The following is a 139,664-nucleotide window of genomic DNA, read 5'->3' as shown; positions in this document are numbered from 1 at the left end:
GTCTGGCTTTAGTCCTTTCTACCCACCATCAGGGTCCAGTTCAGTCCCACATTCCGTCCCTAACGTTGGCCCGGTTCCAATATTCACAACTTGATTCACCGGGTCCCCTGTCTCCACCCCTCAACCCGTGACCCTCCCTCATCTCGCTCCACACCCATTTCCACCCCTAACTTTAGTCCTGTCCCCCAAACACCCCTCGGTTCTGCCTCGTTATGGCCCTGCTCACATCTCCAAAGCGCTCTTCCAGCCCCCAAGACCCCAAGTATCAAATCCTCGCCCCCATTCCCAGGCCCCGCCCAGATGAAGCCCCGCCCACCCCAGCGCTCCACTACCGCCGGGTCTCTAACGTCCCAAGCCACGCCCCGGTGGCTCCGCCCCAGCACCACCCGCCCCAGCACCACCCGCCCCACCGCCACCCGCCTCACCGCATCCCAGTGGTCGTATTCGTATCTGCGGCGGCGCAGCTCGGGTTCCAGCTCGCGGCTCAGTGTCTCCTCCTCGGCCGCGCTCAGGAAGCCGGGCCGCACCACGGCCGCGTCTTGTAGGCGGCTCAGAACGGCTGGGCCCGAGCCCCGCACCCAGCCCTGCTGGGAAAGCGTCCGCAGTACCATCTGCCCACCTCCGGCCATAGCCCCGGAGCCGGGTCATGGAAGAGGGTGGGGCCAGGGCCACGCCCCCTCCCCAGGGTTATTGGCTGTGGCTGCACCGAGTCCCTCCAGCAATTGGCTTTCCTCAGAGTCCCGCCTCTCGCTCAAGGTTACTGGTTGTTACTCGGCTCGTCCTCTCAAGCTATTGGCTCTTCCCAGAACCTGCCTCCTCTCCGGCGCTATTGGGCCCTTTCGACCATAGAGACTCAGACTACTAGTTGTGCCTCGGGTCCGTCTTCCAGAGGGCGGTGGTGTCAAAGGCTAGCTATGCTCTGGGGTCAGAGGTCAAAGGTCAGAGAAGGATTGGGCCAAGGCTATCAAGTTAAGGTTACAGTCCAGTCAGGCTGAGCTGTAGGAGTTACGGGAGTGACATCAAGGCTATGATTATGGTGTGGGACCAGGTTTGTGGACTTAGGGGTTTCAGTCAAAGGTCAAGGCGAGGCGCCTCCCATTCCGACCCCCCTCTCCCCCATCCGCATACAAACAGGCTGGCTTCCAGTTTAAAACAGTATATAAACTGTTTATATACTTTGTTTAAAAACAGTATATAAACAAAAACTCCTCTCCCTTTAATGGTAGAATTGGAAGGTCACCATTTTTCAGCCCATAGACAACTGGTTTTAAAATATCTTCTGCTAGAAGCCACCCTCACGCCGAGGTAATCGGCGGAAAAGCGGAACCTGAATCCGATCAAACTTGTGTAGAGTCAGACACCAGGTACCGAAAGTACCAAGGACAGACTCGCATCCTCAAAATTCAGAGGGAAAGTTCGTAAGACACACGACCCTGTTTCTCCAACAAGTTAAGTTCAAGAAAAGAGAAGAAAAAGAGGGAGAGAGAGATTTGAGAGACTAAAGGGAAAAACCGCAATAACAAGACACTTATAGATTTATCAACCAGTGGCAATGCCTGCACCTTATTTGGATCCTGATTGGAAAAATTAAAAAAAAAAAATAGTGATCACCAGGGAAATTTGGACGCGGTTGAATATTCGACCACGGTAAGTGTTATTTTTTTCTGGTTGAAAATGATATTGTGGTTGTCTTTTTCAGGACAAAGATTCCTTGTCCTTTATTATGTTTTGAAAATTCTATAAATTCTGTAGCACTTTACAGTTTTTAAAAGTTTCACACACGCATGATTTCATAGACTTTCATAATAATAACCTTTTAAAAAAAATTCCCTACAGCTATATTGCCCCTCCTCCTTCCCTCTCCCCACTGGTAACCACTGGTTTGTTCTGTGTGAGTCTGTTTTTTTTGTTTGTTTTGTTGACTAGTTTATTTTTTAGATTCTACATAATAGTGATATGATACAGAATGTCTGTCTGATTAACTCACTTAGCATAATACCCTCCAAGTCCATACATGTTGCTGCAAATGGCATTATTTCATTATTTTTTATGGCTGAGTAATATTCCATTGTGTATATGTGCTGTATCTTCTTTATCCATTCATCTGTTGATGGCCACTTAGATTGCTTCTATGTCTTGGCAGTTGTAAATAATGCCATGAACATTGGCATGCATGTTATCTTTTCTAAATAGTGTTTTGTGTTTTTTTTTGGATATATACCAAAAGGAGTGGAATTGCTGGGTCATGTGGTTATTCTTAGTATTTTTGAGAAATAAAATTTCTTATCCTTTTAGAAATACATACTGAAATATTACAGATGAAATGAAAAGCTGGGATTTGCTTCAAAGTACTACAAAGCCATGGTAGAGGCTCTGTAGAGGCAGGGGAGGGACGAGACATAATCAGCCATGAATTGGTGTGGTGGGTACATGAGACCTCATTATTCTAGTTTCTCTACTTTTTTTCCTATTTAAAAAAAAATTAACTACAGGTGATTTTTTTTTTTTTTTTTTTGCAGCACCAGGCTTCATTGCTGTGTGGGCTTTTCTCTAGTTGTGGAGAGCAGGGGCTACTCTCTAGTGTTGGCGCACAGGCTTCTCACTGTGGTGGTGACTCTTGTGGAGCATGGGTTCTAGGGCATGTTGACTTCAGTAGTTGTGGCACACAGGCTTAGTTACTCCGAAGCATGTGGAATCTTCCCGGACCAGGGATTAAACCTGTGTCCTCTGCATTGGCAGGCCATTCTTAACCAATGGACCATGAGGGTCTTCTCCACTTTTGTATATATTTTAAATTGCACAGAATGAAAAAGTTCAACCAAATGTAATCGACGAATGAAGCCAAATTAAAAAGTCCTCTATATTAAAAAAAACCAAAAAACAAAAATTGTTCTTTGCTCTGACAGCAAAATTCCTTGAAAAACTTGTCTAGCTCCCAGTATTTTCCAGCCCCTTCTCTCTGGGTCCACTCCAACCTGGCTTTTGGCCCCCTAGTACTAAAAGTGGTCTTACTGAAGGCCATTCCCAGGTGGCGCTAGTGGTAAAGAACCTGCCTCTTACTGCAAGAGATGTGGGTTCGATCCCTGGGTCAGGAAGATCCCCTGGCGAAGGAAATGGCAACCCACTCCAGTACTCTTGCCTGGAGAATCCCAAGGACAGAGGAGCCTGGTAGGCTACGGTCCAAAGGGTCACAAAGAGTCGGACATGACTGAAGTAACTTAGGGATTTCTGTGGGGCGAAGTGCCATAGCTAGTTCTTAGCCTCACTGCTAACTCATGGACACACTGAGGTTTCCTACATTTTTATTCCCGATCCTGACTCCAGATTTAACCATGTGCTGGGATGTCTGCGGGGGTGGGGTGGGGGGGATGAGGGGGGGCTGGGGAGTGGGGGAGGCACGCTAGACTTACAGACATCCAAAATCAACTCCTGATCCTGACCCCTGCTCCTCCCCCCAGCTCTCCTGGAAACATCTCATCTTTCTTTCCATCTTTCTGGCTGCTTTGGGCTAACACCTAGGAGTTTTGGGAGATTTCATTCTCTCTCAAATCTCACATCCTACCTGTAAGCCCTGCCTTTAAAACCTGGCTGGACACTGACCTCTCTCACCATGTGGCTGGGGCCAGGTCACTCCTCCTCTGGGTGATACCAAGTCTCCTCACTCCAGGTTTCTGTGCTTGCCGCCCTCCACCCACCACTCTGTGGTTCCTTTTTGTTCCTCTTCTTTTTCTTTTGGCTGCGCTGGGTCTTTGTTGTGGTGCAGCCTCAGGAGTTCCAGCACTCGGGCTTAGTTGCACTATGTGGGATCTTAGTTCCCTGACCAGGGATCGAACCCAGACCCCCTGCACTGGGAGTGAAGAGTCTTAGCTACTGGACCACCAGGGAAGTCCCCTGTTCCTCCTTTTTTTTTTTTAGTTCTACCATTTTATTGCTACCAACCCATCTCCCTCCACCCACGTGCACACGTGCTCAGTCAGGTAACCCCATGGACTGCAGCCCGCCAGGCTCCTCTGTCCACGGACTTTTCCAGGCAAGAATACTGGACTGGGTTGCCATTTCCTTCTCCAGCCCCTGTTCCTCTTCTTGAAACCCTCCATGGGGCATCTCCCTCCTATCTCAGACCTGCTGCTGTTTAATCACTAAGTCGTGTCTGACTCTTTGCGACTCCATGGACTGTAGCCTGCCAGGCTCCTCTGTCCATGGGATTGTCCTGGCAAGAATACTGGAGTGCATTGCCATTTCCTCCTCCAGGGGATCTTCCTGACCCAGGGATCAAATCTTGGCAGGTGGATTCTTTACCACTGAGCCATCTGGGAAGCCCTACCAGACTTTTTATGATCTGTACTCTTCCTCTTCCTGCTCTTATCTCTACTTTTCCCCTCACTCCCTCCCTCCCTTCTTCCAGCCACCCCAGCTGCCTCATGGTTCCCCTCATGTGCCAGGCATAGTCCTGCCACAAGATCTTTGCACTTGCCATGCCTTCTGCCAGGCCTGCTGTGTCCCAAGATAGCAATCTGGCTCCCCCCACCCTCACCTCCTCCAGGTCTTTGCTCTAATGTTACCTTCTCAGCAAGGCCTCTGCAGGCCTCGTCATCTCACTCTCGTCACACACACACACAACACTGCATACTTCTTGCCCTGATTTAAAAAAAAAAACAACTGTCTACTTTCCCAAGAATGTAAGTTTCTTCAGGACAGGGACTTCTGTGTCTTCTTCACAGTAAGTTGTGGCCTCTGGAGCAGTGTCTGGAGTGTCATGCTGGCTCTTAGCTCTGCTCAAGATGAAGGTCAGGGTGAAGGCACACGTGAGCCAGGGTAGACACCAGAGGGAAGGCGCCGGAGCCAGGAGCAAAGGCTACAAAGATTTAATTTAAAATCACAGTGTCTCAGTTGGGCTACCCACCGACAGGGGCAGCCCCATATCCACAGTTCCTCAAGGGGCCCCTCCAGGCTCAGTGTGGAGGGGCTCGCAGGCCAGGCGCCTCCGCTCTCCCTGGGAGGGCGAGAGGGAGGCCAGTTCTCAGGCGCTGGCTGGGGTGGGTTCTACCACTGTTGGCTCCCCCGGCTCCTTCTGTACCAGCTCTGGCTCGTCCTCCCCATCCTGTGGGGGGTGGACCAGAACCTTGTCCAAGATGCCGAACTCCTGGGCCTCCATGGGGCTCATGTAGCGGTCCCTCTCCATGGCCGACTCTGCAGGGGGCGTACAGGCAGGATGCGGGTGGTGAAGAATGGACACCCAAAGGCCACATTCCAGTCTTCAATCAGCCCAAGTCCACCCTGTGTGACCCTGGCCTCCCCATCCCTGTGCCTTGAGTTTCCCCACCAGTAAAATACCTGTTTATTGTTTTTTTAGCTTGTTGATATGTAAATACACATCTAGGAAAGGGCACAGACTGTGGAAGTGGACAGTGTGGTAATTTTCAGACTGAACCCACCCATGCGGCCAGCTCTCAGATCAGACCTCCCAAACCCCACTGGGGACACATCCAGTTGCTAAGTCCCACCCCCCCTGCCCCACCCTGCTGCTGCTGCTAAGTCACTTCAGTCGTGTCTGACTCTGTGTGATCCCATACACGGCAGCCCACCGGGCTCCCCTGTCCCTGGGATTCTCCAGGCAAGAACACCGGAGTGGGCTGCCACCTCCCTCTCCAATGTGTGAAAGTGAAAAGTGAAAAGTGAAAGTGAAGTCGCTCAGTCGTGTCCGACTCTTAGCGACCCCATGGACCGCAGCCTACCAGGCTCCTCCATCCATGGGATTTTCCAGGCAAGAGTACTGGAGTGGGGTGCCATTGCCTTCTCCCTGCCCCGCCCTAACAGTGGCCTAATGGCACAGAGGTTATGCCAGTTTTTTGCTCTTTAAATACATAATCACAGGGACTTCCCTGGCGGACTAGTGGTTAAGACTCCACACTCTCAATGCAGGGGTCCTGGGTTCCATCCCTCATCAGGGAACTAGGTCTTATGTGCTGTAGCTAAGACCTGGTGCAGCCAAATTTAAAAAAAAAAAAAAAAAAAAGACTCTACACTTCACTGCCAGGGACATGGGTTGGACCCCTGATTGGGGAACTAAGATTTTGCATGCCGAGCAATGTGGCCAAAAATATTAAAGTTAATTAATTAAAAAAGTAAATAAACATATAACCAGAGCATTTACTCCTTTTCCCACTCAGCACTGTTTTGGAGATTTATCTCAGTCCTTCTGGCTGTGTAGCGTCCCACCTCATGAATATACCACCACTGGCCACTCATTCTCCTGCTGTCAGGCACTTGGGTCTTTCCCCATTTGGGACTGTAGGAACAGGACTACATTCCCGTCTGCATCTTCAAACAGAAGCACTTGATTCCCTTGGCTACAGGCCGAGCAGAGGAACCAGGTATCTTTCTGGGTGTTCACCCTCAGTGCCCCAGCTTCCTGAAGTGGTTGTAGTTATCACTGTTGCCTGCAGTGAATAAACGTTCCAGTGGCTCCACGCTCCCCTCAGCATTCAGTGGTGTCCGTATTTTCTATTTGAGCTGCTCCAGTGGATTGAAATGGAGCAGGAAACGGCAACCCACTCCAGTATTCTTGCCTGGAGAATCCCATGGACAGAGGAGCCTGGAGGGCTACAGTCCATGGAGTCTCAAAGAATTGGATCCGACTGAGCACACACAGCACAGTGGGCTGAAATGGTATCTCATCAGGGCATTGATCTGCCTTTCCCGAATAACTGATGATGTCATTATTATCATTTTTTCTTTTTTATTGGCCACACCACATGCGGCATGTGGGATCTTGGTTCCCCAACCAGGGATGGAACCTGTGCCCCTTGCAGTGGAAACACAGAGTCCTAAGTACTGGATCTCCAGGGAAGTCCCACTGATGACACTTCATTATTAAACATCATCAATAAAGGTGATGAGAACCTTGGCTTCTGTTTCTTGGCCATTTGGATCTTCTTTGTGGGAGACCCTTGGAGAAGGCAATGACAACCAACTCCGGTACTCTTGCCTGGAAAATCTCATGGACAGAAGAGCCTGGTAGGCTGCAGTCCATGGAGTTGGAAAGAGTCGGACACGACTGAGCAACTTCACTTTCACTTTTCACTTTCATGCATTGGAGAAGGAAATGGCAACCCACTCGTGTTCTTGCTTGGAGAATCCCAGGGACGGGGGAGCCTAGTGGCCTGCTGTCTATGGGGTCGCACAGAGTCAGACATGACTGAAGTGACTTAGCAGCAGCAGCAGCAGCAGCAGTTCAAAACCTTTGGACCTCTTTCAGTCAAGTTTTTTTTGTCTTTTAATTTTTACATTTTTATTATTATTTTTTCTTGGCCACACTGTGCGGTATATGGGATCTTAATTCTCTGACCAGAGATCAGACCCGCATCCCCTGCAGTGGAAGTGTGGAGTCTTAACGACTAGACCACCAGGGAAGTCCCTGGGTCTCTAAAAAAAGTGCTCAGAACAGGGGTTCTCAACTGGGGGTGGGGTGGGGATTCTGATCCCCAGGGGACACTGGGCGATGGCTGGAGATGGTTCTGGCTGTCACCCCTGGAGGGGTTGCTGACAGCTGGTGGGCAGAGCGTGGGGATGTGCCACACATCCTGTAGGGCCCTGGAGGGCCCCCACCACAGGACGATCCAGCCTGGTATCAGCTACACCAGGTCCAGAGGCCTGACCGGTATGCCTGTGTTGGTTCCAATAAAAGAGCAGCCGAGGGCCTTGTAGGGGACGCTCACCGATCACCTGCAGGGTCTGTTTGGTGTGCTTGGCATAGATGCTGTAGAGCTGCTTCTTGAGCTTCATGATCTCCTCCGCCTGGATGGCGATATCTGTGGCTTGGCCCTAGGGGGCCATCCCAAGAGGGAGAAGGTTGGGATCAGGGTCTGCCACTTGCACGGAGAGGGACTCAGGAGACCACCCTGGGTTTCTGGTGCCAGCATTCAGGTGGGTGGGACAGGCCTCTGTGAATGCCTCCATAGTCTGTTTCATCCTTACCACCTCCAGGAAGGCTCTCTGTATTAACTCTATGTTCTTATTTCTGGCAGCTGGTACCTCCCTGACCAGAAGGGAGGGAGCTAATTTCCTAGAGACATCAGAAAGCTGCCCAGAACACACTTTTCACATGCAAAGCTGCCAATCCAAGCCCACACACCCGCCACCTTCTCTGCAGAGCTCTCACACCCTGGGTCACCATCCTCCTGCCCCATCACCCCAGGGTACCAGACAACTAGGGACAATCCCTACGCCCTAGAGCCCACCAACACTATTCATGCTAGCCCATCCTAATCTCACACGTTCTTTCCAGCAGAAACCTCGAAGAAGGCTCCTGCTCACATTCTCCTCTCGACCAACCCTTGTGCCTACGTGTGTGGTCCCCAAGGCCTGGCACACTCCCTCCTCTTGGGATCTGTGAGTCACAAACTGTCTTTTTAATGGCAACCCTCTCCTGGTCAGTTGGCCTCACCATATCTGCATACCAACAAAATCTACATTTTAAACCCACCCCGTCACGTGACTCCTGCCTGTCTGGCTGGTTCACCTGTCTAGACCCCCATCCCCACCCCCAAAGCAGCTCTCAGGGCACACTCACCCGGGCACCCCCAGAGGGCTGGTGGATCATGATGCGGGAGTTGGGGAGCGAGTGGCGCATGCCTGGGGTGCCAGCGGCCAGAAGTAGGGAGCCCATGCTGGCCGCCTGGCCCACACACCACGTGCAGATGGGGTTCAGGATGTATTGCATCGTGTCGTAGATGGCCAGGCCTGAGGTCACCACGCCACCTGTGGATGGGGCCGAGAGTGAGGGGCTGTGCCAGCTACCCCCCACCATCCTTTCTCCTAAGGTCCTGGAGAGGGTTGGGGTCTCAAACAGAAATACTCCCAGGGGTAGGAAGGTGACACAGGCCAGGTGGGGGCAGCAAATGAGGGCTGGCTCCAAAGTGAGCTGACAGTTGCCACACTTGCATGTGAACCCAGTGGAGGATGAGATTGGCCACATTCTCAAGAATTGGGAGAATGCAGTAACTATGAGCGAAGACTCTGGAGCCAGTCTGCCTGGGTATGACCCCTGGCTGGGCAGGTCATCACATGTGACCTTGGGTAAGTCACCCAGCCTCTTGGAGACATGGTGCCTCCTTGTAGGTTGGAGATAACTAGACACTACCCATCACGTGAGAGGCTGCATGAAGAAAATGAGTTAAATGCTTATAAAGTGCTTATAAAAGTGCCCGGCACAGTAAACGATCTATTAAGATTGGCTATTCAGGGAATTCCCCATGTGTCCAGTGGTTAGGGCTTTCACTGCCATGGGCCTGAGTTTGATCCCTGCTCAGGGAACTAAGATCCCACAGGAGGAACAACTCGACCAAACATAAAATAAATTGGCTGTTGGCTATTCTACCTTTTTGGGGGGATAGAGTGGAATCTACTAGTTTAAAAAATTTTGACAACCGAGTCAGGTTGGTAAAACATTATGTATGGGATCAGAGGCAGGTTCAGATGCCTCTTTAAAAAAGCAAGGGAAGAGGCAGATTTTGGAGGTTTCCAGACCCTCTGGAGATTCCGAAGGAAGCTCTGCCCCCTTTCTTGCTCCAGAGACAGAACCTCCCTAATTAGGGGCCTCAGTCCCTGGAGTCACCAGGTGTGTCCCCAGGAGTGCCCCTGGCACCCGGGGAAGGCACTGCTCACCGGGGCTGTTGATGTACATGTGGATGGGTTTCTTGTTGCTTTCCGACTGCAGGAACAGCAGTTGCGCGATGACCAGGCTGGCGACACTGTCATCGATCTGCAAGTGAGGAGGGCAGGGGTGTCCTCAGATGGGCGTGAAAGCTAAGGGCGGCAGTTATGGGGTGGCTGGGGTTGAGTCAGGGCACCAGAATGGTGGTCAGGGCCCAAGTAAGACAGATCGGGAAGCGTTCAGGACCAGGAGTGGATGTGGTGGGGGGTGATCCGGAACCAGGGGGTTGGGGACACAGGAAGGGGGGACTCAGGCAACAGGAAGGAAAGGGGTGAGGAGGTTGGGGAGGAGAGACTGGAGCCCAGGAATGGGGAGGAGGATCATTGGTGAGGGAGCGAGTCAGAGATTAGGGAGGGAGACGCAGAGGATTTAAAGGAGTAGAAGAGGGACTCCAGGCCAGGAGGGAGCATCAGGGGGCTTATATGCCCAGGAAGCAGGGGGTGTCAGATTGGGACAAGAGCGTCAGCCTAGGGAGGAAAGTCATGGGGGAGAAGTCAGGTTTGCGGAGATCTGGGCAGGCGAAGGGGAGGATCGCGGCGGGAGGCACTCACAGGGCCCATGACGCACACAATACGCTCCCGAAGCAGTCGCGAGTAGATGTCATAGGCGCGCTCGCCGCGACCCTGGGGAAGAAAGACGCGGGTGAGGGTCAGACGCCCTCCGTGCCCCAAGCCCTTGCACCCACGGGCCGTGTCCCCGCCCGGCCACTGTACCGTCTGCTCCACCACGATGGGAATGAGCGGGAGAGCCCGGGCCGCCGTCGCGTGCAGGCTCCGCTGCGGGGCCAGGCGATTCTCGGGCGTCCGCTGCGGGGGAAAGCGGGCGGCGAGGCGAGGCCCCAGCGCTGGGCACAAGCCGGCCGCCACCCGGCCCCCCCTAAGCAATATTTTGGGCCACATCGCGTCGCACGTCCCTCCCGGCTTCCGTACGATGCCGGAACTACAACTCTCAGCGTGCTTTGCGCCCGCGGCGCTGGCTCACGAGACCGCCCACTTCCGGGAAGCACAGGGCACGCTTCGGGGCGGGGCGATGGAGGGGGGGAGCCAGAGACGTGGTGCTCGAGTGGAGCCGGAGAGCTTCCAAGATAACTGAGTCTTTCTGAAGAATCGTCATAGTTTTCTGCTTTTCACTGCTAATTTAAAAAAATCAGCTCCGTTCGCCCGCTGGGCCTGGGCCTCAACGATCATCCAGCCTGGTGGGGCCGACTCCCGAGACCTTCCCATCCGTCTATGGTTATGCATGCGGTAGTGGGAAGGCCCCAAGATGTGCAAGCCCAAGGGTGGAAGTTGCGAACTTGGCCCGGGAGGTCGGTCTGGAAAGGCTTCCTAGGAGGAGCGGGTGTTGGAGCTGGGCTCTGAAGGATGTATAGGAGTTTGTTACGTAGGGAAAGGCATTCCTGGCAAAAGGAGGACAATGGACAAAGGTGTAGGGGGGTGAAGGAAGGCTCCTGGTAACGTTTGGAACCTCTTTTTGCCTCTAGATGGTCTCAGGGTGGACTCTCTTTCATCTTTCAGTTCTAATGTCACCTGGGAATTGTTCCTTATTTTGTCTCCAGAGCCTAGAACAGTTGCCTGGCACACAGTAGGTGCTCATTAAGTACACGTTGAACCCAGAGATGAAGTGGTAAAGGAGGTAGCTTAAGAGCTTAGGGCTTTGAATTCAACTATACTTCAATAAAAAATAAAAAAAAATACTTAATGTAACTTTTAGGAGTAAATTAAATAACATATTTCAAAACTTTAAAAAAAAGAAGAGCCGAGGGCTTTGAAGGCAGCTTTCCCATATGCCAAGCCTGGTTTAGCCACTGACATGCTGTGTGATCTTCAGGTACATTGTTTAACTCCTCTGAGCCTGAAGTTTCTTGTTTGGAAGATGGTGATGATCAAACCGGTTTTACAGGGAAGGATTTGAGGATTCCTGCTGCTGAGGCAGCAGAGTAACATTCTCTGTGTTTAAATCTTGGCCCCACTGTCATGGTCCATGCCCGGGTTGGAAAAGAATTTCCAGACATGAAGCAGAATGAGAGGAGAATAGAGTTTATTAGAGTGGGAGACACTGTTAGAACAGTGGGCCAGCTCAAGGGAGATCCAACGTTGAATAGGGGTCCTTAGTCCACTTTTATACCCAGAGTACAAGGAGTGGGATGGGGGTCTTGCAGGTCATTTGCTGATTGGATGACGCAGGTATACTGGGTGGGGGAAGAGTAAGACAAATACCCTCTCCCTGTGTGGGGTAGGAGAGGAGACAGGAGGACCTGAAATCTGTTAATAGTTACAACATGGGGGAGAGAAGGATGATAAGGGTCTGGTTTTTCCATTCCTGCATTCCAAGACCCTCCTTGGTTTTATCTGCTCTTTAGTCCTTGGGTCATCACACCCATTACTCAACTAGTTTGTGTGTCCCTGTGCCTTACTTTCCTCTCTATAGAATGGACATAATAGTAATAAACTACATCCTGGGGTCATTGTCAGGTCCTCAGAATTGGACCTGGAATGTAGCAAGGACTCAATTTGTATTAGCTATTGACGTGTGTTTGGTGGGACAGATTTCTCTCTCTCTCTCTCTCTCTATATATATATATATATACACACACATATTTACTATTTATATATTATATATATTATTCTATATATATTTTATTTATTTATTTTTAACTGGAGGACAGTTGCTTTACGACATTGTGTTGGTTGCTGCCGTACAGCGACATGAATCGTCTGTAGGTCTACATATGTCCTCTCCCTCTTGAACCTCCCTCCCACCTCCCACCCCATCCCACCCCTCTGGTTTGTCACAGAGCACCGGATTTAAGCTTCTTGTGTCATACAGCACATTTCCACTGGCTGTCTAATTTTACATATGGTGATTGATGTGTATTAGTTATTGTAGGTGCCCAATATGCTACTGGAGATCAGTGGAGAAATAACTCCAGAAAGAAAGAAGGGATGGAGCCAAAACAAAAACAATGCCCAGTTGTGGATGTGACTGGTGATAGAAGCAAGGTCCGATGCTGTAAAGAGCAATATTGCATAGGAACCTGGAATGTTAGGTCCATGAATCAAGGCAAATTGGAAGTAGTCAAACAGGAGATGGCAAGAGTGAATGTCGACATTCTAGGAATCACCGAACTAAAATGGACTGGAATGGGTGACCATTCCAGAAAAACATTTATTTCTGCTTTATTGACTATGCCAAAGCCTTTGACTCTGTGGATCACAATAAACTGTGGAAAATTCTGAAAGAGATGGGAATACCAGACCACCTGACCTGCCTCTTGAGAAACCTATATGCAGGTCAGGAATCAACAGTTAGAACTGGACATGGAACAACGGACTGGTTTCAAATAGGAAAAGGAGTACATCAAGGTTGTATATTGTCACCCTGCTTATTTAACTTCTATGCAGAGTACATTATGAGAAATGCTGGGCTGGAAGAATCACAAGCTGGAATCAAGATTGCTGGGAGAAATATCAATAACCTCAGATATGCAGATGACACCACCCTTATGGCAGAGAGTGAAGAGGAACTAAAAAGCCTCTTGAGGAAAGTGAAAGAGGAGAGTGAAAAAGTTGGCTTAAAGCTCAACATTCAGAAAACTAAGATCATGGCATCTGGTCCCATCACTTCATGGCAAATAGATGGGGAAACAGTGGAAACAGTGTCAGACTTTATTTTGGGGGCTCCAAAATCACTGCAGATGGTGATTGCAGCCATGAAATTAAAAGACGCTTACTCCTTGGAAGGAAAGTTATGACCAACCTAGATAGCGTATTAAAAAGCAGAGACATTACTTTGCCAACAAAGGTCCATCTAGTCAAGGCTATCGTTTTTCCAGTGGTCATGTATGGATGTGAGAGTTGGACTGTGAAGAAAGCTGAGCGCTAAAGAATTGATGCTTTTGAACTGTGGTGTTGGAGAAAACTCTCGAGAGTCCCTTGGACTGCAAGGAGATCCAAGGATCTGTCCATTCTAGAGGAGATCAGTCCTGGGTGTTCATTGGAAGGACTGATGCTGAAGCTGAAACTCCAATTACTTTGGCCACCTCATGTGAAGAGTTGACTTACTGGAAAAGACCCTGATGCTGGGAGGGATTGGGGGCAGGAGGAGAAGGGGACGACAGAGGCTGAGATGGTTGGATGGCATCACCGACTTGATGGACGTGAGTTTGAGTAAACTCCAGAAGTTGGTGATGGACAGGGAGGCCTGGCGTGCTGCGATTCATGGAGTCACAAAGAGTTGGACACGACTGAGCAACTGAACTGAACTGAACTATTGTGTTAGATCTGTAACCATGGGCATCCAAGAAGCCCTCCCAAATAAGGGTCCATTTGGCATGGGTTTTCCTGGAGAAGGAAATGGCAACCCATTCCAGTATTCTTGCCTGGAAAATCCCATGGATGGAGGAACCTGGTAGGCTATGGTCCATGGGGTCGCAAAGAGTCGGACACCACTGAGCGACTTCACTTTCTTTCTTTCTTTGATGCATATGTAGGAGTTCACAGGCAGACCATTGCTAATTGCTGGACTCTGAACTCGAAGTGTAGTTTTGTGCCTGGTCTGATGAAGAGATAGAGAAGGACACAGACACTTTTCACTTTATGGAATCAGGGGCAGGAAAGAGGAAAGAATGTGAAAGTGGAAGAGTATAGAGGAGACCTTGGAGGCACCTGGGCTTCCCTATGGCTCAGCTGGTAAAGAATCCACCTGGAATGCGGGAAACCTGGGTTTGGTCCCTGGGTTGAGAAGATCCCCTGGAGAAGGGAATCATTCCAGTATTCTGGTCTGGAGAATTCCATGGACTGTATAGTCCACGGGCTCGCAAAGAGTCGGACACGACAGAGCAACTTTCAGTCACTCACTGGAGGCACCCTGGTGCCAGGAGAGATGTTTCCACCGCAGTGACTGAAGAAGTGGGTGAGCAGCATTGGCTCTTCCAGTTTCTGCGATGAGTCAGGTGGGTGACCCTGCCCAGCCGGTTTCCCTGAGGCCGGAGCTCCCACCCTGCCTCTGGGGAGAAGGGCTGTCCCATCAGTTGCCACCACCCCCGCAGTGCTCCGCTCAAGCACTGTCCCACACTCCTGCCCTCACTGCCTGTGTTATACCTGCTCTATCCAGGTAGGCACAGTTCAACTACTTTTCACCTCCTGCGTCCTTGTCATTACCCTTAATAACACCCTTGTCAGTGTTGCAGCTTCTCCCCTGCTCTGGACTCCTTGCTGTTATTTCATTCAGCAGCCTGAGTGATCCTTGTAAAGGCTTTTTTTTTGGTGGGAGAGGGCAGCCCCTGGGCCTCATGGCTTGCGGGATCTTAGTTCCCTGACCAGGGATTGAATCTGGGCAAATCCTATCCACTAGACTATCAGGATACTCCCCAGAAGCTAAGCCACATCCCTCCCTTACCTAAAATCCTCCCCTTGGCTTCCCATCACCCCTGCTGACCTCTACCCTCCTCTTCTTCCACCCTTTCTTCTCCACTTGGCTTCAGGGGCCACGCTGGCCCACTTCTGCTCTCCAGACATGCCAAGTGCCTTCCAGCCACTTGGCCTCTGCCTGAATCTTGCTCAACACAAAAATCTCTATTCAAACACCACCTCCTTAGGACTTTCCTGGTAGTCCAGGGGCTAAGACTCTGCTCCCAAAGAAGAGGGCCCGGGTTTAATCCCTGGTCAGGGACCTAGATCCCACATCCTGCAGCTAAGAGTTTTCATGCAGCAACTGAAGATCCCATATGCCCCAACCAAGACCTAGAACAGCCAAATAAGTAAATATTAAAAAAACAAAGCCAAAAAACCATTACCTCTTTAGAGAAGCCTTGTGAAATGATGTTTATTTGTTTTTTGAGCAACCCCTTCTGATATATTCTATTTTATTGTCTTCTATTCCACTTCATTTAAACTGGGGTTTTCCAACCTCAGGACTATTAACATTCTGTGTTGGATGATTCTTTGTCCGGGAAGGGGTGCTGTCCTGGGTACTGTAGGGTGTGGAGCAGCATCCCTGGTCCCACCCACTAGATACCAGTAATCCTCTCTCCATCATAACAACCCAAACTCTCCAAAGTTTCCAGGTGCTGAAGTGCCCCCTGCCCAGGATAGACCTGCTTCTGGTTGAAAGTCACCAATCTAAAGTGGGCAGTGACCCGAAATGAAAAAAACAAAGCAACTTTTGAACAGCACATGGCACATTATAGGCACTCAGATATTTATGAATCTCTTGTTTTTCCAGAATTTGCTCTGAATATTCCCAATGAATGAATGAATCAGGGGAGGAAGAATCAGTTTGAACACTTGGCTGCAAATCAGTCCATCCTACCGGTTGTTGGGTTTCCCTGGTGGCGCTAGTGGTAAAGAATCCTCCTGCCAGTGCAGGAGATGTAAGAGACACGGGTTCAATCCCTCGGTTGGGAAGATCCCCTGGAAGAGGAAATGGCAATTCACTCCAATATTCTGGCTTGGGAAATCTCATGAACAGAGGAGCCTGGTGGGCTACAGTCTATGGGGTCGCAAAGAGTCTGACACGACTGAGCCTCTGAGCATCAGTTTTCAGTCCAGGATCCGAGAAAACTCTGATCACTGTTTGCTTTTCTTAGATGAATGCAAAACAGGCCTGTTGAATTGATAGAGATTGAAAATTTAAAAAAAAAAAAAAGGAAAGAAAGAAGCAGAAACCTTGAGGGCTGAATAGGCTATGGGTAAATGGATTCCCCCAGGTAAAGGCTCGCCGAGGGTATTACTACTGGAATTGAAGCTGACACCAAATTTTAAATTCTCACAATCTACTTCTAGAGATTCATTTTTAGGAAATGGCTCAAGGCGAGATTTAGCCACAGGGCTGTTTATGATAGAACAGATCTTCCTTGACTAATGATGAGGTTACATCTCATAAACCCATCATACATGAACATATCATAAGTTGAAAATGCATTATGGGAAATTCCCTGGTGGTCCAGTGGTTAGGACTCCCAAGTTCTTACTGATGGGACCCAGGTACTATCCCTGGTTGGGAAATGAAAATCCCACAAGCCATGCTACTGCTACTGCTAAGGCACTTCAGTCGTGTCCAACTCTGTGCGACCCCATCCCTGGGATTCTCCAGCCATAAGGTGAGGTCAAAGAAGAAGAAGAATAAAATAAAACACAAATGCTCAACTAATTGAAGAATTCACATCCAAGATGGCTTACTCACGTAGCTAGCAAGTTGGATAGTTGACTACTGTTGGGAGGCTTCAGTTCTTTCCCAAGTAGACCTTTTGATTAATTGAGTGTCCTCACAACATGGCGGCCAACTTCCCCTTAGAATAAGTGATCCAAGAGAGCATGGTGGAAGCTGTAATATGTTATATGGCTCAGCTTTGAAACTCACACATGGTTATTTCTAGTGGTCACACAGGCTAACCACGATTCAGTGTGGGACTAGAGACTATGCTGGGGCTGACTGCCAGGAGGTGGGCATCATTGGAGATCATCTCAGAGAGTGGTCACCACACCCTTGCATCCTAGGGCTACGTTTCTCAGCATCTCTTGCATCCCAGGAGCCATGTGATATGTTCATTCACCAAGGGACCCTGCAAGGAGATGCTGTGTGACCCTTACAAGTCCAGGAGCTTGAGGAGCAGGCATGACTTCTCCCCTCTCTTTTGACTCCCATCAGCTCTCGCAGCTGAATCCAGTGGCCTGATAAACAAGGAGGAGCCTGGGAGGGGAACCACCTGCCAATCAGAAGCACAGTTTTAAAAAGTTATTTATTTGGCTGCATGCAGGATCTCTCTCTCTCTTTTTTTTTTTTTTTTTGCAGCACATGGGATCTTTAGTTGTGGCTTTTGAACTTTTAGTTGCGATATGCAGGAGCTAGTTCCCCAAGCAGGGATTGAACCTGGGCTCCCAGCTTGGGGAGCTTGGAGTCTTAGCCACGGGACCACCAGAGAAGTCCCAGGAACACACATTTTGGATTTTTTTCTTTCTTCTTACATTTTGGGTTTTAGATGGCTAAGCAACAAATTTCCTGAATAAATCAACAAAAAATTGTAAAGCAATTATCCTCCAATTAAAAATACATTTAAAAATCATAACCCCCCAAAAAAAGAAATTAAAAAATGAACAAACAAGCTTCCATCATATCTGAGTCATTAAACATTTTGGGTTGTTTGTTGCAGCATCTAATATTACCTAATTAATTCAGGAGTGGATTGAATTCCTCAGGAAGGGGAGGGAAGCTTCAAACCTGCCTGGCTGGAGTCACTGGGGGCATGGAGGTGATTTTTACTGAGATGGGGATGTCAGTTTTGGGTAAGATTAGGGCAGAGTCTCTCAACTTTGACACTTATGACATTTGGGGTTGAATTAGTCAGCCTTTTGGCTAAGATCAAGTGTACTATGGGGACTTCCCAGGTGGCACAGTGGTAAAGAATCTGCCTGCCAGTGCAGGAGATGTAAGAGACACAGCTTTGATCCGCAGGTCAGGAAGATCCCCTGGAGGAGGAACCTGATGGGCTATAGTCCATAGGGTCACAAAGAGTAGGACATGACTGAATGACTAAGCACACAGCACAGGGGTCCCCAACCTCCGGGGCACAGACTGGTACCCTCCTGTCAGATCAGCAGAAGCATTAGATTAGAAATAAAGTGCACATAAATGTAATGCACTTGAGTCATTCTGAAATCATCCCTCCCCACTCTTCTCTGCACTGCCTCCCCCCCACCTCCAACCCCAACCCGGTCCATGGGAAAATTGTCTTCCATGAGACCGGTCCCTGGTGCCAAAAATGTTGGGAACTGCCAGCCTGAAGTTCTTTGTTGTGGGGGTTCATCCTGCACACCTAGCCTCCATTCACTAGATGTCAGTAGCGTCCTCCCAGTCATGTCCACCAAGAAGGTCTCTAGACATTGCACAATGGCCCCTGCTCAGAACCACTGGGTTGGGATCTGGGGAGCTAGGGCAGCCTGTGGATACTGGAGTGGAGACTTCCAGGAAGCGGGTGGTTCTGTAATTCTGGCACTCAGGTAGCATGGGAGAGGGTGAGCTCTCCCTTCCCTACCCTGTCCCAGGAACAATGGGTTGAAGTTAGAGGAGGGAGCCGGGACTGGGATGGGGGCAGTCACAGGCCCAAGGAAGAGAATGGTCCAGCAGAAGAACAAACGTGGCAGGTGGACAGGCTGTTGAGATCAGCCGTCAGTTTCAGAAGCATCAGATGCTTTGGGGAGCCATTGAGCTGGGAGAGGGAGCTTGTGGGGGTGGGGTGGGGTGGAGTGGAGGGGAATGTTAGTCACTCAGTCATGTCTGACTCTTTGCGACCTCATGAACTGTAGCCCACCAGGCTCCTCTGCCCATGGAATTCTCCAGGCAAGAATACTGGAGCGGGTTGTCATTCCTTCTCCAGGGGAATCTTCCCATTCTAGGGATTGATCCTGGGTCTCCTGCAATTGAGCGAGGGGGGGGGGGCATTTAAATGGGCTGTCAGCAATGACAAATATATTGTGCATTCACTTTTTTTTACCCCTCTTTCTGGCCTCGCTGCATAGCAGGTGGGATCCTAGTTCCCCAACCAGGAATCTAACCTGGGTCCCCTGCAGTGGGAGCTGAGTCTTAACCACTGAACCACCAGGGAAGTCTCTGTGTATTCAGTTTTATTGATTGACATGGAAAGAGTCCCATGGTGTAACTTTTAAAAAATATTTCATTTATTTATTTTTGGTTGTGCTGGGTCTTTGGTGCTGCATGTGGGCTTTCTCCAGTTGCATCGAGTGGGGGCTGCTTTCTAGTTGGGATAGGCAGGCTTCTCATCGAGATGGCTTCTCTTGTTGCAGAGCACAGGTTTTAGAGTACAGGCTTCAGTAGTTGTGCACGGGCTTGGTTGCTCTGCAGCATGTGGGATCTTCCCAGACCAGGGATCGAACTGGTGTGTCTCCAGCATTGCAGGCAGTTTCTTAACCACTGGACCACCAGGGAAGCCCCCCATGGTGTAATTTTAAAAGTTATTGGAATATATGAAAATTCCAGTAGTTAGGACACTGAGCTTCTGCTGCAGAGGGCATGGGTTTGATCCCTGGTTCAGAAATGAAGACTCCATATGCCTGTGCCATTTTCTGTTTCTGTGAATCTATTTCTGTTTTGTAAATAAGTTCATTTTTATCGGTTTTTTTTAGATTCCGCATGTAAGTGATATGATATGGTACGTGTCTTTATCTGTTTGGTTTACTTCATTTAGGATGATAATCTCTAATTCCATCCTTGTTGCTACACATGGCATTATTTCATATAATACATTATTATATATATATATACCACATCTTTATCCATTCATTTGTTGTGGGCACTTAAGTTGCTTCCATGTCTTGGCTATTGTAAAAGTGCTGCTGTGAACATTGAGGCATGTGTATCTTTTCGAATTAAGTTTTTCTAGATGGCTTCAATTTTTAAATTGGAAAGTATTCAGTTATTATTATTATTTTTGGCCTGTGACATGTGGGATCTTAGTTCCCCAACCAGGGATTGAACTCGTACACCCTGCATTGGCAGTGTGGAGTCTGAACACTGGACCACCAGAGAAGCCTCCAATCATTGTTCAGTGATAATTATCAACAGGTAAGGGGTGGTGGAGTAGGGGAGAGAGTCCTGGGTTCAGTCTCTACCCCACTACTTATTTCCCGAGACCTTGAATGAGGTTCTGAAAGTTTTGTAAGTGTATTCTCCTTACCTGACGAATGGGGAGAATCTTCTTCTGGGCAAGTAATTAGGTATTAATACTTCATAAAAGTCTGTCTGTTACTTCACTGCCCACACACACACACACACACATATATACACACATGCACACACACACACACACACACAAACCCTCAAGAAATGCAATCCATCTGGTAGACCAAGCCTATAAATTTCAATATTCATGAAAAGAACACAACAAAAAGTGGTGGGAAACCATGAGGTTTTCTAAACTTAAGTCATTCAAATGTGTGCCGGCTATACAATCATGAATAATTTTGCTGTAAATCCCCTCGTTTAAGACATTCAAATATACATTTAGTTTAAAATAGAAACTTTAAATGACTGCCATACGTGGAAAAATGGAATGACATACCAGAAATAGATGGAAACTGAATTAAAAAAAACACAGTGAAAGCAAAACACTGTTTTTAAGTGGAGAGAGAGGAGCCTGTCTTCTCCATATGTTCCTGGTAAGCTGTCCTGGAAATTCACAATGTGAATGCCTCAGACTACCAGTGGAACCATGAGCTAAGCCCATTATACCCTGACCCATTTTTAAAGAAATATTTATTTATTTGGCTGTGCTGGGTCTTAGTAGTGGTATGCAGGATCTGTTAGTTGTGGCATGTGAACTCTTAGTTGTGGCATGTGGGAGTCTAGTTCCCTGACCAGGGATCAAACTCAGACCCCCTGCATTGGGAGTGTGGGAATGCAGGGTCTTAGCCACTGGACCACCAGGGAAGTCCCACCTGACCCATTTCTGCTATGAACCCAGGACTCCATCACCCAAAGACCACAACCCTGTACACCCCTATTTTTTTTTTACCTTCTTTCTTCCTTGTTCAACTTGGTTTAATATCAACTCTATTGACATGTAATGTCCAGTTCATAAAATGTATCCATTTTAAGGCTTTGTGCTTAGTCCTCTCTGACTCTTTGAGACCCCATGAACTGTAGCCCACCAGGCTCCTCTGTCCATGGGATTTTTTTCCAGTCAAGAACACGGGAGCACATTGCCATTTCCTCCTCCAGGGGATTTTCACCGCCCAGGGCTCGAACCAGTGTCTCCTGTCTCCTGCATCTCAGGCGGATTCTTTACCGCTGAGCTATCCGGGAGGCCCCAGGTGGCTCAGTGGTAAAGAAGCCGCCTGCCAATGCAGGAGATGCAAGAGACATGGGTCAGATGCCTGGGTTGGAAAGATCCCCTGGAATAGGAAGTGGTAACATGGTCCAGTATCTTGCCTGGGAAAAAATCCCATGGATGGAGGAGCCTGGCCAACTACAGTCCATGGAGTCGCAGAGAATCAGACGCGACTGAGCACAGTTTAAGTGTATAGTTTGATGAGTTTTGACAAACCCACAGTGTCTCCACTTCCCCAGTCAACACAGAGAACCTTTACATCACCCAAGAAAGATTGCCCTGGGTCACTTTGCATTAACCCTATCCCATCCTCATCTACAAATGACCATTTATCTGATTTTCTGTCACTCAAGATTAGATTTCCCTTTATTAGAATTTCATGTAGATGGAACCATATAGTAAGCAGTCTTTTGTGACTGGCTTCTTTCATTAACATAGTGTTTTTGAGAGTGACTGGTGCTGTTGTGTATATTCATTGATTCATTCGTTCCTTTCAAGGCTGAATAATATTCCATTGTGTGGATGTACCAGAGTTGATCTGTTAATCCCAACCTCCTAATGTATCCCTCTCCCAGCCACCCCCTCACCCCTGCTTTCCCATAGTTTTTTTCTATGTCAGTAAGTCTGTTTTTGTTTTGTAAATAAGTTAACTTTGTATCTTTTTTTTTTTAGATTCCACATATAAGTGATATCGTAGGCTGTTTGTCTTTGATCATCTCTAGTTCCATCCATGTTGCTGCAGCAGGTGGCAATATTTCCACTCCTTCCCTTTTTAATGTCTCTTGAACCCACTCTAACCGGACTTTCTCCCAACAACTCCACTGAGACACAAATGGGTGAGGTCACCAGTGACTTTCAAACGGCCAGATCTGACGGTCAGTTTCTTTTGACGGGTCTCAGCTGTGGTCCCTGGGATCTTCAGTGACATTTGGAATCTTTGGTTGTGGTGTACGGATTCTCTAGTTCTGGTATGACGGCTCAGTTGCCCTGAGGCTTGTGGGATCTTAGTTCTCCAACCAGGGATTGAACCCAGGCCTCCAGCAGTGGAAGAGCGGTGTCCTAACCACCAGACCACCAAGGAGTGCCCCTAATTTGTCAACTTAAAATACTTTTCATGTTGAAACATTTCTATTGCAACAGGAAAGTTGCAAGACAATGCCATGAACTGCCATGTATCTTTTACCCAAATTTACCAATCACTACTATTTTGTCATATCGCCTGCCAGTGTCCAACTCTGGGTGACCTCACGGACTGCAGCCTGTCAGGCTCCTTTGTCCATGGGAATTCTCCAGGCAAGAGTACTAGAGTGGGTTGCTGTGCCTTCTTCCCTTCCTGACCCAGGGATGGAACCCGCGTCTCTTTTTTTTTTTTTTTAAGTTGGAGGCTAATTACTTCACAACATTTCAGTGGGTTTTGTCATACATTGATATGAATCAGCCATAGAGTTACACGCATTCCCCATCCTGATCCCCCCTCCCACCTCCCTCTCCACCCGATTCCTCTGGGTCTTCCCAGTGCACCAGGCCCGAGCACTTGTCTCATGAATCCCACCTGGGCTGGTGATCTGTTTCACCATAGATAGTATACATGCTGTTCTTTTGAAAACATCCCACCCTTCACCTTCTCCCATAGAGTTCAAAAGTCTGTTCTGTATTTCTGTGTCTCTTTTTCTGTTTTGCATATAGGGTTATCGTTACCATCTTTCTAAATTCCATATATATGTGTTAGTATGCTGTAATGTTCTTTATCTTTCTGGCTTACTTCACTCTGTATAATGGGCTCCAGTTTCATCCATCTCATTAGAACTGATTCAAATGAATTCTTTTTAACAGCTGAGTAATATTCCATGGTGTATATGTACCAGAGCTTCCTTATCCATTCATCTGCTGATGGACATCTAGGTTGCTTCCATGTCCTGGCTATTCTAAACAGTGCCGCTATGAACATTGTGAACCCGAGTCTCTTGTGTCTCCTGCATTGGCATGCAGATTCTTTACCACTAGTGTCACCTAGGAAGCCCAGGATACTCTCTTGCTGCTGCTGCTAAATCGCTTCAGTCATGTCTGACTCTGTGCGACCCCATAGACAGCAGCCCACCAGGCTCCCCCGTCCCTGGGATTCTCCAGGCAAGAACACTGGAGTGGGTTGCCATTTCCCTCTCCAATGCATGAAAGTGAAGTTGCTCAGTCGTGTCCAACTCTTAGCGACCCCATGAATTGCAGCCTACCAGGCTCCTCCATCCTTGGGATTTTCCAGGCAAGAGTACTGGAGTGGGTTGCCATTGCCTTCTCCGGAATACTCTCTTAGGTAACCATGATTCATTTATCAAATTCTGAAAATTCCTGCCTATTTAATACTATTATCTAATAAACAGTCCATATTCAAAGACCTGGGAAATCTGGGAAAGATTGAGGGCAGGAGGAGAAGAGTGTGACAGAGGATGAGATGGTTGGATAGCATCACTAACTCAATGTACATGAGTTTGAGCAAATTCCAGGAGACAGTGAATGACAGGGAAGCCTGGCGGGCTACAGTCCATGGGGTTGCAAAGAGTTGGACATGACAGAGTGACTGAACAACAACAATTTAAAGTTCACCAATTGCCTGATCATGTCTTTCAGAGCCTTGGATATTTTCAGATTTAAAATTTTTGCCCTTCTGTGCCTGTAACCATGATTTACTTAAGCATCATCTTTAAATTAAACTCACTTTTCAAAAACATGATCCCATACATTTATTTCAGGAGGCAATTGTACATTGCACCCCTAAATGGAAAGTCAGAAAAGTAAGCAAGTAGAAAGCAGCTCTGGGACTTCCCTGGCGGTCCTGTAGTTAAGTCTCTACCTGCCGTTACTGTGTCCTTCTGCTTCTCCGTGTATTCATTCTATCCATTTTCGAGTGTTTGATATTGGAACTCCAACCAAAAATCTTAATTTATCTACTTAAAAAAGTTGTAAGATATAGTGGAACTATATGTAACCTTGTTCTGTATTTTCCAAGTCTCCTGTAAATGGGTTATTGTGCTTTCATAATTAAAAAAAAAAAAAAGAATCCACCTGCCACTGCAGGGGTTCCACCCCTGGTCTGGGAAGATCCCACAAACCATGGGACAACTAAGTCTGTGTGCCGCAAGTACTGAGCCCAACAAGAGAAACCACCACAGTGAGGAGCCTGTGCACCACAACTGGAGAAAGCCCACTTGCCACAACTAGAGAAAGCCCATGAGGCCACGAAGACCCAGCATGGCCAAAAAGAAAGAAAGAAAGAAAAGAAAACAACTCCAAAAGCTCCTACTGGTGTATATGCACGTATACATCAGATGTACACACACAAACACATACACACAAATATACACAGACACACACACACCAGAGACACAAATACCTCAAGAAAGGGAAGTTAAAGGTCAAAATACTAATAATACTGAGAGTATATCTGGGTGGAAGATTCCCCAAACTTTCTTCTATTTTTAAATGTTTAATAGGAAGTGGTTTTCTTTTAAAAATCTGTGCTGTTGAAATCTGTCTTAGCAATTTAAAATGCACCGATTTCCACTAGTTATTAGAGAAATGCAAGTCAAAACTACAATATCACCTCATACCAACCAGAATGGCTATCATCATAAAGTTCACAAACAGTAAATGCCGGAGAGGGTATAGAGAAAAGGGCAGACCCCTACACTGTTGGTGGGAATGTAAGTAGGTGCAGCCACTAGAGAATGGTGTGATGCTCCTCAAGAAACTAAAAATAGAGCTCCCACATTCCCACTCCTGGTTATATATCTGGAGAAAACCATAATTTGAAAGATACATGCACTGCAGTGTTCATCGCAGCACTGTTTACAATAGCCAGGACAGGGAAGCAACCTAAATGTCCATCTATAGATGAATACATAAGGAAGATATGGTACATACAGTGGAATATTACTCAGCCATTAAAAAGAATGAAATGATGCCATTTGTAGCAACATGGGGTGCACTGAGAGATTGTCATACTGAGTGAAGTAAGTCAGAAAAGGAGAAATATCACATGACATCCCTTATATGTGGAATCTAAAGAGAAATGATACAAGTGAACTTACTTACAAAACATAAACAGACTCATAGACTTAGAGAAAGAACTTACGGTTGCGGGGGTGGTGGGGGAAGGATGGTGGGAAGGGATAGTTAGGGAGTTTGGGATGGACATGTGCACACTGCTGGTATTTAAAATGGATAACCAACAAGGACTTGCTGTAGCAAGGGAACTCTGCTCAATGTTATAGGGCAGCCTGGATGGGAGAGGAGTCTGGGGGGATGGATACGTGTATACATGTGGCTGAGTCCCTCTGCTGTTTACCTGAAACCGTCACAGCATTGTTAATCAGCTACACCACAGTACAAAATAAAAAGGTTTTATAAAACACACAATAAAAATAAATGTGTACAGCTGTTGTTTAAACTATGAAACAAAGTAACACCCTTGTTCAGAAAATGGACACCTGAAACTTAGTTTTCATTAAATGAAGTCATTAGTGGAAATCAGAAAACCAAAATAAACCGCACTGATTTCAGTTTTCCTCATTGTGAGCTCTTGGTCAAGCCTTGTATGTGCCATGTTTTTAAAAAGAAACTAATGATTAAATGAAGGACCTCAAAACAAAACAAAAAAAAGCTTACACTAAGATAGGCATGTTAATTATCTGAGTGATGGTGTTGGTTTCACAAATGTGTACATATGTCAAGACAATATCCAGTGATGTATTTTAAATGCGTGCAGTTTATCAAATTCACTTGTACTTCAATCAAGCAGTTTTTCAAAAACGAAATATAGTTGATTTAAAATGTGTTAATTTTAGATGTATAGCACAATGACTCAGATATATATGTATATAAAGAATCTGAAAAAATTCAAAATACTACAAAATATTGAGTAGAGTTCTTGTGCTATAGAGTAGGACCTTATTGTTTATTTATTTTCTATGTAGTAATGTCTATCTGTTAATCCCGGCCTCCTAGTTTATCCTTCCTCCCATCTTCCCCTGGAGATGGATGGTGGGGATGGTTGTCCAACAGTGTGAATGTATTTAATGCCACTGAACTCTGCACCTGAAAATGGTTAAGATGGCAAGTTTTATGTTCTGTGTATTTTCCCATAGTTAAAAGTAAAACTACGGACTTCCCTGGTGGTCCAGTGGCTGAGACTCGAAGCTCCCAATGCAGGGGGCCAGGATTCGATCCCTGATCAGGGAGCTGGATCCCACATGCCACAAGTAAAACCCAGCACAGCCAAATAAATAAATAATTTTAAAAAGTAAAAATAAAACTTAAGATAATTATAGTGAAGAAGGCTTCAAAATATCACAGGCTGTTAATGGCATTTTAAGTGAAAAAATTAGGAACAAGCATACAATAGCACCAACATCTTTATAAAAAATAAATAATATGAATGATCGTTTCAGGTAAAAATAGCCTAACAGTTAATTCTGGACTGTAAGATTATCAGCCAGTTTCATTTTCTCTTGGCCACTTGTGTTTTTCTATAACATACATCAGACCTTTGCCTGGGTGAGCAGAGATGGTTAAGAGTCATGGCTCATCGTCAGCCTTCTTGATGGACACACCTCTGGCGTCTACCTCCCACCCTTACAAACCCCACAGGAGCTGACATGAGGTGGGATGCCAATGTCCGTCATGGGCAGAGTCCCATCCACAGCTTCATGAGGTCCCTATGATGGTGAATGAGAGATGAGTGAGGTCCCCATTCCGACCCCCCACCATGATCTCAAGTCCACCCTCATCCCCAAACCTATCCCAACATTGTCCTCAAACTCACCCGCCAACACTGTCCCTGTCCTCACCTTTATTTCCATTCCCAGTGCCTTCCATCTCCAGCACTACCTTTAGCCTTGTCTCCAATCCCAACTCAGCCTTCAGCCTCACTCCATAGTTATCCCCAGGCCAGTTCCCCACCCTACATCCTTTCTCACCCCCGATTCCATCCTCACATCCATCTCAACCCCAATTTAGTTCAACCCCAGGTTCCCAGTCCTGAGATCCCTCTGCGGTGAGTAGATGACTTGTCATTTAGTTGCTCAGTCCTGTCTGACTCTCTTGTGACCCCATGGACTGTCGCCCACCTGTAGGACTGTAGGGTCCTCTGTCTGTGGGATTTCCCAGGTAAGAATACCAGACTGGGTTGCCATTTCTTTCTCCGGGGGTTCTTCTCAACCCAGAGATGGAACCTGAGTCTCTTGCAGTGCAAGTGGATTCTTTACCCCTGAGCCACCCGGGAAGTCCATGTAGATGATTAGTTCCCTCCAAATGTCCACATCCTTGTTACTGAAACTTGGCAATATGTTACCTTCCATGGCAAAGCCCCATGGACTGTAGCCCGCCAGCCTCCTCTGTCCATGGGATTATCCAGGCAAGAGTACTGGAGCGTGTTGCCATGCCCTCCTCCAAGGAATCTTCCCATCCCTGGAATTGAACCTGCATTGCAGGCAGATTCTTTACCTTCTGAGCCACCAAGGAAGGCCTTCCATGGCAAAAGTGTCATTGAATTAAGGATCCTGAGAGAAGATTGTCTTACACAGTGGATCCAGTCTTCACAAGAGTCTTTACAAGAAAGTTCAGATCAGAGAAAAGGGGGTAAGGTGGAGTAAAATGATGACATCCAAAGAGGGGATGATGTACTTTGAAGACGGAGGAAGGGGCCATGAGCCAGGGATGCAGGTGGCCCCTAGAAACTAGGAAAATCTAGAGTTTGGACTCTCCCATGGAGCCTCCGGAAGGAGACAGCCCTGCCCACAGCTGGATTTCCATCCCATAAGACTCCTTTCAAATTCCTCATCTCTAGCACCGTAGGATAGGAAAGGTGTGTTGTCTCAAGTTGCCGTCTGTGCTAGTTTATTGCATGCCCACGGAGACCTGTCACCTCTCCACCCAGGCTCTGGCACTTCCCACACCTGCCATCTGGCAGAAGGTGAGCACCACCCCTTCAGCACCCACACACCTGTCTCACCATCCTGTTGCCCCAGTCCACGTGTGCAGGCAATTTCCCAAACTCCACACTGGGCTGGGCGTAGGCATCTCATCATCTTGCTTCCAGCTGTTAAACCTTGACCGAGATCCAGGAGAACCAGATCCTGACAACTATTCCTGGCCCAGATTTGACTAGGGAGGGACATGGGAGACTATCTGCTTCCAACTGGGCTCAGAGAGGCAGGGGTGATGGTGACGGTCGTGGGCTATGGCCACAGGTCAGGTTGTTGCTGATCTAGAGGAGTATAGAGCCAAGCCGAGCTTTTAGTCCAGGCTCTGGAAACTTTTGTCACCTCTAAATGTGACATCTTTTCCATCCCTTCAGAGGATCTTGAAGGTGACGGCGTACCTGGCAGAGTGTGAACATCAAAGTATTTGACATCTTGTAGAAGATGGTGATGATGGAGATGGTGATGATAATGGTGATAATGGTGATGTGTGGAAAATTCTTAAAGAGATGGGACTATCAGACCACCTTATCTATCTCCTGAGAAACCTGTATGCAGGACATGAAGCAACAGTTAGAACCTTGCATGAAACAACTGACTGGTTCAAAATTGGGAAAGAAATACGGCAAGGCTGCATATTGTCACCCTGTTTAACTTATATGCAGAGTACATCATGTGGAATGCTGGGCTAGATCACTCACAAGCTGGACGAAATATCAACAACCTCCAATATGTAGATGATGCCACTCTAATGACAGAAAGTGAAGAGGAACTAAAGAGCCTCTTTTTTTTTTTTCCCTTTTAAAATTTATTTGGCCATGCTGGGTCTTTGCTTATGTGAAGTGTGAGTGTGAAAGTCGCTCAGTTGTGTTTGACTCTTTGTGACCCCATAGACTATAGCCAGCCAGGCTCCTCTGTCCCTGGAATTGTCCAGATAAGAATACTGGAGTGGGTAGCTGGCCCCTTCTCCAGAGGATCTTCCCAAGCCAGGGATCAAATCCAGGTCTCCCACATTGCAGTCGGATTCTTTACCATCTGAGCTACCAGGGAAGCCCTTAGTTGTAGCACATGGGATAAAGTTCCCTGACCAGGGATTGAACCTGGGCCCCCTGTGTTAAGAGAATGGAGTCTTAACCACTGGACCACCAGGGAAGTCCCTAAAGAGCCTCTTGATGAGGGTGAAAGAGGGGAGTGAAAAAGCTGGCTTAAAACTCGGCATTCAAAAATAAGATTATGGTATCCGGTCCCATCACTTCATGGCAAATAGATAGGGAAAAACTGGAAACAGTGACAGATTTTATTTTCTTGGGCTCCAGAATCACTGTGGATGGTGACTGCAGCCATGAAATTGAAAGATGCTTGCTCCTTGGACGAAAAACTATGACAAACCTAGACAGCATATTAAAAAGCAGAGATGTCACTTTGCTGACAAAGGTCCATATGGTCAAGACTGGTTTTTCCAGTATTCATGTACAGATGTGAGAGTTGGATCATAAAGAAGGCTGAGTGCCAAAGAATTGATGCTTTTGAACTGTGATGCTGGAGAGGCCTCTTGAGAGTCCCTTGGAAAGCAACGAGATCAAACCAGGCAATCCTAAAGGAAATCAACCCTGAATATTCACTGGAAGGACTGATGATGAAGCTGAAGCTCCAATCCTTTGGCCACCTGGTGCAAAGAGCTGACTCATTGGGAGAGACCCTGATGCTGGGAAAGACTGAAGGCAAGAGGAGAAGGGGATGACAGAGGATGAGATGGTTGGATGGTGTCACTGACTCAATGGACATGAGTTTGAGCAAACTCTGGGAGATGGTGAAGGACAGGGAAGCCTGGCGTGCTGCAGTCCATGGGGTCGCAAAGAGTCGGACACAACCCTGAGTGAGTGAACCGCAAAAACAGGTGATGATGGTGGTAATGGTGGTATAATAGCCTCTTTTAGTTCAGTGCCAGCTCTGGGCTAAGCCATCAGCATACATACACAACTCAGTAGGTCCCAAGTTTCTGACTTTACCGATGACCCTCAAGATTTTCCTATATCCACTCCCTCCCTAAACTCTTATCTACTTAAGGTATTTTGTCAAATAACACCCCCTTTAAAAACCTAGATCAATTACTTTAAAATTGGGGTAAAATATACATAACATGGAATGTACCATCTTCATTTTTTTAAGCCACACCCTGCAGCATGCAGGGTCTTAGCTCCCCAACCAGGGATGGAAACCGTACCCTCTGTATTGGGAGTGCAGACTCTTAACCGCTGGATCACAAGGAAAGTCCCTGTCTTAACCGATTTTGATCCTGAGGTCAGTGGCATTAGGTAGCTTCACATGTTGTGCAACCATCCCCACCATTCATCTCCAGAACTTTCTTATCTTCCCAAGCTGAAATTCCGTGCTCATTAAATACCCACTCCCCACCCCCCGCCCCTAGCCCCTGGCCCCCACTTCCTGTCTCTGTGGTTTGAGGTCCTCTAGGGACCTCCTGTGAGTAGGATCAAGCAGTATTTGTCCTTTTGTGACAGGTTTCTCTCCTGCTGAGCATCATATCCTCAGAGTTCATCCATATTGCAGCAGGTATCAGAATCTTCTTCCTTTTTAACATTGAATAATATCCCTTTGCTTGGATGGAGCATGTTTTGTTGAGCTATTCATCCACCAATGAAAACCCCAAACCAGTTGCTTAAAAAACTCTTTATATTGGAATAATTGTACACGCACAAGAAGTTGCAAAAAGTGTACAGACAGATCTGTATCCTTCTATCATATTTCTCCAATTTCTCTTACCTGGGTTACATATTATATAATGATACAATTTCAAAACCAATTAACTTATGTTAGTGTGATTTATAGACCTTATTCAGATTTCAACAGTTTGTCATTATTCATGTCTGTGCATTTATCCTATCTGTCTATGCAGTTTTTTTCACCTGTATAGATTTTTGTAACCACTGCAAGAATTATAAGGCTTCAGTCAGTTTATTCTTAAGAAGAAACTTGTAAGAACTCTGCCATGAATGGAAAGTGGCCATGAGCAGCTAGAAGACAAACTTACTTTAAAATAAGTACAGTATAAGTAAATAATGTCTAGATGGTCCAGCTGGATACTGTTGCCTGCTGAAGGGCTTTTTATCAAACAAAGGGATGAAATGTTGAGGCATAAACATATATTAGCACCAACTGAGCCCCTCTTCTGTAACTATTGAGAATTGAAAAGAGTAAATAGATTTCTCACCACATAGCTAAGTGATTCTGAATGCAGGTCCACCTCACCAAAAAATGTTCTCCCTAGGGAAATGCTATATCAGCTTATTAAATCTTCACAGAATCCCTAAGAGGGAAGTACTATTATTTCTCATCTTACAGGTGAGAAAACTGAGGCTCAAAGAAGTAAATTCACTTGCCCGTGGTCACACAGCTTAGGAATGGGAGGAACTCAGAATTCAAACTCAAGCCTGTCTGACTCTCAAACCAGAGCTTTCCGCAGCCCTGGGAAGTCAGGACTGGGAACCCCAGGCCTGGAACTCCACAGTCTCCTCCCATTCATTGGAAACTCAGACCCTCCAGGTATTTGAGGTCTTGTCTGCCCAAGAGAAATGGTTTCAATCCACCCCAGTCTCCCATAGCCCAGACAGGAAGACTGAGGCCCTCAAAGGAGGTCCTATCACCAAAGGCCCCCAAGGGAGCTGAGTAGAGTCCATTGGGGCAGGCATGCAGCTCTTGGCCTAGGTCTGGGAGGCTGTGGTGTGTAGCTTTGGTGGCATCTGGGTAGTGGTTAGAAGCTTGGAGTCAGGAGCCTGCCTGTGTGCATATCTTGGTGTCCTCACCTTAAAGGATCTTGCCCTCTGCCTCACTTTGCCCATCTGTGAAGTGAGGACAGTGATCTAACATCACCAGTATTTAAAATTACTGTTCCAAGAACAGTCTCCCTAACTCCCACTCCTAGGGAGCAGGGAAGGGAAGCCCCTTTCCCACTCCCCCTTGCTCCCTGGATGGTGCCAGCCCCTCTGCTTTTGCCCAGGGCACCTGCCACCACCTCACAGGCAGGCTGTCCCTGGTGCAACCAGGGAGCCGTCCAGCAGGTTTTTCCTCCTCTCGACCTGCCTGCTGCAGGGCACCCCGCCATCCTCTCCCCGCCTTGGCTGGGCCTGTCCCTCTGTAGGCTCAGATGCTGCTCTCTGCCAGACGCAGCCAGCGGGCGGCAGGTGAGGTGTCAAGATGCCCAGCATCTTCGCCTACCAGAGCTCCGAGGTGGACTGGTGTGAGCCCAACTTCCAGTACTCACAGCTGGTGGCCGAGTTCTACAACACGGTGAGGGGCCGGGTGGGAGGGCCGGCGGGACAAAGTCTCAGCTGACAGGGGTTCAAGCCCCAGCTCCTCCACCTCCGGGAAATCCTGCTCCAGTGGCCCGCCTTTCTGGGCCTTGGTTTGCTCATCTGTTAGGCAAGGCTTGCCTTGCTGGCTTTCATTCATTAGACTGTCTCTGTTTGGCATGAGCCTTGCAATAGTGATCTGAAAAAGAGCCCTCTCTGCCCTCCTGGAAAGGAGGATACAGAGGCTACTCCGGGCATTCACAAGCCAGGGTGATGGTGCTTTAAAGGGGGGTGCACAGGCAGCTTCAGAGAAGCCAAGAGGTGGCTTCTGAGCCAGTGGTGGAGGGGTGGACCAGGGAGGACTTCCTGGAGCAGGTGGTTATGTCTACTTTATTCTCAGCTATAATTTCAGCCCAGGGTTACTAAATCATCTCAGTTTACTGGGACTGTCTTGGTTTCAGCACCATAAGTCTTATGTCAGGAGACCCTTCAGTTTCAGGTATAACAGGATGACTGGTCATCCTTTCCCCAGCCCTTGCTGTGGGGGCACATCAAAAGAGCTCAAAAATCCTGTGTGTGGATGTGTCAGTGGCAGTGGCATTTAACTGAAGTTTGAAAGATGTGAGTGACCGAAGACACGTGCGGCTCTGCCATCCTGTGTGGGGTGCTGGGGACGTTTCCTGGAGCCCTCAGGATGGTGGGTAATGAGGAAACATCCTTTACTCTGTGCCCTGCACATAGTACATGCTCAATAAATGATGAGCATGCAATCTTGCATGTAATGGCCTTTATTGAGCACTTACTGTGTGTCAGGCATTGTCCTAAATATTTGGCCTGAAAAACCCCATTTAATCTTCCCTGGGAATTAGGCACCACATATAAAGATCCCCCAGAGGAGGGCATGGCAACCCACTCCAGTATTAGTGCCTGAAAAATCCCATGGACAGAAGATCCTGATGGGCTATACAGTCCATGGGGTTGCAAAGAATTGGACACAACTGAAGCAACTTAGCATGCAAGCATAGTATATGGAGTTAGTTAATCCCATTTTCCAGGTGATGAAACAGGCATTCAGGGAGATTGAAGGATATGCCCAGGATTGCCCTGGTACTCAGAGGTGGGATTTGAACTTGACACATCCAGGAGAGGTTTTTTTCTTGGAGAGGGGGTAGGTATCGTGTGCCACGATACCCAAGTTGCTCTGACTCTGTTACCTTTGACCTCACCACTTTCCAGAGCTGGAACATGAGAGTTTGGGAACCAAGGTGTCGCTGAGGTTGCCCCAGCTTTTGAGGTACCGACTGTTCGTGGTCCTCAATGGCCTTTTTTTATAAAATGAGAGGGGGCTGAATATGCCAATGCCTATAGGCAGAGAAGAGGGTTGGGGGTTCTGGAACCCTCCTCTCTGCTTTCCCCAGCAGTCCAGAAAGTTCCATCTCCAGCCCCACCCCACAGAAGGCATGGAGAGAGGGCTGGCTCAGGTGTGGGCTGCATCCGGATCCGTGTGCTCCTGTGCAAAATTCCCACCCATGCTATCCTTCTTCTTCAACCTGTCTTTTTTTTTTTTTTTTTGCTGTGCCTTGGGGCTTGCAGGATCTTAGATCCTGAACCAGAGATTGAACTGTGCCTTCTTGCAGTGGAAGCACAGAGTCCTAACCATTGGGCTGCCGGGGAAGCCCTCAGCCCGTCTCTAAATGTGGAAAATTGAATAGCCTGCAGATAACTTGCCAAGGCTGTAAGTCTAAAAATCGATTCTGGTCATGACACGTATTCAGACAGAGATTTCTACATCATTAGCATCCGATACCTGCCTTCCCGGATACTTATCAGACAGAAACAGAAGTTTGACCAGACAGTATTTACCTTGGACATCTTTTTTTTTTCTTTTTTGGCTGTGCAGCTTGTGGGATCCTAGCTCCCTGACCCCAGGGATCGAAAGCAGGCCCTGGCAGTGAAAGCGCCAAGTCCTAACCACTGGACCACTAGGGAATCCCCTAGGATGTCTTTTATTCTACTCAAAAGGCTTTGGCAAATAGATCCGGGCATGGGGAATTGAATCTGAGTTGTTATAGAAGAGACTTTCTCCTCCAACACACTTCTGAGTTCCCTAACCCCATCACTATAGCTAATAAGGCACATACTTCAGGGATCCACAAACTCCTTATATATATATATATAAGTTTATGTATTTATTTTTGGCTGTGGAGGCTTTTCTCTAGTTGCAATGAGCAAGGACTGCTTTCTAGTTGTGGTACTCGAGCTTCTCATTGCAGTGGCTTCTCTTGCTGTGGAGCACGGCCTCTAGGGCACAGACTTGAGTCGTCGTAGCATGCGGGCTCAGTAGCTGCTCCAGAGTACAGGCTCAGCAGTCGTGGTGCACAGGCTTAGTTGTTCTGCAGCATGTAGGATCTTCCCAGATCAGGGATCCAATCTGTCCCCTGAATTGGCAGGCGGATTCTTTACCACTGAGCCATCAGGGAAGCCCCCACAAACTCTTTCTCTGAAGGCCAGATAGACAGTGTTGTTTAGTTGCTAAGTCATGTCTAACTCTTTGGCGACCCCATGGACTATAGCCCACCAGACTTCTGTCCATGAAATTCTCCAGGCAAGAGTACTACAGTGGGTTGCCATGCCCTCCTCCTGGGGATCTTCCCGACCCAGGGATCAAACCCAGGGATCAAATCCCTGTCTTCTGCATTGGCAGGCAGATTCTTTACCATCTGAGCTACCTGGAAAGCCCAAATAGACAGTAGTTTTGGATTTTTGGGAGCCACATGATCTCTTTCAAAACTACTCAATTCTGCCCTTGTAACTAGAAATCAGCCAAGATGATATGTAAACAGAAGAGCATGGCTGAATGCCAATAAAACTTTATTCGTGGACACCAAAATGTGAATTTCAAGTAATTGTCACGTGTCACAAGACATTGTCCTTGTTTTAATTTTTGAAAGCTTTTTTTTTTTTTTTTTTTTCTTTCTGGGATGTTCCCCAACCAAGAATGGAACCCTTGCTCCCTGCAATGGAATCTGAGTCGTAACCACTGGACCACCAGAGAATTCCCTTTTTGTGACCTTTTAAAATTGTAAACATCATTCTTAGCACATGGGCCATACAAAAGACAGTGGGCTGGATTTGACTCAGGGGGCTGTAGTCTGCCTATTCATATAAGAAGTTTTTCTTTTTTAAAGCCCAAATAGAAAACAATATATTTTTTTCTCTTTGGCCTCTCAAATCAGGAGTTAAAAATGAGTTTTTTGTTTTTTTTTTTTTAATGAATGTGGGCAAACTCACATTCTGTGGCCTCCTGCAAGCAAGTTGACAACTTGTGTCAAGGTATCAATTTACAGGGACTTCTCTGGTGGTTCAGTAACTAAGACTCTGTGCTCCCAATTCAGGGGGCCCAGGTTTGATTCCTGGTCCAGGAACTAGATCCCACATGCCACAACTAAAAGTTCGAATGCTGCAACTAAGACCCGGTGCAGCCAGGTAAATAAATATTTTAAAATATTTTAAAAGACATCAATTTACAAATAAACTTTAGCCTTGACCCTGCCATTGTACCTGTAGGAACTTTCACCAAAGAGAAAATCCCTATGGCTGGCAAAGTTTGTGTTTAATGTCATCTCTGGGACATTTGCAGTGGCAATAAATAAATGAATAAAAAGGAAGCCATAGAAAATTCCTGGTAGTTTGGTGGTTAGGACTCTGCGCTTTTACTGAAGAGTGAAGTGGAAGTGTTAGTTGCTCAGTTGTGTCAGACTCTTTGCGACCCCATGGACTGTAGCCTGCCAGGCTCCTCTGTTCACGGGATTTCCCAAGCAAGAATACTGGAGTGGGTAGCCATTCCCTTCTCCAGAGGGCCTTCCTGGCCCAGGGATGCACCCGGGTCTCCTGCATTGCAGGCAGATTCTTTACCATCTGAGTCACCAGGGAAGAGGACGTGGGTTTAATCCCTGGTTGGAGAACTAAGATCCTGTAAACTGCACAGCCAAAAAATAAAAAGAAGCCATAATAGTTTTCACCAATCTGTGTAGTGCTGAATACATGTCAAAATGCTAAGCAGCTATTTAAAAGCATGTTTTGATCTAGGTATGTAAATGAAAGACGATGTAAAAGAAAAAAAATTTTTTTTTTAATTATTTATTTCTGGTTACATCGGATCTTAGTTGTGCCCACAGGCTCACAGCTCAGTAGTTGCAGCACTTGATCTTAGTTGCCCTTAGTGTGTGAGATCTTAGTTCCCCAACCAGGGATTTAACCTACATCCCCTGCATTGGAAAGTGGATTCTTAACCACTGGGCCACCAGGAAAAGCCCATGAAAGGAATTTTTAAATCCATTCACAATCCATTTAGGAGTCATAACTTATAATTGGAAAACAGTGCTCTCTGAAGAATCTTTTGCTTTCTTGTTGATCTTCTGGAAAGGAGCTGTGAGCCTGGGGTTGGTAGAGGCAGGGCCCAGCCCACCACAGTCAGGGTATAGAAGAAGGATGTGCTGGAGGACTTGGCTCAGGTTTCTGGAGGCTTCATGGAGGAGGGCACCTAGGAGTTGGGTTTTGAAGGAAGAATAGGAGCTCACCGAGGCAGGTAGGAGTCTGGGAAAGAGAGCAGAAGAGAAGAAAGTGATGTGCTAAGTTCTGGAAGTAAAAGAGGGACAACCAGTTTGGGAAAGTGTGTCTCTGTGCCCAAAATATGGGCCCAGATAAAGATGAAGGTTTTTTAAAAAATTAATTAACAAATTTTATTTTTGGCTGTGCTGGGTCTTCGTTGCTGCTCAGCGTCTTTCTCTAGTTGCAGCAGGCGGAGGCTGCTCTTTCATCGCTGTGTGCATGTGCCGGCTTCTCATCGTGGTCGCTCTTCTTGCTGAGCACGGGCTCTAGGGCACTCAGGCTTCAGTAGTTGTGGCCCACGGGGCTTAGTTGCTCTGTGGCATGTGGAATCTTTGCAGATCTAACCTGTGTCCCCTGCATTGGCAGGTGGATTCTTACTCACAGAGCCACCAGGGGAAAGCAAAGATGACGTTTTCAATACTGAGTTGGAGTGTTTGAAATTTATCCTGTATTCATCGATTGACTCATTATCCATTCAGCAAAAATGCTGTAAACCACCCTGTGCTGGGTGATTCCAGGTCCCAGAGAGGCTTAGGGCCCCCAGGCTGTGGAGGGGGTGGTTCAGAATTAGGAATGGACTCCTCCCACCCCCATGGTTAGCTCGTGACTAAGGGAGAAACAGGGCTCCGGAAGTAATGGTGGGGAACCATGGGGTGGGGTGTGACGCCTCCGTTTGGTGGTGGGGGGGATCCTCGATGCTTAAGGAATAAGTTGATATTCTCTAAGGTGGATGGGTCAAAGGAAACAGCATATGCCAAGGTCTTGAGGTGAGAGACAAGAACTGGTACCCGGAAGCCAGCACCTAGGCTGCCTGCCTGAGGGGGAGGGACGGAAGGTGAGAAAAAGGGCTGGTGAGGTTTCCAGAGACCAAGACAAGGCTGCCAGGTGGAAGAATCCTTGCACCTTCTTGGGGGCACTGGGGAGCCATGGCAGAATTGGGAGCATGGGGGACTCCACAATGTGGGGGTGGCTGGGACACCTGATTGCGTTTCACAGTCTGGCCAGGAGTCTGAACGTGTGGTCCAGCTGGGACAGAGTGTGGTGGGGGTGTGGGAGGGGTTGGGATAGGATGAGCGTGGGGGGAAGTCGAGGTGCGTGGGCCACCCCAGTGGGTGCCTGTTTGCTTTGGTTTGGTGGCCTCCTGGGGAGAGTTTCAAGTGGTGTAGGGCAATGTTTCAAGGCTCCGCACTGCCTTTAACTCCCAGAGGCAGCTGTGCTGCTGAAATTTCTTCCCTGGGATCCTGCCAAAGTTTCAGAAGCTCTGCATCCCATCCTCCCTAGAAAACTCCTTCCCGGATGCTCAGATCCAGAGCAGTGGGATGGCGTGCCTGCTGTGAGGACCTGCATGGGCAGGTGGGAATGAGTAGGGGGAGTCTAGTGGGGAGTGGGTATCAAACAGATGGGGAGATAAGAGCCAGGAAGTTGCCAGCTGCAGTGCCCACACCTCCATCAGCTTCCTCACCTCCTCTTCTGACAACCTTGGCATGGCTGGCCTCTGCAGTGCGCTAATAACTCCCATCTCTCTCTTCCCTGGATGCTGTGTGACCCAGGCGCAAGGCCCACCCCTCTCTGAGCACCTGGCTGTGACTGACAGGTCCCATGAGCTCAAAACCACACCTCCCTCTTCTGCCTTTCTTCTCCTCAACATTCGCAGCAACAGCAATTTCTTTCCTTTGTTTTTTTTTTCTCGCTTCTTCTCACATCTTGGAGGATTATATTAGTAGTTTCAGGGACCAGGGATTGAACCTATGCCTGGCAGTGGAAGTGCCGAGTCCTAACCACTGGACTGCCAGGGAATTCCCATAGCAGCAGCAATTAATTCCAGAGCATCTCTGGTATGCCAGGCCCGACAAAAACCGAGGAGGGCATGGTTCTTGCCCTCGGGGAGAGCAGATGCCATGAATAGAATAATTGCACACCTGAAACTGATGAGAATGCCCCTGCTACAGCCTGGGCCCAGACTCAGTAGGTCCCTCTGGATCTCTCTTCTCCTTTGGAGAAACAGGCATTGGTGAACCCCACCCTGCTGGCCTCCTGGAACTGATGCCAGGGTAGACTGAAATGACCCCTTTATTTCCCTCCTCATTCATCGGAAACTGATGGAACCAGGCACTGCTCCAGCTCTAGGGATACAGCAGTGATCAAAGCAGACAGAAATGCCTGTTCTCATGGGGCTGGAATGGGTCCTCCCCGGTGGCTCAGCAGGTCAAGAACCAGCCTGCAATGCAGGAGACAGAGGAGATGTGGGTGCAATCTCTGGGTGCGGAAGATCTCCTGGAGGAGGAAATGGCAACCCATTCCAGTATTCTTGCCTGGAGAATCCCTTGGACAGAGGAGCTTGGTGGGCTGCAGTCCATGGGGTCACAGAGAGTTGGACACGACTGAGCATGCACACATGGGCGGTGGGGTTGATGTCCTGGGAGATGGAAGCACTAAACAAGAGTCAACGGTATAGGGTGCCAGGTTGTGGTATGTGCTAGGGAAGAAAAACTCTTTCATTCATTCCTCCTATTCAGCAGATATTTACCAAGTTCATGCGTGGTGCTTAGTCATGTCCGACTCTTTGGGACCCCATGGGCTGTAGCCTGCCAGGTTCCTCTGTCTGTGAACTTTTCCAGGCAAGAATACTGGAGTGAGTTGCCATTTCCTGCTTCAGAGGACTGAGCACCTATGCAACAAGGGGGTTTCTGTGGAGTGCTGGGGCTTCCCAGGTGGCTCAGTGGGTAAAGAATCTGCCTGCAATGCAGGAGATGCAACCTACTTCAGTGTTTTTGCCTGGAGAATCCAAGGGATATATATATATATACACACACACACAAAGAATACATATGAAGTATATATATATATATATAAAGAATACACACACGCACACATTTTTTTGGTCATGCCACACTACTTGTGGGATCTTAGCTACCCCGCTAGAGATCAAACCCGGGGCCCCAGCAGTTAGAATGCAGAGTCCTAACCATTGGATCACCAGGGAAATCCTTTTCCATGTTCTTTCCCATTATGGTTTATTATAGGGTATTGAGTATGGATCCCTGTGCTGAAAAGTAGGACCTTGTTGTTTATTTTATATTCAGTAGTACATATCTATTAATCTTAAACTATAATTTATCCCTCCTGCCCTCCCCCAGCCATGTTTCTTGATTTGATTGATTCAACAAATTCTTCTGGAGTGCCTACTGGGTGCCCAACTTGAAAGGCATTGGTGACACAGCTGAGGATAAAACAGGTGTTTTCTGTCTTCATGGAAGTCACAGTAGGTGAAGTTGTGCCTTGGAAAGAAGCATGTTTTATTTTATTTTTTATTTTTATTTTTTAAGAAGCATGTTTTAAAAAAATATTTCTTTAGGCTGCTCTGGTCTTCATTGCTGCGCATGAGCTTTCTTTGGTTGTGATGAGTGGGGGCTACTCTTCATTGTGGTGCACAGGATTCTCATTGAGGTGGCTCCTCTTGTTACAGAGCACAGACTCTATAGCGTGGACTTCAGTAGCTGCGGCTCTGAGCTCAGTAGTTGCGGCTCAGACTTAGTGGCCCAGCGGTGTGTGGAATCCTCCCAGACCAGGGATCAAACCTGTGCCCCCTGCATTGGGAGTGTAGACTCTTAGCCACTGAACCACCAGAGAAGTCCAGGGGCTGTGGTTTTAGCCCAGGATGGTGGGTAAATGAGAAAGGCTGAGATGAGGTGAGGCATTAATTCAAGTCAATCTTCCTTCCTTCCTTCCTCCCTCCTCCATCTCCTCCTTCCCTTCCCCCATCTCTCTCCCTTTCCTCCTTCCAGCCCTAAGGAATCCAGCCACATCCACTTACCAGATGCCGTGCCAGATTTTGATGATCCAAACAGCAAAGCATTCTAGAATAATAGCTGCCCCATGGCACACTGCACAAGTGCCAGGCCCATGTATGCACTATTGACACATATTCTTTTTAAAAAAATTTTTTTATTTATTTGGCTGCATCAGGTGCTAGTTGTAGCATGCAGGATCTGTTAGTTGTGGTGTGTGAACTCTTATTTGCCACATGTGGGATCTAGTTCCCTGACCAGGGATCAAACCTGGGCCCCCTGCTTTGGGAGTCTTAGCCAAGAGTCTTAGCCACAGGACCACCAGGGAATTCCCCTGACACATATTCTTTGCATGCACTATTCTCTACAAAAATTTCCTGGGCACCTACTGCATGCCAGGCACTGTTCTAGACACTGGGGGCTGGCAGCAGTGAACAAAACTGCCAACCCCCCCGGTCTTGTAGCACTCAGTTCTCTCGTCCTCACCGTGGTGCTCAGAGATAGGGTCTGTGGGGTTTTTTCTTTAATATTTGTTTATTTTTGGCTGCACAGGGTCTTCGTTGCTGCTCTGGCTTTGTCCAGTTGTGACAAGTGGGGGCTACTCTCTCGTTGCAGTGTGCAGGCGTCTCATTGCAATGGCTTCTCTTACTGCGGAGCAACCAGCTCTAGGGCGTGTGGGTTCGGTAGCTGTGGCGCACAAGTTGAGTTGCTCCTCAGCATGTGGGATCTTTCTGGACCAGAGATTGAACCCCTGTACTGATAGGCAGATTCTTAACCACTGGACTACCAGGGAAGTCCCAAGGCCTACATTTTATAGAGAAGGAAAATGAGGCACAGAATAACCCTCAAACTCTGACTGGATACCTGGTAAAGGGAGGGACTTTGGGGTTTTTTTATTTCTTTTTTTGGCCATGCCATGTGGCATGCAGAACCTTAGTTCCTTGCCCAGGAATCAAACCCATGCCTCTTACAGTGGAAGTGTGGCGTTTTAACCACTGGATCACCAGGGAAGTCCCAGGGGCTTTGTTTCAGACGCTGGTAATATTCTTGAAGGGAGGGTTCCCTGATGGCTCAGATGGTTAAAAAAATAAAATAAAATCCGCCTGCTAATGCAGGAGACTGGAGAAGACTCTTGAGAGTCCTTTGGACTGCAAGATCAAACCAGTTAATCCTAAAGGAAATCAACCCTGAATATTCATTGGAAGGACTGATGCTGAAGCTGAAGTTCCAATACTTTGGGCACCTGATGCAAAGAGCCAACTCATTGGAAAAGACCCTGATGCTGGGAAAGAGTGAAGGTAAGAGGAGAAGGGGATTGACAGAGGATGAGATGGTTGGATGGCATAACCAACTCAATTGACATGAGTTAGAGCAAATTCTGGGGGATAGTGAAGGACAGGGGAGCCTGGTGTGCTGCAGTCCATGGGGTTGAGGAAAGTCAGACACAACTTAGTGACTGAACAACAACAGTGTCCTTGAGCACATAGACAGTACTGAAGGGGTGGGTGATTGTTGAGCAAATGAATGAGTGAATGAATGACTGAACTGAAGTGAAGTCACCTTCTGGGGCTGGGACCCAAGCAGTCCAGCTCAGGTGTGTGAGAGCTCAGGACTGGCCATAATCTCAGGTGGGTGCCTCACCCAACTCTTGGAGTCTGGGTGGGGCCGGTGATTGGGAAACTTGGGCTCTGATTCTATCAGAGACTCCGGAGCCACTTGGAGCTTATTAGTCACAGGCACCGCCCATCACTGTGTCCCCATTCTACACACTCAAGGACATTCAGAACCCCTGCCTTCATTCTGCAGGCAGCTGAGCTTGGAGCATCTGTACCAATAATAAGCCTGCTGTTATTATCTCCTTCAACAATAACAAGAGCAGCAGCAGCAACCTTTACTATTTCTTAAGCTGAAACCATGTCCCCAGCAAGGTAGCTTTTCAATGCCTGGCCTCATGCACCCCTCATTCCTTGCCAACAGCCTTCGTGGTAGCATTGCTGTTGTTCTTGTCCAGTCACTCATCATGTCCAAATCTTTGTGACCCCATGGACTGCATCACACCAGGCTCCTCTGTCCTTCACCATCTCCTGGAGCTTGCTCAAACACATGTCCATTGAGTCAGTGATGCCATCCAACCATCTCATCCTCTATTGTCCCCTTCTCCTCCTGCCTTCAGTCTTTCCCAGTATCAGGGTTTTTTCCAATGAGTCAGCTCTTTGCATCAGGTGGCTAAAGTATTGGAGCTTCATCTTCCATAGAAGTCCTTCCAATAAATATTCAGGGTTGATTTCCTTTAGGATTGACTCATTTGATCTCCTTGCTGTCCAAGAGACTCTCAAGAGTTTTCTCCAGCACCACAGTTCAAAAGCATCCATTCTTCAGCACTCAGCCTTCTTTATGGTCCAACTCTCACATCTGTACATGACTACTGGAAAAACCATAGCTTTGACTATTCGGACCTTTGTCAGCAAAGTAATGTCTCTGCTTTTTAATATACTGTCTAGGTTTACAGCTGCAGCAGGTTTACAGTAAAATAGGAGAGGATCATCAAAACCTAGACAGCATTGATGATTCTCTCTTATTTTACTGGCGCATGAAAGGAGGACTCAGAGAAATTAGATGACACATCCAGGAAATAGGGGAGCCCCCCTTTGGTCATCACCATACATCTAGTCCTCTTGTTTTTCTTTAAATTTTTTTAAAAAAAATTTTTGTTTATTTGTTTGGCTGCACTGGGTCTTAGCTGAGTCTTGTGAGATCTTTAGCTTTGGCATGTGGGATTGAGTTTCCTGACCAAGGGTGGAACCCGGGCCCCCAGCATTGGGAGCGCAGACTCTTAGCCACTGGAGACCAGGGAACTCCCATCCTATCTTTCAAAGCACGGGGTAAAAGCAAACTTCAGAGCTGTGCAACCTCAGAGAAATCACTCCTCCTCTCTGAGACTTAGATTCCTCATTGCCAAACAGGGACTAGAAAGCCTGGTCTTGATGGGTGTGTGAGGATTAAGAACAACCTGTAATGTCACGTGCTCAAAAGATTGGAAAGTAATAGTTATAGCGCCTTCTGTTTAGAACTTTCTAGATGCAGGACCCTCTGCCAAGTATTTTTTAAAATTCATTACTTTTTTTGACTGAGCTGGGGCTTTGTTGCAGTGCCCAGGCCTTCTCTAGATGCGGCGTGTGTGGGCATCTCTTGTTGGGGAGCATGGGCTCTAGGTTATGTGGGCACAGTTAACTTGATGCCAGTCAGGCTTAGTTTCCCCTCAGCATGTGGGATCTTCACGGGCCAGGGATTGAACCCATGTCCTTTGCATTGGCAGGTGGATTCTTAACCACTGGGCCACCAGAGACACGTCCTTGCCAAGTGTTTTCCCGTGTGCGACAGGTAAATCCATTTGAACTGTTTTGAGAGCCAGTCAATAGGAGATCACTCTCCTCGTTCACCTTCATTAAGAAGCTGTTTAGGGGTTCCCTGGTGACTCAGTGGTGAAGAATTCCCTTGCCAGTGCGGGAGACACAGGTTCGATCCCTGATCTGGGAAGATCCCACACGCCTGGCAGCAGTTGAGCCGGTGCACCACAACTATTGAGCCTGTGCTCTAGACCCTGGAAGCCCACAGCCACAACTACTGAAGCCCGTGCTTGGAGCCCTTGCTTTGCAGCAAGAGAAGCCACTGCAATGAGAAGCTCGTGCACCACAACTAGAGAAAGAGCCCAGACGCAGCAACAAAGATCCAGCACAGCCATAAATAAATAATTTTTTTATAAAAAAAGAAGCTGTTTAGTTCTTCTTCAGTTTTTGGCATCAGAATGGTATTATCTGCATATCTGAGGCTGTTGATACTTCTCCCATCAGTCTTGATTCCAGCTTGTGATTCGTCCAGCCCAGCATTTTGCATAGTGAAATCTGCATAGAGGTTAAATAAGCAGGGTGACAATATACAGTCTTGTCATACTCCTTTCCCAATTTTGAACCAGTCAGTTGTTCCATGTAAGGTTGTGACTGTTGCTTCTTGACCCACATACAGGTTTCTCAGGAGACAGGTAAAGTGGTCTGGTATTTCCATCTCTTTAAGGATTTTGCATTTGTTGTGATCCACACAAAGGCTTTTGCATAGTCGGTGAAGCAGAAGCAGAAGCAGCTTTCTCTGTGATCCAACAGATGTTGGCAATTTGATCTCTGGTTCCTCTGCCTCTTCTAAACCTGACTTGTACATGTGGAAGTTCTAGGTTCACATATTGCTGAAACCTAACTCAAAGGATTTTGGGCATAACCTTGCTAGCATGTGAAATGAGTGCAATTGTACATTGTTTGAACATTCTTTGGCATTGCCCTTCTTTGGGATTGGAATGAAAACTGACCTTTTCCAGTCCTGTGGCCACTGCTGAGTTTTCCAAATTTGCTGACATACTGAGTGCAGCACTTTAATACCAGTATATTTTAGGATTTAAAATAGCTCACCTGGAGTTCCATCACCTCCACTAGCTTCGTTCATAGTAATGCTTCCTAAGGCCCACTTGCTTCACACTGTAGGATGTTTGACTCCATGCCATCATGGTTATCTGGGTCATTCATTAAGACTTTTTTGTACTGTATTCTGGCTCCTGAGGTTATAATGGAGAAGGGGGAAGCCACAATCCCTATTCTCAAGACTAGATGTAGCAGGAGACCCAGATAGTTCCAGAACAGCGAGACCAGGGTCAGGAACATGGGACTGCATGGGACACAAAGGAAGACCACCCTGACCCTGCCTGATGGGCTTAGGAAGGCTTTAGGAAGAAAGCAATCCCCAGGCTAAATACAGAGTAGTTGGGCTGGCACAGAGGGCTGCGTGGGAATGAGAGCCTTACAGGCAGTGGGAAGAGTCTGTGCAAACTCCAGGAGGTAAGAAGTAAAGTATGACTACTTTGGAGGAGCTGAGTTATTCTTTCCACCCGGATTGTACAGTTGAAGGTGGGGAAAGGTAGTTATGGAGGGAGTGTGTAAGCCAAGTTAAAGAATCTGGCTTTGATGTATGGAAATCACAGATGTGTTCTAAGTGGAGGCTTAAGTGCCTGAGCCATCTTCAGGCACACTTGGTTTCCCCAAGGACTGGCATGTGGCTGAAGATGGAGGGGACATCAGATTTGTGTGGGGTTTTTGCCCATTCAGTATCCATGGCTCCATTTCCCCTTCATCAGCCACCTGGTTATGTTCTTGGTGGGATGGTCACTCGAAGTAGTCTCCTCTGAGGATCAGATGTGGCCCAGGCTACACTCTCCAGACATTTTTTTTTTTTTTTAACTTGGCTATGTCAGGTCTTAGTGGTAGCATGTGGGATCTTGCGTTGCAGCTCGTGGACTCTGCGTTGTGATGCATGGGCTCCATGGTTTTTGCACATGGGCTTAGTCGCTGTGTGGCATGTGGGATCTTAGTTTCCCAATCAGGAACTGAACCTACTTCCCCTGCATTGCAAAGTGGATTCTTAACCACTGGACCACCAGGGACGTCCTCACTCTCCAGAATTTGAAGTTTGGGCTTGCACAGAAGGACTGAACACAGTTCATTTCATTCATACCCAAAATTGCCCCCTGGAGAGATTGTCTATTAAAGGGCCAAAGTTATTCTGGTTTCTGGTTTTCTTGTCCTCTGCAATTTTCCTTTAATTATTTAGCTCCTTGTAATAAATTAATGAATGAACAAATACATGAATAAATAATTTGCTCAATTAAATAAGTAACCACACACATGCACACACTCACACAATTTATAGTTTAAGTTCACCAGAATCATTTTCTGTTGCTTGCTATGAAAGAACCCTAGCTAATATACCACTGTTGATGGATTCATGGGGCTCAGCCTATAGAGAGCTACCTTACCACTCCTGGGCATATGTCTTTTGAAAAGATAAAAACACTAATTCAAAAAGATGCATGCGCCTCTGTGTTCATAGTAGTGTTGTTACAATAGCCAAGACATGGAGACAACCTAAATGTCCTTTGACAGGTGAATGCATAAAGAAGACGTGGACATATACACAATGGAATACTACTCAGCCATAAAAACAAATGAGACAGGACTCCCCTGGTGGTCCAGTGGTTAAGAGTCTGCCTGCCAATGCAGGGGATGTGGGCTTGACCCCTGAGCAGGGAGCTAAGATCCCTCGTGTCATGGCCCAGCTAAGCCCATGTGCTGCAACTAAAGCTGCACACACACCTAGAGCCTGTGCTCAGGAACGAGAGAAGCCACTGCAGTGAGAAGCTTGTGCACGTATTGAAGAGTAGCCCCCATTCACTACAGCTAGCCCCCATTGCGCCCAGCACTGAAGACCTAGCACGGCCATAAATAAATAAAATTTTTAAAAAAAGAATGAAACTTTGTCATTTGCAGCAACATGGATGGACCTAGAGATTATCATCCTAAGTGAAGTAAGTCAGACAGAGACAAATATCATGATGTCACTTATGTGTGGAATCTGAAAAATAATACAAGTGAATTTATTTACAAAACACAAAGAAAACAAACTTATGGTTACCAAAGCGGATGGATGCACCAGGAGCTTGGGATTAACAGATACAAACTACTGTATATAAAATAGATAAATAAGGACCTACTGGATAGCACAGGAAATCACATGCAGAATTCTGTAATTACCTATAATAGAAAAGAATTTGCAAAAGAACAAACATATGTATAACTGAATCACTTTGCTGTACACCTGAATTTAACACAACACTGTAAATAAGCTATACTTCAATTAAAAAGAAACTAACTTAAGCAACAACCCAAACAAAGAAACAAACAAGAGGGGGAAAGAGAGAATATTGGAAAGATAGTGAGATGTGTTAAAAAATGGGAAGATGGGAAAACAGAACTGAAAGAGACACGTGTACCCCAATGTTCATCGCAGCACTGTTTATAATAGCCAGGACATGGAAGCAACCTAGATGCCCATCAGCAGATGAATGGATAAGAAAACTGTGGTACATATACACAATGGAATATTACTCAGCCATTAAAAAGAATACATTTGAATCAGTTCTAATGAGATGGATGAAACTGGAGCCCATTATACAGAGTGAAGTAAGCCAGAAAGATAAACACCAATACAGTATACTAACACATATATATGGAATTTAGAAAAATGGTAACGATAACCCTATATGCAAGACAGAAAAAGAGACACAGATGTATAGAACAGACTTTCGGACTCTATGGGAGAAGGTGAGGGTGGAATGATCTGAGAGAATAGCATTGAAACATATATATTATCAAATGTGAAGCAGATCGCCAGTCCAGGATGGATGCATGAGACAAGTGCTCAGGGCTGGTGCACTGGGATGACCCAGAGGGATGGGATGGGGAGGGAGGTGGGAGGGGGGTTCAGGATGGGGAACACATGTAAATCCATGGCTGATTCATATCAATGTATGGCAAAACCCACTACAATATTGTAAAGTAATAAGCCTCCAACTAATAAAAATAAATGAAAAAATAAATAAAATATAGCAATTTAAAAAAAAGGAACGATGAGTTGTTTTAGGAAGGCTGGGACCCACAGTAGGTCTGCAGGATTCAGCAGATGTGCAAATACTGTCCTCAAGCATTCGCTTTTTTGTTCTCACCCTTGTCTTCTCATGGGTGGCAAAATGGTTGTCACATCTTAAATATCACAACAATAGCCCAGGGCCTCTGTAGAGAGTTGTCAATGATGCAACTCGATCTTGGTGACTCCCAGGCTTTGTGCCTGTTCCAAGTTTCAAATTCCTAAGAGAGAAAGTCTGATATCCTGCTTTGGCGTGGGTATCTATTCCAGTGGGGTAAGGTCTTGTGATATAGACAGGGCAAGTTGGGAAGGGGGGGATCTCTGTGTTCTAGGATAGCTGCTGTGAACTGGGTGACCCTCCTGGAGATGTGTTTGACCTTGTCCATTGATAAACATCAGAGGCTTTGGCATGGAAAACAAGGACACAGGTGGGACCATGGGCTGGGAAACCAGTTTGCCAAGGCTGGGCTCTTAAATGGTGACCTTTGAGTTGATTCAGTCATTGTCCCAGGAGAGCTTTGGGTTCTCCTGGAATCAGGAGGGCTCCTGTCTTGGGAACCTATACAGGTGACCAGGACCTAGGCTAGTAGATGCTGACCTTGTATCAGGTGAATGATTTTCTCCAAACCCACCACTGTGCTCTGTATTTTTTTTTTTTTTTAATTTGGCTGCTTCAGGTCTTAGTTGCAGCATGAAGAATCTTTAGTTGTGGCAAGAGGAATCTAGTTCTCTGACCAAGGATAGAATTCAGACCCCCTGCATTGGGAGCACAGAGTCTTGGCCACTGGACCACTAGAGAAGTCCCTGCTCCCTGTATTTCTTTTCTTTTTCAGTACTTATTTATTTGGCTGAGTTGAGTCTTAGTCACAGTCTTAGTTCTGGCATGCAGGATCTTTTGTTGAAGCACATGGACTCTCTACTTGTGGTGTGCAGGCTCAGTAGATGTGGGGGCTTAATTGCATGTGGGATTTGAGTTCCTTGACTGGGAATTGAACCCATGTCCCCTGCATTGCAAGTGAAGGTGTTAATTGCTCAGTCCTGTCTGATTCTTTCCCAACCCCATGAACTGTAGCCTGACAGGCTCCTCTGTTCACGGGATTCTCCAGGCAAGAATACTGGAGTGGGTAGCCATTCCCTTCTCCAGGGGATCTTCCTGACCCAGGGATCGAACCCAGGTCTCCTGTATTGCAGACAGATTCTTTACCAGGGAAACCCCCTGCATTGCAATGTGGATTCTTAACCACTGGACTGCCAGGGGAGTCCCCTCAGGCTATTTTTTAGAAGTGAGTCACTAGGGTATTGCTTTGTCTTTCCTTGTCTACAAGGCCAAGGCCAGTTCATGACCACTATGTTTGCATTTCAGTCCATAGGAAGTAGAGAGCAAGGCTCAAGCAGCTTCTCAAGAACTGACCTGGAAGTTATATTAGTAGATTCATTTACAGTTCTATCCCATGGGCTAGAGCAGGTCACAAGGCCACAGTGAGCTGCAAGGAAGGCTGGGGAATATAGTCTTTAGTTGAGTAGTTGGATGCCCAGCTCAAACCTGGGGGACACTGTTGCTGAAAGGAAAATGTTAGTAGATAGTCTTCACCATGTGCATTGAATGAATTAGTGAGCCCACAGAGTAATGGATGGAGTAATGGATTAACCAATGAGTGGTTGACTGGTCAGCTGAAAGATGGCTAGACCCTGGGTTGGTTAACTGCCTGAAAGATGGCTGCTGACCAGTTGGGTAATGACTGAGGACCACCGTGCTCGGCCTCCCCTGTCTGACAACCCCTCACCATGTTTTCCCCTTCCTTCTCCAGTTCAGCAATGTCACCTTCTTCATCTTTGGGCCCCTCATGACATTTCTGATGCGCCCATATATCCAGAAACGCTCCCGCTACTTTTATGTGCTCTTTATTCTCTTCACAGTCACAGGTAGGTGGGGACATTGGGACAGTGGGGGGGCGGGGGGGGAGCAAGAGGGACGACACCCTTGACCACCTGCCTTTGTCTCTCCCTCCAGGACTGTTCTCCATGTACTTTCACATGACGCTCAGCTTTCTGGGCCAGATGCTGGATGAGATCGCTATCCTGTGGCTGCTGGCCAGCGGCTACAGCATATGGTTGCCTCGCTGCTATTTCCCCACCTTCCTAGGGCAGAACAGGTAGGGCAGGGGTCGGCCCTCTGTCAATCCTACTGGAGCCCATCTATCCTCCAGGCCCTCTTTGGAGTCCCTCCCCTCAACACCCCAGGACTTTTTCCTGACCCTGTCTGACCTAACTGAACTTCCAGGCACCCCTCTTCTGAGCATCCTTGGGACCCCTGGAAGTCATCCCCTAGTTGTTCAGTCACTCAGTCATTTCTGACTCTTTGTGACCCCCATGGACTGCAGCCCTCCAGGCTTCCCTGACTTTCACTATCTCCTCAGGTTTGCTCAAACTCACGTCTTTTGAGTTGGTGATACCATCCAACCATCTCGTCCTCTGTTGTCCCCTTACCCACCTGCTTATTCTTCCTCTTATCCCACCTGGAGAGTTGAGACCTTCTCCAGAGCCTTTCTGAGCCTACTTTGGGGGTCCCAGGCACGTGTGTGCTCAGTTGTGTCTGACTCTTTGCGACCCCATGGACTGTAGCCTGCCAGGCTCCTCTGTCCATGGGCTTCTCCAGGCAAGAATACGGGAGTGGGTTGCCAGTTCCTTCTCCAGGGCATCCCAGGACCCCATGCCTAAGCTTACCTGGGGTCCGAGACCTCTTCCCTGAGTCTATCACCTGGTCTCTCTGGCATCTTTCATTGGATCTTCTTGGGCCCCCTTTTTGTTGACTTGAGATCCATCTGAATATCTCTCCTGACCCTGTTTGACCCACTTGAGCCTTGCAGGCTGTTGCTGCTTGTCAGGCAGTCAGTTGTGTTTGACTCTTTGCGACCTTATGAACTGTAGCCCGCCAGGCTCCTCTGTCCATGGGATTCTCCAGGCAAGAATACTGGGTTGGGTTGTCATTTCCTTCTCCAGTGGATATTCTTGACCCAGGGGTGGAACCCGGGTCTCCTGCATTGGCAGGTGGGTTCTTTACCACTGAGCCACCGGGGAACCCCAAGCCTTCAGGACCTCTCTCCTAATAGTTTCTGGGACCCCTGGTGCTCCTTCCTTAATCCCACCTGGCTCACCTGAGACTCTTGCCTGAATTTACCTGGGCCTTGGGACCTTCATCTGACCTTTTATACTGAGCCCACCTGGGAGTCTTAAGACCTTTTTCTGAGCTCAGTTGGGCTTCTCAGAACCCCTTCACTTTTCTCATCCATCTCAGCCATGAGATTTCCATGTGACTACCCAAACCCCACAGGAATACCCCTCAACCACCCTCCCCCTGCCCGCCACAGCTGAGCCCTTCTCTTCCTCCAGGTCCTGGTACATCTCACTGATCGTCACCATCACCCTGCTCAGTACCTTCTTGTCCTTCCTGAAGCCCACGATCAACGCATACGCCCTAAACGCCATTGGCTTGCACATTGTCTACATCGTGGTCCAGGAGTATAAGAAGTGGGTGTGACTGCAGGTGCCCAGAGCGGTGGTGCCCCTGTCTCTTCCAAGAACCGCACCCACCCGCCAAAGAAAAACCTCGCCATGTTCCCTTCCCCAGGATCGTTCGCCAGCTAGGGGCAGGACCAGGATTTGAAACCTAAGGCGGAGTTTGTCCTTCTTCTCTGAAAACCTCCAAACACACATACAAGTGGAGGGCATTGTATCATAAACCTCCATAAACCAGCCCCAACAGCATGTTGCCAACCTGCATTCCTTTTTTCTTCTTCTTGGCCACATGGCATGTAGGATCTTAATTCCCCAACCAAGAATGGAACCTGCACCCCTCGCATTGGAAGCTCAGAGTCCTAACCACTGGACCACCAGGGAGGTCCCCAACCTGCATTCTCTATCCCCCTAGATTTCATATAATGTCATCCATTAATTGTTCAGGGTTTCACTCTCCTGATAAAAAATTACCATTTTTAACCCATGTTATGTCTTGGCAGGCTAGAGAAGGAACTCCCAAATGGGGCCATTTAAGGAGAGTTGTATAAAAGGGTTGTTTACAAAGGAGAGGGCAGACTGTGGGAACATCACTAGAGATCATTTAGAATCCCTCTGTTAATAACAGTGGGACTCCATGATCATCAGGAGACCTGGGATGGGGAGTGATGGAAAGGAGTGATTGCAAGAATCTGGAAGGAGAGATGTAGCAGAGAGAGTCTTCTTGGCCAGAGCTGTGACCTCCAGTTGGTTACAGTCAGCCTGAGCCAATCCCAAAGGGAGGTTGTATGGGCCAAATCCAGGATAAGGGCCAAGCCTTTATCCTTGGGCTTCCAGCTGGGTAGGTCAATGATTTCCAGTTGGGTTGGCCAACAGTTTCCAGCTGGGATGGCCAATGGTTTTCATTTGGGTTGGCCAATGGTTTCCAGTTGGGTAGGTCAATGGTTTCCAGTTGGGTTGACCAATGGGGAGCCCCAGCAAGGAGTCAAATGGTGGAGGGAGGGTACTGTTGGAATATTTATTTCTAGGTCCACCTAACTCAGCTCCCCTACCCCATACCCTGCCACCCCTTGAGGCTCAGGGCTGGGTGGAAAAAGGTAGAGAAGGATCTAGAGAGACGAATGGAAGATGCTTCCTTAGAATAGCATCTATAAATAATGCCCAGTTTGCACTGACCTTTCCTCAGTTTCCCAAAGACATCTTCTTGTACTTGGTCTTGTTTAAATCAGAAGATAAACACAGTCTTCAGGTCTTCCTTCTTTTATAGCAGTCCTTTCCTCCCTCCCTCTTTCTTCATGCCTCTGGTTTGATAACAGAAACTCAAAGATTTGTCCTGTAGGACATCCTGAATTTTGGATTTGGCCAACTGCTTCCTGTGGTGTCTTTCAACCTGTTTCCCTTTTTTTTTTCCCTCTGTAAATTAATAGATCTAGTTTTAGCTTTAACTTTTTTTTCACTTCATGTGCGGCACTGGGTGCTGCTTGTGCCAGCCCATTAAGACCTCATAATGAGTGGTCGTCCTACATTTAGTGCCATTGTGTTTGATCTGTGGATTCAGATGGTGTCATCCAGATCCTTCATTATAAAGTCTTCTACAGACCTTTCCCCTAATGATTTCAGCAGCCATTTCATGCTGTCTCCACCCGTGATCTCCTTAGAGGGTGCAAAAGGGTGATTTTCAGATTCTGTTATTCCTTCTGCATTAATTATCTGGAGTCTAGACAGACAGACAGAAGAATGTTTGCTCATCAACCTTGAAATACAGTTTGGACAGGAAAGACAGGACAGGGCATTAGTTCTTTCCCTTTTAAAAATTAATTTCCAGAGCAGCAAGTTGGTGCCTTAGTCATCTCTGGTAAGGACCAATGAAAGTTGTTTTTTTTTTTTTTTAAGCATGAACTCATGGACTTTTATCTCTGAAGTGTTTCAATCCATTGCAATCACTATGCTATATTTTTAACTTTTTATTTTGAAATAATTACAGGCTCAGAGGAAGCTGCAAAAATAGTACAGAGTCCTGTGTACCCTCCACCCAGATTCTCCCCACCTCCCCCGAGGCAGCATCTTGTGTAATCACATGTGTGTGTACATGCTAAATCACTCAGTCATGTCTGACTCTCTGTGACCCCATGGGCTGTAGCCCACCAGATTCCTCTGTCCATGGAATTCCCCCAGGCAAGAATAATGAAGTGGGTTGCCATTTCCTTCTCCAGGGAATCTTCCCAACCCAGGGATTGAACCTGTGTCTCCTGCATTGGCAGGCAGATTCTTTACCATCTGTACTCAGATTTTACCAATTCTTATGTTTGTGGTTTTGTTTTGTTTTGGTGTTCAGACTGTCCCCTTTTAGGCTAGCAGGCAGGGCTTGCACTTTTACCCATGAAGGAGTTATTGTCTCATTAATCTCTCATAAGCTCTTTCCCAAGAGACATTGGGTTAGTTCTGCTGTTGGGGAAACACATATTGTAATCCTGAGTTGTCCCATGACATGGGACACCCTCCCACACACATCCACACGTATTCTCAGAGCTACGTAGACATAAATTCTCATGCACCAGCCCACAGGAGCACATACACTTACACCCCAAAGCACAAACACAGAAGGGCTTGTTGGCTGCGGCTTCTGTATTCTGATAAACCTGATGCAGACCCCACATACCGGCTGCGTAACCTTGGGGTGGGGGCTGGGGCATACTTACTCTCACATGCCTCAGTTTTCTCATCCACAAAATGGGAACAAAAACATTGCTGTGAGGACCCAGTATCTTGTAAGTGGTCCCTACGTGTTAGCATGGGTCTGGCCCCTCCCCCACCTTGCCCCCTTTGATCCTTCCCGCCTCCGAGCCTCCTCTCCTGGAATGGAGGAATTTCCCATCAGCCCCCTGGGGCTCTGCTAGCTGAGTCAAGCTCTGATCTCCCTTCTTCCCTCCCTAGGACCAAAAATAAGGAGCTCCGGCATCTGATTGAGGTCTCCACAGTTATATGGGCTCTCGCCCTTACTAGCTGGATCAGTGACCGCCTGTTTTGCAGTTTCTGGCAATGGATTAATTTCTCCTACCTGCACAGCATCTGGTAAGCATTTACCCTCTGGTCTTGGGCTCTAGGGGCTTCTCTGGTGGCTCACAGAGTAAAGAATCCACCTGCAATGTGGAAGACCTGGGTTCAATCCCTGGGTCAGGAAGATTCCCTAGAGAAGGACTTGGCAACCCATTCCAGTGTTCTTGCCTGGAGAATTTCATAGACAGAGGAGCCTGGCAGGCTACAATCCGTGGCGTTGCAGAGTCAGACATGACTGAGCAACTGACACTTTCACGTGGGTCCTAGAAGCAGAAAATCTCAGATGCCAGAGTTTGGAGCAGGAGCCTGGGGGAAGTGGGGACAGGCACAGATACTGGGATGTGTGTGTATGTCTTGGGGGGTGTGTGGTCAGGAGATCCCTTTCGATGGCCAGGATCCAGGAGAGGTCAGAGAGGTGGGGCTGGGGCCATCAAGCTGACTGCTGGGCCATCTTTTCCCCCTCTCTACTTTGTCACCCAGGCATGTACTCATCAGCTTCACCTTCCCCTATGGCATGGTCATCCTGGCTATGGTGGATTCCACATACGAGATGCCGAACCAAACCATCAAAGTCCGCTACTGGCCTCGGGACACTTGGCCCGTGGGGCTGCCCTATGTGGAGATAGGTGATGACCACAAGAGCTGCTGAGGTCCGCCAGGGCTTCTTGATCACCCAACACCTACGTACCCACCGAGGACAGCGGCCTGAATTGGGAGACTGAGAGACACTCGCAGTTCTGCCCTCCGGCTCCCTCTCCCCATCATCCTGGTCTTCCGCACCCCCATACCGAGGCAGGGGGTGGACTTCATCACCTCTCTGTGCTATGGTCTGATAACCCTGGAGCTCCCCTCCATGACCCACCCCCATTCTCTTTCACTTCCTCTTCCAGGTTCACTGTTTCACACGACCTGGTGGGGCTGGATCACTGAAGGGCTGTGCTTCTGTGGCAGCCACTGGGAATGACCTCAGGCTGGGGCTTGGTCCCTGGGCATCTTATAAACAGTGGTGGTCACTGTAAGACTCTTCAGACCTGTCTTTGGCTGTGCAGTGTCACTGATACTTGGGAGGCAGCCTAGAGAATGGACATGTTTTCTGGTCACCTTACACTCAAGCATGTGTGCTAATGGTAAAGAACCCACCTGCCTACACAGGAGATGGAAGACGCAGATTCTATCCCCTGCATCAGGAAGATCCCCTGGAGAAGGAAATGGCAACCCACTCCAGTATTCTTGCCTAGGAAATCCCATGGACAAGAGCAGCCTGGGAGGCTACAGTCTGTGGGGTCTCAAAGAGTTTGAACATGACTGAAGTGACTTCATGTGCATGCAGAGATCTCAGGGGTCCTCACATGCTCACATGGACTTATGGGGCTGGTAGCGTTGGAGCCTCATGGAGGCCTGTACTGGGTGACATGGGTGCTCTCGGGGCACGGGCATCAGGACAAGCGCTGCGGTGGTTGGTTGCTGTGTGCTGTGCTTAGTCGCTCAGTTGTGTCCCACTCTTCATGACATCATGGGCTGTAAGCCACCAGGCCCCTCTGTCCATGGGAATCTCCAGGTAAGGATACTGGAGTGGGTTGTCATGCTCTCCTCCAGGGGATCTTCCAAACACAGGGATTGAACCCAGGTCTCCCACACTGCAGGTGGATTCTTTACCATCTGAGCAACCAGGGAAGCCCATGAATACTGGAGTAGGTAGCCTATCCCTTCTCCAGGGGATCTTCCTGACCCAGGAATCGAACTGAAGTCTCCTGCATTGCGGGCAGGTTCTTTAGCAGTTGGTACCAGGGAAGCCCGTGGTGGTTGGTACAGGCTATCAAAGTGAGAGGAGAGAGGGAGAAGGGTGGTTTCCATGATGGTTAAGAGCTCAGGGCTTGGAGTCAGGCAGATGTAAATTTGAATCTTGCTCCACCATTTCCTACTTGTATTTTCTGAGGGAAGTGAGTTTTTTCCCCCCTCTACCTCTGAAGTTCAAGGACCTTGTCTGTAAAGCATTCCTTCCTTCCTTAGATTTCTGTGTAGATAAAACAAGATAACATATGTAAAGTTCTTAGAATGGGGTCTGGCAAACATTCACCCATCTACTCATCCTTTAATTTGTCTGTCCATCCATCCATCCATTCTTTTGAACTCTCCATTGAACCATCCATCTATCTTTTAAGTTACTCATCCGATAGTTCATTCATTCATTGTTTTACTCTTTTATTTGTTATCTGTCTTTTTATCTACCATTTATTAATGTATCATCCATTCATTCAACCATCCATGCATCCATCTATTCATCCATCCATCCATATATTTATTATCCATCCTTCCATCATCCATTATTCTTACATCTATTCCTGTATCCAACTGTTAACCATCCTTCATCCATCCATCCATCCATCTACTCATCCACTTCATGCATCCATATATTCATCTTTTCACCACTCATTAATCATTCTTCTTCCATCCATCCATGTATTCAAGTGTTAACCATCCTTCGTCCATCCATCCATCCATATTCAGCCATCTTTTCACTTGTCCATCCAGTTCATTCAATCACCCTTCCATTCATCTATGTCCCCACCTGTTCCTTCCTTCCTTCAGTCATTCATTCATCTCTTCAACAACTGTGTACTGAATTCCTACTATATGTTTGACAGGAGTCCTCAGATACAACAACTATATACTGAGTTCCTAATATATGTTTGACATCAGTCCTCATATAAGACAACAAAGACATGCAAAGTACCTGCCCTAATGAGGAGGCACACTTTAGATAAATATAAAAGAGGCAATTGCAGTCACGGATGGGTGCTGCAAAAAAGATAAAGCAGGGTGATGTTCTCAAAGATCATGGGGTGGGGGAGCAGCCCTTTCATATGTGTGATCAGTTGGGAAGTGCACTTTGCAGCTGAGCCCTCAGTGAGGAGGGAGCCAGCCATACCTAGAGCTGGGCAAGACCATTCTGGGCAGAGGGAATCACAGGTGTCATAGAAAAGCATCCACTTCCTACTCCCCTTGTCTCTATCTCTAAATGCATGACCATGATTTGTCCCCAGATTCTGGCTCCTGCTGACCACTCCATGTAGCCTCCTCTTGGGGCATGGAGGCAGTGAGTAGGTAGGAAGGAGGACCAGGGAATCATCCAGTTTGTAATTCTATCTCACCATGGGGCCTTGGCAAGCCCCTGTCTCCATCATGGAGGACTAATGGTGGCAAAGGACAAAATGTTCAGCTCTAGCTGGCTGGAATGACAAAATGATAACCAGCACATATACTTTTGAAGTTAGAGCTCAGACTGCAGGTATGGCTGGATCTAGGCTTTACTGTTGGCTCAGACAGTAAAGAATCTGCCTGCAATGAGGGGGACCCAGGTTTGATCCCGGGGTCAGGAAGATTCCCCCAGAGAAGGGAATGGCAACCCACTCCAGTAATCTTGCCTGGAGAATCCCAAGGACAGAAGAGCCTGGCAGTGACAGTCCATGGGGACGCAAAGAGTGGGACATGACTAAAGTGACTTAGCACACATGCACACAGGGCCTGAGAGGAGGAAATGGGGAGTGCTCATTGGTATAGGGTTTCCTTTTGGGGTGAAGAATATGTCTTGGAAAACTAGATAGAGGCAATGGTTACCCAACGTTGGTAAGGCTCTAGTTGCTTTTGAATTGTACACTTAAGTATAGTTTCTGATTAGTCTTAGGTTAGGTAAATTTCACCTCAGTTAAAATTTAATAAAGCTCCCAGAGTCGGTCTTGGCTGGTGTTAGGTCATGTCCTGCCTCCCCCCAATCAATTCCAGTAGCCAGAAGGATGCAGCTGTTTGATTAGCCAGACTTGGGTACGTGATTCCTCTGCAGAAGGAGGGGAGCCTCAATCTGACTGTGACTGATCTGGGGGGAAGAGGGAACAAGTAGGAGTTGAAGTCCAGTATTAAGCCCGTGCCTGTCCTCCAGAGGGGCTGCCATTTAAAAAAACACACGTTCATATTGGCCCCCAGGGGGAGCCCTCGGATCGAGGACTGTTGCCAGGGAGAAATAAAAAGGAGAGGGGCTTCCCTGGTGGCCAAGTGGTCGGGTTCACCTGCCAATGGAGGGGACACAGGTTTGATCCCTGGTCTGGGAAGACTGCACATGCCATGGAGCAACTAAGTCTGTGCACCACAACTACTGAACCTGTGCTCTTGAACCTGGGAGCTGCAACTCCTGAGCCCATGTGCTGCAACTATCAAAGCCCAGGCATCTACAGCCTGAGCTCTGCAAGAAGAGAAGCCGCCACAATGAGAAGCCCACACCCTGCAATGAAGAGTAGCCCCCACTTACTGCAACTGGAGAAAGCCAGTGCTTGGAAGTGAGGACCCAGTGCAGCCAAGAAATAAATATATATCTTTTAAAGGAGAATGATGCTAAGAGAGGAAACATTGCAAATGTCCAGTGTAGCAGCCTTCTCTGGGGAAATACCTTGTGGCACATAGTTTGGGTCTGCTCCAAAACCATTCATGGGACTTCTCTATAGCTCAGATGGTAAAGAATCTGCCTGCAGTGCAGGAGGCCTGGGTTTGTCCCGGGGTCAGGAAGATCCCCTGAAGAAGGAAGTAGCAACCCACTCCATTATTCTTGCCTGGAGAATCCCATGAATAGAGGAGCCTGGCAGGCTAGAGTTCATGGGGTCTCAAAGAGTCGGACACAACTAAGTGACTAACGCACACACCCAAAACCATTCATGGCTCCCCATTGCCTATGGGACAAGGGCCAAGTGCCTCTGTATGACATTTAAGGTCTGCTCTGATTTGAAATTAACCTGGGGTAGGTCTCTGACATCCCCATTGGACTCTCTGCTCCAGCTTGATCTTATTCAGCATTGCTGTGAATGGCTGTGTGTACATTTGTGGCTGGCAGGAAACTGAGAGGTATAGGAAGCATTCTGTAGTAGTTGGTCTCGGGTCAGGAGGCCAGAAAGGGTTCCAAAAAAAGTCTGGGAAGGCTGAAGCACCTAAAAGGTGAAAGAAAGATAGTGTAATTAATACCAAGTGGTCCCTTTGGGTGCAAGTAAACTAGAACACTAGAGGGCGATAGAGACCTAATACAGCAGTTCAGTTACAGACGAGCTAAACTCACTACTTCCAAAAACGTTGCATTCTACCTGTGGGAGTCCTGCTTCAATTTCACTCTTTGTAACAAATTTGAATGACATGTATCACTCATGCATTCTGCCAAGTGCTCAAATTGCTATCTGCTTTTGTTTCTTTAGATCTACTCCCTTTGCTCACACTGATGTATTTGAATAGGAAACATTGTGTCACTTCCAAAAGTCACTTGTCACAGATACAAAATAACCATAAAACTAGATACAGTAACAACAAAAAATTATTAACTGCAGCTCAGTGATTCTTAGCCCAGTCTGCACATAGAATCTCCAGCTGATTTTTAAAAAATTTTAATTGAAATATAGGTGATTTATAATGTATTAATTTCTGCTATATAAAAATGATTCAGTCAAACATACATACATACATATATATATATATATATATACATTCTTTTAAAAATTGTTTTCCATTATGGCTTATCACAAGATATTGTATATAGTTCTCTGTACTATACAATAGGAGCTTGCTGTTTACCCAGCTGATTTTAAAGACATGTTGGAAGAGGGCAGAGATACAGATAAAAAAACTGGTGGCTACCAGAAGAAAGGTGAGGAGAGCCAAAATAGGTGAAGGGGATTAAGAGGTACAAGCTACTAGATGTAAAAAAAAGTTACAAGGATGTAATATATAGCACAGAGAATATAGCCAATATTTTATCATAATCTTATATGGAGTATAATCTATAAAAATATTGAATCACTATGTTATACATCTGAAACTAATATTGTAAGTCAACTATCTGAGTGCTAAGTGCTAAGTCACTTCAGTCATGTCTCTTTCCGACCCTCTGGACTATACCCATAACCTTTACGCTCCTCTATGGAGTCCTTTTTAAAGTTTTTTTTTTTTAAGCACTTATTTTTATTTATTTGGCTACACCAGGTCTTACTTGCGGCACATGGGATATTTTGATCTTCATTGCAGCATGTGGGATCTTTAGTTGTGGCATGCAAATTCTTTTGTTGCAGCAATAGGATCTAGTTTCCTGACCAGGGATTGAACCTGGGCCCCCTGCATTGGGAGAGTGGAGCCTTAGCCACTGGACCACCAGGGAAGTCCCATTAGAGGCCTTTGAATGTGGGTGGGCTTAGAGTATGGTGGAAGTGACTCCATGTGACTTCTGAGGCTAGTTCATGCAAGGCAATGCAGCTGTCTATTATTTTGGGGGGGATACCCACTCTTGGGACCCAGCCACCACCATGCTATGAGGAATCCCAAGCCACCAAGTGTAGGAGCCCACGTGGAGAAGAACCAACAGCTGGCACCAACTTCCCGGCGTGATGAGTGAGCTGTGTTGGAGAGGTTCTTCATTCAGCCTCAGTGAGTTCATATCATGAGGGGCAGAGGTAAGCCGTTTCTGCCAAGCCTTGCCCAAATTGCAGATGCTTGTAACATCTGGATAACGTGTGTCAATCATGCATGCATGTGTAGTTTCTCAGTTGTATCTGAATCTCTGTGACCCTATGGACTGTAGCCCGCCAGGCTCCTCTGTCCATGGGATTTTTCAGGCAAGAATACTGAAATGGGTTGCCATTTTCCTCCTCCAGGGGATCTTCCCGACCAAGGGATCAAACCCGAGTCTGCTGTGTCTCCTGCATTGCAAGTGGATTCTTGACTCACTGAGCCATTGGGTTGTCAATCACGCATTCTGCTCAAATTACTATTTGCTTTAAGTTTTTCTTTAAATATATTCCCTTCAGGCACACTGATGTAGATAGGAAAAAATGTGTCACTTCCAGAAGTCCTTTGTCACAGATCAAAAATAATCACAAAAATTAGATACAACAACAACAGAAGTGTTATTAACTGCAACTCAGTAATTCTTGACCCAGTCTGCACAAGAGAATCCCCAGCTGAATTTCCAAAAGGGGGAATGAGTGACCTGGCCCTTTCTTACTTCAAATGAATGAAACCAAAATCTCTGAAGGTGACTGGGTCCCAACAACAAATGTTTAGTGTTGTTCCAAGTCACTCAGTTTAGGGTGGTTTTTTATACAGCAGATGACAACCAGAGCAACTTTGTGTACAATGCCAACTTCTAACTTTGTTGTTGTTGCTGATTTGCTAAGTTTGTGTCTGACTTTTTGTGACCACTTGAACTGTAGCACACCAGGCTCCTCTGTCCTCCACTATCTCCTGGAGTTTGCTCAAATTCATGTCCATGGAGTTGGTGATGTTATCTAACCATCTCATCCTCTGCTGTCCTCTTCTCCTTTTGCCTCCAATCTTTCCCAGCATCAGGGTCTTTTCCAGTGCTTCAGCTCTTCGCATCAGGTGGCCAAAGTATTGGAGGTTCGGCTTCAGCAGCTTGTAACAATATCTAAACATTGTACCTTCCTCTGAAAGAAATCAAGTGTTCACCTTCAATGTCATTCAAGTCTCAGCCTCAACCCTACTCCTTCCCCACCAGGAAGTCTTCTTTGATTTCCTTACTCAGGAAACATGTAGAGATGCTCTCATCAGGGAAGCTGCTGGTAGTGTCCGCCTACTAAGCAGGCACTAAGACACAGGTGGCAGACATGTAGCTCTGGACTCTCTGTGGGTCCCTGACTCTGGCATATACTGGACATGGGACATTGGACAATGCAATAACCTCATCTGAGCTTCGGTTTCCTCACCTGTAAAATGAGGGCAACAACACCTACCTCTTCATATTGCGATGATTAAATGAGTTTAAAATTCATCCTCTGGAGCTTGTATACAGCAGGTGTTGGCCAGGATACGGCCATACTAATGAGAAAATGGAGCAGCGCTCTGCTTACCTCCTCAAGGAAGGAAAACAGTTGTTCAGTTTTAGGCAATGGATGCTTTTTTTTTTTTTGACCACACTTGACTGGGCTGTGCAACTTGTGGGATCTAATTCCTGTACCAGGGATTGAACACAGGCCCTTGGCAGTGAGTGAGAGCATGAAATTCTAACTACTGGACCACCAGGGAATTCAACATATTTACATTTTAAAATTACTTTACCGTTCTAACTTTGAATGAATGAATTAATTTTTGCCTGCTGTGGGTCATTGTTGCTTCAAGAGGGCTTTCTCTAGTTGTGGTGATTGGGGGCTACCCTCTAATTGCAGTGCATGGGGTTCTTGTTGCACTGGTTTCTCTTGTTGCCGAGCATGGGCTTGTGGCACAAGGGCTTTAGTTGCTCCTCAGCCTATGGGATCTTAGTTCCCCCAACCAATGATCAAACTTGTGTCCTCTACATTGGCAGGTGACTCTTAACCACTAGACCACCAGGGAGGTCCCAACCTGTTTACTTTTCATTATATAAGCTTCCCATATACAGAAAAGTATAGAGATCAGTTTGATGAAATCCTATATGCCCATCACTTAGATTGAACAGTTCTTAACATTTGCCATATTTTCGTCTAGTTTTTTTTTTTTTTTAGTTTTTAAATTAATGTGTTTTCAAGGCAATTAGCCTGGTGGCATTTTAGCCCTGTGCAGCTTTAAAAAGTAAATAATTTTTCTACACAACTGTAATTCCATGATCACACCTAACCAATTACAAGTTGAAATATAATCCAATTCAAGTTCAAATTTCCCCAGTGACACAGCTGGTTTATTCAAAGCTAAGATCCAATGAAGGACCTTACATTGCATTTGGTTGTGACACCATCTCTTTGAACTCTGAATGGTTCTCATGTCTTTTCTCCCAGACTGTTGAGAGTTTCACCTTCTGAATTTGTTCGATTGCTGCTGCTTCTTCCTTTGTTTTCTATTTTTTTCACTGCACCATGTGTGACATCTGGGGACATTAGTACCCCCAACCAGGGATTGAACTCACACCCCGCTGCAGTGAAAGCCCGGAGTCTTAACCACTGGACCACCAGGGAAATTCCTTGCCTGATTTCTTCTCATGGTGTCACCTCCCATGATCACATACCCTGTGTGTTTCCTTTGTAAACTGGAACTAAAGGTATGATTCAAAGTAAATATTTGGGGCAAGAATAACTTCTTCTTTGGTGTTGTGTATTGCCCAATTTTTTCCCTCTGCATCTAGCAGGCAATCTGTGAAGAGGTCATGGTGGACATGATGTTATACTCTCCAGTCTCCCACGGACTTTTCAGTTAATGGTCGACTGTCATCTGCAATGATTAGCTCATTAGGGGTTTCAAAACAGTGTTGTTTTTTTCTGTCATCCTTTTATTAATAACATTATTATTGGTTGGCATCATTGTTTAGCATTATTGTTGCTTATTTTCTCAGTATGACCTCCAACGCCCCCCACCAAAAAAAAAAAAAAACAAAAAAAACCCAGGTGGCCCTGCCCTAGGTTTAAAAGTACAGTGTTACTATGTACTATGACACTGACTCTCTTAGCAGTTCCTATCTGGGCTTCTTTTAATTCCAAAGTAACTGATTTTCCGACGTTCTTCATCGCAAAGCACCGGCCACACAACCTAATAAATATTTTGCGAGCATGCTCAGTTGCCTCCTGCTTTTTGCGACCCTGTGGACTGAAGCCCGCCAGGCTCCTCTGTCCACGGGATTCCTCAGCCAAGAATACTGGAGTGGGTAGCCATTTCCTCCCCGAGGGGATCTTCCCGACTCAGGGATGGAACACACGTCTCCTGCGTCTCCTTACATTAGCAGGCGGATTTTTTAATTTCTACCACTGAGCCTGACACTTAAATGAGAAATGTGGGGGGGGGGGTACCCAAACAAACCAAAAAACCCCGACTTTTAATCTTATAGAAGGAATTTAAAATAATTGCACAAGGGGCCCCAAATCGCAGGCAGAAGTCCTAATGTCCACAAGAAAAGTGGCTTACAAGATCATGAAAAAGATGGGGCGATACGTTTACGTCCGATCTAAACAGTTTACAAGTCACAGTGAAGGTATATATTCATGGGTAAATTAAAAATCGGTTTTTGAAGGGATTGGCATGATAATTTTCGGGAATAAATTGAGAATGTCTTGGTTATGTCAACGTAGCCGGTATCAGATTTGTATCATTCAGACTAGCATGAACTATCATCAAAAGGTACTGTGATATAGTCCCCATTTTACTGATGCAAACTGACCCTCGGGGGAGGAAGGGAGTGAACCATAATAGAGATCCAGGATTGTAAAATTAATCTGTAGTTCCAGAGCCCAGGGCTCATTCCATCACACAGTAGCAACACGTGGCTAGGAAACAAAAATGTCCCAGGGGATGCCTCTCCAGCGTTCCAACCGCCAGCTCAGCTCGGGCCCAGGGAGGCTCGGGCCCCAGGGATGCTCGGGCCACCGGGTAGCGCCCCCTGCGGACTATAGTGCGCAGGCGCGGCGCGCTCGTCCCGCCCCCGCCCCCCTCCACGTGCGGCGCACACCTCGCGCTCCCTTCTGCTGGGCTAGCCTCGCGCCTCCCTCCCTCCCTCCTCCCGCCCCTCCGGTCCGGGCCTCCTATTGGCTGCGGGCTTCGTCCCTCGGACCGCAGCCCGGCAGGCCCCCACCAGGCCGGAAGTCCCACCCCACGAGTGGCTGCCCGTATCGTCGATTGGCCCAGACGTCTGTCAGTCCGGGCGGCTGGCCCGAGTCGGCGGCGGGGGCCCGCGGTCGGTGCGCGACCCGGGCTGGCGGCGGTTTCCGGTTCCGCGGGGCTGGCGGGCGGGCGGGCGGCCGGGAGCGGCGGCGGCGGCGCCTGACAGACAATGAGGGCGGCGGGGCGGCGCTGAGCGGCGGCGGCGGCGGCGAGCGACGCGGGGCCCGGGGGCGGGGCGGGGCGCCAGCCATGGACAATCAGGTGAGGAACGGCCGCGCCGCCCCAGCGCAGCCCGCGCCGCCCGCCGGGCCCCCTCCCTCCCTCCCTCCTTCCCTCCCTTACCCGCCCGCCCGGCCCGGCCCTCCTCGGTCCCGGCCTCTCCGCTCCGGCTCGGCGCCCGCCCGCCCCGCTTTGTGCGCGCCCACCGCTCTCCCGGGCCTTTATGTGGGGCGGGGGCGCCCCTCCCCCATCCGCGACCCCCGCCGGGTTACAACGCCTCAGACTCCCCTGGGAATCTCGGTCCCTCGCTGCCCAGAGCCCCCTGGGATGGCCCTCGCAACCCCGGTCCGGCCCAGATCCCCGTGGGACACCTCTTGTGACCCCACTACAACCCAGACCCTCTGGGACCCTCCTCGGGACCCCAGCCTGGCCTGGATTACTCTGGGACTCCCCTTGCGACCCCAGTGCGACCCAGAGTCCCCTCGGGACATCCCTCCGGACTCTGGCCCAATCATGACTCTCCACAGCCATCCCCGGGGTCCCTTTAGAGTCCTTTGATCCGACCTGTACCCCCTTTCCTCTCTGAATCCAGGGCAGTTGGTGTCTCCTGTCTGCCCTGGCCCCGCTTCCCCTCACACTCTGTCTGTTCTCCACATTAAACCTTTGCTGGGGGTTGAGTCCCCCCAGAACTCCTGGTCTGCAGCCTCCTCCTTTGAACCCAGGCCCAGCCTAACCTCTCTCCCCTCTGATCCTGCCCCTGCCTCAGCCCCAGCAGAGCCTCAGCCCTCTCCTCAAACGCTGGCGAGGTCCCAGGCCTTTTCTCACCAGGACCCCGGCCTGCCTTGAACATCCTTCGTTTCGGATCTGGGCCGGCTTCCTCAGCCCCCTCTGCTCTGATCACTCTCCTTCGGGTTCCAGGGACCCAAAGGGCTGTTTCTTCACCTTCAGACCCTCTTTGACCAGATCCAGGGACCATTTCTGCTCAGATCTGGAGCCCCCACACCCTTCACGTACCAGATGCCTCACTCCCCTCACTTTGGGCCCTCTTTGCCCCTGTGACCCTGACGTTGCCCCACATTGCCCCCCAGCCCCCCAATCCAGAGCTAAATCTGGTTCCTGGAATCACAGCTGTTCTCCTTGCAGAGACCCCCTTGTCTCTTTCCTGATGTTCATGGTCACCCACTTCCTTCCAGCATCCCCTAGTCTGGTGCTGTGACTTTGACCCACTGTCCTCCTCCCAGCCCCTGTATACCCCCATGTTCCCTGCCTTCCCCAGCATCTTGGAGCCTCCACCCAGAGACTTGCTGCAAACCCAGGATGTTCCCCAGCCCCCCAGACTCCCCACGGACCCTCTCCCTTTGGTCTGGCAACCCAGAGTCAGTTTCAGTAAACTCAAGCCAGGGACCATTGCAGCTCCCTACGTAGGATCAACTCTCTCTTCACCCTCATCTGCTGCCCCTGGCTTCCCGGGGCGCGAGGCCAGGAAAGGCGGTGTGGGGCTGTGGGGGTGGAAGCTGAATTCCCCGCTTTTAGTGAGGGCAGGTTGGGGCGTCCCTGGCTGCCGGCGCCACTCAGGCGGCTCTGGCTGGTGAGGCGCTGTGTGGCAGTTGGGTTTCAGGGGTGGGGGTGCAGGAGGCATACCCCCCTGCCCATCCTGTCCGCCTGGTGGCCAGAATCACTGAGTCCTGTGCTTGGGGCACCCTCTCACTGCAATTTCACTTCAGCCTTGATGCTGTACCTTTCTCTCAAGAGGTGATGCATAGTTTATGACAGCTGAATGGGGATTTCTGCAGGGTGGGGTGAGTTCATTTCCCTTGAAGGGACTGAGCTCGAGGCCTCCGATGTTTATTGAGTTAGGAAACAAAATAGACCTTCAGTGTCCACTGTTAAGGCAGCTGGACCCTGGGAAAGTCTTGCTGGACAACCCGCAGGTGCAGAGCAGGACTTCTGCCCCTTGCCCCACTGGGCCCCCAGGGAGACATTTCAGGCCCATGGGCGTCCATCCACCTTGTGATGTGGGGGGCCCCTGGCAGGCTGTGGTTGTCTCTGTGAGTGAGACAGGGCAGTGTTCTGGGCTGGCAATGCAGGGAGACAACAGTCCTGCTCGGGGGGCAGATGAGCCCCCTGGAACAAAGAGCGCCATTCCGCCATTGTCTGGTGTGACAGTTGCTGGCAGTTGTGATTCAAACTTGAACCAGAGTGAAAAAGTCGGTTCTTCCGTTGCATGAGCCGCATCTTAGGTGTTCAGGAACCACCACTCCTGAGGTTCCAGCCGCCTTGTTGGGCGGTGTGAAGAGGTGCCCTTTCCTCCATGGCAGGAGGTTCCACTGGACAGCGCTGCTCCAGATCTTTGCGCATGCAAGTGCAAGTGAAACTGGCCCCAGAGGAAGGCGCGTGCCACCCCAGTCCAGTTCTTCGTCTGGGCTGTGTTCTCATGCAAATGTGGGAGGCAGAGGCCCCAGCTCTGAGCCCTATCCTTTCCTCATGGCCCCAGGGGAGGCAGGAGAGAATGGTGTACCTTATCGATCCGAGTGGGTGAGCCAGCTGTAAGCCGTCCAGGAGGACTTCTGGTACGGGATCTGGGGGTGGGGTGGGGGTCAGGACCCTTTGAATCCAGCAGAGCCAGCCTTCTCTGCCTCCCCTGGGACGCCCCACACCTGTGAAGGCCTCAGTGTGATAAGGAACAGCGGGTCTCTCCCCCAGCCAGACCTCTCGCTTTGGGAGGTTTTGGTTCTCTTGGCCTTCCTGGTGTGTTCTCTAGAACTTTCTGGCCCGGCTGAGAAAAGAGGGGATTCTGCATTTGGCTCTGGGCTCCCAGGGAAAAGTCATTCCAGTTCCCTTTGCCCTGACCATACACCCAACTGTCTGATCCCTCCAACCTCTAGTCTGTCGTTGCTCGTCTGTTTCCTTCGGGATGTGATGGTGGGTTTTCCTTTTGGGCTGTGTGGCTGGGGGATCTCAGCGCCCTGTGCCTTCGTGCTTGGTGGGCAAGTCATGTCCGACTCTTAATGACCCTATGGACTGCAACCCATCAGGCTCCTCTGTCCTTGGGGTCGTCCAGGCAAGAATACTGGAGTGGGTAGCCATTTCCTCCTCTAGGAGATCTTCTCAACACAGGGATTAAACCCATATCTTGCATCCCCTGCATTGGCAGGTGGATTCTTTACCACCTCATCACCTGGGAAATCCATCTTAGTTCCCTGACCAGAGATCATATTTGTGCCTCCTGCAGTGGGAGTGCAGAGTCTTAACCACTGGCCACCAGGGAAATCTCAGGATGTGTATTTTTTTAGAGGGAACGTGGTGATGTATTTTGGGGGGCAGGTCTTTGCTTACTTAGGGGTCATGGCTAGCAGGCATATGATCTACAAAGATGGTGGGGAAGGAATGGCCTGGCTACAGACTGAGCAGATGCTGAAAAGGTGGGAAAGTTTGCTGGGGGGCCGGGGGCTGCCTAGGGAGCTAGAAGTGCTGTCAGTGTCTGGGGGTTTTGCTCCCCAAAGGCCCAGGTGTTCCTCCCTTTGCAGAAATGTCGGACCTGGCTGCCGAAGTGGGCAGCCGACCCATTGAACCACAGGTTGAACTGATGCTCGATGACGCTTCGTCTGCTAAGCCTGGACTTGGGAACAGCTTTCTGTGTCCATGCTCTGCTGCTCTGGAAGGGAGGTGTGTTTCTCATGATGGAGGAAGGCCCTTGTTACAGAGGAAGAGTCGAGGCTGGGGGCGTGCTTGGGGATCTCTCGCTGTTTTGCCAGACCTTTTCCAGACCACCTCGGAACCTGGCAGAGCGCTAACGAGAGGGTGCCAGGGTCCTTCCCAACCCGGCTCTGAAGCTGTCACCCGGCAGATTGGCCTGCCAGCCTTTAAAGCTGTGTTGTAACGCACTTGAGAGCAGGGGCCAGAGCCTAACAACTCCGCTTCGCGTCCCCCACAGTTTGTAATGTGAAGTTTTGCACTTAGTTTTACCAACTGTCAGTTTAATAAAAGGGGCTAGGAACCACTCCCTTTGTCACCAGGTCCACCGGCCCTGGAATAGATGCCTTCATCCGGTTGTTCATGTTCAGAATCTCCCAAGACTGTTCCCTGGAGAACTTTGGGGTCAACCAGCATATTGTCTGCATGTCGGTGGGCGTTCCCTACAGATTTAAAGTATTAATATATCTGGTACCAGGCCTCCCTGCTGGGCTGCTGGAGGTCAGGCTGCTCAGCCCCCTGACAACCCTGAGGATCATGGGTGTATTTGCTTAGCCCCATGGTCTGCATAGGTGGCCCTAGTGGTAACGAATCTGCCTCCAATGCAGGCGATATAAGAGATATGGGTTCGATCCCTGGGTCGGCCGGGAAGATCCCCCTGGAGAAGGGCATGGCAACGCGCTCCAGTATTCCTGCCTGGAGAATCCTTTGGACAGAGGAGCCTGGTGGGCTATGGTCCATAGGATCGCAAAGAGTCCGACACGACTGAAGTAACTTAGCACGCATAATGGTGGTCTGCTTGCTTATCCTTAGTGTCCCGAGACACATTCATGGAGTCCTTTCTTGTCACTTTGTCATTAACCTTGTGCCCCAGGACTGAGGCTGGTCAGAACCAGAAGAGGGTGCAGGGGCGGCCACCAGCCCTCTGTGGGCCAGTGGTCAGAGGCCCAGGCCCTCCTGTGGCTTTTGTGAGAGGTCCCCGCCTCTGGGCAGGTGGTCCCTGCTTGAGAGGATTGACACAGAGGGAGGGACAACTGGAGCCAACTCTGATTCAGTAGCTGCTCCAGGAGCCCCCGCAGGGCCCCCAAGGAGAAAGTTGTGTGAAGAGCATTTTCTTTGGATTTGTGTGGCTATGGTTCCGTGAGGCCGGTCCCCCGCCCCCTCCCATCCCCTTTTGTGGCTGTGTGTGGACCACATGGCCAGTGACCCTGCTGGGTCCCGTCAGACTTGGCAGAATCATTCCAGGCCAATGAGGGGTCCCTCAGTGATTCCTTCCCCTGGGAGGGGAGGGGATTGTTCATCCGAGGGAATTCACAGCAGCCGCCAGACTTCAGGCATAACTAGGCCACTTGGTAAAGTGCAAATTCCCAGAGGGAAGGGTGTCTGCTGAAGAGAATTCCCACCAGAAGAGCGGGGGAAATCTTACAGACACTCCGTGTCGAAGACCTGCCTTTTGGGGCTGGGCGGCTGGCTGGGTTCTGGGTTTGAGGGCTTCAGGAAGGATCTGGGAGAGCAAGGGCTGTGAGGTGAGAGGAACTGTGGGCCCCAGGCTGGCAAGGCCTCCCGGTCCACACCTGGAGGGATCTGGGCTGGCCGAGCCGTTGGCCTGCTTTGCAGGACTTGGGATTCTGGCCGTGGGGTTCCAAGTGCCAACTGCCAGTTGGCCTGGAGTGAGGGTAGTGCCCGGCGGAGGCCCTCAGCCCAAGCTTAACTGTCCCCAGATGGCCCTGGGAGCCCTCGTTCCACTCAGGTTTTAGGGAGGTTTTCCCAGAGGTAGAATAGTTAACCCCTTCTGGGACAGGGTTGGAATGTACCCCTTTGTTCTGGGCTTTTGTTGGAGGAGGGGGTGGTGAAGTAACCCCCAGATGAGATGCTGAACCAAGGCAGTGACCAAGGCCCGCCCTCGCCCTCGGAGGCTCTGCCATCTCCCAGCAGCCGAGTGGCAGGTGAGAGGCATCATTTGGGGCAGCACAGGCTTGTTAACCCGGTGGCAGCGAACCTCTCCAGCGGACACCCTTCCTGGAGCAGCGGCTGAGGGTCTGCTTCAGTTGCTTGGTTCTGTTGAACGGGGAAGGAGCCCAGGTGGAGTTGGGAGGGAGGGGCAGAGCAGGTAATAAATTACTGAGACTCGCCGAGCTGGAGTAGCTGGCGGGGGCTCGGCTTAGCCTGCCTCTGCTTTAGCGTAGCCTGAGCGTCTCACTGATTCGGTGTTTTTTTCCCTCATATCGTGTCCCCAGATCTGTGTGATTTCCCATCTTTACTTCTCAGAAGATTCCAGCACTTGAAGGAGACCCCCTCTCCTGGGTGCAGCGGTGCATGGCATGGTCCTCGGCCCCTGGGGTCTGGGGTTGTTGAGGCTGAGCTGGCGCCAGCCCCCGAGGGCAGAGATGCTGCCTGGGCCCAGGCGGGGCTTTGGGCAGGGGCTTTGGGCATGGCCTGTCGGCAGCAAAGATTACCCACTGCGCTTCAGAACCTCCCTGTTTACTTTGGCCTGTGGCGCGACTTTCTGGCACTCCCATCTTCCCCCTCGCATGGAACTGTGGTCTTCCCTTCTTTCACAATCACGGCTTGGCTGCCTGCTGGTGTGCCCTGGGTGGGAACCCCACGTGATGAGACATGCCAGGCGGGCGGCCGAGGTGGGAGCAGGGTTGTGGATCTCCGGCCAAGTGAACAGCAGACCTGGGATTTAATTCTAAAGTACCAGAAGCTGTTCCCAGGGTCTCGTCATCATGATCTGGCTTCCCACCTGGAACCTTGCCCACAGTCCAGGGATTGTCTCCTGACTCCTCAGCGTTAGAACAGGTTGGAGAGAAACGTGGAGTGTGTTACACACTTGTGTATAGGGTGTGTGAAGCAGAGTATGTTACACAGTCAGTATAGGGTGTGGGGGGTGATTATGGCCTATTTGGGACCATGTAAACATCATCGGGATTTGTTTATCTTGAACGTTGCCCATAAGCAGTGCTCTGCGAATAGAAGCTCGTGGCTGATTTGAGCATGACTTGTTTATCCAGACGTCCAGTCCTTTCCTCCAGCTTTTGGTGGGGTATTTCCCTTCGAATGTCCCCATTCCCCCGCCACTGCTCTGCCGGGCCGGGCTCCACGGGCATCACAGCCTCCCAGCTGCACAGGGTCTCCTGTCTTTCCTCCATCTGCCCGCAGGTCCTCCCAGCTCCCTTGTTTCAGGCTCCTCTTCTAGCCACTCCTTCCAGTTGCCTCCCAGCAGGCTTGTGGTATGTCTGTCCTAGTCTGCCTTCAGCCCAGACCATACACAGTTGCCCAGGGTACTTCTCACTCAGTGCTGTTTCCCTGACTCCATCACCTGCATGTAGCTGGTTCTCTTATGTTAAATTGAAATACTCCATCTGGATCCCCACCCCTCCTACCAGTGGGCCGGCCCTGGGCGGGGGGGGGGGGGTCTCTCTGCTCTGTTTCCGAGCAGCGCCCCAGGACTGTGGTCCTGCCAGCAGGGGAGGGGCTCCTGCTGTTTTTATAGCTCACTCAGCACCCACAGCCTCCCACCATTCTGCACGTGGAGACCACCCTATACTTAACCGTCACCTTGGCCCTTCCCCCCAGAATGTGCCGCTTAGAACTCCCTGATTTAGGAAGCCTCTCTAGTTTAATTCTGTGTGGTTGACACCTCGAGCAGTGTGGTTCCAGGATAGAGGGTAACTGGAGACAGCTGAAGGTGCTCAGGGGTAGGGTTGGGGTGAAGCACACCAAGGAGCTGGCTGTTTGTGGACGGTTGTGGAGACCAGGGCCTGCTTGGTTTCCAGTGTGGGGACCGATCAGATAGGGCTCTGGAGAGAGCAGCCCTGAGCCAGGGCTTCAGGGATGAGTGTAAGTTCAGTCTGCAAAGAAGTGAGTGAGGGCTCCCCGGTTGTGGGCTCACAGCCGGGAAGGAGCACTCATGCCTGGTGTGTTTGGGGATGGCTGGTGCCTGACAGAATGGGAAAGCAGGGTGTATGTGTTCCCCGTGCACCCTTGGTTCACAGCCCCTATGGTGTGTCCAGAGCTTAGCAGCAGCTGCTTGTGAGTGAGGGCAGGTATGTGCACGTGCACGGCTCTGCAGCATCCTCTCTCTGAGTCAGATGAAAACGTGGTGAGTCAGGAGCATCCCAGACTTGGGGAAACGCAGGCAGGAGGTATGCTGAGGCTTAAGGACTGGACTCAGACTGCGAAGGGCGAGCCCTGTGTCCCAGGCAGGGACCGAGCAGGCGGAGGAGGAGGGGAAGAGCAGGAGGATGCTGGTGGCGGGGTCTAAATGGGTAAAAGAGGCAGGCACCAGAGGGGCTGTGGCCCCTGGGGATGCTCAGGGGCTGGTAGTGGAAAGAGGGCGGAGGACGCAGAGAGAGGCTTCTGGTCCAGGTCCTGGCTGGCGAGCCCGGCAGGGGAGTCTCCAGGATGTGTGGGATCTGGCGGCCCACGTGCCCTTGGTTATCTTGGCACTTAGAAGCAAGTGTCCACTTGGCCTCCGCCTTCTTTGTAATGTTCTTCGTTTTGATACTAGGTGTCAGGCTCTGTGTGAAGGGAAGTTTGGGGAGGGTTTTCCAGGCCAGAGGGGTGTGTGCAGTGGGTCCCCATGGGCGCTCCAGAATTTGTGAAGTGTGGGGGCTGCTCGCTTAGGAGGGAGGGGCCAACACATGTGCAATGAGGGGAGTCTGGCTGCCGAGGCCATGGTCCACCTGCACCTGTCCCAGGTGGCTTCGTTCTTGCCGTGCCCACCCCCCCCCCCCCCCCGCCATTCTCACTGCAAACCGTCGTTGGTGTGGGTGACTCAGGTGACCCTCAGGGTCTCTGTTCTCCGGAGGCACTCTGTGGGATGATGGATGACAACAGGGCTTTAATCAAGGACTGGTGTGGGTTGGTCAGTATAGCAGAGTGGCCCTCGGGTGACCCACACACACCGGCCTGAATCTCCATACAGCAGAGCCATCTCTCATGGCCACGTAGCAGCTCAGTCTCAGAGCCTTGGTTGCCTCACTTGTAGAGTGAGGTACAGCCCACCCTTCAGATTGGTGTGTTCTGCATCCGTATATTCATACAGTTGTGGAGCAAAAATATTTGGGGAAAAAAGTTTCAGAAGGTGCCAAAAAGTAAAACTTGAATTTGCTGGACACTGGCACTGTTGACATAGCACTTACCTGTATTTACAACTGTTTGCATAGCATCTAAGTTGTACGAGGTATTATAAGTAACCCAGAGATGATGTAAAGTCTGTAGGAGGATGTCCGTAGGTCACTTGTAAGTGCTAAGCCTTTTTATGCAAGGGGCTTGAGCATCAGTGGATCTTGGTACCCTCTGGTCCTGGCACCAGCCCCTCCCTCATGGGTCACACTTCTTTTTTCGGGAAATCTTGGTGAGGGTTACTGCCCCAGACAGGCTGCCAACCTAAGAGCAGACCAGGCAAGTCACTAGCAAGTGGTTTCTGATGGTGGAGGGTGCTGAGAGGACCACATGGTCTGAAGAGTTGTGGGGGTGGGAGTGGGTGCTTTCAGACTGGGTGGTCAGGGAAGGCTTCCCTGAGGAAGCAGCTGTCAAGCTGAGACCTCAGTGAGAGGAGCCAGCCAGCTGTGCAGAGCCTGGGGGAGAGGAGACTGCAAGTGCCTGGGTCCTGGGGTGACTGGGGTGGAGATGCAGGGCCCCGGGTGGGCTTGCTGGGGAGAGAAAGCATGTAGAGCAAACACGTGCTCCGCACCCCCTGTAATTGGAGCCTCCCGGAGTCCCTTCACTTTTGGGCTCTGTATGCTACCTGGGGTAGGGTGGGGGATGGATGGAGGGGGCGGCCCACATCCCAGGGCCCTGGGCTCTGCGCTGACCCTGCGCCTGCCTCTCTCCCCGCAGTGCACTGTCCAGGTCAAGTTAGAGCTGGGACACCGCGCCCAGCTGCGCAAGAAGCCCACCACGGAGGGGTTCACGCATGACTGGATGGTGTTCGTCCGCGGCCCCGAGCAGTGCGAGATCCAGCACTTCGTGGAGAAGGTGGTCTTCCGGCTGCACGACAGCTTCCCCAAGCCCAAGCGGGGTGAGTGCCCCCCTCCCCGGGGAGCAGCTGGCCTGAACTCCTTGGCCAGCGCTGCTCTGCCCCCACACAGGGGCGCGCCCCCCCCCCCACTTCCCCTCAGCTGTGAACTTGGTTGTCAGGAAAGCCCAGCAGAGCTGGTGACGGGTGTCTTGTGTTATTATTGAGGCTCCGGCTCTGAGGAGCACCAGAGTATGTGGCCCGGGTTGGAGGGTGGGCAGGGTGGTGTACGACCACCCCGTGAGTAAGCAGGAAGTTGCTCACTGGGCCCATGTCGGCAGAGGAGAGATGCCCTTTCCAGAGCCCCTGACGTGTGGGGCCGGACCAGAAAAGGCAGGCGTATGGCCCTTGCCTCCTCCTCGTTTCCCCCTCAGGCTGTCCTGTGCCTGCAGGCACAGAAGCTTGTCCAGGCCGCCAGGTCAGAGGCCACTTCCGGGAGACTTTGAGGGGGAGTTGGGGAGCTCTGTGGGGTCGGGGCCTGTCTGCTGCGTCACCGTTCGGTCCCTGCGTGAAGCCCAGCATGTCACAGGGGTCCCATAAGTAGGCCTCGGATGGATGTGTTGATAAAGAAACAAAAGACTGCTCCAGAAGGGCTTTGGGGCAGGGAGAGCTGCTGCCGGGCTGCAAGGGGGGCAGGGGGTTCGGGGTGAGGCTTCACGGGGTGAGAGTATGGAGCCTGTCCTGGGACCCGCTGGGGCCTGGGCCAGTGCCGGCAAGTGTCTGACTGTCCAGCCAGGAGGGGACGTGTGTCACAGAAGTAGAAACTCCTGGTTCCAGGGGGACAGCAGCTCCAGATTCCTAGTGGCATAGTTAGTGGCCATTGTTCTCCCTTCTGGATTCTTCCATCAGCTTTCAGCTCTTCCTTTCCTTAATTTCTCCTTCCTGACTTTTCACTTTTCTTCCTTCTTCCCTCTCTCAGCCTCTTGGAGAGAGCAGATTGGAGTCCTGATAACAGCAGATACCTGGGAAGCACCTGGTGGTAGTAGTAGTAATAATAATGATGTAAAGCACCTGGTAACAATAATACTACTACATGCCACTTATCAGATGTGTTGTGCTCATAAGCTCTTTTTGTTTGCCCCACGACCCTCTTTTACAGAAGGGGAAGCAGGCTCAGGGGTCTTGATAAGCTGCCTGAGCTTTAAAGCAGGGGTCTGTGCACCGTGGGCAGGGTCTGCCTGTTTCGATTGGCGCTTGGTCACTCCCGTTCATTCCATGGTCACTGACTGTGCCATGAAACAGCAGAAGCCGGGCTGTCTCCTTCTGGCCGGGTGCCTGCTTTCCCTCTCCCGTCCAGTCCCCTTCTCTCCCAGTGGTGATTCCCATCCACTCGCAGAGACTCTGTGACGTTGGCAGGGGTGGTGGTGCCCAGCATCCCCTTCCATGTCTCAGTGTGGAAACTGAGGTCCCAAGAGGCCTAGTCACCTGTTTGGAAGGGTCACATTCTCCAAGCTCCCAGTGTCTGAAAAATGGGTTTTGGGTGAAGCATACTGTTTTGCAGAGGCAGTTTGCAGTCAGAGTTGAGTAGCTGAACCGTCCTTGTTTGCAAAGCCTGTTGGTGCAGCCTCTGTGTAGAGGGCAGCTGCAGCATGTGGTAGTGGTGGTTGTGTCACTTAAGTGGTGACCGACACTCTGCAGCCCCATGGACTGTAGCCCCCCAGGCTCCTCTGTCCATGGGGTTTCCCAGGCAAGGTGACTGGAGTGGGTTGCCATTTCCTTCTCCAGGGGATCTTCCCGACCCAGGAATCGAACCCATGTCTTCTGCATTGGCAGGTGGATTCTTTACCACTGAGCCACCCTGCATCACGTGAATTAGATGGTAGATGCCTGTTTGCCATTTGTTTAGTGATCAGGGAAAAACATAAGGTGAAGCAGCTAGTGAATTCCTTACAGGACTCCAGCCTCTGAAGTTATACTTTATGTGCTTAAAAAGTATCTTTTAAATCAGAGTATACACCCCACAGAGACCCAGCCGGGATGTACCTGGTGGGCATCTCCACCTCCCAACTCATCAGTGGTGGTCCCACCCCAGGGGCAGCCTTCTAGTCCTTTCTGGGTTGTGTCCCTTCCTTACCACTTTAAAGTGGTAGAAGTGAATTTACTTCTTATTTCTAGATTTTTCACTTTAAAAATTTGTTTAACTTTCTAACATGAAAGCTCAGACTATTTCCTTAGCTTTGCCCTCTCACATCCCCGCCAAGCGAGGGGTTTGCATTTGGCCACAGTTTGCTGCTGTATCCCTGGGGCTGAAAGGATACAGTAGGTGCTTTCTAAACGTTTGCCAAGAGAAAGGATGGGTTCTCCAAAGCTGTCGGCTTTGGCCAGGGTCTCCTGACTTTCCACTTAGGAAGAGAAGGGCAGGAGCAGCCTGTCTTCCTTGACCCTTATGCCCCTTCTGGGAGCTACACTCAACTTGGTTAAGGTTGTTCCACTCCAGGTTAGAGAGTGAGTCTAGAAGTCGGTAACTGTGAGGGTCACTGACTGTATTGATGCTCTCCACCGTCCGGCTGGTTCTCTCTGAACTCTGGGTCACTTGCTCCAAGGAGAATGCTCAAGGTCATGCCAAGGTCAGATAGGATCTTTTTTGTCATCCTTGCTTAAAACTTGGCCCTGTTTTGGGACTTCCCTGCTGGTCCAGGGGTTAAGAATTCACCTGCCAGTACAGGGGACGTGGGTTTGATCCTTGATTTGGGAACTAAGATCTCACATTGTTGTTAATTATTCACTAAGTCCTATCTGACTCTTTGCAACCCGATAGACTGTAGCCTGCCAGGCTCCTCTGTCCATGGGATTTTGCAGGCAAGAAAGAATACTGGAGTGGGATGCCAGTTCCTTCTCTCAGGGATCCTCCCAACCCAGGGATCGAACCCATGTCTCTCACATCTCCTGCATTGCAGGCAGATTCTTTACTGCTGAACCACCAGGGACGCTTAAGATCCCACATGCCATGGGGCAATTAAGCATGCATGCAGTAACTAGAGAGGCCATGTGCCACAACTGGAGAGGCCCCTGAGTGCACAACTGGAGAAAAGCCCTCATGCTGCAGTAAAGATTCAGCTCAGCCAAAAAAAGAAAAAAGAAATTTGGCCCCATTTACTCGGCTTCATATTTGGCCTGTGACTTTGTGAATACCTTTTGCTTCTTCCTCCCCATCCCTGCATTTGTCTTTTTTATCAGAGGTGCTTTGCCTTTTCCTCCATACCCCCATCATTTCATTTATTCAGTGGAGACTCCCCGCTTCCTCTGGATATTTCATTCCAGCCTCTTCCTCTTTTAATTAGAACTGGCTCCTCTCCAGACCACCTCATTAGCCATCACACTGGGACTTACTTTACTGTTCTCCTCAGGGATTCACCTAACACCTATGTTTTGGTTCATTTTCCTGTTTTACTGGAGTAATTTGTCAAGAAGTTTCCCAAGAGACTAATCACTGAAGCAATTTCTGAAGAAAGGGGTGTAGGGAATAAAGTCTTAGTGTATCTAGAGTGCCCTGTTCTGGCCCCATGCTTGAGTGGTAGTTGAGCTGGGTATAATGTTCCGGTTGGAGAATGACTATCACTCAGAGCTTTGAACATGTTGCTTTGTCATCTTCTGAGGAATCTGATGCTATTGGTTTCTCGTTCTGTTGCAGGTGATGTGTTTTTTAGTGTTTTTGTTTTCTCTCTAGAAGGACTTAAGATGGTTTTTATGACCTTTCTGGGGACTTTTTTGGTTTGTTTGTTTATCATATTGAATGTTTTTTGGTTCATTTGTTCATCATGTTGGATATTTGGTGCCCTTCATTTTAGCTCTGGAAGGTTCTCTTCTATTTCTCTGACAATTTCTTTCCATCTGTTTAATTTCTGTTTTCTCTTTCTAAAATGCTTGTTATGTAAATTCTCTATGTTTAAGTTTTCTCATCTGTAAAATGGGAACAAGTGCATTTGGCTCACAGTGTTGTTGAGAGTTGATGGTATAAGATTCTGGGAATACTGCCTGGCACACAATAGGTGCTTTATGAATATTAGCTGCTGTTGACATGTGTTTAATCCACAGCGTTGTTTTTGCACCTCTCACCTTTCTTAAAAAAATTTTTTTTTATCCCTACATTCTGGGAAATTCCTTTGACTTTATTTTCTGGTCTTTCTGTTGAATTAAACCATTGTAAATACTGTATTTGTAATGTCTAAGAGCCCTTTCTTACTCTCTAATTTTCATTTTTGAAAGTATCTTGTTTTCATTTGTTGAGCTGCATTGACTCATTGACTTCGGTTTTTTCTTTCCTTTTCCCAAGTTCTCTGGGAGAAGCTAAGGTGGCCTTGCGGGAGCCCGGGACAGCCTGGATCCTGAGCTGTGAGATGCCAGGCGGTGCAGGTTTCAGAGGGAATGAGAAAGTGGTGTGGGGTGGGCTGCATGTGACGTGCCCAGCCAGCTCCCATGGAGGATGACCAAAGAGCAGGAGACCTGTTGGAATAGGGATTGGGGCTGAGGTCACCCCCACAGAGTCCCCTGCTTATTGTCCCCTGGGCAGGGCAACTCCTGACTTCCGGGTGGGCTGACTGTCCCTGACTCTGTCACTTCCGGGTGGGCTGACTGTCCCACTGAAGGTGACTTGCTCCCTCCTGGGGACCTTGGCTTTTGTCACCATCTGGACACCCGACACCGCAGACGTGGATAATGAATGAATGCAGCATTTGGTGGCAGTAATGACTCACATTCATGCCCCGAGGTCAGGTGACAGCACTCCTGGTGCTCAGCTGAGGAGTTGGCCACTGGCGCCCCCAGGAGGCTCTGCTGCGGTGGGTCCTATGGCCGGGTCATGACTGCCCCCTCGCCCCTGGTGGGAAGTCAGGCCAGCCGAGCAAGTCTCATACCCCATGTGCCAGCCACGTGCAAGGTGCTGGCCTGTCATTATGTTCCAGCCATCTGTGACTCATTTAAGAATTACAGTCCAGACACACGTGTGTAAGGTGTTAACAGGTGGCAGGGTTTTCCTACCTCTTGGTCGCCACGGGAGAAGGTGGGGTGGAGGACATGAGGGGTGGATCTGTACTCTTCTGTTTTTCCTAAAAGCAGGAGAGCAGTGTTTTCCTGTTACTCGCAGAGTGACAGCATATTTGTCAGAACACTGACAGTGCGTCCTGGAGACTGAGACTGGGAGATTGTCTTACCTCTGTTCTGCTGTTCTTCTTGGGTTCTCTCCCCCTCCCTCCCTGGGGTTGCTGCGGTCCCTAGGGATGCTGTGGTTAGGTGCTGCAGTGGAACCCAGGCAGCAAGCCCCGTCTTAGACCGGGTCACCTCCATCTGCTAGTGTCCGTGTCCCTGGCCCCAAGCAGGGCCCCGAGTCACATGCTCACATGGGTGATGGCAGGAGGTGGGCACAGCAGAGAGCCTGCCCCGCAGGGAGACCAGGGCTCCCCAGGCCTGGCATCTCACCCAAGCCTCACTTGCTGCTCTCAGTCTTGAACCCATGCACCCCGTGGCCAGTGCCAGCTACTCTGCCTTAGCTGGTCTCCGGCCCCTTCCCGCACACTCTCCCACTCCAGGGTGGCGGGGGCCCCCTTTCTCCTGCTCTGCTTCTTCTCTCCCCTGTGACCCCTCTGATGTGGCCCAGGCCTGGGATCTCCGCTCCTGGGGAGCCAGCCTCCTGCAGAGCCCACTGGGCCCAGAGAGGAGGCAGAATGCATGTGCTTCCTCCTGCCAGGAGCTGATGGCACGTCATCTGTTTCTTTTCAGTGTGCAAGGAGCCCCCCTACAAGGTGGAGGAGTCGGGGTATGCTGGCTTCATCATGCCCATCGAGGTGTACTTCAAGAACAAGGTAGGGTCCTGGGGAGTGGTGAGGAGGATGCACAACTCACATGAGGTGAGGGGACCTTGCGCCGCAGGGTGGATGGTGACACATGTAATGGAGACTCCATGTCAGGCGCCCGCGGGTGGAGTCACAACCGTCTCTCCATGGCAGTCGACTGGGGAGCTGGCAAGTTGGGGAGCAGCAAGCCATGGCCCCGTCAGTCATGCTAGAAGTGGCAGGGTCCCTGGCTCAGCCGTCACATGCTGGGGTGGGGCCAGAGTCCTTGGACAGTCACTGTGGGAGGAGAGGGGAAGATCCGGAAGGTACCTGGACATTCAATGTAGGCTTTTGGTTGGAGGCGCTTGTGCATCTTCTGAACTGGAACTGTTGACGGCCTTGGGGGAGAGAGCTTTAAGTGTTGTTGAATGAGAAAAGCAAGTTGTGTGTATGGTATTTATAGAAAAAAGGGATCATATGTACGAAAGATGGTAAAGGTAATCCGGGTGGTAGGATCACAGGAGGGTGTTCTCTCTGTAGTATTCTCTATGTGCTTAAAGTGGAAAAAAATAGAAATCATCTCAGTGTTCAGGCTGTGATAACACAATATCACAGACAGGGCGGCTCAGAAACACCAGAAGTTGTTTGCTTAGCGTTCCAGCGGCTGGAGGGCCGGGACTAGGCGCCAGCACGGTCAGGGAAGGGCCGTGCTTCAGGTCACATGCTCCTCTTGCTGTGCCCTCCCGTGGGGAAGCGCGAGCAGTCTGTGGAAGCACTAATCCCGTTCCGAGGGCTCCATCCTTGTGACCCAGCACCATCACGAGGGGCGTGGGAGTCAGTGTAGAAACTGGGGACATAGTTCAGACCAGAACTTTTTTTCTGAAGCCCAGTACCCAGCATTTAACCACTGTCTGCCTGGCAGTGAGCCTCTGTTGCTTCTCGCAGGTATGTCCAGCCGGCAGTGGTGACTTTACCTGACTCTGAATGCCTGCTGGCTGGATGCTTCTCCATGCATACAGTACAGCTGGACTGGCTGTGGGCAGCTCTGCCACCTCTCAGGGGGGATGACATCCTGGGGGGCCCATAGGTGCCACCGCTCACTTGACAAGCCGCTTCTTCTGAGAATCCCTGGTGTCGGGGGCAGAGCTCGGGTGCACTGAGGAACATTTCAGTGGGTATGGGATTTGATGGTGGGACTGCAGGTCACCCTGCTTTTCTGGGCGTCAAGGTGACTGGCCGCTGATGAGAGGAGAGTCCAACCTGTCTGCACAGGCACAGGAGGGGCACTGTGCCCCCAGGGGCGTTGGCGCCCTGTGGCTTAGGAAGCCAGACCCCGGGAGGCCTCCTGCTGCTTGGGGAGTGTGGAGGCACAGGGCTGGGGTGAGTCCCTGGCACGTGTGTGTCCAGCCCTCCTGCCCCACGGGGAGGCTGTGCAAATGAAATGCTGATCAGAGCCCCTCTGGGTGGCTGGGGAGATAGAGCAAGTGCACCTGGAGAAAGCGATGTGCATGGATACCTCCGTATCTGCAGCGCTAGGCACTGGGGCCGGCGTGGAGCTGTGAGCCCGTTCTCGAGATGGGTGCTGGGTGCGCTCCTGTGCCCTGTGTCCCATGACTAGAATCCTCTGCTCCCGGTGGTGGCTTTGCCCTTAGGGCTGTAGTGGGCAGCCCTGCACTGTGAGACCACCTGGGGAGGGACTGGGGTGCGGGTCACAGGTCCCATTGGGTGCACCTCGTGTTCTGCTGGGTGCTGCTTATTACTGAGTACTTGGCCAGGCCCCAGAGGGCGGTCACATCCCCAGCCTGCATGCAGGAGCGCCTAGACGCCCAGTCACATGGGCTGGGCTGCACCTTGATCGTGGGGGGCTCACTTGGACCGGCAGAGCTTGTGTTCACATACACGTACGCAAAACGGATGTGACCCAGGATGACGGCCATTCGTGAATTCTGCTGTTTGCTTGCTTCTACAAGTGTTGTCTAAATGTGGGTCCCTTTGGAGGTTAGTAGAGCCCAGACAAGTGTGGAAAAGCAAGGGCGGGTTTATGGCAGACGCAGCTGCTGCAGATGTGGGATGTGCATGGTGTAGGGCCATCTGGGGAGGACCTGCTAGTGGCTTCTCCCACCCCCACCCCACCCACGTAGACAAGAGCCGCCATCGGAGTTTAGCCCTCCTCACCGTTCAGTCATCAGTTAGGTGAGCTGATCATTGCTGTGCTAAGCAATGAGGAGCAGCTGTGGACAAGCCACTTCTCTGGACCCGTCTCTCTGTCTATGAGATAGATTTCAGTCGTGTCTGCTTCTCAGGCTGTTGGGAAGATTAGGAGAGATGGAAGGGCGGGCACGTGGTCTGGTCCCAGCACGGAGTGAGTGCTTCATCGCTGGTGTCACTGCAGGGTCAGCCTGGGCACACAGGGTGAACGGAGCAGGCAGTCCCTACGGCCTTAGGCCCCAGGAGTCGAGGCCCCAGAGATAAAGGAAGGTGACAGGAGGGCTCTCTCTCAGACGCAGGACGTTTTCTTGTGTGTGCCTGAGGCATTCTGGCTGCATCTGCCCCTGGCCATGGCACCTGCTGGGGAACAGTGGAATTCTGGGTTCCGTGGTGTTTGGCACTAGCACTTATCTGAGGCCACATTCTGTTTGACGTGTTGGCAGGATGTTCTTATACAGATAAACCACTCCTTTCCCCAAAGCCTGGGTGGGAAAAAGAGGGGTGGGGTTGGGTTCTTCTGACTTAAAAGTTCTTCTGGGCATCGCTGAGCTGTTTCTATTCACTTGCTTTTAGTGCCAAATGCAGCATCCTTCCCAGCACCTCTCCTCTGGCTCTGGTTCTCCAGACCCTGTCCAGGTGTCCAGGAGCTTAGCTGTCTCTGCCAGTAGCCATCAAATTAGCACAGACCCTCAGGTCAGGGCTCAGCCCCACGGTGTACCCTGTGACCGGCGCCTCCTGTGCTTCTGATGGACCAGCTGTAAATCAGGGTTTCCCACAGCCCCCTCAGGCTCTGAGAGCCTGAGGTGAAACAGCTCACAGAACTCTGATCGACATTTTACTTCCTGTTTTGGATTTAGTATGTGGGATGCAGGTCAGAAGCAGCCAGCTGGGAGAGAGGCGGGGCCTGGTGTGGGTTGGGGTGGAACTTCCAGGTCCTTTCCCCCCACCATACCTGCACCTGCACGCTCGCCTGCTCTCCCTGAGGGCTCCAAACCCCATGTTTAGGGGTTTTATGGAAGCTTTGTTAAGAAGGCATGAGTCAGTCACTGACCATTGCTAACTAACTCAGTCTCCACCCTCCCCTGCCCTGGAGCTTGGAGGTCAGGACAGGGGATGAGCTTCTCATCAAGACTTGGTCTTTCTGGGGACCAGCCCCATCCTAAGCCACCTAGGGGCCCACCTGGAGCTACCTCATTAGAGCACAGAACGCTCCTGTCACCCCTTCACTCAGGAGATCCCAAGATCAGGCACAGAATCTGCCTGAAATTTGGGAGACCTGGGTTTGATCCCTGGGTTGGGAAGATCCCCTGGAGAAGGGAAAGGCTACCCACTCCAGTATTCTGGCCTAGAGAATTCCATGGGCTGTATAGTCCATGGGGTCGCAAAGAATTGGACACAGCTGAGCGATTTCCAAGATCAGGAACTGGGGTCAATGGCCAAATGTTTTCCTATGATATGACAGTTGTAAAATAAAATTTTTACTGAGGTGAAATTCACGTCCTGTGCAGTTAAGCATTTTAAAGTGTATAATTCAGCAGAATTTAGTGCATTCGTGATGTTACGCAGCCTCTCTAATGTCAAATGTTTTGTCTCCCCATCCCCACTGTCATCTTCTGGCAGCCTCTGACCTGCTTTGTGTCTCTGGATTTGCCTGTTGTGGACATTTCATGCAGAAGGAATGACACAACACGCAGCCTTTTGTGTGTGGCTTCTTTCCCTGAGCTTCATGTTCTCAGGGTTCACCAAGTTGTGCTGTGTGTCAGTGCTTCATTGCTTTTTATGGCTGAAGAATATTCCATTGTTTCAACACACCCCCCCACACCTCCACACATATATACAGTCGATTCTCCTTCCTCAAAATAGTTACGTAAAGTTACCAGGAACACTGAGTTAGTGAAAACTGAACCTTTGCTGCAAGGGGCCTAGAGGTTAAGTTCCTGTGAGCCTCTGGTCACGGTTTTGTCAGCAGAGGGACACATAGCCTTGTTTTCTGGGCACTTCTGTTTGATGGCTCCTTATTCACTGTTTCATTGTTGACTGTTAACAGTGGACTCACAGCACCGTCATTCACGCTGGCACTAAGCTTGTCTGGTGGACATATTTTCTCTGGAAGGCACCTCACAGCTCTCCTGGGATTGGGACCCCTGGACAGTACTTTGGCACTGTGCCTGGGGCCGTTTCAGACAGCAGGGGTACAGAAATGAGGGAAAGAGGGCACTAGTTCACCAAGAGAAGGACACTCATTTGGCGTGAGAAGTGCATAGGAAGGCGAAGTGCGGCTTGTTCAATGGTGGCTGGGGACGACACATTTTGAGTTAATTTTTGTGTGTGGGATGAGTTAGGGTCTAACTTCATTCTTTTCCATATGATCTTTCAGTTGTCTGAGCACCATTTGTTGAAGAGACTGTTCTTCCCCCACCGTGAAGTAACTGTAGCATCATCGTCGAAAATCAGTTGGTTGTATATGGTTCGCTTTCTCTCTGGACTCAGTTCTGCTCCATTGGTCTTTACATTTGTCCTTAGACTAGGGCTTCCCTGGTGGCTCAGCTGGTAAAGAGTCCACCTGCAGTGCAGGAGACCTGGGTCTGATCCCTGGGTTGGGGAGAGCCCCTGGAGAAGGGAAAGGCTGCCCACTCCAGTATTCTGGCCTGGAGAATTCCTTGGACTGTGTAGTCCATGGGGCCTCAAAGAGTCGGACATGACTGAGTAACTTTCACTTTCACTTTTATACTAGTACCATTCTGATTACTGTAGTTTTGTAAGAAGTTTTGAAATCAGAATATGTGGGTTTTCCAACTTTGTTGGGGTTTTTGTTTTTTAATATGGTTTTGGTTGATGTGGGCCTCTTGGCATTATGTATGGATCTGACATTGGACTTTTCCATTTTTGCAGAAGAGACCACTGAACTTTTGACAGGGATTGCATTGAATCTGTAAACATTTTGGAGACATTGCCATCTTAACAATATTAAAGTCTTCCAGACCATGGATAGGGGATGTCTTTCATTTATAGGTCTTCTTTAATTTCTTTTCTGAAATGTTTTGTAGTTTTCATGTACAAGTATTTTACTTTCTCAGTTACATTTTTTCCTAGATATTTTAGTCTGTTGTATGCTATTGTAAAATGGAATTGTTCCCTTAATTTCCTTCTGGAATGTTCATTGCTGGTTTATAGAAACATAGCTGATTTGTGTGTATGTTGATCTTGTCCTCTGTAACTTCACTGAATCTGTTTATTATCTTTAGCAATTTTTTGTGGCTTCTTTGGGATATTCTGCATAAAGGATATCATGTGCAAATGGAGGTAGTTTCATTTTTTTCCTGTCAGTTTGGATCTGTTCAGACACTAAGTCGTGCCCAACTCTTTGTGACCCCATGGACTGCAGCATGGCAGGCTTCCCTGTCCTTCACTATCTCTGAGTTTGCTCAGATTCATGTCATTGAGTCGGTGATACTGTCTAACCATCTCATCTTCTGCTACCCTCTTTTGCCTTCAGTCTTTCCCAGCATCAGGGTCTTTTCCAGTGTGTCTCTCTTCCCTTCAGGTGGCCAAAGTATTGGAGCTTTAGCTTTAGTGTCAGTCCTTCCAATTAATATTCAGGGTAGATTTCTTTTAGGATTGACTGGTTTGATCTCCTTGCTTTCCAAGGGACTCTCAGGAGTCTTCTTCAGCACCACCATTAGAAAACATCAGTTCTTTGGCACTCAGCCTTCTTTATGGTCCAGCTTTCACATCCATACATGACTACTGGAAAACCCATAGCTTTGACTATGGGAACTTTTGTCAGCAAAGTGATGTCTCTGCTTTTTAATGTGCTGTGTAGGTTTGTCATAGCTTTCCTTCCAAGGAGAAAGCGTCTTTTAATTTCATGGTTACAGTCACTGTCTGCAGTGATTTTGGAGTCCAAGGAAAGAAAATCTGTCACTGTTTTCAGTCTTTCCCCTTTTATTTGCCATGAAGTGATGGGACTGGATGCCAGGATTTTAGTTTTTTGAATGTTGAGTTTTAAGCCAACTTTTTCATTCTCCTCTTTCACCCTCATCAGGAGGTTCCTTGGTTCATCTTTGCTTTCTGCCGTTACAGAATACCTTTTGGTATTTGGACACCTTTTTTCTTTTTCTTGCCTCATTGCTCTGGCTAGGAGTTCAGTACAGTGTTGAATAGTAATGTCAAACATGGTCTTTCTTATTTTGTTCCTGACTTAGAGGGAAAATGTTCAGTCTTTTTTTTTTTTTTTTTTAAATCAAGTATAATGTTAGCAGTGGATTTTTCTTAAATGCCCTTTATCAGATTAAGAAAGTCCCTTTTTATTCCCAGTTTACTGAGTGTTTTCATGAAAGGGCGTAATGTTTTTTTCAAGCACTTTTTCCTACCTCTGTTGAGATAATCATGTGAATTTTCCCCCTTTATTTTAGTACTGTGGTGTATTACATTGACTATCATTCCTGGGATAAATTTCCACTTAATTATATGTATAATTTTTTTAATGTGCTGTTGGATTTGGTGTGCTATTTTGACAATTTTATATTCACAAAGAGTATTGCTCTGTAGTTTTCTTATGGTATTTTTTGTCTGGCTTTGGTGTGAGGGTAGTACTGGCTTCACAGAATGTGTTAGGAAGTGTTCCTTCCTCTTCTGTTTTTGGAAGAGTTTGAGTAGGATTGGTCTTAATTCTTTGATTGTTTGGTAATGTTTAACAGTGAAACCATCTGGTTCTGGACTTTTCCCTTATGACTTATGGCATTGAGCATATTTTCATATGCTTATTTGCCTTTAACTTCTTTGAGGAGGTGTCTGTTCAAAGTGTCTGACCATTTTGTAAAATCTGGGATGTCTCCTTCCTTATTGAGTTTGTAAGAGTTCTCTATGTTTCTGGATATCACTCCTTTGTCAAACTTTGATTTTGCAGATATTTTCTTGGTCTGTGGCATGTCTTCTCAATCACTTAATCTCTTAGTGTCCTGCAAAGAGCAGAAGTTCTTGACTTGGATGTAGTTTGGTCTGATTTTGTCATTTGTATTTGTAACATAATGTTTATCTGTAACATGCTGCTGCTGCTTAGTCGCTCAGTAGTGTCTGACTCTTTGCAACCCCATGGACTGTAGCCCGCCAGGCTCCTCTGTCTGTGGAGATTCTCCAGGGAAGAATACTGGAGTGGGTTGCCTTGCCCTCCTCCAGGGGATCTTCCCAACCCAGGGATTGAACCCAGGTCTCCTGCACTGCAGGTGGATTCTTTACCCTCTGAGCCACCAGAGAAGCCCATGAATACTGGAGTGGGTAGCCTATCCCTTCTCCAGGAGATCTTTCCGACCCAGGAATCGAACCCGTGTCTCCCACATTGCAGGCGGATTCTTTACCAAGCTGAGCTACCAGGGAAGTCCATCTGTAACCTAATATTTATCATTGAAGCCATTTTAAAGTGTAATTCAGTGTCATTAAGAATGCGCATGATGTGAAGTAAGCCAGACACAAAAGGACAAATACTATGTTATTCCACTTGTGTAAAGTTTCTAGAATAGGCGAATTCACAGAGATGGAAAGCAGAATAGTGGTTACTAGGGACTTGGGGAATTATTATTATTTTTAAATTTTGTATTGGAGAATAGCCGATTAACATTTGTTATAATAGTTTCAGGTGAATAGCAAAGTGACTCAGGCATACATATACATGTATCCATTCTCCCCCGAACCCCCTTCCCATCCAGGCTGCCATATAACATTGAGCAGAGTTCCATGTGCTATACAGGAGATCCTTGTTGATTATCCATTTTAAATATAGCAGTGTGTACATGTCCATTCCAAACTCCCTAACTATCCCTTCCCCTCCAACAACCATAAGTTCATTCTCTAAGTCTGTGAGTCTCTGTTTTGTGAGTTCATTTTTATTGTCTCTTTTTAGATTCCACATGTAAGAGATGTCATATGATATTTCTTTCTCTATCTGACTCTCTTCATTTAGCATGCCACTCTCTAGGTCCATTCATGTTGCTGCGTATGGCATTATTTCATTCATTTTTATGGCTGAGTAATACTCCATTGTAGATAGGCACCACATTTTCTTTATCTAGGGAATTATTTTTTAATGGGTACACAGTTTTTGTTTCAGATGATGAGAACTCTCTGGGAATGGATAGTGATGATGGACATGATGCACGACATCGTGAATATACTACATGCCACCAAATTGTACACCTGAAAATGTTTAAAATGTTAAGTTTTATGTATATTTTATCACAATAAAAAATTCATCCAAAAAAATATGTACAATGGTTTGCAGCCACTATTTCTGTTTCCAGAACTTTCTGATAATCCCAAATAAAACTGCCAATTAAATAATAACTTCTCCTACCCCCAGTCCCTGGTTACCTGTATTCTACTTTCTATCACTATGAATGTGCCTATCATAGGTACCTCATGTAAGCGGAATTGTAACAATATGTGTATTTGGCTTACTTCATGGCTCATCCATACTGTGGTGTGTGTCAGTGTTTCATTCTTTGTTAATGCTGAGCAATATTCCATTGTGTGGATGGAGCACATTTTAAGTATCCTCTCATCTATCTTGGACATTTAGGTTGCTTCCATGTTTTAGCTACTGAGAATAATGCTGTTGTAAGCACAAGTATACAAATATATTTTTGATACCCTGCTTTCAATTCTTTTTTAAAGTTTTAATTTAACTTTTTAATTGAAGTATAAGTTGATTTACCGTGTTGTGGGCTTTTGGTTCTTTTGGGTACACACCCAGAAGTAGAATTGCTGGATTATGTAGTACATCTATTTTAATTTTTTGAGGAACCACCATGCTGTTTTCCATAGCAGCTGCTCAATTTTACATATCACCAACAGTACACAAGGGTTCCAGTTTCTCCACATCCTTGTCAACACTTGTTGCTTTCTCTCTTTTTCTGATAGTATCCATAGTAATGAGTGTGAGGTGCTATCTCATTGTGGGTTTTTGTTGTTGACCTTGCCATGCAGCTTGTAGGATCATAATTGCCTGACCAGGGATCAAACCTGGACCCTCTGCAGTGAAAGCACTGAGTCCTAACCACTGGACTGCCAGGGGCTTCCCTCATTGTGGTTCTGACTTGCTTTCTCTGATGATTAGTGATGTTGAGTGTCTTTTCATCTGCTTTCTGGGCATTTGTATATCTTCTTTGGAAAAATATCTGTTTGAGCTGTTTGCCAGTTTTTGAATTGGAGTTTTTTTTCCTGGTTGTCCCCCATGGCATGGGGGATCTTAGTTCCCTGACTAGGGATTGAACCTGTGCCTCCTGCCTTGGGAGTGTGAGGTGTTAACACTGGACCTTGAGGGAAATCCTTGTTTGTCTGGTTGTTGTTGTTGTTGAGTTTTAGGTGTTCTCCGTATGTCTTGGGTAGTAATCCATTATTGTATATATGATTTGTAAGTATTTTCTTCCATTCTGTGGATTACCTTTTCACTCTGTTGGTCATGTACTTTGCATAAACGGTTTTAATTTTCATGAAGTCCAATTTGTCTATTTTTCCTTTTCTTGCCTGTACCTTTGGTGTCATATCCAAGATATCATTTGTTGTTGTTCAGTCGCTCAGTTGTGTCCTACCCTTTGTGACCTCATGGACTGCAGTGCGCCAGGCTTCCCTGTCCTTCACCATCTCTCGGACCTTGCTCAAACTCATGTCCATTGAGTCAATGGTGCCATACAACCATCTCATCCTCTGTCCTCCCCTTTTCCTCCTGCCTTCAGTCTTTCCCAGCATCAGGGTCTTTTCTAATGAGCCAGTTCTTCGCATCAGGTGGCCAAAGTATTGGAGCTTCGGCTTCAGCATCAGTCCTTCCAATGAACACCTAGGACTGATTTCCTTTAGGATGGACTGGTTTGATCTCCTTACAGTCCAAGGCACTCTCAAGAGTCTTCTCCAACACCACAGTTCAAAAGCATCAATTATTTAGTGCTCAGCCTTCTTTATGGTCCAACTTTCACATCCATATGTAACTACTGGAAAAACCATAGTGATTTCTTTCTAACCACATGGAAAGAAAGCATTATCAAATCCAATATTGTGAAACTTTTGCCCTGTGTTTTCTTCTAAGAATTTTATAGCTTTGGCTGTTACATTTAGATATTTGGTCCATTTTGAGTTAATTTTGGATATGGTATTAGGTAAAGGTTGAACCTCATTTTTTTTTTAATTTTTATTTTTAATGGGAGGATAATTACTTTACAGTGTTGTGTTGGTGTCTGCTGTACACCAGCAGGAATCAGCCATAAAGGTACCCACACCCTCTCCCTCTTGAGCCTCCATCCCGCCCCATTGAACTTCATTCTTTTCAATGTGGATATCCAGTTTCCCCAGCACCATTTGTTGAAGACTTGTCCTTTTTTTGTTGAATGGTCTTGATGCCCTTGTTGAAATCATTTGACCACATATATGAGAGTTTATTTCTGGGCTTTCTGGTCTATTCCATTGGTCTGTATATCTGTCTTTATGCCCAGCACCACACTGTTTCAATTACCATAGCTTTGTAATATTTTTCTAAAAAATTTTTAATTGAAGTGTAGCTGAAGGACAATATTATATAAGTTACAAGTGTACAGCATAATGACTCACAGTTTTTAAAGGTTGCACTGCATTTGCGACTGTTATAAAATGTTGACTGTATTCCCCGTTTTGTTCTCTCTCTCTTCATGGCATAGTGTGTACCTCTTTAACTCCAGTCCCTCTCTTGCCCCTCCTCTCCTTACTCTCCTCACTGGTAACCACTAGTTTGTTCTCTGTATCTCTGAGTCTGTTTCCTTTTTGTTGTATTCACTGGTTTATTTTTCAGATTCCACATATGAGTGATAACATACTGTGTTTGTCTTTTCTCTGTCTGACTTATTTCACTTAGCATAATGTCCCCCAAGTCCATCTATATTGTTGCAAATGGCAGAGTTTTGTTCATTTTTATGGTTGAGTAGTAGTCCATGGTATATGTATGTTTGTATGTGTATGTAAGTGTGTATATCTGAGTATGTATCTGTATATGCCACATCTTCTTTATCCATCCATTTGTTGATGGTTGCTTCCATATCTTGGCAATTGAAAATAGTGCTGCTATGAACATTGGGGTACATGTATCTTTTTTAATTAGATTTTTTTTGTTTTGTTTTGTTTTAATATATATCCAGGAGTGGAATTGCTGGGTCATGTAGTAGTTCTGTTTTTAGTTTTTTGAGAAACCTCCATACTGTTTTCAGTACGAATTTACAGTCCCGCCAACAGTGTACAAAGGATCCCTTTTATCCACATGGTCACCAACTTTCATTATTTGTGTTCTTTTTGTTGATATCCATTCTGACAGGTGTGAGGTGCTATCTCATTGCAGGGCTGTGTTTTTTTTTTTTGGCTGGGCTGGGTCTTTGTTGCGGCATGCAGGCTTTCTCTAGTTTTGGTACGCGGGCTTCTCTGGTTGCAGTATGAGGGTTTTTCTAGTTGTGGCATGTGAGCTTAGGTGCTCCACAGCTTGTGGGATCTTAGTTTCCCAGCCAGAGATGGAACCTGTGTCCCCTGCATTGGAAGGTGGAATCTTAACCACTTAACCACCAGGGAAGTCCCTCATTGTGGTTTAATTTGCATTTCTCTAATGATTAATGTTGCTGAGCATCTTTTCTTGTGCCTGTTGGCTATCTGCAGGTCCCCTTTGGAAACATGTCTGTTCGGGTCTTCTGAATGTTTTGTGATTGAGTTATCTGTTTTTCTGACGGTGAGTCGTGTGAGCCGTTTATGTTTGGACACTAACTCCTCAGTTGTATCGTTCAGAGATGTTTTCTCATTAGTAGTTGTCTCTCCATTTTGCTGATGGTTTCCGTTGCTGTGCAAAGCTTTTAAGTTTAATTAGGTTCCATTTGTTTGTTTTTGCTTGTATTTTCTTTGTTTTAGGAGTCAAATAAAAAAAAATATTGCTGCAATTTATGTCAAAGAGTATTCTGCCTATGATGTTTTCCTCTGGGAGTTTTATGGTTTATGGTCTTACATTTAGGTCTTTAATCCATTTTGAGTTTATTTTTGTATGTGGTGTTAGAGAATGTTCTAATTTCATTCTCTGACATGTAGCTGTCCAGTTTTCCCAGCATCACTTCATTGAAGAGACTGACTTCTCTCCATTGTATATTCTTGCCTCCTTTGTGGTAGATTTATTTACCATAAATGTGTGGGCTTATTTCTGGGTTCTCCATTCTGTAGTAAGTTTTGAAATCAGTAAGTGTAAGTTTTCCCAATATTTTTCAAGATTGTTTTGACTCACTGAAGTCCCTTGAGATTTCATGTGATTTGGGGGGTAGAGTTTTCTACTTCTGCAAAAAAAAAAAAAAGTTGTGGGATTTTGTTAGGGATTGCATCGAATCCCGTGATCACTTTAAGCAGTATTGACATTTTAACAATGTGAATTTTTCTAAATTCGTGATCATGGGATATCTTTGCATTTGTCTTTAATTTCTTTCAGCAATGTTTTAGTTTTCATTGTACAAATCTTCCTTGGTTAATCCCTAAGTATTTTATTCTTTTTGATGTTATTTTAAGTGGAATTATTTTCTTAATTTCTTTTTCACATTGTTCATTGTTAGCGTATAGAACTGTGGCTGATTTCTTGTGTGTTGATTTTGTATCTTATAACTTTGCTGATTTGTTCATTGGTTCTAACAGTTTTTTTGTGTGTGTGTAATCTAGGAATTTTGCATATAATATTATATCATCTGTGATCAGAGATAGTTTTACTTCTTTGTTTCCAATTTTTCTTCCTTCTTTCCTCCTCCCTCCGCTCCCTCCTTTCTCTTTCTGTTTTCCTTCCTCCCTTCCTTTCTTTCTTTTTCTTGCCTGATGCTCTGGCTATGACTTCTTAGGTGTTGTATAAAAGTGGTGAAAGTGGGCATGCCTTTCTTTAAGGCATCCTCTAAGATCAGGAACGTTTTCAGTCTTTTGCTGTTGAGTATGATGTTTACTATGGGCTTTTCATTTATGTCTTCTATTTCTAGTTTGTTGAATTTTTTTTTTTTTTAAATAGCAGACGGGTGTTGACCTTTGTTATATGGTTCTTCTGCACTTACGGAGATGTTATAAATGTTGAGCACTGTTACTTATAATGTTGCTGCACCTCAGCTAATTTTGCACTTTGGGGAAAAGTATGGATGCTGATAGGCCAGTGGCTGTGTTAGGCATTTTCCCTGACAGCTCCTCCAAGCCTCACATAGTCCCATAGAGGGTCGGCCCCATGGTCCCATCTCATAGATGGGGAGGTGGAAGGCTCGAATGGTGAGCCTGCCCAGGGTTGCACTCTTGTGATGTGGGAGAGTCCAGGGGTCTCTCTGATCTTCAGGTCTGACCTTGGTTTTTCTCCTGGCGTGCTCGCTCTCCTGCTCCCCAGCCCCGGAATGAACACAGGCCTGCTTGCCCAGTGCCTGACTCTGCCCCCTGGAAGGCCAGTTCTCTGGGGCGGGGCCCTGCCAGTGCTGTTCAGTGTGTCTGCCAGCCTCTGGCAGAGTGAGAACACTTGTACCTGAAAATATTTGTTGAGCGGGTGCCTGGAAGGATGAGCCAAATTGATTCTGGAGGGGCAGCTGTTGTCTGTCAAGCCTGGTGGTACAGCCTGTGTGTCAGCTCACCCACCCGTACACACCTTTTTTTTTTTTGTAATTGAGGTGAAATTCTCATAACATAAAATTAACCATTTTTATGTGAGCAAGTCAATGGTATTCACAGTATTGGGCAGCGAGCATCTGCATCTAGTCCCAAGACATTGACCCATATCCATTAAGCAGCTGTTCTCCATGTGACCTTCCGTGTCTGGCTGTATAACTGAGTTCACCCACATTGTTCTGTATCAAAAGTTCATTCCTTTCATGGCTGAATGGGTTTCCCTGATGGCTCAGTGGTAAAGAATCTGCCTGCCAATGTAGGAGATGTGTGTTCGATCCCTGGGTCAGAAAGTTTCCCTGAAGGAGGAAATGGCTCCCCACTCTAGTGTTCTTGCCTGGGAAATCCCGTGGAGAGGAGCCTGGTGGGCTGTAGTCCAGGGGGTCACAAAGAGTTGGATACGAGTGAGAACACATACATACATGGCTGAGTAATTGTGGCTGTACCACAGTTTGTCTCCTTTCGTCTGTTGGAGGACATTTGGGCTATTTCTGAATCAAGCTGGCTGCTGAGAATCACCTGCTGCTCTGATATAGCATTGCTGTGAACACGTGTACAGGTACTTGTTTGAAAACCAGTGTTCAGTTTATTTAGGTTTATACCTGGGAGTGGAGTTGCTGGGTCACGGTGTTCTATATTTAACTTTTTGCTGCTGCTGCTGCTAAGTTGCTTCAGTCGTGTCCGACTCTGTGTGACCCCATAGACGGCAGCCCACCAGGCTCCCCCATCCCTGGGATTCTCCAGGTGAGAACACTGGAGTGGGTTGCCATTTCCTTCTCCAGTGCACGAAAGTGAAAAGTGAAAGTGAAGTCGCTCAGTTGTGTCCGACTCTTCGAGACCCCATGGACTGCAGCCTACCAGGCTCCACCATCCATGAGATTTTCCAGGCCAAGAGGACTGGAGTGGATTGCCATTGCCTTCTCCGTTAACTTTTTGAGACACCACCAAAGTGTTCTCCACAATGGCTGAACCATTTTACATTCCTACCAGCAGTGTTTGAGGGTTCTAATTTATCTACATCCTCCCCAACCCTTATTTCCTGTTTTTATTTAATAACTTTGATTAGTTCCCTGACCAGGGATCTAACCCATGTCCCCTGGAGTGGTGTCCTCTGAACCACTGGACCAGGGAATTCCCTATTAATAACTTCTAGAATTACCTTCATCCTTGTGTGTGTCGTGTGGCATGTCATCGTGGTTTTGATTTGCATTTCCCTGGTGACTAATGATGCAAAGCGTCTTTTCATGTGCTTGTTGATCATTTGCATATCTTCTTTGAAGATATATCTATTCACGTCCTTTGCCCATTTTATTTTTGTTGTTGAGATGTAAGAGTTCTTTGTGAATTCTGGATAGGTGCTGTTTTTATTTTTTATTTATTTTTAATATCTTTATTTATTTGGCTGTGCTGGCTCTTAGTTGCAGCACAAAGATCATCAATCTTCATCATAGCCTACAGGATCTTTCAGTTGTGGTGTGTGAGTTCTTAGTTGCAGCATGTGGGATCTAGTTCCCGGTCTAGGGATGGAACCCGGGGCCCCTGCATTGGGAGTGTGGAGTCTTAGCTGATGAACCACCAGGGAAGTTGCAGGTGCCTGTTTTTAAATGCTCACAGAATTTGCTATGACAGAATGAATGTGTGATGTGAACTTCTTTGTGTTGGGAGCTTGAGCTCGTCCAGGGGGATCCAGACAGTTGCCCTCCGATCACATGTTGACCCAGAAAAGTCTGCGAGCTGTGACTGAGTTGTTCCTTTGAAAAGTGATTGGAGGTGTTGGTTGTGGCCTGGGAGAACATGCCTGAATGAGGTAGCGTGTCCAGGACAAGTAAAGTCTCCGAAGACCAATTAAAGGAACAGAGTCTTGGTGAAGTGCTCCTCTCATTATCTGTTCATTGTCCCCCAAGTGGCCTGAGGCCTCTTGTTCCAATAAGTGAATTGTATCTTGTGCCCTGGCTGTCCAGTGAGACATGTAAGCCATGTATGTGATAGAAGCTTTTTATTAGGCACATTAAGAAAGGCTGAGAATGCCCTCAGATTGGGAGAAAATAATAGCAAATGAAGAAACAGACAAAGGATTAATCTCAAAAATATACAAGCAACTCTTGAAGCTCAATTCCAGAAAAATAAATGACCCAATCAAAAAATGGGCCAAAGAACTAAACAGACATTTCTCCAAAGAAGACATACAGATGGCTAACAAACACATGAAAAGGTGCTCAACATCACTCATTATCAGAGAAATGCAAATCAAAACCACAATGAGGTACCATTACACGCCAGTCAGGATGGCTGCTATCCAAAAGTCTACAAGCAATAAATGCTGGAGAGGGTGTGGAGAAAAGGGAACCCTCTTACACTGTTGGTGGGAATGCAAACTAGTACAGCCGCTATGGAAAACAGTGTGGAGATTTCTTAAAAAACTGGAAATAGAACTGCCATATGACCCAGCAATCCCACTTCTGGCATACACACTGAGGAAACCAGATCTGAAAGAGACACGTGCACCCCAATGTTCATCGCAGCACTGTTTATAATAGCCAGGACATGGAAGCAACCTAGATGCCCATCAGCAGATGAATGGATAAGGAAGCTGTGGTACATATACACCATGGAAATTACTCAGCGTTAAAAGAATTCATTTGAACCAGTTCTAATGAGATGGATGAAACTGGAGCCCATTATACAGAGTGAAGTAAGCCAGAAAGATAAAGAACATTACAGCATACTAACACATATATATGGAATTTAGAAAGATGGTAACGACAACCCTATATGCAAAACAGAAAAAGAGACACAGAAGTACAGAACAGACTATTGAACTCTGTGGGAGAAGGTGAGGGTGGGATGTTTCGAAAGAACAGCATGTATATTATCTATGGTGAAACAGATCACCAGCCCAGGTGGGATGCCTGAGACAAGTGCTCGGGCCTGGTGCACTGGGAAGTCCCAGAGGAATCGGGTGGAGAGGGAGGTGGGAGGGGGATCGGGATGGGGAATACGTGTAACTCTATGGCTGATTCATAACAATGTATGACAAAACCCACTGGGGGAAAAAAAAAGGCTGAGAATGAGTGAAATTAATTTTAATACTGTAACTGATTTAACCCTATATTATATATCCAAAATATTACCAGTTCAGGATGTGTAATCAGTGTTTTAAAATCAGCAAGCTACTTTACTTCCCTTTTAAAAATACCGTGTCTTTGAAGTTTGGTATTATACTTACTCCACATCTCAGTTTGGGTAACAGATTTTATTGGAAAGACTTTATAAGACTTTCGGTTCCATAAAATTCACAGTCAGAGTAAGAGGTAGATTTGCACATTCAGGTTGCTGCAAATATACTTAAAGATCTTTGAGAACCCATCCAGGATGGACTGGCTCATAGTCATGACTGTTGTTTTCAACTTTTAATTCTGAAATAATGTTAGAAACTTAGGAACACAGAAGGGTTGCAGAGATCATACAGAGAGCTCCTGTGTACCCACACCCAGCTCCCCCGTGTGTTAACATCTTACAGGATCACTGCACAGGGTCAGAACAAAGAATTAACGTTGGTGTAGTACTTCCTGCATTTAAAACTATTTAAGTTACTTCTTTTTAAAAAAAATTATTTATTTATTTTTGGCTATGCTGGGTTTTTGTTGCTGCCCAGGCTTTTTCTCTAGTTGCAGCGAGTTGAGCCTACTCTCTAGTTGTGGTACATGAGCTTCTCATTGTGGTGGCTTCTCTCGTGGAAGCCAAGAGAAGCTCCATTGTTGTGGAGCATAGGCTTTAGGGCATGCGGATTTCAGTAGCTGCGGCAAGTGGGCTCCATGGTTGCAGTTCCCAGGCTCCAGAGCACAGGCCTTAATAGTTGTGGTGTACGGGCTTAGTTCCCCTGTGGTGTGTGGGATCTTCCCGGACCAGGAATGGAACCCGTGTCTCCTACATTGGCAGGCAGACTCTTTACGACTGAGCCACCAGGGAAACCTCACTTGTTTCTTATTCAAGCCCCACCCACTAGTTTTAGCCTCCGTTAGTGGTGTTCCATGGTGATTCCCATCTCACTCATTCCTTCTGCATTTATCAGCTGGAATTATTATGTAAGGTAGTTGTCCCTTGTACATGCATTGATTTATTCAGCCATTTATTTATGTCATTGCTTGTGGGGTTTGGGGGATGGGTTATAATCCAGGTCTGTTATTACTCGGTTTGTGGTTCAGATTGTTGCCCCCTGGCAGGTGGGAGCTCCCTCCGGCTGGCCCCTGTGCCTTTTCATCACGTTCCCATGTCTTGGGGGTGCTTCCTCTCTTTCTGGCACCACAAAAATGCTCCTGGCTCATCTTGGTTTTTCCATGCCTCAGCCCTAGAATCAGCCCTTTTTCCAAGGAGCCTTGGTCCCTTTTCCTCCTCCAGGGCATCTTCCCAACCCAGTGATTGAATCTGCATCTCCTGTGTCTCCTACATTGCAGGCCCATTCTTAACCCACTGAGCCATCAGGGAAACCCACTCCAGTATTCTTGTCTGGGAAATCTCATGGACAGAGGAGCCTGGCAGGCTGCATTCCATGGGGTTGCAAAGAGGTGGGCACGACTGAGCGACTAAGCACTAGAACTTGGTCCCTGTTATTGGAGGAGGTATTTCAAAATGAAGATCTGGGAGCAAAATGTGTTCATTGCTCCTGGGGCGTCAGTGCTTTTAGGTCCCTCAGATGACAGATCTGGGAAGTGTATGCCTGTGTACTAGCTGCCCCACCTATGCTCATTTCTCTGTCTGCGTAGTAAATGTCAGTTCATACCAATGCCTCAACTCCAGTTCAGCACCCCGAGTTCATTCTAGCATCACCCCCGCCCTGCCCTGTTACTTAACTTGTTTCTCTGAAGGGAGACCCCTGGCTCTCCCTCCATGCAATGTAGTTGCTTGCTTGTTTAATCTTAGTATGTCTGGAAAGCTGTTTAAGAATCTTGAAGTATTCCTGTGAGAAGTAAGAGTATGGTGTCTGCCTGCAGTTCTCCTGTCTTCCACCCCCAGTATCCGTTGAGAGTTCTCTGTGACATCTCTTTTTTCCTCCAGTGCTATTGGGGTGGTTGTGTCACACACTTGTGTACACTTAGGTTCATTAGTCATCGTCTGTGCTCTGTCTTGGGTTCCTTCCCCCACCCATCTGGTTATGATTATTATCATTTAAGTTTGTCTTCAGTGAAGTTCATTCTGGGTTTTGACATGATAGTCATGTATCCACCATGACGTCACTGCACAGAACCGACCCCCCTCCCCAGACCCTCTCCTGCTGTCCCTTTGAAGTCAGTTCCTCCCCCCACCCTCAGTCCCTCGAAACTGCTCATCTGTTTTCCATCCTTGCATTTTGCCTTTTCCAGAATGTCACATAAATAGACACATGCAATATGTAGCCCTTTGTGTCTGGTTTCTTTCACTTAGCAAGATGCACTTAAGATCCATCCATGGCGTCGCATGAATGAATAGTCCATTCCTCTTTATTGTGTGGATAAGACTGCATTTGTTTATCCATTTGCTGGTTGAGGGACATGTGGGTTGTTTCCAGTTCTTGATGATTAAGAATAAAGTTGCCCTAAACATTTGCAGACAGGTTTTTGTGTGGACATAAATTTTTAGCCTCTTTGGGTAAATTCCCAAGAGGGCAATTGTGGGTGACACAGCACAGGTATGTTCACTTTGTGGTTGCCACTTGGCACCCTCACCAGCAGTGGAGGAGCGATCTTGCTGCTCAGCGCTTGGTAATGTCAGTTGTCTCTTTGCCTTTCCAATGGACGTGTAGTAGTATCTCTCCTTATAGCTTTAAAAGTAAAGTGAAAGTTGCTTAGTTGTGTCTGAGTCTTTGTGAGCCCATGGACTATTCACTCCATGGAATTCTTCAGGCCAGAAAACTGGAGTGGGTAGTCATTCCGTTCTCCAGGGGATCTTCCCAGCCCAGGGACTGAACCTGGGTCTCCCGCATTGCAGGAGGATTCTTTACCAGCTGAGCCACCAGGGAAGCCGTTAACAGCTTTATTGAGGTCTAATTTATGTGTGGTATAATTCATCCATTTAACGTGTACATTTCATTTTTTTCTTTTCTGATTTTGTTCGTTTGTTTTTGGTCATGCCGTGTGACACTTGGGTTCTTAGTTCTCTGACAAGGGATCAAACCCATTTCATCTGCAGTGGAAGTGCAGAGTCTTAACCATTGGACTGTCAGAGCAGCCCCTCATTGTTTTTTAGTATAGTCGGAGCTGTGTAGCCATCACCACTAGTTCCAGAACATTTCCATCTCTCCCAAGAGAAACCCCATCCCCATGAGCAGTCACTCACCATTCACTCCTCCCCCAACCCCTGGCAGCCACTGATCCACTCTCTGTCTCTAGATTTGCCTGTTCTGGACATTTCATATCAATGGAATCCTACACTTTACGGCCTTTTGTGACTGGCTTCTTTTATTCACCGTAATGTTTTCAAGGTTCATCCACACCGTGGCACATGCCAGTGCTTCGTTCCTTCTTATGGCAGAATTTATTCCACTCAGAATGGACCATATATTGTGTATCCATTTGTCAGTTGGTGGACATTCAGGTTGTCGCCACCTGTTAGCTATTTTGTGTGCAAGTTTTCCTGTGCACATACGCTTTCATTTCTCCTGGGCACATACCTGAGAATGGAATTGCTGGGTCTTTCGGTTAATCCCGTGTGTTAGTCTCTCAGTAGTGTCTGACTCTTCGTGACCCCATGGACTGTAGCCCTCCAGGCTCTTCTGTCCATGGGATTCTGTAGGCAGGAATACTGGAGTGGCTTGCCATTCCCTTCTCTAAACCCAGGTCTTCCGCACGGCAGGTGGATTCTTTATTGTCTGCTCCACTAGGGAAGCCCATAACTTGAGGAGCTGCCAGATGGTGTTCCATGGGGGCCAAACCCTTTTACATTGCTACCAGTGCGTCCGAGGTCCCAGTTTCTCCACATCCTGGCCCACACCTTCCGTATCTCTGATTGTCGCCATCCTGGTGGACATGAAGTATAATAATTGGTGCCTCTTTAGGTTCTGATTTGCATTTCCCTGATGGCTGATGACTGTGAGCATCTTTTCATGTATTTATTCGAAACCCATATATTTTCTTTGGACAAATGAAATGGGCTGTTCAGAATTTTTGCCTTCTTTAAAAAATTGGGTTAGTTTTTTTCCTTATTGTTGAGTTTGAGTAGTTCTTTATATACAGTACTCTTGATACAAGTTCTTCATCCAGTATGTGATTTATACATATTTTCTCCAAGTCTGTGGTTTGTCTTTTCACAGTATATCTTGCCCAACAAAAGCTTTACGTTTTGATAGTCCAGTTTCTCATTGTTTTCTCTTTTATGGTCGTGCTCTGGGTCTGGCACAGGGCATCTAAAAACCCACAAGCTTGTCTTTGCAGCCCACCCATTGGCATCGTGCTCTGAAACATCTGTTCAGAGAGGCAGAGGAAATTGCCTGTAGGAAGATGGCATCTAGCAGGGGGCGCCATGGTCATTTATTCTTGGCAGTTGGAGGTTTTTATAAAAGTTTATTTACTGGGAGGAGGGGAAATTGCTTCTCTTCTTTTTTTTCCCCCTGATTTATTTTCTTTGATTTATCCATGCAGCAGATATTTACAAGTCTGGGACACAGAAAGGACCAAAGTGGATCCAGACCCACGTGTGGTGGGCTCCTGGACCAAAAGGGCAAGAGGTGCTGGATGAGCAGGGCTGAGGGCGGTGAGGTCTACTCCATCGGTCCTCGGTGCTCTGAAGCTGGGGACATGGGCGCTGCCCCTGTCACAGGAACCCACTGAGAAGGGAGGGATGCGGAAAAGTTCCCCTTAGGAAGCCAGGCTCGCTGAGAGCCTTGTGGGTGGTGGAGTCAGCGGGGCAGAGCAGACGGGAAGACACCCTTCCTGGTGAAGGTGGGGGACGCAGTTTCAGAAGGGAGGGGTGAACACGTTGGGGAGCTTCGGAGACATCACCCAGGCTGTGTTGAAGTCATCACACTTGCCATGTAAGAGGCCTTTCAGGGGGTCTTCCCTGGCGGTCCAGTGGTTAAGAGTCCACCTGCCATCGAGGGGACAGGGGTTCGATCCCTGGTCCGGGAAGATCCTGCATGCCGTGGAGCAACTAAGCCTGTGCACCACAACTACTGCGCCTGTGCTGTGGAGCCTGAGAGCTGCACCACGCAAAGCCACTGCGTTGAGAAGCCCTTGCACCACAACTAGAGAAAAGCCCATGAGCAGCAACGAGGGCCCAGCACAACTTAAATAAATTTTTTAAAATGGCCTCTCAGGTTTGTGTGTGGTAGGTGGGTGTGCTCTAGACCCTCAGTGGGGCGTCGATCTCTGTGACCTCTGGGTCCATCTACCTCTCTGGACATGAGATCTTGTGGCCTTGCCAAGGTGCCTCTCCTGTTCCTGTCCCAGGTTGTCTTGCGGTAGCAGTCAGGTGACAGGGTCAGGTGACAGGGCAGACCCGGCTCCTCCTGGGAGGAGCTCAGCGGCTGCCAGACTGGAAGTACCTGTCTGTGTAGCAGACAGAGTCAGTGTCTAGGGGTCATGTGAGAGGGGCGCTTAGGGGCTTGGTCTCAGGTGTGAGCAGGTGTGGGGGAGCTGATCTTATTTTTTCTCTTTTTCAAATTAAAGCTGGTTGTCCCTTAGTCCCGAGTGTTTGGTTTGGAGTGATTGGTGAAACCAGGGGGTGGAGAAGAGAGTCAGGGATAGGGTGGGGACAAGGGGTTAGGTTCAGAGAACGCCTGCTCTGTTGTTTCCCGCACCTCACATTGGCCGGCGGCCCCTGCCCGTGCCCTGCGATGTCTGTCGGGGAATGAACGCTGACCTCGGCACACGTGGATGTTGAACCCTCAGCTGGGCTGTTCGGGCTGTGAAATCTTCCCCGAAGCTGACTTTGACCCCGTTTCCTCTGGTCTCTGCCTCCCTTCACTGTGAGATGTACCGTCAACTTAACAACATACTTGGTGGGGAGAAAGAGAAACACGTCAAAAATGTGTGCTGGGGACTTTCCTGGCAGTCCAGTGGTTAAGAATCCGTTTCCCAGTGCAGGGGACATGGGTTCGATCCCTGGTCAGGGAACCAGATTCCCACATGCCTCAGAGCAACTAAGCCCGCGCACCAAAACTGCTGAAGCCTGTACACCTAGAGCCCATGCTCCGCAACTAGAGAAGCCACTGCAGTGAGAAGCCCATGCACCGCAACTGGAGAGCAGCCCCTGGTCACTGCAACTAGAGAAAAGCCCACACAAAGCAGTAAGGACCCAGTACAGCCAAAAAATAAATAAGTAACAAAAAAAAATTTAAGAAAAGTGCGTGCTGACTTCAGGAGACAGCCCAATTTTCAGAGACGTAAAACATGAAGACATTTATTCCAGTTGTTTTCTGCTAATATTAGACATCCTCCCTGCCCTCCAGCCTGCCCCCACAGCAGGCTATTCTTGGACACTGAGCCCTAACCATCACTAACTTTCCATGACTTCTCTCCAATGCCGTTAACTGAAGTCACAGAAAGGGGTGTCTTGGTACATTTTATTAGGCAGCTTGCGTGGTTTTCTTCAGAAAGAGGTTTTTGTTTTTTTTTTTTAAAGTAAGATGAAACAACGAGGCCAGCTTCTGAGCCAGAAGCCCTCGGAGGCATGTCTTTGACATTCTTGCTGGCTTGTGCTGGGGGGCCAGTGCCTGTGTGAGCAGTGCTGAGCCCCTCGGCCCTCCTTCACGCCCCCAGAGGGGGCGCGGCTCTGGGTGTCCAGGTTGCTGCTGGTGACTGGTCGGGCGTTCCCCACCTGCCCTCAGTTTGAACTGAGACAGCAGAGGAGAGTGAGTCTTGAGTGACTAGGCCCTCGACCCCAGGGGCCGGTGGGGAGACTGCCTGCCCCACACAAACCCTTGACTCCCTGGCTCTCTGCGGCCATGCTGGGCTCAGGAGGTGGGCAGCCTGTGCTCTGCGTTGAGGACCTTGCTGGTTGATCCAGGGGGCCTGGCCTTGCTGGTGGATCACCGAGGAGCCAGGACAGAGGGCATGTTGTGTGAGGAGACCAAGGAAGGTCAGGGGGCTGTCAGCCAGCCGTGTGCTCAGTTTTTGCCTGTAGCGTCCTCTGCATGGGACCCCAGAAGCATCTGTGTTTCCTCGAGGGCAGGTGTGGCGCCCGGGAGAGAAATGCCTCCAAAGGGCGAATGAGCCAGAGAAGAGGTGTCACTGAGTCATCTGCGTGGTCACCCCCCAGAGTGCAGGCAGTGGTGAGGGGCTCGTCCATATCAGCCTGGGTGCTGTCTTGGGGTCAGACTGGCTCAGTTCCGGGCTGAGAGGTTGTTCGCATCTTTGCATATCTGACTCTTGTGTCTCTTTGTAGAAACAGCACCGAGGGTGGAGGTGTCTCAGATGGGGCTGGGAGGCCCAGGGAGGAGACCGAGGACGCCTGGCTGGGTCCCCTGAGTTCCAGGCGCCCATGGGCTTACCGCAGGCTTTGTCCTTTCCTCTTTTGGATCTGTTTTTGTCCCAAGTTTCTTCATCAGGTTACCATTTTACATGTGTGCTCATGTCGCTGGCTCCTTTCCCACTCCTGTTGGTGTTAGATTGTTAGGACTCCAGATAACCGAAGCTAACGTCCAGCATGAGGGCACTTGTTTCCATACAGGGTGGCCTGACCCCTGCACCCAGCCCTGGCGGTCCCCCCGTTCACTTGCTGGGTGGCCTCCTGGTCTCCTGGGCAGTCTGATGGCCGCCACACCACGCCACACCACGGTGCTGGCCAGCATCACAGCCCCTCTTCCCACCTGCCCTTGTGCACCCAGAACCCCGGGAGTCCTTTCCCTCCTCTCACCGGGGCTCAGAGAGGTGGGGTGGCAGGTCCAGCATCACACAGCGAGGCAGCAGCAGAGCTGTTAGGACATCCGAGCGATCTCAGACCCCAAAGTCCATGGTTTGGAGCCCACAATGCACTGCTTTCCTTAACACTTTTTAAAAGTTTTCCTCTTATTATGACTACAAAGGTGATAGATGTAGGTTGCAAGGGTTTGAAGTCTTTTCTCCAGCCTACTACCTTGAAGTAACTACTATAACCAGCCTCCCGGAAACAGCTTTGGTGTGTGTGTGTGTGAGTGTGGGGGTGCAGGGAGGAGGGCGAGGGGCAGTTTCCACTTTGGTGTCTGTGGACTCTGCTGTGTCAGTGCCCCCAGCCCTGCTGGCTCTGGTGCACCGGCGCGGCGAGCCCCTTCGCTCACACCAGCTGTCATGGACCCACCCTCCCCGCCCCAGGCCGCCGTCATCCTGTAAAGCTGCCTCCGTGGACCTCCCCAAACACTTGCCTACTTGGCAGTGGGATTTCAGGGATTGCTTTCCTCCCTCTCTTTCCCTGGCGATCAGCAGTTCTCTCCTGCTGCCTGGAAGCCCCCAGCCTGATCAGCCTGGGCTTGGGGACCCATGGGCCGGCCCGGAGGAGCAGAGGAGATGGGGCTCTGCACACGCCCAAGGCTGCGGTATGCCCACCCCGTGTCTGCCCACCTTTACTGGTTCCGTGTGGCCTTGGCAAATAATCACATGCCACAAAGCCTGTTTCCTCTCCCGAGGGGCCGTGAAACAGCAATGAACCCTCAGAGCTTTGGAGGATGAAGGAAGGTGCCATGTAAAGCCTCCCACCAACTGCCCATTCCTGGCGAGGGCTGGCAGAGTGCTGACGATGGGGCCGAGTGTTAGACGTGCCTGCCACAGGAGATCCTGGGCTGGGGGAGCTGTGGGGGTGTGAAGGGCGGCCCTGGGCCTGCCTTCTCCTTGTCCCCTGTAGCAGGATGGAGTCGGCTCAGATAGGTAGTGGTTAGATGCACAGCTGCACGGAAGCTTGGGGTGGGACCAGCCCTGTACAGGTAAGCGTTTAAGTATAGAAAACCGAGAACCCTGTGGAGAAGTAGAGAGGGGCGCGGAGCAGAGCGCACAGCACCACCTCCAGCGGCAGCAGCGACCCGCCTGCAGGCAGCCCTCGCTGCATCTCCACGCTGGGGCTGCAGCGTCCTAGTCAGGTCCTGATTTCAGTCTGTGTCTGGACAAGACAAGACTCTTAACCAAAAAACCCTAACAGATATCATCAAATCTAGAAAGCAATAGATCAATAATTCTTTAATGTCAAATACTCAATAATGTCAAAGTTTCCCGAATCATCTCACATTCATGTTTTGAAGTAATTTGTTCAAATCAGGATTCAGATAAAACCAGTTCATTGCTGTTGATTGCTGTCTAACGCTTCTTTAAATCTTCTTTCTCTCCATCTCTCTCTCCCTTTCTCTCCTTTGCGAGTGTTTTCAAAAGCTGTGGTCCTGTAAGCAAGCAGGCTGGGCCCTGATCAGATTTGGGTTTACCTGGTTTTCCTTTAAGCTCAGCGAATGTGGGAACCCTGGGGCCTCTTATGGGAATGTCAGATAGGCCCCTGGGGCCAGCGTGGGCAGAGGAAACAGCCTCAGGGTTCTTAGGAACCAAGTGTCCTCCTCAGCTGGTGAGGCTGCACTGCACCCGAGTCTTCTGCGACCTGGGGTGGCAGTGGGCAGGGGCGTGGTGGGGGCATCCTCCAGGCCAGCCCTGCCAGCTGCAGGGAGGCGGCCTTGGAGTGGACCCTGGGGGTCCGAGGTGGTGGACGGGGGCCGGTCCAGAGCTTCGATCAGTTGGCCCAGGGCTGGGGGCCCTCTGCCTGGAGAGCACTGTGGACAGGTGCGTGCGCTCCTGGCTTTGGGCGGTGGCACCAGATGGGCCGATGCCTTCACATCTTAGTTTGCTGAGGCCAGAGAGAGATACTAACCTGGGGAGTGACCTGGGGAGTGCAGGGCCTGGCCTGAGAACACTTGGGGCCAGCCCTGGGGTCCCCAGGGATTCCAGGCTCCCAGGGGAGTGACTAAGGGAGTTACTCCTGGGATTGCCTCCCGGTGCAACTTGAACTTGGCCTCTCCTCACCTCACATGCTGCCGGCTCCCAGGCGCCATGGTCCTACCTTCTCACAGCTTTCTCAGGAGGCTGGTTTCTTGGTGACTGGGCTGAAAGTGGTCCACCATCCACTTGGAAATTCCTAAGCTTCAGCCCCAGGTCTTGTCCCTAGGGAGCTCCGGTCATCTGTGCGTTGGGGCCCGTGTCCGCTGCAGGGCACACGCCGGGTGCTGGGGGGGCCTCTGCCCAGCCCAGACGCCACCCCTAGCTCTACCTCATCACTCACCTCCGGGCATCCTAGGGAGCTACCCCTGGGCGCTGCTTGGGCCAGTGCGTCGTTGCCCTGCTGGGTTTGTGTGGGTGTGGGAACCGCTCCGGGAGCCAGGGGTTCCAGAGAACACCACCTGCCTGGAGCGTGTGCTGGCCCACTGCCGACCAACCTTGGGGTACCAGGCACGTCCTCTGGCCCTGGTTCAGTGTCTTCACCTGTGAAATGGGGACAGTAAGAGCGCCCGGCTGTGGGGATGCTGCACAGGGTCATGTTACGGAGTAGTGTCCATGTCCCGTCAGGGTGGCCGCTGCTCCGAGGGCTCAGGAGGGAGGAGAGCCTCCGCAGCCCCGGTGGTGCTGCGGGCACACAGCAAGCCCCTGACACATCTCTGCAGGACTGATGAGCACGTGGGCACACCCAGCAGACACCGGTGCTTGCTCAGTGCTGCCCTGTGGGGACAGAAGACAAGATGTGCGTCCTGCAGACTGTGATGAACACTGTGATCGAGGATAGTGTTCAGGGGCTGTTGGAGGGCAGCCCTTGGCGGGTGTTAAAGGAGGGGGTTGGGGATGGCCAGGGCTGGTTAAACGTCCTTGGATTGAGAGGGGGCTACAGCAGAAGCTGCTGCGTGGGAGGGGGCAGCAGGATGAGGAGGGGCCGGCTGAGGGGGTAGAGTGTGTGTGGGGGCAGCTGGACTAGCCTTGTAGCTGTGCCACCAGGCTGCATCTCCATGTGTGTGTGGCAGGGGTCACCAGAGAGGGCAGAGGCCAGGGGAAGGCCCGGGCAGAGCCTCGGGAGCCAAGCTTGGCGGCGGGTGGAGCTGGGGAGCACCCACAGAAGCCTTACCTCACCCAGGGGATCCTGTGGCTATAGGTCCCGTGTCTCCATGTGCCCTCAACAGGCCTCTTCCTGGGAAGACAGCGGTTTCATTTTTGGGTGGTGCAGAGCCAGGCGCTGTGGCTGTAGCTCATCCTCCCCATGTTGCTGGGGCGCAAGTCGAGGCCAGGAGCGCAGCCCCGCCCGGGAAGGGGTGAGCAGCTCCGTGGAGCCAGGGCTCCAGGAGTGCGATTCTCTCACTTCCCTCCATGCCTGTCCCGTGGCGGCTGCTGGCCTCCAGGTGTGCCGTCTCAGGTGGTCAGGAAGAGAAGAGATGCCGAGACACGCTGAGGCATTCTCTTCGCCATGTCATTTCTGACCTGGGGGGAAGCCCTCCTCGGTGGACCTCCCTTATCTCATCATCCCAGATCAGGTCACGTTTCCACTTCGGGCAGGGCACTGATTTCTAAGTCTGGTGTATGTGGTTGGGGTAGGAACCCACTCTTCCTGCGGGGGAGCTGGCCAGGTCAGGGGAGAAGGGCTGCCAGGGGAGAGGCCATGTCGGGATCACCTCAACCCCCGGTGTTGGCTTGAGAGGGCCTGTTTGCTGGTCTCCTCCCCAGACTGGCAGCTCCCGGAGGACAGGGCCCACAGCTCTGTCATGTGGCAAGTGCACCTTCTACCTTTGTGGCCTGGACTGGGGGGCAGAGTCGTCCACATGCAATTGCGGGACCTCACTCTTGCCCCCTTTGCTAAGAAGCCTGCCCCCGTGTAGCCAGCCATGCCTCTCCCCACTCCACCATCACCTGGTTACTGGGCTCACCTCATGCTGCCAGCCCAGGGATGGCAGGGTGGCTGGGGTTCTGGTGTGCTGTGGCAGCAGGAAGGGGTGAAAGGAGGCTGGCCCAGGAGATGCTGGGCCCAGGGATGCTGGTGCAATGGCTTGGCTACCCTGCCTTCTACCCTCAACCCTCACCCACCTGCCCTCCTTGCTTACCTCCTTTCAACTGCTGAGAAGCCTCTGCTGGTTCCTCAGACTCCTGCTTTCTTCTCTCCCACAGACAGTACTTTAAACATTCAGGGTGTGATTCACATGCCGGAAAATTCACCTTTTAAAGCACACAAAGTTGGTAGTTTTGAGTATATTCACTGTGTTGTGTGGTCATAACAGTTTCCTAGTTCCTGAGCAGTCTCATCATCCCAGAAAGAAACCTCTTCCCTAGCGGCCGGCAGCTTCCACATCCCCTCCCCCAACCCCTGGCCGCCAGCCCCTGGCAGCCACGAAGCCACTCTCGTCTCGGGCTTTACTCGTCTGTTCTGGACGCTTCATGCACGTGGAACCATATCCTGCGTGGGCTTCCCTCCCTGAGCATGGTGTTGTTGAGGGCCGTCCCTGTCTTAACACGTGTCAGCACTTGGTTCCTTTCCATGGCCGGATACCATCCCATTGTGCGGCTGAACCCCAGTACATTCATCCAGCCACCTGCTGGTGGGTGCTGGGCTTGTGTCCACGGCGTGACGATGGCAAGTGATGCTGCCGTGGACATCAGCATACGAGGTTTCATGTGGATGTGTGTTTTCATTTCTATTGGGTAAACATCCAGAGGAGACCCGTGGGTCATGTAGTCACTCTCTATTTAACATTTTGAGGGACTCTTGGCCGCTTTTCCAAAAGAACCACCATGTTACATTCCTGCTGGCAGCCCTAGGATGCTGGCTTCTCCATTTCCTTGCCAACATTTGTTACTTTCCATTTTTTTTTTAATTAAAAAAAAGTTGTTATTTTTTGAATCTTGGCGCGGCCTGTGGGATCTTAGTTTGCCACCCAGGGATCAGACCTGCATCCCCTGCATTGGAAGTGCACAGTCTCAACCACTGGACTGCCAGGGAAGTCCCTATTTTCCTTTTTTAAAATGATTGCCATCATAGTAGGGGTGAGGCAGAATTCTGTGGTTTTGATTTGTAGTTCCCTGGTGGCTAATGGTGTAAAGCGGCCTCCCGTGTGCTTGTTGGCTACTTTTATGTCTTTGGAGAAATTTCCCTTCCAGGAAAGGGGGTTGTGGTGAGGCTATAGGATCCTGGCCAGGCTCGGCATCATTGCTTAGTGGCTGTGCGTCTCGGAGCGCCTTCCCCGTCTGTGAGCCGAGCACTGTGAGGGTTGAGGGGTATGTGTTTGGGGCGGTGGCCACCGTCGGCAGGATCGACTGCTTCACTAGCCAGCTGAGACCATCACCCAGATCTTTATTTCTGTCTTGGAGCCTGCTTTGCTGGGTCTTCTGCAAATAGTCTGTTAATTTATTTTGGGTAAGCAGGTTGACGGGCAGACACATACAGACTAGCGGACAAGGGTCTGAGGGGAGAGAAGGCAGGGAGCGTGTCCGCCTGCCCCTGGCTGTCCCCACCTCCTGCCCCATCAAACAGACTTCCTTGTTTTCTCTGTTGAAGGAGGAGCCGAGGAAGGTTTGCTTCACCTACGATCTATTCCTGAACCTGGAGGGCAACCCGCCCGTCAACCACCTGCGCTGCGAGAAGCTCACCTTCAACAACCCCACCGTGGAGTTCCGGTACAAGCTCCTGATGGCCGGCGGGGTGAGTGCGCCACTCCCTGTGGTCCTGACATGGCCCCTGATGGTGCTGGGGGCACCCAGGGCTTCCCAGCGTGTAGTCGGGTGCCTGAGACCCTGAGGGGCAGGTGGTACGGGCGGCACCCTGCAGCTTTGGAGAGGACCCAGGCATCCCTAGCCTGTACCAGGGCGTTGTCTGTTGCAAATGACTGACTAGTCTTTAGTTATCCCGAAGCTTTTCGTTGCTGTGGGTAATTAGCATCTTCCTCCACAGTGGTGGGTGGAGGCAGGAGTGGGTGTGAGGCCAGTCTCCCTGCCTGGTGTAGAGCTGGAGCCAGTTTTCAACCGGATTGGCAAGGCCACTCAGAGGCTGCGTCATCTGGGGGGTTCCCTGCTGATGCAGGCTTCTAGGGGTTTGTCCTTGCGACTCAGGCCTGGTCAGAGTGTCAGCTCTCAGGACTTAGGTCTCTGTAGGGAGTTGTGTGCCAGCAATCCCGGTGTGGTGGTGGGGCTGGAGCACGTGTCAGGGCTCTTGGAGAGCAGGGTGGGGTGCCCGCTTGGGGGGGGGCAGGCTGGACTGTGCCAGGAGGGGGTTGTGGGCTGAGCACACCAGGCCTGCTGTGCCTGGGACGGAGGAGTCGGCTCGGGTGTGACAGCCTGTGTGTGTGGTGAGGGCAGGCCCACTTCCCCAGTGTGTGCCTTTAGCTTGGTTTTCTTTGGCTCTTGGGAGCAGTCCTTGTTTCCTGTTACTTAATTCAGTTGGGTCTTTTTATAAACTTTTAAACAATATGAAAGAATCACTTTTTCATTGCAGGATGTGTGATTAAGGTCTGCTGTGTCCTTAATAAAAGATGAGTGCGTGACCCTAATCTTGCATGTGACGGCTGACGGAGTCCAGTCACGGAGCAGGGATGGGGGGTTGCCTTACACAGATGTTGGCTCTGAAGTTGGCAGGCGCAGCAGTCCTCCCCTAGCTCTGCCTCTCTACTTTGGCGTCTCTGCCGGATGCTTTCCAGAGTATTTCCCCAGCGGTTCCTGGGTGCTCCCCCCAAGGTTGCGTGGTCACCGCTCTCTGGGAGGCAGCCGCACAGAGTGTCCACGGGCCTCTCAGGGCCCAGGACGCGGCACTGAGCCCCTTGCTGCCCATGGTGGGGGCGGCGGTGTTTGCTCTGAGGAGATGAAGACTCAGTGAGCAGCATCCAAACACATAAAACAGAGGGCAGGAGGCGGGGGAGGAGGTGCAGGAGGGAGGGAGGCCGCGGCTGCCGCGCTGCACTGCCCAGGGCTGTCCTCGCCCTGGGGGAGCTGCCCAGACAGCTGGCCTGCTGCCCAGGAATTTCTCACCCTTTGGGGCTGTGGGCTTCAGGCACCGGGCTGATGGCACAGCAGTGCTGTCTGTTCTTAGGAGCCACCGGAGACCTCCAGGGGACTGTGGCTCCCGAGTCCTGAGTCCCAGTCCCTGTTCGCTGTGTTGGGGCACTGGGTCCCAGGTGGGCTGCCTTTCCCCTCTGGTGGCAGGTAGCCCCGGAGGCCGCCTGTGTTGATGTCCACATCGGTGCTGGAAGAACTGGAGGAGCGAGTTGTCTGTGAGCCAAGAGGACTGCTCTCTGTGCAGCCCCTTCCCTGGGGTCCCGTGAGCCCTGTTGCTCCTTGTGTGACACTGAGACGGCCTCGGCGGTGACCTTAGCCACTTCCTGCTGGGCCGGGTGGTCGCCTGGCTGCCAGCGGTGTGTCTCGTCCTTGGCCCCGTCGGCAGTTGAGCTGCACAGAAGTAGAGGCTCCTTCAGTGGCAGGCGGTGAGATGGGTTCCTTTGGAGCCACGTGCTCCCAGGTTTTCACCATGAGGCAAGGACACGGGAGGCAGTCACTCGTGTCCTGGGACCGGGTCAGCCTAGGACCTTCCTCTGAAGGGATAGGAAATGCTGTAACGAAAGGAGAAGGGCTGTGGGTGGACAAACCGAGGCTTCCCGTGGCCCTGCCATTCTTCTGGGCTGCCCACTCAGTCATGTCCGAGTGGCCTTCATGTGTACGGGCCCCTGAGGGCATGATCCCTGGGTGCCTGGAGGGGCCGACGTGTTCTGGGAGCCTGCTTCACAGCGCGATAGTCAGACAGGCTCTGACGAGCAGCGCCGCCTCGGGCCCTGCCACCCTCCTTTCAACCCGGCGTCCCCACGGCGGTGGCCGGGTGTGACCTCAGCCTCCTCAGATGAAAGCTGGGGTTTGTTGGGGAACCCCAGGTTCTCAGAGCTGTTCATGGTGCCTGTTCTACCAAGCTAAATGCTTTCTTTTTCATCATCTTATGCACTTTATTCTTCTGTTCTGGCTCATCACCGTCTGGAAGGCTCCCTCTGAGTGGCTGGCTGCTGGTAGTGTCAGCTCACTCTTGTCAGTATTTTGAAAACTTGCCCCCAGCCTTCTCCCACTTCAGCTGGGGCCATGGGAGCCTGGCCGGAGCCCCTCCCGGCGGCACTCCAGCCCTCTCTCCTCCAGCCCGGCCACGCGCCCCCTGTCTGTCCAGCTCACCCACCTGAGACTGGAGAGGGAGTTGGCACCCAGAATCTGGGTGCTGCCTCCACCACGCTGCCTGCTCTGGGTGTCTGGCTGGCTTTCCACCTGTCCCGGCCGTGCTTCTGGTTTGTCGTCCCCACCTTGTGCGGGGCAGCTTGGCTTCGGCGCCTCCTCGTGCTCCTTTGCACGCTCCGCGTCTTCCAGCCGGCCCTCAGGCCCGCCACACTCAGCCTTCCTGGGACCCGGCTTCTTCGCTCTCCACCCAGCCTGCTTGGCTCCAGCGCTCAGCGCCCAGCCCCTCCCAGAGGGAAGCTCCCACAGCAGGCTTCCTCTTGCCGATGGGATTTCCAGTCTGCCTCCCTGCCCATTGATAACATCTGTCTCTTCTTTATCACTAGGTGATGGTAATTCCTGAAGGAGCAGAAACGGTGTCCAGGCCCAGCCCCGACTACCCCATGTTACCCACAATTCCACTCTCTGCCTTCTCTGACCCCAAGAAGACCAAACCGTCCCACGGCTCCAAGGTTAGTGAGGCGGCAGGCCCAGTCCTGGGGGCGCGCTGGGGCCCGGCGGCGAGTCCCGGCTCAGGGCGCCCCACGTCAGAGCTGGACCTTCCATCCCCGGACTCGCTCCCTTGGCCTCCTCTCGGAGCTCATCTCTGCCCTCCTGGCTGCTCTGCCCCTTAGTCAGGAGGCTGGCCCTCATGACCTCACGGACAGCCAAGTGATCGCAGGCTTCTCTCTGTTCCTCTTGAGGCCAAAGAGCCTGCCCTATTCTTCCTGCCACTGAGTCAGAGGGCCTAGGACCACTGGGACAGACCCTGAGAGGCTCGTGTGCTGGGGGCCGTGGACCAAGTGCGTCCACTGCTGCTCCCTAGCGCAACTCGGACACCCTCTCCGTGGGGCTGGGCGCCCCTCCCTCGGCTGCTCTAGGCTCCGCTTTCTGCTTTGGCAGCAGCTCTCTGCAGAGAGCTTACTTGGGGAAGGGCCAGGTGGAGCCATGCGGGCAAGCACACTGTTTGCCCCAAGAAGAGATGTTTTATCATCTTCTCAGCCGTCAGGCAGGGGGTGCTCTGCCCTCACAACAGCTCCCTCCCTGAGCCATCACAGCATGGCCTCAAGCCCTTGGGACACAGTGGACACAGAAGTTCCCAAGTGTGCGTCTTGTCCCGCAGCCGCCTCAAACAGCTGTGTCCCCAAGACCGAGCTACGCCTGGCTCTTAGGGCCGCTGCTGATCATTCACTACCACCCACCCCAAAAGTTTATCCACTTCTCGTCTTGGCAGGTTTCTTGCTCCACTCATGCTCGGGTGTCAGGGGCCTGGGGCACCCGAGGCGGGGCAAGTTGAGCTCTCAGGCCTTACAGCCTGATGCTTATCAGCAGCCTTGGAGGAGTGCCTGTCACCTGGGCAAGGTCGTCTTGGCACTTTCCACAAGACCACTAGGTCTCTGAATCTTCAGATCTCTCTGACTTAAGCCTCCTGGACATATGAGGCCAGAGTCTCCAATATGGAGTGTGGGTCTGGGGTCTTCCCCACACTGGCATCTGTGGTCTTCCCCTGAACCTCGTGGGACTTATATAGAAGAAAAATTCTTACTCACGATCTTGGCAGCTTCTGTCTCAGTCACCCATAGTTGTCTAGAGGTCTGCTCAGAGTGGGAAGTGCGGGAATCGCCATCTCTTTCTGGCATGTCACTTGCGAGTCCCCTAGGAAGTGCCCTCTGGGTATTGAGGACACTGCAGTGGCCTGCCGAGCAGGGGCTGCTGGCAGCATCTCTTGCTGAGGTCTTTGAGACCCGTGGGGCCCTTATACCGGTAGTCGCACCTGCCATGCTCGGGGGGCCTGCAGGCTGGGGTCTGCGTCTCCACCCCTCCTGGTCCAGCGTCTTCCTGCCGCTCCAGGGGCTGCAACTCAGGGGGTCCCTGTGACGGTTGCTGCATATAGCTCTCCAACAGACACCCTCAGTCCTTCCCTCCGAGTCATCATCCTTTTCCTGCAGCTCAGGAGGCCCTGGCACTTCCCTCAAATGGGCTGTCTGCTGTCCGGACCTGTGGGCTGACTGGCAGAGAGGCTGGGGGGTGGGGAGACATGGCATGGGTCCTTGTAGGGCCCTGGGGCTGCTGGGGAGTCTGGCTGTTGTGGCTCCAGGTGGATTGGTCCCTGGTGGTCCTGTTCCTGCCCATAGGCCCCCAGAGGGGAGCCTAGAGCCTCCTGGGAGAGGAACAGGGCCTGCTGCAGGGCACCTGTAGCTTCAGGCACCCCGCTTCTCCTTGTCCAATGTCAGCCAGCTGGTCCAGTGGGCCTTTGTTTCTCCAGCACTAGTCTCTTAGCCATTTGGGGTCCTTGCTGGCTTTGAGGACATGACTGTGGTGGGTTTCACCCCAAGAACTTCTGTGTCACACTCCAGACTTAGTGTGTGATTTCAGAGAGCCTGTCCTCCCAGGAGCCTGTGCAGAGCTCCGGCTGAGGAGGCGAAGCTCTGAGGCCCCTGCTAGGTGGGCAGATCCTAGATGGCGGGGAGGCTCTGCTGACTGGGGCTGGGGGGCTTTTGGTGGACCTGCCCTTGGGGGGCTCCGCTCCATGTCTCAGGGCTGGGGCCGGGGGGCCCAGGCAGGCACGTGGATGCTGCAGGAATAGGCCAGAGTTGTGCAGGGGCCTCTGTTTCTTGCCTCCCTCCTTGGGGGAGCTGCTTGCTGGGAGTGGAACCCCGAGACAGGCCCCATCCCACAGCCAGCCCCCCAGGGGTAGCCCTTCAGACAGGCTTCTAAAGGGAGGCTTGTGATGTGAGTACCTCTTCCCACTACCATCGTGACGTAAGGGACACAGGGGCCGACTTCTCTTTAGGAGTCACCGGGGCCCCATGGCCCCGCGGGCCTGCCCCTGAGCCTCTGGTGCTGGTGCAGGACTCAAGTAGGTTGCAGGTGGCCAGGCTGTGCTGTCTCTGGGCTCTCTGCGGAGAGGGTTCTGTGGCTGCTCCCAGGGCTGTTAGAACAGGAAGCAGAGGCCCAGCTGCTGGCCTTCCCCTGGCTCACCTAAATCCCTCAGCACGTGGGGTGAGCTCCTTGAGTGAGGCTGCTCCTCCGCTCTGGTAGCTCTTGGTTTCTGGTGAGCTTGGGTCCTGAGAGCCTTGGTCCAGCCGTGCGCCTGTCCCCGGGGCTGGGGGCCGAGTCCAGTTGCCCATCGCAACCCTGGCTGTGCGGCAGGTGCTGACGCGCTGTGGACGGGGTGTGGGCACAGCCGGTGTCTGATGGGGCTCCTGGCCGCCTGGGGGTGGGGGACGGGGTGCTCCCTGACTGCCCTGCCTGTCCTGCACCATCGCCTGGTGAGGTAGGTGGTCGTGCTCCTGTTCAGAGGAAGCACAGGTGCACACGCTTGGAGTCCCCCAACCTGACCTTCCTGGAGGCCCAACTCAGGGCTGCTTGCCGCCTCTGTTTCCAGTGGGAGTCCCCCGACCTGGCTCATCGACTCGAGTTAAGGCTCCACACTCAACCCTCTGAATTTCTGAGATGGGGATCCTGGAATTATATGTGGTTTAGAAAAGCTGCCCAGGCGGCTTGGGTTCTAGAAGCCAGTTTTCACGCACAGCACCCAGGAACCCAGCAGGCATTCACTCAGTAAATGCGACTGTAGAGATCAAGGGGAGATCACAGAGCCCCTATGCTGCTATGCATTGGGGCCAGGCTGTCCAGTTGGGGGGCCACCTGGAGAGGCACCTGGCTCTGGTGGGGACAGGAGTGGGGCCCACCTGCTGGTGCCCCCAGCCCCGTGCCTGGCAGCCTCTGACTCCCCAAGGTGCCTGAGGGGTGTGGTCGGTGTGGCTGGCCTGTGTGTATCTGACTCACCTGCACGCTTGTTGAATCCCTCAGGGGAGTCTTAGCCTGTAGCCGCCCATGACCTGCTGACGCTTCCTAGTAGCTTTAAGGGACAGCTCCATTTAAAACTCTTACCTGCTGCCTTACTTTTTCAAAGCTTTATGGAAGATTTTCTCTAGCTGAGTCTGAATCAGGTGGATTACACTTTGTCGGGGTCGGGGGAGGCGGAGCAGGGCAGCCCTGAGATGCTGCGTGACCGTGTCCCCCTCCTGCCCGGCCTTGCAGGACGCCAGCAAGGAGAGCAGCAAGGCCTGCAAGGCCCACAAGGCGACCAAGGAGCACCGGGAGCGGCCGCGCAAGGACTCAGAGAGCCGGGGCGCCTCCAAGGAGCCGGAGCGCGAGCAGGCCCGGAGCGCCAAGGACGCGGCGCGAAAGCTGGGCGAGGCCCGGCCACCCAAGGAGGAGAAGGCCCCGCCACCCAAGGCTGCGTTCAAGGAGCCCAAGATGGCCCTGAAGGAGACCAAACTGGAGGGCATGTCCCCCAAGGGCGGGCCCCCCCCACCACCCCCTCCCAAGTCTTCCAGCAAGAGGCCGGCCACTGCCGACTCACCGAAGCCCAGCGCCAAAAAGCAGAAGAAGAGCAGCTCCAAGGGGTCGAGGAGTGCCCCCAGCACCTCGCCCCGCACCTCGTCTTCCTCCTTCTCGGACAAAAAGCCGGCCAAGGACAAGGGCAGCGCCAAAGGGGAGAAGGTCAAGGCCGAGAACGAGTCCAGGGAGATCAAAAAGCCCCCAGAAGTGGAGGAGTCCAACTCGGAGGACGAGGCCTCCTTCAAGACCGAGGTGAGGCAGCTCCTTCCCCACCCTTCTCCCCTCACCCACCCCGCCCTCATCCTCTGCTGTTACCCAACCTGTTCTTGTCCTCTCTGCTGGCTCTGAGCTGCTCGAAGGTGACGAGGGGGTTGGGATGCAGGGCCCTGGGCTCCCACTGGCTCCGTGGAGGTTTGGGCAAGCCTTCATGCTGTGCCAAGCCTGTTTCCTCTTCTGTTGGGGGGCGATGCAGCCGCCTCGTGAGAACTCTGTGGGGACACGGGGTCCCGGTAGAGCATGACACTGGGTACCTGGGTTCACAGTTCTCCTTCGGGCAGCCCCCTGCATGGGTGGGGACTCAACTCACTTGTGAGTGATTGTGTCCCACCGTCAACTCCTTCCCAGGGTGCTGCAGGCTCAGTTGGTCAGGACACCCCTTTCTGTCACTAGTGGTGAGGTATCCATGTGTGTTTTCATCCCACTTTCTGATCTGGGAACCAGAGGCCCTGGTTCCTCCTGTGGCAGCATTTTCATACAGCTCTGAAGGTCACCGTCAGAGACAGCTTGAGCCACAAAGGAGACAGGAGCCAGGTATTGATTGGTTAGGCAGACCTCTTTGGCCTTGGAGGACCATGTCATCTCTGTGTGCTATTTGGCTTCTGGTAGTTAGAGAAGAAGAACTTGGCTGGATGGATGATAGTTGGATGTATGATTGGGTGAATGAATGGATGGATGGATGATGGTTGGATGGTTGGTTGGATGGATAGAGCGTTGGTTGGATGGATGGAGGGTTGGTTGGATGGGTATATGGTTGGTTGGATGGTTGAATGAATGTATTATTGGATGGATAATGGCTGGATGGTTGGTTGGTTGGATGGAGGGATGGTTGGATGGTTGGTTGGTTGGATGGATGGATGGATGGATGGATGAGTGATTGACCCCTTCACTTATATCACCAACCCCAGCCCTTAGTGACCTTTTATGGTTCCCGGCATCCTCATTCACTCTCAAAGGCAGAAGCTTTGCCTCCAACGTTGCTGCTCGGAGCTCCACTGAGACTTTGAAAGTGGTTCCCAGAGATGAAGGCAGAGGTGGTTTGTGTCAGTAGCACTGATGTTATGAGTGTGTGGCTTCCAGGGGCACCTTGTTGGAAGTGTCTGGGGGTAACAGTTTGGCCCGGGGGTTAACAGTGCATCCCCATTGATGAGGACACACATGGGGCTGATGATGTTGTACACCCAGAGCTTCTTGCACCCAGGAGACTGTCTGCCAGTGAACTTAAGGGCATAGGACCCCAGAATGTCTCTCTGATGTCCAGGGCTGTCTGCCCCCTGGCTGCTGGAGGTTCTTCAGGTGCCTCATCTGGCATCTTTCTCCTCCGTCTGCTCAGACTGGAGCTCTGGGCAGGGTGTCCTTCCCGCCTGTCCACCTCGAATGCTTCCACCGAGGCCTTCTGTGCCCAAAGCTGGTGCACCTATGCTGGGAAGAGCTGAAGGCCTTCCTTCCTCTGTCCCCAGGCTGAGGGGCTCTGGCCCTGGGTGTCCACCTGACATCCTGCTGTGGTGATCCTGAGCACCTGTGCCCCTGTGGGCTGCTCCCTCCGCCTGCTCGGGTGGGCTGGGTGGAAGACCGGCGTATCTAGCCTTGGCCGACCTGGGACCGGAGGCTGGCATTGCTCAGGAAGCCTGGGGTTTTCTCCTGGCTGAAGAGACAGGTCTGCTGTGCTGAGAGACTTGTGAACCACAAGTCCAGGCTGTTTGAGATCCTGCAGCTGAGGCCTGGGCCTCCAGCAGGATCCCAGGGGTCTCAGAGGCTGCTGGATGGTGACTCACACGTCCTGACCCGGGACCTGGGGAGACACAAATGTCCACAGTGAAGAGGGCAAGATGGCCTTCAGATCCAGCCCACCCCCCAGTCTCCCTTGCCTATCTCAGGCCATCCCGCTCTGGAGGCTGATGGCATCATTGCCAGAAAGCTCTGACCCTGCATGGAACCCAGGTCTCCCCCTCGGCTTGCAGAGGGACCACAGCTCCTCATCTGTGTGTCGGGCCAGGACCCCAGCTCCTTCGGCTGCTCCTCTGTGGTCTCCTTGGCCATGGGGTCTCTTCAGTCACAGGCCCCAGAGTATGGGGACCACAGTAGGCCCTCTGCTTTCCTTCTGGACACCCCGTGTGGCCTGAGCCCCGGAGCCTCGGCAGTGCTCACAGCAGCCTCTTGAGGGCTCTCTGACCCTCGGGAACCATTAGGCTCTTGGGGCAGAAGCCACGTTCAGGTCCTCCCTTCCCTATCCTGTCCCTTGTATTCGTGTGGAAGGAAAAGGGTTGTGTGTGGCTGAGGGGCCTGCCTGGCCTGCCTGGCCTGCACCCTCCCCAGCCTGCCTCGACCTCGACTTCTGTATGCTTAGCAGGGCCAGCAGGGCAGCTCTTCGGTCAATGGGGAAGCTGAGGCTTAAAGGTGGGGCCTTGGTCAGTTGGTGAAAAGCCAGGCTCAGACGCAGGGACCCTGAGCCAGAATAAGAACTCAGGAGTCTGTGTGCCGGAGGGCTGTGTGGCTTCAGTGGTTGGGGCCAGGGTTCACGCTGGCCTGTGGTTCCCATCCCCCAACCCCCCCCCCCGCCTCAGCAGACACTGGCCATCCGGGCTGGTTTCCCAGACAGGGTCCCCAGGAACTAGCTTGAAGGTGGCCAGGGGGGATGTCGGCAGTGGCGCTGGGAGGCAAGGTGGAGCAGACCCCAGGGGAGGGGACCCTTCACTCTTCAGTCGGTAAGTGTTCGTCCCTGGGCAGCGACTCCTTCTCTGGGTCTGCTAAGAGGAAAGACCTGTGCCTTCCTGGGTCTCTGGGGGCCAGGACTCCCGCCTGAGGGTCTTCTCTCCCGGGGTTCAGCCAGGATCAAGGAGATGCTGCTGGCGCCTCCACCTGCCTCCTGGCCCCCCCCCCAGGTGCCAGGCCGCTCAGCTCCCCCAGACGGCTCCCGATGGCACGTGGGCACTCCATGCCAGCGGGCTTTCTGAGCTGTGGACTCTGCCCTTCTGCCCAGCAGAGCCCAGACTGGCCCCACCCCAGGCCCAGCTTGTACTCTGCTGCCCTATAGTCTGTCGGTTTCTCTCTCCCGAGGGCCCAGCGCAGACACCGCCCTGTCCTGGCTCATGCTCAGAGGTCCCGTCCCCATGCGGGCCTCTGGAGTGGGAGACACCGCGGCCCCAGGTGTCTCACCCCCTGGTCTCTAGGGCCTGGAGTCCCCGTGTGGGCTTTTACTGCCCCCTGGTGGCTGAGTCGGGGTGGCCGAGTCAGGGTGGCCGGCTGCAGGAGGTGGCGGAGAGGGTGTGACTGGCTCTGGGTGCAGAGGGGCCGCCTGAGTCCACCATGTCCACCATGTCACTGACCCACAGGCTCATTGTCACCTCAGGGGCACCTGGTGGCAAGGAGACAGCTTTTTGTCACTACTCAGCCTCAGGGCTGTGAGGAGATGAGGGGTTACCCCCCTTTCCTGTTCAGCCTTCCAGCTGTGCTCCCACCGGAGCGGGCAGGGTCCACACGTGAGCAGCCACACAAGCTGTCCAGCCCCTGCCTCGGCCCTGAACTCCTGCCCAGGCAGGCGGGAGGACCAGCCACGGGCTGGAGATTTAACATCCTTCAGGGAGACAAAAAAAGTCTTGGGTTGTGTTTTGAATGCAAACAGCTGCGTCCTGGGACTGAAGAGGAGGCGAGGTGGGGCCATGTCTGGAGGGTGCTGGCACCTTGGCGACCTGTTGAGTGCACATCAGGGCATCCTGCCTGGCTGTCTCTGCCACCCAAGGGCTTGGCCATCCATTCCTTCTCTTCAGTCTGAAAGCTGACTATTGTCCTCTCTCTCTTCCTGTCTGCCCCGCCCTGCCCTGCCATGTGGTGAAGTCCGCCCAGTCGAGCCCATCCAATTCCAGCTCCAGCTCTGACTCCAGTTCAGATTCGGATTTTGAGCCATCTCAGAACCACAGCCAAGGTGTGTGCTGGGCAAGGAGTCAGTGGGGGTGACAGGCTCCCTGACCTCCCCAGGGGCCAGCAGGGCACTGGACCTGTTATGGAGGCAAGGGATTCACAAGGAATTTCCCGAAGCTGTTGACTCGCTGGGGGCTTGCTCATGTACACCCAGAGTCTGAAAGCTGCCTCCAGAACTGGAGAAGCCTGAGGGTAGGGTGGCTCCAGCCTGTGCTAAACTTGCCCCTAGGGCTTCCTTTTAGGATGCAGTTTGTCACATGGGGCCTCCCAAACTGGCCTGGGTCACCTGGCTGCCGACTGCCCCTCTCCCGGGCCCTCAGCTTTGTCCATCTGCACAGAAGGGCTTTGAGCTGGGCTTTGGGTCTGTGGTGAAGGGCTCTGTTCTGACCTGAGCCCTGCCCTTACCAGGCCTCTCCTCTCCAGTCCTACCAGATGCAGGGTCCTTGCCTCTGCTGCCCCCAGCCAGCCAAGGGCTCCAGCCCAGGCCCCCTTGGCAGCCTGGTCCCTGCAGGCCTCCTGGGGTGCTTGAGGGGAGGTGGCCCAGCTAACCCCTGCCCACCCTCACACCGGAAGCACTTCTGGTGGATCACACTGAGAATTTCCTCCACAGCCTGGAGCCCTTTTTGAGGGTGGGGGAGTGCTGGGGGAGGTGAATGTATTGGGGTGGGGGGCTGACATAAAGACACAGTCCCGAGGGGGCTGGGGGATGGGGTGCTCCAAGCCCATACTCTCTCCAAGGGTTCTTATCTATGGGGAAGGGAGGGGGAACCTGCCATGCGGGGTCATGTGACCAAGGTAATTGAGGGCTTTGTGTCCCTTTGTTGCCTCGGTAACAGGAATATAAACCAAGATGCCGTCTGTAGGGGATTGGAACTGAGTGTCTCTGGAGAAAGGGAGGACGGTGGGATGGGAGCCTTTGAGGGGGCTGCCAGCCGCTGAGGGGGCTGCCAGGGGGCTGAGCAGGCTCAAGTAGGGGCATGGGGGGTGGGCAGGGGTGGTGGTGTGTGGTCCATATCTCGGGCCATCTTGCCCTCCTTGGCCAGGACTGGTTCGTGCTGCCTCCAGGCAGAGCTCTGATCCCAGCGCCCAGAGCAGAGGGGGGCTGTCCTTGCCTTGGCAATGGAGGGGCCCCGCGTGCCTGTCTCAGGCCAGGGGCTGGAGGCCTGTGAGCAAGGCCAGGAATGTAGGGGCAGGGGGGGCCAGGGGTCCCTTAAGGAGGAGGTGGCCACAGGGGCAGTGCTTGGAGATGGGCGGCAGTCCCTACCTGGCCAGAGGAACCTCCAAGGTGGGTTTGTGTGGGTGCATCTTAGGGGTTCTGGCATCAAGAAACTATGTGGCCCTGGGGGTGGAGGGGGCTCTCGGGCACAGGTGGAGCCCTGAACCCCCTTCTTTCACTTTCCCTCCCTTCCCCTCTTCCTCCCTTTTGCCCTCGTGGCTCTCTCCAGGACCCCTGCGCTCCATGGTGGAGGACCTGCAGTCCGAGGAATCTGATGAGGACGACTCTTCATCAGGCGAGGAAGCCGCCGGCAAGACGAACGCAGGGAGGGATTCCAGGTGCCCGGCCAGTGGGGAGGAGCGGGCATGGGGGCACTGGGATGGGGAAGAGAGAGCCCACTCGGGAGCCCTGCCTGGGCATTGAGGGGGCCTGGGGGCCTCCTTCATCTCAGTGCTGGGGAGCGTGGCTGCGGCATGGAGGTGGGGCCAGCCACTCCGGGAAGAGTCCCGTCGTCACCTGAGAAGGGGGCCGAGGTGGTGCCTAGCAGCCTGACCTGGGCCCAGGCATATGCCAGCGGGGCCTGGTTTCTCTGCTCTTGGCCCAGGCAGGGGTCCTTCCCCAGGTGGCCGGCACTGGGCTGGGACACACTGAGGACTGTCCTTGGACCCGAAGACACCCCGGGTGGGAGCAGCTGTGGCCTGGGGAAGGGCCACGTGGCCTTCCACCCAAGTGGAGTGAGCCGAGACACCTCCTCCGGACACCCCTGGCCTGGGAGTGTGCCCACCTCAGGGCTTGCTGTCCATGCTGGCCTTGGCCCCAGGCCTTGGGGCTGGGCAGACTCAGGGTCAGCAGCTCAGTCTGGGTCCAGCCCTTTCTTCCAATGAGGCCAAGCCCTTGTAGCCTCTGGGGCTCTTTTTAAGGTGGGCTGGTCACTCGGTCTCACCCAGCAGGCAGGGCAGTGAGCAGCAGGTGCTCGTTGTTCTGTGCTGGTGTTGCTCGTGAGAGCCGCCGTCCTGGGGGCTGAGGCTGTGGGAACGGCTGCTATAGGAGCCTGGGCTCCCTGGGCAGGACGGCAGGGGATGGCGCTCAGAGGGATGCCCCTCCTGGGCAGAGGAGGGGGGACGGTGACCCGCCCGAGACGGGACAAGTGGCAGCGGTCCCCGCCTGGGTGGTACTGGCGACTCTTGAGTGCGAACCTTAGTGTGGACCCTGAGTGTGGATTCCAAGTGTGGATCCTGAGTATGGATCCCGAGTGTGGATCCTGCTGGAAGTGGGTGTAGGGGGCTCAGGGGCTGGTGAACGTGCACCTGCTAATGGGGGCTCAGGTGGCAGTGCCAGGGCTGAGTGAGCATCAGAAGACGTCTCACTGCTGGGTTGAAGGGGTGCAGGTGAAAAGCAGGATGGGGCTGCCTGGGTCACTGCATCCATCAGGAAAGGGGCCCCATGGACCCTAATGCTGGTGCCCAGCCGCTGCCTGGCGGAGACAAGGCCGTCAGGCCACTCCTGGGCATGCTCACCAGCAGTTCCTCTGAGGTGAGGAGATGAGCTGTCTGCTTCACCCTGATACTCTGCCTCTGGGGAGGTGGTGGGGAGAGCAGAGGACTGGAGCCAGGGAAACGGGCAGGCCTGGCCTCGGGGTGCATGAGGCAGGAGCCCCTGAGGGTCAAGGCTGCGGCCAGTATTCTGGCCCTGCCTTTACGCCAAAGCCCAGCTCAGCAGGAGAGAGGCGGCAGGCAGGAGCGACCATATACCTGATGGACTCTGCCCAAGGGTGCTGTGCGTTGCCACCCAGAAGCAGTGGGAGGAGGAGAGCTGGAGAGGGGCTCCATCTGCACCGCCTGCTGAGCTGTCGGGGAGGGGTTTCTGGAAAAGCTAAAGGAATGGACCAGCTCTTTCCGTCCAGACTGAGGGCGGTGTGAATGGAAGGAAGTGGCTGTCAGGTGCAGGCTGGCTGGGGGCATCAGGCAGCCACACCCTTCCCTCTGTGAGGGGGCAGCCCCCCAGGAGGTGCGGACTGGAGCCCCCCAGGAGGGGATGGGCGCCTGAGGTCACCACTTGGGCACAAAGGGCCCTGTGTCCTTTTCTCCCGGGGTGTCAGGCTGAGGTAGAGCCATGTCTCTCCTGCTGGCCATGTCTCTCCTGCAGGCCCCTCCACCCACACAGCAGTGAGCGTGGAGCCCACCCACCTGGAGTTCTGACCTCAGAGACACACAGGGACTCCAGAGACCCAGGGGCACCCCAGAGACCCAGGGGGACCTCAGAGCCTCACAGGGCAAGCATGCTGATCTCTGGGTTCCTTGCTCTTTGACGGCAGCTCAGAGACTTTTTCTATTAAGTTGGCAGTGGCTGTCTGGAGCTGGGTGAGGGGGTCTCCGGACCTGTAGGGGGAATGCTGGGTGCTGGCCTGGCCCCAGAGAAGGGCTGAGTCCGTCCCAGAGCTTCACTGGGGGTGTGCTGGGCAGGACTGCCTCCCTGGAGCTCTGGGTGGCCAAGGCCTAATGGGGTCGTTTCCACGTTCAGGTTGAGCTTCAGTGACAGTGAGAGCGACAATAGCGGAGACTCCTGCCTGCCTAGCCGGGAGCCCCCTCCGCCCAAAAAGCCACCTCCACCCAACAGCAAGGTAACCTCCTGGAGGCCAGCTGAGGGTTGGGCCTGGCATTTGCCAAGTCTCTGTGGCTGAGGGTGGGGGCACAGTAGAAGGTGAGCTCACCTCTCAGGTCCCAGTAATAGTCTGCTGCCTGGGATGGGCTACTCTTACAGTCGGGTCCAGGGCCAGAGGAAGGACAACGGGTGGACCCAGTGGGGGCTGGGGAAGGGGGCACAGGCCAGCACTCACACAGACTGGGGTTCACCTCACAGGCATCAGGCCGCCGGAGCCCAGAGCCCTGCAGCAAGCCAGAGAAGATCCTTAAAAGGGGCACCTACGACAAGGTAGGGGCCGGGACGGTGAGGGGCCTATGGCCTGGTGGGGCCGGGACGGTGCGGGGCTACAGCCAGGTGGGGCCGGGACGGTGAGGGGCCTACAGCCAGATGGGGCCGGGATGGTGAGGGGCCTACGGCCAGGTGGGGCCGGGACGGGTGGGGGGCCTACGGCCTGGTGGGGCCGGGATGGTGGGGGGACTATGGCCTGGTGGGGCCGGGATGGTGAGGGGGCTATGGCCAGGTGGGGCCGGGACGGTGGGGAGGCTACAGCCAGGTGGGGCTGGGATGGTTGGGCACCTATAACACAGCACCCGGGGTGGGGTGGGGTTACGACAAGATGGGGCTGTCGTGTTGGAGGGCGCCAGCCTGGAGCTGCCTGGGTGTGGCGCGGGTTGGGAGGGGCAAGTCACCCCTGAGTACCCCTCTGCCCGCAGGCCTACACTGATGAGCTGGTGGAGTTGCACCGGAGACTGATGGCCCTGCGGGAGCGCAACGTGCTGCAGCAGGTACGGACAGATCCCTGCCCCAAGACTCCCAAGGGCATGGGTCTCAGAGGAGTCCTGGGTGGGATGCTATCCAGGCCCACGCGCTGCGGACCCCCTTAGGCAGCCCTCAGGAGCCGCCTCCTTTTCTTTGAGGGCCTGGTGAGGGGCGGGGGCCACCCCAGCCGAGCATCCTGCCCATGAAGCCTCCCTGCCCGCTCCTTCCAGATCGTGAACCTGATCGAGGAGACTGGTCACTTCAACGTCACCAACACCACCTTCGACTTTGACCTCTTCTCCCTGGATGAGACCACCGTGCGCAAGCTGCAGAGCTACCTGGAGGCCGTGGCCACATGACCCTGGGCCGGCTGCCGGGCCGCAACCCTGGGGTCCTGGGAGGCCACGTCCGGGCCCCGCCTTCCCCCTTCTCTCGACTCACCCGCCCGCAGCACTGCCTTAGTGACCGCCCTGTCCTTGGCCCACATGGCCAGCTGCACTTTCCTCATCGGGAGCCCTGGGGCAGAGGGGGGCCAGGCTGGCGCTGCTGCTCCCCGACACCCAGGGCTGTTACCTGGGCCCCCCTGGGAAAGCGGCTTTTGCTGGAGGTGGCACCGCGCCTCACTCCTGAAGGGGAGGAAGCGTGCCCTGTGTTGGGGGCCTGGCTCCACGGTGGGGCTTGTGGCACAGCTTCACTGCCCGGGCCCTCTGAGCAGCGGGGGCCCTGCCTCCAGCCTCTCCAAACGGTTCAGAACACACCCGCCGTGCTCCAGGACCTCAGAGGGCCCCCACTGCACCTGGACGGGCCCCACTCACCCTCCCGTGAGCTGACACGGTTCCGTGTCGGCTCTCACTGTGCTGGGACGCGTGCTGTATAGTCCTCTCCCTGTTATATATGTGTCTGCACTCTAGGTACCACAGCGGGTTCCAGGTGTGTGTTTCTGTGGCAGCAGTGCACGCTGGGGGGTGGGGGGTGTGTAAGGCGGGACTTGTAGGTTAAGATGTCTCCACTGGTCTTGTTGTCGTCGGGCTGGAGGCCGAGCCGGAGCGCCAGCTGGCCCCTCCAGGGGTAGGGAGGACGCCTCTCCCTTCCCCCGGCCGGTGAACACTACGCGCTGCCATCTCCGGAAGCAGCCCCCGGCCCGGGGCTCGTCCTCTTCCTCCTTCCATAGGATCCTCTTCCTTCTGTTGACCGAGTCTTCAAACTTTGAAAAAAAAAACATGAGCTTTTGCCAAATAAGACGGGATAGTTTGTGGAGTGTTTTGCGGAGCGTCAGGACTCAGAGCCAACCCCTCACGCCTGGGCCCCGGCGGGCAGCAGGCCCTCCCACCCCTGCGAGTTGTGCCAGTCCAGGGCCAGAGACCCAGCGCCTCGCACGCCTGAAACTCTCCAAGGGCCAAGCCAGCTCCTCCTCCCCACCCAGGCCGGAACGTCCTTGTGGGGAAACTCCTGGGCCTGGGGGCCTGTTTGTCAGCCTCTACTCTCCCAGACCTCGACTCCAGGCTCCTCTGGCCCCCACCGGCTCCAGCAGAGGAGGCCTGGACCAGAGCTGGGCTCACCTCCTCCCCCACCGCCGTTGGATGGCCCCTCTCTTCCCGGTTTGTGAGTACTCACGTGGGGTGCACCAAGCCCCCCTTCCCTGTGGTCCCCGAGCATTGTCAGTGCTCCAGTTTGGTCTGTCAGGCAGACCCCCAACACTCCCTCAGGAGCCCCGCCTCCAAGGCTTCCCCAAAAGCCAGCCTTGCTGGTGAGACCCCAGGACCTGGGGAGGCCCAAGAACTTTCCGAGGAAAACGCCATGACTCCTCACCACCTGCTCTGAATCTCTCCCAGCCCCACTGCCTCGAGGTATCAGGAAGAGGGCAGGCCGTGTGGCAGGCTCTGTGCCGCCACCCATTTCCCCAGGCAGGCCAACAGTACTCCGAAGTGGGGCACCTCTCCTCTGGAAACTAAGACATTGGACAGAAGGGACTGGCCTGAGGGCAGCAGCTGCTGGGCCCTCTGTGCACAGAGGCCGCCAGGGTCACGGGTGGGAGCCTCAGTCCAAGGGCGCTAGTCTTTTTCCTTCTCGAGGAGCTCCTGACTTGGTGACTCGGGCAGCTCTCTGCTCAGGAGCTGGGCTCTGCGCCGGAGGCAGCTAGAGGAAGGCTGGGCTCGTGGGTCTGCCCTTAGCAGCAGCAGCAGCAGAAGCTGGCCCTGCCTCTGATTTCCAGGGCCTTCAGAAGCACCAACCCATTTCTGTTACCTCCTCTGGCCAGAAGGCCCCTGCGCTGTCCTCTGGACCTACTCTAGGCTCAGTGCTGGCCCTGCAACCACCTGATGGACGTGCCAGGCAGCCAGGGCCCTGGCCACGGCATTCCCAGCTGCTCCCCCACCCCAGCCCCAGCTGCCCGGCAGCTGGGCCCACCAGGGCTCTGGGGAACACTTCCATAGGAAGGGCCGGCACTTTGTGATGGCCGCGTGTTTAGTGTTAAGCCCCTTGCCCCCAGTGCAAATCCCCGTGTTTTGCTCTCTCCTGAACAAAATGTAAACCGACGCCTGAAAGCGAAAGGTATTGAATACCTTTCTTACCCACAAGGGTTTTTTGTTTTTGTTTTGTTTTTTACAAAGAATGTGTCTCACTAGGAACTAGGACACTCATCAACCTGAGACCAACTCCTGGATAAAAGGAATAAAGGAGAATCGTGTTTGTAATAAGTCACAGGATTGTTTCTGTCCTGAGTTTCAAACTTTCTTTTTGTTAAATTGTGAAATTATGGAGGAGTTTTATAGAAAAAAAAGTGAAATAAAGTCAGGCGGGAACGCAGAGCTCTGTGTAGGGCTTTGTGCACCTGCTTGGTTCGCTCTGTCGTGGCGTTGGTGAGTGGAGGCACAAACTCCCACGGGGCCCCTTCTCTCCTCTCCCTGTCTCAGCGTTTCCAGGTGGACGACCGGGAAGAGGAGAGGGGGTTGGAGCCAAGCGAGGTGGGCACCAGGAGTGGGTGCAGGAGTGTGAGCAAGGCTGGCATCCCAGAGGATATAGATGGCACAACCAGAAACCTGAGAGGTGCAAGGTGGCAGAGAGTGAACTCTGCCATCCTGATTTTGATGGTGTGTTCTTTCCTTGAAAGCAGGGAGCAAATTTTGGGTTGAAAAGCAAGCCTGACCTCAAAATATGGATGAATGGGTGGGTGAGTAGATGAGTGAGTGGATAGATCATGGGAATGGGTGAGTGGATGGATGAAAACCAGACAGAAAATGTGGGCAAAGACATCCTTTGTGAGGTGCCAGGGTGCTTGTCAGCCAGTTTGTCCATGGAATTTGCTCTGGACTTGGTGTGGCAAAGCTGAGTGAACCCCAAGGAGACAACTCTCCCAGGCTCTATCTAAGCAGTCTTGTCCACCCTGGGGGCTCCAGTCCTACCAGAGGGACAGAAGATTCATTCCAGAATGGTCAGCATTGGCCAGTACCCTCCAGCCACTCTGCCCACAGCAGGTGATTAAAATCACTTCTGTCAGTTGGCAGCCACTTGGGGAGACAGCTGGCTACACCAGGGTACTCAAGATAATTTTGTCTGTTTTCTAATCAGTAGCCAGAATTTCCATTTTCAGCATCCAGGCTGTGCCCTCCCTGCCCTGTCTTTCCTACCAGGGATTCTGCAGGCCTTTTTGGGACAGTTTCTCATCTGAGCTCCTGAATTAGGGACACAGAGTGAAAGAGGGTCTAGAATGGTTCCCACCGTTCCCAGACACCGCCCCACGCCCTCACCCCACCAACACACACATACACAGAGTAAAGGACGACTATGTATAAAAATACGGTAGGGTTTGCTGCAAACCAGGTGTTGGGCTGAGAGTTGTTGCACAGATTCCACAAACAGTTAGGGTAGGCACTGCTGTCAGAATTCCCACAACCGGTGAAGAAACATTCTGCAAGAGTTGACCTTCCTGCATCCATACAGCTAGGAGGCACATTCCCGACACTCAAGGTCAGGTGTGTGTTAACTTTATTGCTTACAGTAAATATTTCTTTGTATTTACCCATATAATCACCTCCTGGGGTGTGCTTTCTGAATTTCCATCTGGAATCATCTTCCTTAAGCCTGAAAAAAATCTCACTAGCATTTCATTTATTGCAGCGATGAATTCCCTCAGCTTTTGTTCATCTGTAGACACCTTCATTGTATCTTTATTCTGTGAAGATATTTTCATTAGGTATAGAATTCTAAATTGGCAGGTATGGTCTGTCCCCACCTCCTGCTTGCTGCTCCATCATCTTTTGGCTTCCATTGTTTCTGCAGAGAAGTCAGCCCTTCAGTGTCATTTGTTGCCCTTTTGAGGATCATGTGACTTTCATCTCTGGTGCCTTTAAGATTTTGTCTTTTAGTTGGGAACAGTTTCATATATTTTAATGATTTGTTTCTTCTATTGATATGACATCTGCATCCCTTTTAAATGCTTTTGCCTTGAATTGTTTCAAATATTTTTTCCAATCTTTTTTCCCGTTTTTGGCCAAGCCACACAGCATGTAGGGTCTTAGTTCCCCAACCATGGATGGAACCCACATTTCATGCATTGGAAGCATGGAGTCTTAACCACTGGACCACTGAGGAATCCCTCAAATTTTAAGTTTATATTTTGGTGATGCAGGCACAAGTACAAAGTTTCCAGGGACACATGTGCTGTGAGTGGTGATCCTCATTCTTACTTTTCCTTCTCCACTTTCTTGCGCAGCTCTTAAAAGCCATCTGTGCATGAACAAGACAAAACTGTACTAGTGATACCATACATGCATCCTTTTCTCTTACTATATCTTAGAGTTCATTCCAAATTAGCATGCCGTGTAAAGGCACCATAGTTTACATAACTCATCCTGCTGGTGGGCATTTAGACTCTTCCCTCATTTACTTCCATGACCACAGGTAACTGCACACGTTCGGGTGCGTGACAGCATCTGTGCTCAACAGCTTTTGTGGTGGATCTGCCTATTTTCTACCAGGTTTCTTGGTATTTGTGTCTGTGTGCTTATGTGTCTGTGTATTTTTAGGAGCTCCTTATGGAATATGTAATGTAGGGCTTTGGAATGTATTCTGTTTCCCCAGCTTGTCTGTAGGTTTTGTTTATGACATTTCCACCATGCTGAAGTCCTTTCTTTCAGTGGTTTTTGGGTTGTTAACATTTCATCTAGGATGATTTTTTTTTTTTTTTTAAGTTCTCTCCTGGTTTCTTCCCTCCCTCCTTTCTTCTTTCTCACCTTCCAGTTTGCCATGAGTTAGGGCCCCAGTGATACATTACTCAATTCCTGCATGTATTTCTCAGTCCCTGACTTCTCTCTTCTGCATATCTATTTATGTCCCATCACTGAGCTTTCAGTTACTTCTGCTTTGTCATTTCTTTAATATGTGGTAGGGAAAGCCTCACATCCCCACCCCACCTCCCCATCAGTATTCAAGAAATCACTCCAATGTCCTTGCATGCTTGTTTTCCCACATAAACTAATCAGCTTATTTTTTGAATATTTATCTTGTTCTGAAGTTTCACATTAACATTCTGTTTTGAGTTCTGATTTTTCAAAAAACATACTGGGTAGCATTTGGTGGGGTCCCGGAAAACTCTCAGCCATATGTCTTCATATGTTGCTTCTCGCGTTTTCTGCTTCTGCACGTCCTATGACATAGGTTGGAACCTATAGGATTATCTATCTACCTTTCAGATCTCTAAGCAACTGTTCTCCCTGCAGCCACCAGAGGGCGCCTGTGAGCTCCTGAGTCAGATCTGGTTCCATGCCTCCTGCCCTCCGCCTGGGCTCCCTCCAGCTAAAAGCCCCAGGTCCTCCCCATCCCGCAGCCCACAAGACTGCGTCCTCGCTGCCTGCCCTCACCTTCCTCTCTACCCACCCACTCATTTTGCTCCAGCCAAACAGGCCTCCTCTCTTCCTCCAATTGGCCAGCCACGTTCCTACCCTAGGCCCATAACGTCTGCCTACAACACCTTCCCCAGAAAGTCACACAGCTCCCTCCCAACCGCTTTTAAATCTCTGTTGAAATTTTTGCCTCATCTCCTTGGTCACCATGTTAAAATTTCAAACCCCCAACCCTGGCTAGTCCACCCGCTTCATGCTTCAGTTTTCTCTGGATCACTGTGTACTCAATGCATACTTTATTATGTTGACTGGACAAGCCCCTTGAAGTCTCTTACGCGTGTCTCAATCCGAAAATTGGGCATTTATCATTGAACGCATACCTGAGGAGACAGTGCTCTCCTAAATCCCGGGGTCCCATAGGGAACAAGGCAGCCCAGCCCCTCACCCTCATAGAATTGACCAACGGAACAAATGATACAACCATGGTAGCAGGTGGCCGATAGGGCTGAGCAGAAAATTTTAAAAGGGTGTGGGAGTGGTGGGGGTGGGGAGGTGGGGAGGGCGGTCAAGAATGACCTGGCTAAGGAAATGGGACTCACTGGAGAAGAGTCACAGTAACAGCAACTGTAAGACTATCTAATGTGGATGCAATGCTTGTGTGCCAGGAGCTATTTGATACGCGTAAATGCATGAAATCCTTGTAGAAAATCTTCGTGCTAGCTGCTATTATATTTTACTTCATATATTTATGTAAAAATGTCAATATCCCTCGTCTTACAAATGGGTAAACTGAGGCACAGTGAACCTGGGTAGTTTACTTTTTTTCACACACAAAAAAAGTCGCACGCATTTAAGGTATACATGTTGATGAGTGAGGTTAAGTAATTTGAGAAAGTACACCCTGGGTGATGGGGGGAGCTGAGATTCGAACCTGTGAACACAGGCAGCTTCAGACAAACCAACCAGAGACACGGAGTGAGGGTACCCCCAACGCCGCCAGAGGGAAGACATGCGCGCAGGCGCAAGAGGGGAGGCGCGGCGCGCAGGCGCAGGAGCCGGAAGAGGGCGCTGCGCAGGGCACGCTGGTTCCTGAGGAAAGCCAGGAGGTGCTCCCCGTAGTACTCGACGTAGGTGAGCCGGTGGCCGTCGTGCCAGTGCTTGGAGCTGAGCCGATATAGTTGGCCTACTTGATGGCCTTGCCCAAGACCGTGTCGTGCTCGGTGATGGACGCCTCTCTGACGAAGGAGGGCTCGTGCCCCAGGTTCTCCTCGCCATCCCGCTTCGTGGTCCAGTAGCGGTAGCCTGTGGGCAGGTCAGAGACCTCAGGTAGGCGAGAAAAGGCAAGGGGGCACAGAGACGGGGTGTGGCACCGATGGTGTGGCTAACCAGGGTTCTTGGTCTCTTTAATCAGTAGAAACTGGTGAGGCCAGAGGGAAATTGAGGCAAGGCTTCACTGGGGTCCCTGCTGTAGCAGGGGAGAGAGAAAACAAGTGACAGATGTCCGTCCTTGCTCTGAGAGCGGGGAGCCGAACTGGTTCCTTATACGGGATGGGTCCAGGGGTTGGGCAGGAGAGGTGGCTTGGGTGGTGCTGTTTGGGGTTTTTGTCTTTTTGTGTCTTGTTCATGATTTGTCCCCCTTGCTTATGCACACAGTTGTTTTTAGTCCCTTATAGTTTCTTTGTGTTTTCTCGCTGGAGGAGATGTTTGGCCAAGGGCGGGCACAGCAGCGAAGTGTCCCAAGTCCCAGCCTGTCTCAATGCAGGCAGAGAAAGTGGAGGAAGAATGGGATGGGGGTGGGGGGAGAGCCATGAGAGAGAGAGTGAGAAAGACCAGGGCTTGCTGGTGGAGAAAGGATGCAGGGACAGGTGGACAGACAGATGCACGAGAGAGCAGAGGACAGCAGCAGGCCCACCAGCAAGTAGGCAACTCAGTCCTAGTGTTCCTCCTCTAGACCCCTCCCCACCAGGGTCAGGTGCCTCTGATAATGGGTGACCACCCCCGTACACACAGACACATACTCCCAGCCCAGTGTCCAGGCAGAGGGACAGTGACCTCCTCTCCAAAACTAAAGTTCTGACTGGACCCCCAAGGACCCCACTGATTGAGGGTCATTTCTGAGGGGACCCCCCCCCTCAAACTAGCCTCTCTGGGAGCCCTGCCAACCACAGTCTGGACGTAAGGAGCCCCTGACTGGCTTTCCTGTCTGGTGGGTGGGGTCTCTCCTTCACTGAACTCTGTCCTGGGCGAGGACATGGCTTCCGGGGTACTTTGACAAGTCTGTTCTCACCTGTCTGTGGGGCACCTGGTCTCCAGGGACTGGGCAGACAGATATTCTCAGAGACACACTTGCAACCAAGTGGAAGGTGGGGAAGGCACAGGGCTCCCCTCCAGTCACAGGGTGGTCATGAAAGGCCTCTCTGAACAGTGGGTAGGAGTGGACCAGGCAGAGAAGGGAGGGAGAAGCATCTGAGAAGAGAGCAATGTGTTGTAGGCTGTTGGGACTGAGGGAGAAGTGGATGGTGGGGAACGAAGAAAAGAGACAAAAGGGCCAGATCACATGAGGTCCTGCTGGCCGTGTTAGTAAAGAATTGTTTTCTGGTATTTCTGTGCCCATCCCCCACCCACATGCAGCGTTTCATCCCTGGTAGAGGCTGAAATCTCTGCCTTCCACTCAGCAGGCATTTTCACCTTGTCTGTCATCAGGAGGGCAGTGCCTACTCTTGTCTCCAGTTTCTTTTTATCTGTTTTGGTCACCTCCCCACCTGCTGCTCCCTGCTGTAGTCACCGGGGGAGCAGCAGTCTCCAGCATGAATGTCCAGAACATTCCTGCCTGTGGCCAGCTCCTGTAACGTCACTGTGAATTCCACAGCCTGAATCCCTCCTGGAAGCACAGCCTCCTGCACCTGTGCAGAGGCCAGTCTTGGGGGGTGAGGCAGAGGTCCACCCAAGAAGCCCCTTCACCCTGTGCCTCTGCAGCCCATGGTTCCCAATGTGACAGTTCCCAGGGAGGCTGCTGCTAAGTCACTTCAGTCCAACTCTTTGAGACCCCATGGACCGTAGCCCACCAGGCTCCTCTTGCATGGGATTTCCCAGGCAAGAATACTTGGTGGGTTGTCACCTCCTCCTCCAAGGGATCTTCCCGACGCAGGGGTCAAACCTGCATCTCTATGTCTCCTGCATTGGCAGGCAGGTTCTTTTCACTAGCACCACCTGGGAAGCTCCCCATTCCCATCCCAGGGAGGAGGTGACCAGGGAGAACCTGGTCTTAGGTTCAAGTCTGACAGCTGAAAAGGATTCCAGAGTCAGTGCTCAGCATTCATGGTTGGCTTTCAGAAAAAGCATTCACAAGGGAGCCTGAAAAAGAGAAATGAGATGGAGGAGGGAGATGATGGAGGAGGCAGACGCAGAAGGTATGATGTCATGGGGGCCAAGGAAGCAGAAGATTTCAAAAAGCAGAACAGCAATAGCAGGACCCAGGGCCCCCAAAAGGTCAAGGACCTATGCCCAGGGGGCTCGTGAATTCATTTACCAACCAGGCATGTCCTGGAGCCTCCCATGTGTGTGCAGCTACCTTGTCAAATATTGTTGGATGCTGTTGAGATTGATGGACTGAGAAATCATTTAAAAGCCTCTCTAGTTCCTAAAAAAATTAAATATAGAATTACCATATGACCCAGCAATCTTATTTCTGGGTATGGAACCGAGAGAATTGAAAGCAGGGACTAGAAGAGAGATTTACACACCTACATTCACACACAGCAGCATTAATCACAGTAGCCCAAAGTGACCCACTCTCTGACAGATGAATGGAAAAACAAAATGTGGCCCAATGGAATGTTATGCAGCCTTCAAAAGGAGAGAAATTCTAACAGGCTACAATATGGATGAACACATTGAGGATCTTATGCTCAGTGATATCATCCAATTACAAAAAGATAAATATTCCACTCATATTAGGTACTGAAATGAGTGGGCTTCATAGAGACAGGAAATAGAATGGTGGTTGCTAGGAGAGAGGGGAAAGAGGGTGTGTGGGGAGTTGTTTAAAGTGTACAGATTTTCAGTTTTGCAACATGTACAACTCAATGCACTTAACCCCATTGGACTCTATATTTTTAAATGGTTAAAATGATAAATTAACATAAAATAGTATATTTTACATTTACCACAGATTTAAAAATAAGTTTTTAAAATGCCTTTTTAAACTTAGTAGCTTTTCATTTCTCAGAGAACAACTATTTTTTTTTCCATTTATTTTTATTAGTTGGAAGAACAACTATTAAGAGAGCAATGAGGCCAGACTGAGAACTGTTGAGAAAATACATATATTTCTTTACTGAGTTTGAACATTTTTTTGACAATATAGACAGCTATATTTCTTTGATGAAGGGTAAGTATTGAAAAGAAAGTAAAAAAATATTGACAAAGATAAGTTCAGCATAAAAAAATGGCCTATATGTTTTGAGAAATACACTGTCAGTGAAGTAGCTAGATATATTATTAACACAGATCGCCTCCACCAGCTTTCCCATATATTAACATCAACCATCTAGAAAAAGGGAGAAACCACATCCACAATGGAAACACAGGCTATAAACTAGAGTTAAGTTGACCGGACACTATATGAAGTAGTTAATAGATAAAATCATTAAGGTTTAGGGAACTCCCTGGTGGTCCAGTGGTTAGGGCTCTGTGCTTTCACTTCAGGGGGCACAAGTTCAATGCCTGGTCAGGGACCTAAGATTCCACAAGCCTTGGAACATGGCCCCCCAGAATTTATTAAGGTTTTCTAAAGAAAAGATATGAGTAAATTGAAAAAGACATTAATGAATGAGAAGGCTGGATCTACATTGTAAAAGTTAAACTCTTCTGTAGATTAGTCAGTATAAACAAGCAATTTGAATCAAAATCTCCACAGAAAGTTTTACGGAACTTAGGTTGTTTTAAAGTTTACATAGAGGGCTCACCTGGTGGCTCAGTGGTGAAGAGTCCACCTGCCAACGCAGGAGACACAGGTTTGATCCCTGGTCCAGGAAGATCCCATGTGCCGCAGAGCAGCTGAGCCTGTGCGCCGCAACGTCCTGGGAGCTGCACCTACTGAAGGCTGTGTGCTCCAGGGCCCTTGATCTGCAGTGCAAGAGGCCACTGCAGTGAGAAGCCAGCGCACTGCAACTAGCGAAACGCCCACGCAGCAACGAAGATCCAGCTCCGCCACAAATAAAGTAAAACAGAAGGTCTACATAGATAGTAAAGTGCAAGAATAAAATAACAAAGGAAGCTTGCCAAAATCGAAACATAAAACTATCATCATTAAAACAACATGAAGGACTTGTGACCGGAATGTACAAAGAACTCTTGTAAGCCAACAATAAAAAGACAAAAGAATTCAGTTTAAAAATGGGCAAAGAGTTTGGACATGTGTCCAAAGAAGATTCATGTAGGGATATTTGTGATACAGCCAGATGATGGAATTGACTCAGCCATAAAAACAAATGACTGATATGCAGAAATGAACTCACGCTATGTGGGGAAAGCCACTCGAACAGCCACTACTGGCCTGGAAGGTGATGAATCCCAACCCCATTCCAACAGGCGGAAGCTAGGAAGCTAAAAACTGTATCCCCCAGAATCTCACGTGGAGAGGGTTCTGGACATAACTTGGGTTCCACTAATCAGGACTGATTTGGACATGACCTGTGTCATATTCCCAGTAGAAACTGGGTGCTTCTGGGGCCAGCAGCAGGGGCATCAGCTTCTTGCCTGGGTCAGAAGTCTCCTGACCCAGCGGCCTCTTGGGCAGAAGTAGTTTTCCTGGTCCACAGCAGAGATGGTGTGGTTCCACTGTCAGCTCAAACCAGTCAGTCCTAAAGGAAATCAACCCTTAATATTTGTTGGAAGGGCTGATGCTGAAGCTGAAGCTCCAATACCCTTGGCCACCTGATGTGAAGAACCAACTCATTGGAAAAGACCCTCATGCTGGCAAAGATTGAGGGCAGGAGGAGAAGCGGGTGACAGAGGAGGGGATGGTTGCATGGCATCACTGATT

The 139,664-nt window shown here is 50.4% G+C and overlaps 4 protein-coding genes and 1 long non-coding RNA gene across 12 annotated transcripts in view; 2 read left to right on the top strand and 3 right to left on the bottom strand.

The window, feature by feature from the left end:
- The window catches only part of ALKBH7 (alkB homolog 7), a 1,684-nt gene extending 1,015 nt beyond the window's left edge, over nt 1-669 (bottom strand). Inside the window, exon 1 of the mRNA XM_043466362.1 lies at nt 426-669. Coding sequence (XP_043322297.1) covers nt 426-629 — 204 coding nt within the window. The 5' untranslated portion in view covers nt 630-669. The remainder of the gene's footprint in view (nt 1-425) is intronic.
- A 177-nt stretch (nt 670-846) lies between these two features.
- On the top strand, nt 847-56,353 carry ACER1 (alkaline ceramidase 1). Of its 6 annotated transcripts, XM_043466358.1 has the most exons (7): nt 32,698-32,833; nt 44,551-44,615; nt 50,564-50,678; nt 50,767-50,908; nt 52,146-52,283; nt 55,203-55,340; nt 55,806-56,353. In XM_043466358.1, the coding sequence occupies exons 3-7, from the start codon at nt 50,600-50,602 to the stop codon at nt 55,972-55,974; spliced, it is 666 nt and encodes a 221-aa protein (XP_043322293.1). In that variant the 5' UTR covers nt 32,698-32,833; nt 44,551-44,615; nt 50,564-50,599; the 3' UTR covers nt 55,975-56,353. The 6 variants fall into 6 exon arrangements, with proteins under 6 accessions (XP_043322294.1, XP_043322292.1, XP_043322291.1 ...); XM_043466359.1 differs by lacking the exons at nt 32,698-32,833; nt 44,551-44,615 and adding an exon at nt 847-1,647; XM_043466357.1 differs by lacking the exons at nt 32,698-32,833; nt 44,551-44,615 and adding an exon at nt 14,458-14,666.
- On the bottom strand, nt 4,850-10,707 carry LOC122440291 (caseinolytic mitochondrial matrix peptidase proteolytic subunit). Its single transcript, XM_043466355.1, has 6 exons — nt 10,429-10,707; nt 10,267-10,338; nt 9,667-9,763; nt 8,573-8,760; nt 7,719-7,824; nt 4,850-5,190 (listed from the first exon to the last, which is right to left on the bottom strand). Exons 1-6 carry the CDS (start codon nt 10,612-10,614, stop codon nt 5,021-5,023), a joined length of 819 nt encoding a protein of 272 aa, XP_043322290.1. The 5' UTR covers nt 10,615-10,707; the 3' UTR covers nt 4,850-5,020.
- Nucleotides 56,354-65,967: 9,614 nt separating the features above from the next.
- On the top strand, nt 65,968-130,478 carry MLLT1 (MLLT1 super elongation complex subunit). Of its 3 annotated transcripts, XM_043466352.1 has the most exons (12): nt 66,039-66,188; nt 75,687-75,867; nt 81,580-81,662; nt 111,939-112,082; nt 114,964-115,089; nt 118,664-119,218; nt 123,077-123,164; nt 124,606-124,714; nt 126,897-126,996; nt 127,236-127,307; nt 127,733-127,804; nt 128,009-130,478. In XM_043466352.1, exons 1-12 carry the CDS (start codon nt 66,177-66,179, stop codon nt 128,135-128,137), a joined length of 1,671 nt encoding a protein of 556 aa, XP_043322287.1. In that variant the 5' UTR covers nt 66,039-66,176; the 3' UTR covers nt 128,138-130,478. The 3 variants fall into 3 exon arrangements, with proteins under 3 accessions (XP_043322288.1, XP_043322287.1, XP_043322289.1); XM_043466353.1 differs by lacking the exon at nt 114,964-115,089 and having other exon boundaries at nt 65,968-66,188; XM_043466354.1 differs by lacking the exon at nt 81,580-81,662 and having other exon boundaries at nt 66,108-66,188.
- Nucleotides 108,594-110,551, bottom strand: LOC122440290. Its single transcript, XR_006269080.1, has 3 exons — nt 110,491-110,551; nt 109,524-109,586; nt 108,594-109,126 (listed from the first exon to the last, which is right to left on the bottom strand). It is a non-coding gene; the product is annotated as an uncharacterized LOC122440290 (long non-coding RNA).
- Nucleotides 130,479-139,664: the final 9,186 nt, after the last annotated feature.

This window comes from Cervus canadensis, chromosome 4 (assembly GCF_019320065.1).
Source record: "Cervus canadensis isolate Bull #8, Minnesota chromosome 4, ASM1932006v1, whole genome shotgun sequence".
In the NCBI taxonomy this organism is placed as follows: domain Eukaryota; kingdom Metazoa; phylum Chordata; class Mammalia; order Artiodactyla; family Cervidae; genus Cervus; species Cervus canadensis.
Note: the sequence above shows the minus strand (reverse complement) of the source record. Positions and strands in the feature narration are given on the sequence as shown.

Coding starts and splice junctions, on each gene's coding strand:
- ACER1 (XM_043466356.1), top strand. CDS start 32,741: ATGCCCAGCATCTTCGCCTACCAGAGCTCCGAGGTGGACTGGTGTGAG. Junction 32,834..50,563: donor TGGCCGAGTTCTACAACACG/GTGAGGGGCCGG, acceptor TTCCTTCTCCAG/TTCAGCAATGTCACCTTCTT. Junction 52,284..55,202: donor GTGGTCCAGGAGTATAAGAA/GTGGGTGTGACT, acceptor TTCCCTCCCTAG/GACCAAAAATAAGGAGCTCC.
- LOC122440291 (XM_043466355.1), bottom strand. CDS start 10,614: ATGTGGCCCAAAATATTGCTTAGGGGGGGCCGGGTGGCGGCCGGCTTG. Junction 10,339..10,428: donor CCATCGTGGTGGAGCAGACG/GTACAGTGGCCG, acceptor TTTCTTCCCCAG/GGTCGCGGCGAGCGCGCCTA. Junction 7,825..8,572: donor AGCCCTCTGGGGGTGCCCGG/GTGAGTGTGCCC, acceptor ATGGCCCCCTAG/GGCCAAGCCACAGATATCGC.
- MLLT1 (XM_043466352.1), top strand. Junction 75,868..81,579: donor CTTCCCCAAGCCCAAGCGGG/GTGAGTGCCCCC, acceptor GTTTCTTTTCAG/TGTGCAAGGAGCCCCCCTAC. Junction 81,663..111,938: donor AGGTGTACTTCAAGAACAAG/GTAGGGTCCTGG, acceptor TCTCTGTTGAAG/GAGGAGCCGAGGAAGGTTTG.